This window comes from Lacerta agilis, chromosome 4 (genome assembly GCF_009819535.1).
Source record: "Lacerta agilis isolate rLacAgi1 chromosome 4, rLacAgi1.pri, whole genome shotgun sequence".
NCBI lineage: Eukaryota > Metazoa > Chordata > Lepidosauria > Squamata > Lacertidae > Lacerta > Lacerta agilis.
In genome coordinates, this window is record NC_046315.1 from 2,770,826 (window position 1) to 2,912,696 (window position 141,871).

Genomic DNA, 141,871 nt, shown 5'->3' on the forward strand with positions numbered 1-141,871 from the left:
CGATCAAGGGAAGTAATAGTACCACTGTATTCCGCTCTGGTCAGACCTCGCCTGGAATACTGTGTCCAGTTCTGGGCACCACAGTTCAAGAAGGATACTGACAAGCTGGAACGTGTCCAGAGGAGGGCAACCAAAATGGTCCAAGGCCTGGAAACGATGCCTTATGAGGAACGGCTTAGGGAGCTGGGTATGTTTAGCCTGGAGAAGAGAAGGTTAAGGGGTGACATGATAGCCATGTTCAAATATATCAAAGGATGTCATCTAGAGGAGGGAGAAAGGTTGTTTTCTGCTGCTCCAGAGAAGCGGACACGGAGCAATGGATTCAAACTACAAGAAAGAAGATTCCACCTAAACATTAGGAAGAACTTCCTGACAGTGAGAGCTGTTCGGCAGTGGAATTTGCTGCCAAGGAGTGTGGCGGAGTCTCCTTCTTTGGAGGTCTTGAAGTGGAGGCTTGACAGCCATCTGTCAGGAATGCTTTGATGGTGTTTCCTGCTTGGCAGGGGGTTGGACTGGATGGCCCTTGGGGTCTCTTCCAACTCTAGGATTCTATGATTCTATTTATCTAGGATCCAAGCTCAGTACATAACAGGGGGTGAGTCCAAACTTATAACCCCTCTTGCGGGGCTTGTTTCACTATTGCTTTTGCTTCATTCGCCTGGTGATTAACCAGGAGGGGCGTTTGTCTCTCCTCTAAAGGAACAGCGATCCTCCCCCTGTTTATGTGACCCGGGAAATCTTGCTGGAGGGGTGGGATCAGCATTCAGGAGACGGAGCTCCCCATTTTGACTCAGTCCTGTAAAAATACCTGTGCCGTGTAGCACGGCCCAACTCCCCCAACACATTTGCTAAGAATCACCGGACCACAGGAGTACTCATTACCCATAAAATATTTATTAAGTTTAGTTAATAACATCCATTTACTTGATTGACAAATTTAATGTAAGAAAGCTGGGGGCACACCCTGCATAATCAATGCACAAACTTGAAGTTATCGTAGAGCAATTGGGGGGTGGCTGCTCTCCCCCTCCCCCCCCCCGCAAAAAAATAATTTGGTGACTGTTTGGGGAACTTCTGGCCACAGTGAGGCCTAGAAGACTCTTCCATTCTCCGACTGCTGGCTTGTGGAGTGGCAAAGTCAAGCTGTTTCTTGCAGCTGCCACCTGCTCTGCCCCCCAAGCTCCACCCCCCAAAGCACAACAGAAATCAATGTGGGTTGAAGGCTTGGTCAACTGCCAATAGCAGGAGCACGGCTCTAAGAATCATTTGCCTTTATTAAGTACCGTATTTTTTGCTCCATAAGATGCACTTTTTCCCTCCTAAAAAGTAAGGGGAGATGTCTGTGCGTCTTATGGAGCGAATGCATGGTCCCTGGAGCCAAATTGCCCAGGGGGGAAAGGCAGATCCTGCTTTTTCTGTTTTAGAAAGAGCTAAAGGCTAACAAGAGGGGGAGAGCGTGTTGAAAGGAACCCGCTCAACAGCTGATTGCAGGAGATCGGGGAGGGCGATAAGGGAGCTAGCTCCCTTCCTGCCCCGCCCAGGCCCCTTGCACAGTAGTTCCTTTGGGAGGGCTGAGGATCCTGGGAAATTGAGTTTTTCAGCCATTTGGGTCTTTCTGTTACTTTTCCTCTTGCTTCCTATTACTTACTGGAGCTTACTGGTTTGCTTTCCTCTTGCTTTCTATTACTTGCTGGTGCTTACTGGTCTGTACTGGTTTGTACCGGTGCTTACTGGTTTGTACTGGTTTACTTTCCTCTTGCTTCCTATTACCTGCTGGTGCTTACTGGTTTGTACTGGTGCTTACTGGTTTGTACTGGTTCGCTTTCCTCTTGCTTCCTATTACTTGCTGGTGCGTACTGGTTTCTACTGGTGCTTACTGGTCTGTACTGGTTTCTACTGGTGCTTACTGGTTTGTAAGCAATGCTTTTCCCCCTTTACAAAAGCTGCACAAATCTGAACTGATCCTCAAAAAAGCAGCGCTTTTCCCTTTGCAAAAAAAAGCTGCAAAACTTTGAGCTGATTCTCAAAAAAAACCATGGGTTTTAGAGGAGGAAAACCAGAAAAAAATTTTTTTTCTTGTTTCCTCCTCTAAAAACGAGGCGCGCCCTATGGTCCGAAGCATCCTATGGAGTGAAAAATACGGTAACTCTTCCCGGCCTTCCCATTCCTCTCAATAAAGAGCCCTTGCGCCAGCTGGATGAATTACACATTATCTCTCGCTTGGCACAGGATGTTGGCTTAAGAAAGGACACTGTGTTGACCTGTGTGTGCACCCTGTACATGTCAGAAACGGGGCAGACTCTACAAGCATGACTTTCCCCTCTAGGCTGCTAAGGAAACGCCACCCTGAACTCTACAGCGGATCCCGGCTGAGAATGAAACAGATCGTCTCCTCTTTGGAGGAAAGGCAGATCAGGTCTCTGGCTCTTCTATAGGGTTCTCTTCTGGTGCCAGGTCTATTACCACCTCTGGCACCCTCAGCTCCACCTGGGGTGGCCTCTCCTCAGCTTCCACCTGGGGCGGCCCTTCCTCAGCTTCCGCCTGTTGTCCCTCAGAGAGTTCCTGAGGCAATGGTGTTGCGTCCTCTTCAGCAGTGGCCCCATCCTGGTGCACAACAGCTTCCACAGGGGACCCCTGCCCAGAGCTGCCCGTATCGTCGTCGTAGCCCTGGAAGCTGCTGCGCACTTTCATGATGTACTTGTGCAGGACGCTGGCCCCGTCCAAGGGGTTGGCCGCCGTGCCGTTGGTGGCCACCGTGCGGCGCAGGTGTTTCATCTCCGAGTGGAGGCGCACCACGGACTTGTTCAGCTCCGTCAAGCGGTTCCCCAGATCTGCGGACATTGGCAACACAGAGACATTTAGAAAGGTTGGGAACCGTTTGTGCTGCATCTATAGAAACACTGTAAAGAAATGGACTCATTAGCAGGATTTGAGTAAACACTTACAACTAAGGAAACAAATGGAAAGATTAAGAAATTGTTAATATTTTCACACACACACCCCCATTGCAAGAATCTGGTGATCGTATGTTATGAGACCCTACCTGCCTGTGGAATGTCTCGCCAGAGCGGTGCATGCTCTGGTTACCGTATTTTTTGCTCCATAAGACGCACTTTTTTCCTCCTGAAAAGCAAGGGGAAATATCTATGCGTCTTATGGAGCGAATGGTGAGCTGCTTTGAGACTCCTTTGGGTAGTGATGAAGCGGGATATCAAATCCAAATCCAAACTCTTCAGAGCTGGCTGGGGCTGGTGGAGCTGTGGTTGAGACAATTGAGGGCTCCCAGTTGAGGAAGGCTGGCAGGGAGGGTGGTGGGCAACCCATCAGGACCACCACCCCCTTCCGAGGCAACACCGCTTACCTTTCCTGCGGCTCTCCTCAAACTCCCGCCGGGCCGTGTCGATGTAGCGCTGGACCAGCGCCTTGAGCACTTGGCGCCGGTAGGAAGCGCGGCTCTCCGTACGCTGGCCGCCGTCCTCCATGGAGGGGTTAGACTGGGGGGGGGGCAGAAGGGCAGAGTCAGGGGGCTGGCAGGGTTCCCAAACGAGACACAGCAAGAGGGCTCACACCTCCCGGAAGGGCCCTGGGAGGAGGCCTGCGTCTGGAGGCTGGGAGGCAGGGGGCTGGCGGTCGTGGCTGCAAAGCACTCTGCGCATGCCCAGAGAGGCATGGCCGCCGAAATAATTGGTTGAAAAGCAAACAGATGCAATTATTTGGAAAGCAAAGATGGCAGGACATTATGGCACTAGGAGCGCAGAGACTTGTTGGTGCAGCACAGAAGCAACCTGGCCTATAAACTGCTTTTTAATTGATGCAACAATCTTTCATAAATGTCACCTAATGGAGCACAAGGGGCACTGAAACTGATGCCTCACCAGCCTCCCCGTTGCCTCCCTCTCCCTCTGTGCCTCCTTGCAGGCAGCAGCGGCTGCCCCCCCCCCCCAAAGAGCACTTCTGATGTGCTAGTTAGATGGTCTCCCTCCCTCCCCACTCCCAGCACAAATCCAAAGGTTGAGGAAGAGAGCGCGACAGCCCACTGCAAGCAGAGTCCTCGGTGCGAGGAACACACCCTTGAAACAGCCACAAAGGGAACTTACAATGGTTGAGATGGGGGGGTATTTCTGCTGGCGCTTTGGTTTGTAACAGCACAGGAAGCGGAAGAGGCCCCTGGGAGAAGACGGGGAAAGAAAGAAAGAAGGAGGTGAGCCAAGAGGCCCGTGAACAAGGCTGACTGTAATGTTTATTATTATTATTATTATTATTATTATTATTATTATTATTAATTTAACAAAATTTACACGCTGATTACTTGACAAAAAAAGCTCTTAAGTGTTTTGCAAAGGACAAAGGTCTGCTTCTGTCTTGCCCAGAAAGCAAGTGTCCCTATTTTCTAGGGACAGTCGTGGATTTGCAGAAGCCGTCCTGGTTTCTGACCTGATTTTGGAATGTCCCACTTTTCCTGAGGACGTCCCGATTTTCATCGGAGAAATGTTGGAGTGTATGGAGTCATGTGACCAACCCCCCGAGCCAAGGAGATAAGTAACTATGCAACCTTTTTTATGTTTAATGATGTTTTTATGTAAGTTGGAAGCCGCCCAGAGCAGCTGGGGCAACCTAGTCAAATTTCAGGGTATAAATGTTGTTGTTGTTAAATATCATGTGCCTAATTTCGTTGGGGGTTATGTAGATCTGAGTGGTTTTCTACTTCATCTGCACCTTCTAGCCAGAGGTCTGAGCACTTTCCCCCCCTTGTTTCTCTCCTTTCCAAGGGAAAACATGCACATGCTTAGTAATAGATTGGAACCAATGGCAATCTGAAGAAGAAGAAGATTTTGGATTTGATATCCCACTTTATCACTACCCAAAGGAGTCTCAAAGCGGCTCACATTCTCCTTTCCCTTCCTCCCCCACAACAAACACTCTGTGAGGTGAGTGGGGCTGAGAGACTTCAAAAAAGTGTGACTAGCCCAAGGTCACCCAGCAGCTGCATGTGGAAGAGCGGGGAAGCGAACCCGGTTCCCCAGATTACGAGTCTACCACTCTTAACCACTACACCACAGTGGCCTAAATTGCCACTTGCTCTCACTGAGCACTAAGCAGCTCCCCCCCCCCCCGGGGACAGCAGTGGAAACAAGAGGAAGTTTGTAACCCAGAGGCGTAGGAAGCCTCTCCGGTGCCCAGGGCGGCGTTACAGCGCCGAGGCACCCCCCTGGGGGCGGGGCGACCTGACGCATGCATTGTGACGTCACGACGCATGCGTCAGGACAGACTGCGCATGCCCGGAAATCTGGGCATGTGCAGTCCATCCCGCCGGCGCTGCTGCTCCAGCGGCAACCCGGCAACCGAGCGCCGGCTCCTGGGGCTTCCCTGTCCCGATCGCGCGGGGCAGCCCCATAGCGGCGCTGGCAGACGGACCCCGGATGGGCCACGGGGCGGAGTGGCTTCACTCCACGGCTTGCTCGGGTCCGCCGGCGGGGCGGGGCTGGCCCATGTGTCATCCCCCCTCCCCTGGAACCCGGGGCGTACTACCCCCAACCCCCCACTGCGACGTCCCTGCTGTAACCAGAGGGGATGGGGAATGCTTATACACACACACACACACACACACACACACACGTGAAACTCGAAAAATTAGAATATCGTGGAAAGGTTCATTTCTTTCAGTAATTCAACTTAAAAAGTGAAACTAATATATGAGATAGACTCATGACATGCAAAGCGAGATATGTCAAGCCTTTATTTGTAATAATTGTGATGGTTATGGCGTACAGCTGATGAGAACCCCAAATTAATGATTTCAACATTGGGGTTTTCATCAGGTGTGTGCCATAATCATCACAATTACAACAAACAAAGGCTTGACATATCTCGCTTTGCATGTCATGAGTCTATCTCATATATTAAACTCCAGTAGCTAATGAAAACAATTGCTTACATAAATGGACTTTTCCACGATATTCTAATTTTTCGAGTTTCACCTATATGGGGGCAGGTATTGCTTAAGAACATTTCGAAGAAAGCATGGATCAGAAGCAAATTTAACATGTAAACAGAAATAAAGTCAGCAATCTTAAAACAATTACACACAATAAAAGTTCATTTTAAAATAACATGATTGAATAGTCAAAACAAAATAAAATAAAAAAAATTCCTTCCAGTAGCACCTTAGAGACCAACTAAGTTTGTTCTTGGTATGAGCTTTCGTGTGCATGCACACTTCTTCAGATACCATGGAAGCTCATACCAAGAACAAACTTGGTCTCTAAGGTGCTACTGGAAGGATTTTTTTACTTTTTATTTTGTTTTGACTATGGCAGACCAACACGGCTACCTACCTATGATTGAATAGGCTTGCCTAAGCAAAAAAAAAAAGTTTGGGGTGGGTTCCAAAAATAATACAAAAATGGTGCCCTGCTATCACATTCAAGGACTGGTTCCTGGCAAATGCAGAAGGAACACTGTGCTTGTAAAAGCAACAGTTTTGCAGAGAGCGGAGGAATTTGGATTGGATTTGATATCCCGCTTTATCACTACCCGAAGGAGTCTCAAAGCGGCTAACATTCTCCTTTCCCTTCCTCCCCCACAACAAACACTCTGTGGGGTGAGTGGGGCTGAGAGACTTCAGAGAAGTGTGACTAGCCCAAGGTCACCCAGCAGCTGCATGTGGAGGAGCAGGGAATCAAACCCAGTTCACCAGATTATGAGTCTACCGCTCTTAACCACTACACCACACTGGGCACATAGGGAGTCTGCCAATCCTGAAACCAGTCCTCTGCTGCCGAGGGCTGAGTTTGACACAGAACTGTCAGACCCTCCCTGAAGGAACAGGTTACACAAATCTGACCATGCAGTCACCCAAACTGGGCCCCAAATTCTTTTTAGTGAAATCCATTAGCAAAAAGCCATTAGCCTGAGGCGAGTATAACACAGACCAGCGACAGGATGACTCCTTTATCAGTTGCATGAAGACTTAATGGATGGCCTTGTCAGTTGCAAGGAGAGACAGGATGCCTAATGTAAATATCCTGACCCCACTGACGCACAGGCCTTGCAAGACAGGAATTCAACCCCCGCACCCAAGGATGGCACCAGGAGTAAGCCTAGAGCTGAGTGACCCTTGCCTTGAGATAAGGTTGCAAAACAGGAATTTTCACAAATACCCAAGGTTGTAAAACATTACGAGGCTGGATTCCTGGGGAGGGGGGAAGAGGGATCTAAAGGGGATATAAGCTGTATGTAATTTCTGTTAGTTGTGTTTGCTGTGAGGGATCACGCAGGTGCCTTTTCTGCTAGCCTAGGAAGCAAAAAATAAACTCTTTCTCTGATATCGACCCTCGGTGTCTTCTTGACTCCTTCCTCCCTCCATGGGAAGCAACGCATACCCTAGTTAAGGGAAAGGTCTGCAAAAGGCTACATCCCCACCTCAAGGGTCTCAGGAGCAGCCTGACAAATTACCTGGGAATGTAAAAAGGTGAGAATGTATTGGGATAAGATATATCTTGAATTAAGAAAAATGTTGAAATATAGTTTTGTTAAGAAACCTGAAGCATTTTTACTAGGTATGGTAGGTACAGACATTGAAAAGAAGGATACTAGACTTTTCAAATACGCTGTGGCTGCAGCTAGAATCCTTCTAGCACAAAAATGGAAACAAGAGGAATCACCGACGGTAGATGAATGGACAGTGAAATTGACTGAATACGCAGAAATGGACAAATTGACAGGAAGAATCCGGGAGCAATGGGACCAGGAGTTCATCAAAGACTGGTTAAAGTTTACGAACTATTTAAAAGACAATTTACAATTGAATACGTTAATAGGATTTCAAGAAGCTTTGTAGCTAATTTGTAGAGTTATCATTGTAAGTAGGATAGAAGTAAAAAATCTTTTTTTTGTTTGATAGTGGTAAGCAATGGTTGATTTAAGAAGTGTAATGTTAAGATATAAATTAGAAAGCCATGTGAAGGGGTTGAGGGAAGTCATGGCTTGTTAGCCAAGGATGAATGTAAGAAATTTTTGTTTGAATGTGGTATTAATTGTAGTTTAATATAAAAAAATAATAATAATTATATCTATATAAAAAAAGACAAATTACCTGATGGCGTAGAAGATGGACTTTGGTGACGGGATGATGTTGAAGGGCACTGGAAGCGTCAAGCCTTCTCTGAAGAAAGACAAGTAAAGCTTGGAGCGGGCAAACTTCCACTCCACATCGGCATCGTTCTGAAGAGCACAGGAGAGAAGAGGCGGCAAGGAAGACTCTGGTAAATACGAGGGGTGCTCCTTATTTATCTAGAGCATATTTGCCCTGCTCTTTAGTCCCAAAAGATCATTAATAAAAGAAAACAACCCCCCCAGTCCTTGCCTGCTGGCTTACATAGGAACACAGACAAGTTGTCAGACAATTGGTCTATCCAGTGCTGTCAAGTATCCCGTTTTCCCCGGGATTCTCCCTTATTTTAAGCAGTTTCCCGCTGCTCTCCCTTATTTTTTATTTCCCTTAAATTTCCCGTTTTTAATGGAAGCAGCTCCTCCCCTGCTGGCCAGGGACTGGGTGGGAAGACCTCGCCTACTTGGAGAGAAAAGCCTCAGCCCCCAAAGCAAGTGGGAGCCGTTTCCCGTGCTTACAGGGGGGTGTATTCCTCCCCCTGAATCGGCCCCTATCCGTTGCCGCCAAGCCCCTCAGCCGGCCAATAGGGTTAGCTGGCGGGCGGAGCCTGGCTGCCTTTGAGCAGCTGCTGCTTCCTGTCCTGTTTTGATGGGATCAGACAAGAAGACGATGGGGCTCCATTGCGCGGAGCACATGGCTGCCCTCCTCTTTGCTGGCTGCCCTCCTCTTTGCTCCACTCCGAGCCCGAGCCCGCTTGGAGTTTACATTGCTTCTCTGCCCACTTTTGCTTCTGGCTCTGCCCACCACTGACATGTGACTGTCCCCGGGGTAGGTGAGACTGCTGATCCCTTATTTTCAAATCCGAAACTTGACAGCTATGGGTCCATCTGTCTCAGGATTATTAACAGGGCCGGGCAATGTCTCTCCAGGGTTTCAGATGGGGGGGAGTACTAGACCTGCCTGGAGACTGAACCTTTTGCACGCAAGCAGGTGTGCTACCTCTGAGCTATGGGTCTTCCCTTTAGCCACAGGAACACAGCGAGCTACTTCATTCTGAGCCAGTCCTTTGAGTCCATTTTGCTCAGGGTTCCCCAAACTTTGGTCTCCAGCTGTTTTTGGACTACAACTCACATCATCCCTAGCTAGCGGGACCAGATGCGAATAGTAGTCCAAAAACAGCTGGAGACCCAAGTCTGGGGAACCCTGAGCTAGCTTAATGGCTGGCAGCAGCTCTCCAGAGTTTCAGACAAGGGTGTGTGGCGGTGTGTGTGTGTGGGCGTCTTGCCCAGTCCTAGTTGGAGATCACCTTGCCGACAAAGGTCCGTATAGTTAAAGCTATGGTTTTCCCAGTAGTGATGTATGGAAGTGAGAGCTGGACCATAAAGAAGGCTGGTCGCTGAAGAATTGATGCTTTTGAATTATGGTGCTGGGGGAGACTCTTGAGAGTCCCATGGACTGCAAGAAGATCAAACCTATCCATTCTGAAGGAAATCAGCCCTGAGTGCTCACTGGAAGGACAAATCCTGAAGCTGAGGCTGCAAGACTTTGGCCACCTCATGAGAAGAGAAGACTCCCTGGAAAAGACCCTGATGTTGGGAAAGATGGAGGGCACAAGGAGAAGGGGACGACAGAGGATGAGATGGTTGGACAGTGTTCTTGAAGCTACTGACATGAGTCTGACCAAACTACGGGAGGCAGTGGAAGACAGGAGTGCCTGGCGTGCTCTGGTCCATGGGGTCACGAAGAGTCGGACACGATTAAACAACTAAACAAATTGAGCCTGGGATTTCTGCATGCAGAGCAATTGCTCTACAACTGAGCTACAGTCTTTGCAATCGAGAAGCAGTAAATGGACAGCAAAGACCAACAGCAGTACCCGAAGGAGTCTCAAAGCGGCTCACATTCTCCTTTCCCTTCCTCCCCCACAACAAACACTCTGTGAGGTGAGTGGGGCTGAGAGACTTCAGAGCAGTGTGACAGAGGAGCAGGGAAGCGAACCTGGTTCACCAGATTTCGAATCTGCTGCTCTTAACCACTACACCACACTGGCTCTCACACTGCAAAGGATAAGGTGGGTGCCTTTTACTCGCCTTCTGATTCAGCACCCACCTCGATTTTCTGGAAGGACCTTGTAATCATGGCGATGAGCATGTTGAGGAGGACGACCACCATGACGATAGTGAAGACCCCATACAGCACCCTCCCCACCAGCTGAGCTACGAAGAAATTGGGCATGTCCACCACATCGTGTTTCTCCATCCCAAGCATGGTCCAGAAGAGGAACTGGAATGTCTCGTTGAAGCTGCATGGGAGAAGGGATAGCAAGCTGAAACAGCGAGGGGTTTCGAGTCAGGGTGCCCTCTCCCACCATGCTTCCTCCAGGGGACATGCTTGTTCAATGTTTATTTCAACATTCATCCTTTCTGAGCACAATTCAAAGTGTTGGTGTTGACCTTTAAATCCCTAGACGGCCTCGGCCCAGTATACCTGAAGGAGCGTCTCCATCCCCATTGTTCAGCCCGGACACTGAGGTCCAGCTCCGAGGGCCTTCTGGCTGTTCCCTCTCTGCGAGAAGCAATGCTACAGGGAACCAGGCAGAGGGCCTTCTCGGTAGTGGCACCCGCCCTGTGGAACGCCCTCCCATCACAGGTCAAGGAGAGAAACAACTACCTTACATTCAGAAGACAGGGAAGTTTATAATGTGTGATATTTTCATGTATTTTAATCTCTGTTGGAAGCTGCCCAGAGTGGCTGGGGAAACCCAGCCAGATGGGCGGGGTACAAATAAATTGTTGTTGTTGTTGTTGTTGTTGTTGTTGTTGTTGTTGTTGTTGTTGTTGTTGTTGTTACTGATCTGCTTGCATGAAGCTTAGATTGGGGTAGGCCCGTGGGCTGGATGCAGCCCAATCGCCTTCTAAATCTGGCCCAGGGACAGTGGCGTAGCTAGCCTCTGCGTTGCTGGGGGTGGCGGCAGCGCAGAGGAACCCCCCTGGGGGAGGGGCACGCCGCGTGCGTCGTGACGTCATCATGACGTCACGACGCACGTGGGTGCAGAAACGGGAAATTTCCCCCTTTCCGAGGCTTTTTCCGGCGGTGGGTGGTATCCAGCGAAGAGGGGGTGACAAGCGTGACACCCCCCTCGCTAGTCGACCCCCCCCCGCCGAAAAAAGCGGCGGAAAGGGGGGAAAAGAAGCAGAGCCGGCGCTTGAATGCGCCGGCTCTGCTTCCTTTCCCCGCCCCCCCGCGGGTTTTTTCGGCGGGGGGGGGTGGCCAGCGAGGAGGGGGTGACAAGTTTGACAACCCCCCCCGCTGGTCGGCCCCCCCCCCCGCCGAAAAAAGCGGCGGAAAGCACCCCTTCCATGTGCTGCTGGGTGACGGAGGGAGGGGCGGCGCGTGGGAGTGGCGGGAGGGGCCGCCGCTTGTCACCCTGTCACTGGGGGCGTACCGCCCCCACCGCCCCTCCCCAGCGACGCCCCTGCCCACGGATGGTCTGGGAATCAGCATGTTTTTACATGAGTAGAATGTGTCCTTTTATTTAAATCTCTGGGTTATTTGTGGGCCATAGGAATTTGTTGATTCTCCCCCCCCCCCGAAAAATATATAGTCCGGCCCACCACATGGTCTGAGGGATGGTGGACCGGCCCATGGCTAAAAAAGGTTGCTGACCCCTGGCTTAGATTATACCCAGTCTTCATTGACCTTTCATTTTGATTTGCTTGTGGAGCAGTTATAGGACAAACAGCATCCCGATACTTGTGGGGTATTTACACGTCTGCCTCAGCGCTATAGCTTAGGGCCCCAATCCCTTGGGGATCCCCAAAAAACTTTAAGGGGAAAAAACTGGATGTACATTTCCAAAAATATAAAATAAAAAGCAAATCAAATAAAACCTACATAGAGCAATAGTGTTTTGTGTTGTGTAGGCTGCTATGATGTAAGTCATGGTCCCCGCCTGCTAGCCTGCTCCCTAAAATATCACTGGTTTGCTCCTTTCTATATATAGGGTGCCTAAATTCTGCATGTGCAAATGGCTTTAGATACCTATGGGGTCCATAAATTACCATATAGCATATATTCAACACAAAAAACAGTGACAGTTTGTTGTTGACAAAGGACAGCTGGTCATATAAATGGCCCCATTACCTTCAGTAGCTTAGGGCCTCATCAAACCTAAATCTGGCCCTGGTCTTCCTGCTACCGCATTTAAAGCTACTGCTTTAGCTGAGACACCTGCACTGCAGGGGGTTGGACTAGATGACCCTTGGGCCCCTTCCAACTCTAAGATTCTATGATTCCATGATTTCCCTGTCACTTTCCAATCTGCTATGCTGATTTTGTGTAAGCTGATTTGTGGAATATAAATTATGGATCCAGTTACAGGTGGGTAGCCGTGCTGGTCTGCCATAGTCGAAACAAAATAGAAAATTCTTTCCAGTAGCACCTTAGAGACCAACTGAGTTTGTTCTTGGTATGAGCTTTCTTTTTTTTTTTTTTTATGTTTTTATTAAACAACAAAAGACAAAATATACAATAGTTTCGAAGCACACATAAAGAAAAAGATACAGCCCACACATAATTTGATGGTATTTAAAAAGAAAAACTAATCCTAAAAGGGTTCAGAAGACAAACGGAAAAAGGTTATAAAGAAAGTAGAAAGAGGGGAAGGGGGAAAGAGAAATTGGGAAAAGAACAAAAAGAAGAGAAAGAGAAAAGAGAAAAGAAAAGTAGAAAGTCTAGATTGAGATTACTATTTACAACATTGTTACAATACAGTTACATACGCTTGACTTCCGTTTGCACTCTTTGTTTCTTTATCTTAACCCTTTTTCTCACACAGGTCTTGTTACATCCAACTTGATCTTCTATTACTTTCTAATAATATATTGATATTCAATACGTATATATAGATTTCACCTTTCTATTGCCAGGAAATTTTGATGTTATTGTACTGGTTTAAATAGTCAATAAAGCCTTCCCATTCCTTTTGTGTCTTTTGATTGAATTGACCTCTCATTCTTCCCGTCATTACCGCTAACTGCATATATTCTATCATTAAAGCTTGCCAATCATATATTGTGGGATTATTTTCGTTCTTCCAATTTCTTGCTAAGAGAATTCTGGCCGCTGTAAGGGCATACATTGTTAACATTCTTTTCTCTGGTTTAATTTCTGGAGGTAGTATTCCCAAGAGGAAGGTTTCTGGTTTCTTCTTAATAGAGATTTTCAAAAGTTTTTTTAATTCATTATGAACCTTTCCCCAATATTCCTTAATTATATCACATTCCCACCACATGTGGAAGTACGTTCCCATGCCACTTTTGCATTTCCAACACAAGGGTGACTGGTTTTTAAACACTTGCACACGAAAGCTCATACCAAGAACAAACTCAGTTGGTCTCTAAGGTGCTACTGGAAATAATTTTCTAATAAATTATGGAGCCCTCCTGAGGCAGCCAAAGAGCTGCTACCTGACGACTGCTTCCTGCTATAGTTGCAAAGAGTCTGAGTGCCAAGATCAGGTCTAGGTAACCATTTTCAGCTCAAGAGCTTCTTTCCCTCGTGAGGACACTTCTCAAGGGCTGCATTCCCATGATGGGCAGAGCTGGAGGCAAATGTGGGTGGAGCAATGGGTTTTGCTCCTATCTTTGTATAGTGAGGGCCATACATACATGGGGTTCCTGAGTGGCATCCCCTTTCAGTACTGACCAGGTTCAGAACCTGCTTGGCAAGAAGGTCACACCAGCGCCCTGGACAATCTCCTAGCTGTCTGTTATGTACTGAGCTGAATCCTAGAACAATAGGATCCAGAATGGAGCAGTCTGATTGGTCCGAGAACAATAGGATCCAGAATGCAGCAGTCTGATTGGTCCGCAGGAGCCACCCAATCCAGCTCCAGGTGGAAGTGAATCAGCGACCTGATTGGCCTGCAAGAGCAGCCAATCAGGCTCCTGGAGGAAGTGAATCCGCAACCTGATTGGCCTACAGGAGTAGCCCGCAATTAGCCAATCACGTGGGGCCCATTGTGTAAAGAATGTATATATAGCAGATGTTTTGGGGAAAGACTCATTCCTTGCTACTATGAGCTGAATGAAGAAGAAGAAGAAGAAGAAGAAGAAGAAGAAGAAGAAGAAGAGGAGGAGGAGTTTGGATTTGATATCCCGCTTTATCACTACCCGAAGGAGTCTCAAAGCGGCTAACATTCTCCTTTCCCTTCCTCCCCCACAACAAACACTCTGTGAGGTGAGTGGAGCTGAGAGACTTCAAAGAAGCGTGACTAGCCCCAGGCCACTCAGCAGCTGCATGTGGAGGAGCGGAGACGCGAACCACTACACCACACTGGCTCTCATAAAGAGCATGAAATTCACACTTGACTCCAAGTATATTTCACTGTCCAATCCCATCCTTTTTAGCTCTGTCCTGCCATCACCCTTGATGCCGCCAAGCCGGCTGCCGTACCTCCCCAGCTTCTCAGAGTCTTGGTAGTGGACATAGACGTTGTTCATCCCACACAGGAAGGCTGTCAAGATGATCACCATGATAAACATGAACCTGGAGAGGAGGAGAAGCACGAGGAAGCCAAAAAGCTAAAGAAATGCAGGTCCCAAGTATAAAATAAACGTTCATAAATGTACAAGGCAAACACATACATAAGTATATAAACCATGTGTCTGAAATAGTACCGGAGAGCAATCCTGAAACCATTTTGACCCTCCCAAAGGAGGGAGGAAATGGGGAAAGCCTTCCCTTTGTCTTGCTGCTTACAAATCCTGTCTTAAGGCCGTATTTCTGCATGAATAGGGTGAGCCTATGACCTGGGACTCAGGAACTGAAGTATTTACCATCACAAAAGAATGGCCAGGCTGCCCAGGTAAAATTAGTGGCCATTAACAGATATCCTGACAAACAGGATTTCTGCTCGAAATATATATTAAAAAATTAAAACAAATTGTCCAGTAGCACCTTAAAGACCAACTAAGTTTGTTCTCAGTATAAGCTTTTGTGTGCATGCACACTTCTTCAGATACCCACCTCCTGTGATGTACCGTATATACCCGAGTATAAGCCGACCCGAATATAAACCGAGGCACCTAATTTTCCTACAAAAACCTGGGAAAGCTTATTGACTCGAGTATAAGCCGGTTCACCTTTGCCGCTGTGGAGGAGGAGGAATGAGCAGCCCGAAAGCAGCCCTTTGGGCTGCTCCTTCCTCTTCCTCCTTTGCCAAGTTTGCATTTATGCGAGCAGTTCAGGAATGGAACAAGCTGCCTGGGGAGAGTAAAGAACCGCCGTTCTTGTACGCTTCTTAAGGAATGGTTGACTGGGGAGAGCGGGTGGCGGCACGAGCGGAGAGAAAGGGCTTCTTTCTCGCCACCCCCACCACCCGCCTCACTCGAGTATAAGCCGAGGGCAGCTTTTTCAGCATAAAAAATGTGCTGAAAAACTAGGCTTATACTCAAGTATATACAGTATGTATGATGTTTTTGGGGGGTGGTCTTGGGCTACAGGGTGGGCAATTTCAAAAGTCTATATAAGGGCTTATGCAACATTGTGAGAGATTTCACTTTCTTGGGTTCCATGATCACTGCAGATGGAGACAGCAGTCACGAAATAAGAAGACGCCTGCTTCTTGGGAGAAAAGCAATGACAAACCTAGACAGCATCTTAAAAACCAAAGACATCACCTTGCCGACAAAGGTCTGTATAGTTAAAGCTATGGTTTTCCCAGTAGTAATGTACGGAAGTGAGAGCTGGACCATCAAGAAGGCTGATCGCCGAAGAATTGATGCTTTTGAATTCTGGTGCTGGAGGAGACTCTTGAGAGTCCCATGGACTGCAAGAAGATCAAACCTATCCATTCTCAAAGAAATCAGCCCTGAGTGCTCACTAGAAGGACAGATCCTGAAGTTGAGGCTCCAGTACTTTGGCCACCTCATGAGAAGAGAAGACTCCCTAGAAAAGACCCTGATGTTGGGAAAGATGGAGAGCACAAGGAGAAGGGGGCGACAGAGGATGAGATGGTTGGACAGTGTTCTCGAAGCTACTAACATGAGTTTGGCCAAACTGCGAGAGGCTGTGAAGGATAGGGGTGCCTGGCGTGCTCTGGTCCATGGGGTCATGAAGAGTCGGACACGACTGAACGACTGAACAACAACTACAACAACATTGTTCGGGGTTCCTCCTCCCTCTTGTGTGTGGTGAGTGGGGACCCTGTTGCAACAGTTTAATACAGATCAGGCTTATTCGCCGCTTTGCTTCTCAATATTCTCTGGTTGGCCTCTGTTATTTTCTCCTACTGACAGGGAACCTACTTAAGGACTCTCTATACAGGCTCTTGGATGCCCCATAAGGGAAAAGGAGCAGTATTTTTTTCTTCTATAGCAGCTATTATTGTTCTGAATTAGCTTTCTTTACATATACAACATTAAAACCAGCAAAACAAAGTCAAGAGGCTAGGGCACCCACCCCACCCCACACACCTGATCATGTCGTCGATCATCTTGCCAATGGAGATCTGCAGGGTCCCCAAAGTTTCGTGGGCGGGCAAGATGTAAGCCATACGGGTGAAGCTCAGCATGCTGGTCACTGCAAAGAGCACCTCGGCCATGAACTGGGGGTCTTCGGTGTGCCACTCCTGACGGCCTGTGTCACAAAAGGGAGGGAGGGTCAGCGCCAGGTGACACCTGTGTCAGGTGGCGCGCGCACCTTTTGCAAGTCAGCTTCCCAGCTCCATTGTCTCCGTGGGCCAAGGTTTCTGTCGGTAACAGCCCTTCCTTGTGCGTTCCTGTACCAATGTCTGAAGCCTTCTCCTTTACCTTCTAAAGGCAGCCTTCCCCGACTCCCATCAGCCCCTGCCAGAGTGGCCATATTTTGCTTGGGCTGATGGGCATAGCTGTCAACTTTCGGATTTCAAAATAAGGGATCAGCAGCCTCACCTATGATAGTCACGTAGCAGTGGTGGGCGGAGCCAGAAGCAAAAGTGGGCGGATCCAATGGGAAAATATGCCGAGGCTCCACTCTGGGCGCAGCAGACCACGGCCACCAGGACCGGAGCGGAGAAGACGCCGAAGATCCTGCCTCGTCCCAAGCCCCACATCCCTCCACTCCGGGCTCGCTTCCCGCCGCCGCAGCTGCCGCCACAGCCGCATGCGGTTCCGGCTGCCCAAGAGCCGCCGAGGAAGAGGCGGAGCCGGCGACAGTCCCCTCGCCTGCCTCTCTCTCTCTCTCTCCTCCGACGCTCCCCCCCGCCCAGCGCAGGAGGCTGAGGCGAAGCTCCTGAGGAGAGCGAGCGAGCGAAAGGCAGCTGAGGAGAACTGCTCCCCCAGCACCCCCAGGAGGAGGAGGAAGAAGAAGAAAATACCGGCAGCGGCAGCGCCGCTCCCGCCTCAGCCGAGTCCCATGGAGTGCGTGGAGCCTGCGCGCAAAGAAAGAAGCAGGACGGAGCGAGGCTGCGAGTCCTTCCCCTCGGCTTACAAGTCCTCCTCCTCCTCCCCCCTCCTCTGGCTGCTGCCTGTCTGCAGATAGTCTGGCTCTTAGTGACAGCAGGCAAAGAACGGGGGAGACGGGGAAGGAAGGGAATATACGGGAATATACGGGTTTTTGATTAACCCGGGATTGCAGCGGGAAACGCGTTTAAAAACGGGGGAATCCCGGCAAATACGTGATACTTGACAGCTATGCTGATGGGAGATGCAGTCCAAAAATGTCTGGAAGGCATCAGGGTGGTCTAAGCTAGTGGGGACCTGGATCGTGTTTAATCATGTGACAGCAATTCCCAGTTTGTATCATCCTCTCCCAAAGGAAAAACAAACACATCTTTCCCAGTTGCATGGCAATATTACTTCAACAATGTGCAGGTGTGCATTTGCTTATCAGTGTTGCAGGCAAATATTACAAGGGACGCAATGGGGGTTCAGGAATATAGTGACTGCAGAGGATAGGTTAAAATGATAAATAAGATGTGTAAGATGAATAATTTTTAGTAAAAGAATTAAATAAGAAAAATGTGAGATGGAAGAAAAGTAATATGGGGATTAATTGGCAATAACTGTGAATTTGGGTTAATCTGGAAATCAACGGGGGGGGGAATCGGGGAAGTCTGAAAAGGTAAAGATGATATGTGCAAAGTGGTTAAATTGGGAAAGAATTGTTTATCACCCCAGTGAGAGGGGGGTTTGTTTGTATGCTCCCCTTGGTGAGAGAAAGGGGAGTTTGGAAAAATTTAATCATGTGTCGTAATTTGGATTTAATTGGAATTTTTTAAAAAATAAATATTATTTAAAAAACAACAACAACAAATATTACAAGGGGCTCGGTTTGGAGCCGGGATTTCTCTAAATCAATGAAGAATTTTAAAAATGGCTGGAATTTCGCGTCTCTCGCATTTGTGATAAGCAAGAACTGAATTTAAGATGCAAAGAGAATTAAGAATTTTAGGAATCTTAGAAGAAACGGGCTGTGGGATCAGCATACTGTGGCTGTCAACCTTCCCTGCTGTTTCCCAATGCTATAATAAGGGAATTTCCCGCAAAAAAAGAGGGAAAGATTGACAGCTATGCGGGCCAAAGGCCCATCTAGTCCAGCATCCTGTTCTAACAGTGGCCAATCAGATTCCCCAAAGGGAAACTCAAAAGCAGGACCACTTGAGTCTCCAAGCTCTGGGACCTCACACAGTGGAAGCGGAACACAGCCATTGTGGTTAATTGAAACTCACATGATCTCTTTTTTAAAATATATATATTTTTAAATTTAATTTTCCAATTTGACAATCCAATCAAATCACATTAAATATTCCAAATTATCCATATACATATCACATAGTCCAAATATTCTGCCGAATTATAAATTTTTGGGACTTCCCATGCTTTGAGTTTGAAACTCACATGATCTCATGCAATCTAATGTCAAAGGGAAGCGTGAATTTTACTTCCTCTATTTTGAACTTTCAAACAGGTGCACCAACGGAGCCAGTAAAAGGTAAAAAGGTAAAGGACCCCTGGATGGTTGGGTCCAGTCCAAGGCAACTATGGGGTGCGGCGCTCATCTTGCTTTCAGGCTGAGGGATTTGTCCACAGGCAGCTTTCCGTGTCATGTGGCCAGCATGACTAAACCGCTTCTTCTTCTTCTTTGTGTATATAATTTTTTATTAAATTTTCAGCTTTACAATTTAAAGGACTCATTTTTACAGCCTTAAGTGCACCATGACTTGACTTCTTCTCTTTCCATGGTTCATTTGACATATCATCCATCCCTGCGTATTTTACAAAAACTATACCATTCAGTATTCCATTGTTGCATCCATCAAAACCAGTGCTGTCAAGTATCCCGTTTTCCCCGGGATTCTCCCTTATTTCAAGCAGTTTCCCGCTGCTCTCCCTTATTTTTTATTTTCCTTAAATTTCCCGTTTTTAATGGAAGCAGCTCCTCCCCTGCTGGCCAGGGACTGGGTGGGAAGACCTCGCCTACTTGGAGAGAAAAGCCTCAGCCCTCAAAGCAAGTGGGAGCCGTTTCCCGCGCTTACAGGGGGGTGTATTCCTCCCCCTGCATCAGCCCCTATCCGTTGCCACCAAGCCCCTCAGCCGGCCAATAGGGTTAGCTGGCGGGCGGAGCCTGGCTGCCTTTGAGCAGCTGCTGCTTCCTGTCCTGTTTCGATGGGATCAGACAAGAAGACGATGGGGCTCCATCATGCGGAGCACATGGCTGCCCTCCTCTTTGCTCCGCTCCGAGCCTGAGCCCGCTTGGAGTTTACATTGCTGCTGCGCCCACTTTTGCTTCTGGCTCCGCCCACCACTGACATGTGACTGTCCCCGGGGTAGGTGAGACTACTGATCCCTTATTTTCAAATCCGAAACTTGACAGCTATGCAAAACTGATTTACACTGCTGAATTTATCTTAATGCTTCCAGCGTTTTCAGCTGTACGCCATTCTTTCCCGTATATTCAAAAAACGTTTTCCAATCTTCTCTAGAGCAGAGAAGGTTAGAGAAGATGACTAAACCGCTTCTGATGCAATGGGGCACCGTGATGGAAGCCTGAGCTCACGGAATGGCAAGACAGAAGAAGGAAAGAGATCCCAGCTTGTGGGAGATGCTCACCCGCTTGTGTGTAGTAATGGCATTCTGCAGACTCCTTGTCATCCAGACAGAAAACACGGCCCTGGAAGAATATCAGGAGCCTGAGGACAAAGGAGGCCAGGTACATACTGAGCATGACAATGTCCAGGAAGTTCCACCAGTCCAAGAGGTAGCTGCGGAAGCCCTCGATCCAAACCTCTTTGCACTCAAACCAGAAGAAACCTGGAGGAGAAAAGCACAGGGACTAAAAACCCATCACTGGGCACAGCTGGAGGAGTGGCAACCTTGGCTGGCCATTGCCATGGCCCAGGGCTCCGGATCCCCATCCTTGGGGGAAGAGGCCATGGGTCCAGGGGGCATATTGGACCACAAAGAGGAGTGCCACTGCCAGTCTGACCTGGGCCACAGACCTGCCACCCATATCATGTGCAGCGAAGTCTCCCAGAAGTCATGGTTCCGCCCCGAATAGGTCTCATTGTTGTACTCCAGCACCAGCGACTCTCCCAGCAGGAAGACCAGGAACCAGACATACGAAGCCGAGTGCAGGAGGAACTTGATCACGGGGATCTTCAGCATTTTAGCAGGCTGGTGAGAGAAGTGGCACACATCATGTTAGGAGAGGGCATGCGCCCCATAGATGTACATCTGCCTGCCTTAACCCGCTGCCTTCCAGATGTTTTGGACTATAGCACCCATCAGCTCCAACCAGCTAAGAAGAAGAGTTTGGATTTGATATCCCGCTTTATCACTACCCGAAGGAGTCTCAAAGCGGCTAACATTCTCCTTTCTCTTCCTCCCCCACAAATTTCAGAAATAGACTGGAAAGAGAAGTGGCTGAATTGCAACTAATCACCAAACTTAAAACCATGGAGAAACCTGGTCTGAACAAAGACATTGGATTCTTATCTCATTATACATAACAAAGCTATCTTTAGCCATCTCACCCCTTGCCTTTCCCTGCAAGACTAATTGCAGCCATTTAGAGTCGTCAACAGGTTTTCCACACTTATCAGCCGATCACCCATTCCCACCACCCTTCTGAGTAATACCCCTCCCCACTCCCCCACTATATTTAAGGATCTGGTGACTTCTGTTTCAGTGTATCTGAAGAAGTGTGCATGCACACGAAAGCTCATACCAAGAACAAACTCAGTTGGTCTCTAAGGTGCTACTGGAAAGAATCCCCCACAACAAACACTCTGTGAGGTGAGTGGGGCTGAGAGACTTCAGAGAAGTGTGACTAGCCCAAGGTCACCCAGCAGCTGCATGTGGAGGAGCGGAGACGCGAACCCGGTTCCCCAGATTACGAGTCTACCGCTCTTGACCACTACACCACACTGGCTCTATGGTGATGTGCAAGCCTGGCATGGATAATGTCAGAAAGGCCATTTCCCTTCTGTCAGGGTCTCGTTTCCTTTGTAGTGTGTTGCTCATGAGTAACCACCGATACCTGCATTAACTATATCTATTTATTGTGCCTTAGCTATTTACAGCAAGATCTCTGCAAAATATGTCTGCTCAATTGGTATCAGTTTCCGGAACTGGGAGGCGTCTGTTCGCCCGCCAACACCACAGCCTTGGCATTCTTAGATGACGTCTGCGTCGCCTTCTTCCCCCTCTCTGGTGGTCCTCCTCCGGAACTGGCATCTCACCCTCCGCCTGTCTGTGGCTGACGGTGCTGGGTCTCTGTCCTTCTCTCTCAAGCCCTGGCACCTCCCTTTCCTCAGGAGATATCTCATGACGGGGGCTGGGTGAGGATGAGGTGTCCGTGGAGATTATTGGCCGCGGTTCCCTATAACACAGTGAACCTTCTTCCCTTGATGAGTCACTTTCTCTCCCCCTCCACTTCCTCTGGGCTGTTGCCCTCTCTCCCCCTCCTCCTCACGAGGAGGCACTCTTTCCCTGACACCATCCATCAAAAAATATTAAGAAAGCTGCAATAGTCTTTCAGGGGTTTACAATACAGACTGCAAAGAAAAAAAGAAAGCATGCTGGAAGAAGTATTCTATAGGCACCAGGAGATCGACAAGGAAGATCCCCCAAGCTGCCTACTGGCTGAAGAAGCCAAGGCCATGTTGGATGGAGAGAGGACAGTGCATTATGCCTGGACACAAACCACCCACCTTGGATCTGGGGGCAAAGTAGTAAAGGAGGCAAAGGAAAGGCATCCCCATGAAGATGGAGCTGGAGATGAAGACCTTCCAGAGATTGGTGCTGCCGCGCCAGCTCTGCAGGCTTCCGCACCAGATGGACGACAGCACTTGCTGGCAGATGGGGTGGGCGACAAACTGGGGGGGGAAATGAGATGGAAAGGTCTCTCCTGGATCAAAGCAAAGGCACGGCACCCTGTACAGGAGAACAGCCCACACTGCCTTAAATCCGGCACTGCTCCCTGCTGCCCCCCCGGATCATGTTCCTCTGCCAAGCTCACCTGCTTCTGGTTGTAGTTGACAGCCAGGCGAAGCCTCGCCAAGTTGGGGATGCCCTCCTCAAAGGCCTGGTCATCGAGGTCCTCCTCTTCCTCGTCATTCGAGGAATCCGCCACGTCATTCAAGACGGCCGTCACCTCGCTCTGGTTGCGGCACATTCCCAGCAGCTCAAAGGCAAACTCCTGGCACAGCTGCTCCAGGGCCAGGTACTCAGGCTGGATGGGAGGACAAGGACAAGGCAGGGTCAAGGAAGGAAGGATATGGCTCCAGCTTGGAAGGGCAGCACAAGGGCCCACCCCAATTCTGAAGGATTAGGCTTGTGATGTGAATATTGTGGAATTAAAAAGCAATGTCATCGTCAAGGCTGAGGAACAACCAGTGGCCCTCCAGGTGTTGTTGGACTCTCAGCCCACACGGCCAATGTTCAGGGATGATGGGAGTTGTGGTCCACCAATACTTTGAGGGCCATAGATGTTCCCCACCTTGACCTACATGCTTGGTGCGGCAAGAGACAGACCTTGAATTCGGGCTCCTTCTTGGAGAGGCGCTTGAGCTCTCGGCTGAGCTTGAAGGCCGTCAACATGGCGTCTTCGCTGGCGATGGAGAGGTGCGCCCGGCTGGCGATGCCCTTGTAAGTGTTGATGCGAGAAAGCGAGAACTTGAGCAGGTCAAACTTGCGGCCGTTGGAGCACTCCAGGCAGGAGCACGAGACCTTGTGCGGCCCCGGGATGGCGTGGCCCTTCTTCATGAGCATGTCCACGATTTCGTAGAGGTCCTTCTCGCAAGCCAAGGTGAGGGGCGTCACGCCCGGGGCAAAGCGCGAGTTGTCGATGGAGTTGTCAAACAAGGCCGAGGAGAAGGACTTGATGTCCATCTTGCGGCCTTTCTCCTGGTCCAGGCGGTCCAGCAGCAGCTTGACCACGGTGGGCTGGTTGGTATCCACGGCAACGAGCAAGGCCTCGTGGATCTGACGGAAGTCAAACTTGACAACGCGCAGCAGCGTCTTGGTGATCTCCTCGCCGCCCGTGCGGATGGCCAGGTTGAGAGCCTCTCTCCACGCCCGGTCCTCGGCCTCATCCAGCTGCCTCAGGATCCCGTCGCTCACCTGCAGCAGCTGCTGGACCTTCATCAGCTGCCCATCTTGGATGGCGTTGAGGAGGCCTTCCGGGAACTTCAACTTCTTGTTCACAATTTCTTTCCAATCGGGTTGCTAAGGGGGTGGATGAAAAGACGACAAGTGTCATTCTCAAAGCTGTGGGCTGTTGTTTGGGTTTTCTAAAATGGAAAGGAAGACCTGGAACCAGAGCCAGCCAAGGACATTTTGCCGCTTTAGGCAAAGCAGGTGGTGTTGCCGCCACAGCCGTCCCCCCCTCCACACCTGACCCCCGCAGTGGAGGAGAAAAAAATGGACTTGAGAAATGCAATATGTTTCTGCCCTTGAGGAATCTAGGTTTGGTAGAAGGATCTTCATTGCAGTCTGCAGAAGGATTTTGAGAGCAATGAAGAACATGGATGCCTCTTGCAGGAATTGGCTGAGCTGCCCTAAGGGCAGGAGGGCAAGGCAGGATTCGCTGGGTGCCACTGGAAAGGAGCAGTCCGGAAGCAGAGGGGCTGAGGGATGAATTAAGCAGGATCCTGCTTGTACACCATTTGTGGTGCTTGTGTGACTCCGCTCATTTGGAGCGCCAGTGGCTGCCTTCAGAAGCGCTGTGCTTGTTTAGCCATCGCCACCTCTGTTCTCTTCAAATTCCCCCCGGGCAAAGCAACTCTTTATTATTTACTGGTTAGATTCCCGTCACACTCCTCCTATCTGATGGTTTCAAAACAGTTTACAGCAGTTTCCTCGAATGCAACCTACAAGTTCCCCAGGGGAGATGGCAAAGGGAGCGGGGTGCTTGCTAACAGACACTCAGAAAAGCTGAATTGACACCCCCCCTTCCTGTGCAGAGGGGTGCCTGCAAGGAGTTCATGAGGGCGGAGGAGAGCAAGGGAGAAAGCTGTCTCTATATCAGGGTTTGCATTGCTTCAAGCCCTTTCACACCCAGAGAGGACTTCCAGCAGCACCCACTGGCCTGTTTCGTTAGGAATACATCCTTCACGAAACAGATAAGGTTCCTTTAAGTTTCAAAAAAGCGCCCCAGAAGTTTCTGCAGTGTGTGAGAGTGGCACTCCAGGCACGGCCAGCGCGTCCATTTAGGTGAACTAGGCAGTCGCCTAGGGCGCCAAAATGGAACGGGCGCTGGCCAGCCTGCCCCCCCCACGCTGCCCGGTGCCGCTACGCCAGCGGCAGAGTGGCGGCGGGGGGGGGAGCAGCCCAAAATCGGCCTTCTCCGCCCCCTCCGCCAGCGGCAGAGTGGTGGGGAGGGGGGAGCAGCCCGAATTCGGGCTTCTCCGCAGGGCCGGTGCTAGGGATTGGCGGGGGGGGGCGGGGTGCCAGAAGGTGATCTCCCCTAGGGTGCAAAAAACCCTAGCACCGGCCCTGACTCCAGGCTTAATTGGTGACTGCTGGGGATGCATTTAAAAGAAGGAAGACGAGTTTGCAATTTTGAGGGGGCAAGAGGAGAGCACACATTGTAAATATTAGCAGCTTAAATGCTTGCATACTCAAATGCTTGCATAACGTGATTTCTTGTCACCTGCCACCAGGGAAGCTCTGCTAGGCACTTCTGGGAAGTGGTTACGGTCAGTAACTTCTGAAGTATTACGTTTAGGCGTCAATACTCATGTTCTGGGCCAGCAACATTGCACGGGTGCAAGGAGGAACTTAGCCAGAGCGTCACAAGTGCACAAGCCCCACCAAATGGTCACTTTCAGCTTTGACTTTTTATTAAAAAAAATAGTACTGAATCACCTGCAAAGGGCTGGGTCATCTGTGGTGGTGGAGACTAGGAGCAGAGACAAACGGGGGGAGCGGGAAGCTGTAAGGCTACAGGACCCCTTGACTCTCACTCAGAACCTAAAGACAGAAGGAGCCTTTGGCTGATGCAGGAGGTGCCAGGAGCCGGTCAAGGGAGCTGAGGAAACACTAGGGCAGGAAGCTGCCTCCTCTTTTATTGAAAGTCTCCAGCAAACAAATATACCAACAATTCAATGGATTAGCACCAAGTGAAGTCTGCAGCAGTAGCAGCAGCAGCAGCCCACCTCCCTGCTGGCTGGTTCGTTTTCCACCCTGCAGCTTGAAGAGGGCTGAGACTTTTCCTTGCTGGGGCAAAACGTAAGCTCGCCTCTCAGCCGTTCAGAAAATCTAGCAGAGAAGAAGCAGCCGACAGTAGAGAAAGTCACCCAAACCAAAAGGGCATGTCTGTCTGTCTGTCTGTCTGTCTGTCACATCGTGGAGCCCCCCCGTCCCCGCTCTGCACTCACCGCGATTCCATCCAACTCCAGTGCCATCTTGCCCAGGGCAGGTGTGACAGCTCCTCACAGGTGTGGCTGGCAAGAGATGCTCCAAGTCCTTCCCCTTCCAGCAGAACGAAACCGGGGAAGGCCTGGCTGAAAAGAAGGTGTCCTGCTTCTCCTCGAGGCTTTCCTCTCCAGCCCTCTGCCTGGGCGGATCTCTTGTTTTTCCCTGGCAGGGGCAGGAGCAGGCAGGAGCGCAGCGGCGCCCACCTGCCAACCCCCAAGGGGGCTGGGTTGCCACATGAACGCCATGGGCAGCCTCCGGCAAGGCCTCACCCTGCTCCCCCAGGAGCCTGGGCTGTTTGTCACAGCAGCAGCAGCAGCAGCAGCTTCCTGCTCTCAGCTCCCTCCTCTCTGCCTCTCTCCCTTTGCACATCTGCCCTGCTGCCCCCCCCCTGCCCCTTCCCTCTCTCTTTCCTGCCTCAGGCCAACATGGAAGGCAACTGGGGTGGCAGAAAGGGGGTCAACTGGGGAATGGAGCGTTGAGTGGATGGCACAACCAGGGGCGTAGCAAGGGGGCGTAGCAAGGGGGCGAGGGGCGCCCCGTGTTCCATAATGGAGGGGGTAACAAATTACCAAGGAACTTTTTTTGGGGGGGGTTTGTGTGAATCTTTTTTTTTTTAATGCCTGCTCCGAAGGTCTTGTCTTGCTATACTAGGGATTATATAGCTATATATGAAATTTCATGCATATCGGTTAATATCTTGACCCTCCTCCACCAAAATAGCTGTTCACTTGGCTGCTTTCCTGTGTCATGAAGGCTGAAATTTCAGTTCAGAGAACACTTACTGTTGTTCCCAACCCTAACCCTGCGGAAAGCCATCTAATTAGACTTTAATTTAATTTTGAGATGCTTTTAGGAGGTAATTTAATTATTGTTTGGTTTTATACCAATGTTATGTATCTGAAGTTAGCCACCCTGAGCCCGACTTCGGCCGGGGAGGGCGGGATATAAATAAAAGTTTTTTATTATTATTACTTGTTATTATTCCTTTGGGGAAAAATATGAAATAACGTAAAACCATTTTTTTGGGGGGGGGAATCAATGGGGGGGTTGACAAGAAATTTTCCGCACGGGGTACCACCTGACCTTCCCATGCCTTGGGGGGGGGGGGGGTTGACAAAAAAAAATTTTTGCCCCCAGGTACCAATTTACCTTGCTACGCCCCTGGGCGCAATTCTCTCCTTTCGTGATTTCCTTTCCAGGTAATTCACCGGGTGGGTTCTCTTTTGGAGCTTGGTGTATTTCGCTGTTAGAAACTCTGTAGCTCAGACTATGGGGATCTTCAGAGGAATGGTCCTCCCACAACAATTAAAATCTCTTTTTAATGTTGGTCTGGTCTAGTGGACAGCACATTGTTGGCAACATACTCCTAAAATCCCCACTCAGTGGTTTCATGGGGGATAACATTGAACCCTAAGGAACCCCACAGTGAAGGCTCCGTGGGGCCAAGCATCACCCTCTGGAAATGACCATGCAAGTAGGACTAGAAAGAAGCACCACAAAGCAGGGCCACCCACCCTTAATCCAGACAGCTGCTCCAGAAGGATGCCATGGTTGTTGGCATCAAAAGCCACTGAGAGGCTGAGGAGAATTAACAAGGACACATGCTTATTACCGCTAACCCAGAAATAACGCTTCGGGTTAAGAACTTTGCTTCAGGATGAGAACAGAAATCGTGCTCTGGCGGCGCAGCGGTGGCAGCGGGAGGTCCCATCAGCTAAAGTCGTGTTTCAGGTTAAGAACAGTTTCAGGTTAAGGACGGACCTCCAGAACGAATTAAGCATGTAACCAGAGGTACCACTGTGGTTATTTCCTTGACATCTGGTGGGAGGGCGTTCCACAGGGCGGGCGCCACCACCGACAAGGCCCTCTGCCTGGTTCCCTGTAACATCACTTCTCGCAGGGAGGGAACCGCCAGAAGGCCCTCGGAGCTGGACCTCAGTGTCCGGGCTGGACAATGGGGGTGGAGACGCTCCTTCGGGTCTACTGGGCCTTTGAGGCCGTTTAGGGCTTTCAAGGTCAGCACCAACACTTTGAATTGTGCTTGGAAACGTCCTGGGAGCCAATGTCATTACTAAGGGAAAGGAAGACCTGGAACCAGAGCCAGCCAAGGACATTTTGCCGCTTAAGGCAAAGCAGGGGGTGGGGCATTCCATGAAAAGTGGTCCTGTTGTCTAAAATATTAAAATTAAAGATAAAATTCCAAAAAAATTATTTTATGTAGTTGAAAGTGTATATTTTGTTAAAATGACAATATAATTTGATATAAAGAAAATTGGGGGAGTGAAAATTGGAAATAACTGTACAAGTTCAGAAAGTCACTTTTTTAAATGAAATCTTAATGATGAGTTCATGTTTTTTTTAAAAAATGCAATAAACATAATAAATAATAAAATATTAACATATATCATAACAAGTATATCTGTTCTGCCAATAAATATTTGGCAGAAAAATATTTTTGATTTTGATAAAATTTTGTCCATGTTAAAATGACTGGTTCTGGCTTCCAGTGTCACACACGGCACAATAAGAATATTTTTTATCTAATAACTTAGCCATGAACTTCACCATGCTGAAATTTTTTTATAAGCTTATTAAACTAAAAAGCACTAAAAAAAACCTTGGATTTTTTTTTTGAAAAAAAATATAAAAAAATATTGGGCTTTTTAAATTTAGTCACACATGTCACCATTTGTGACGTATGGGACTGTGACGTTTGTGACAGGAGCATATATTTTTTTAATTAAAAATGCAAATACATACATGTAAATAATAAAATATTAACATAGATCATAACAAGTACATCTGTTATGGCAAACAAATATTTGACAGAAAAAATTATTAGATTATGATTAAGCTTTGCAGTATTTTGCTCCATAATTTGGCATCAAAGGGCTAACTGTGACTGTGCCATCTTCAAAAATCACAAAAAATTATACTCCATCAATATTCATCTGCTGACCAAATATTTTTTTTTCTGTGGAGTAACAATTCACAAATTTGAAGTTGCATTTGCAAGTCAAGGTAAGAGTAGTATGCTTAAAAATAAATAAATAATGTTAAACGTGGAAGGCCAGAATTAATTTGTCCAAAATTAATTCACTTTGCCAGAGAACTGTATATATTTGAAAGTAAAGTGAATGTGTTCAATTGAACCAATGCAATGCTATTTTTGGTTCAGTAACTGTAAATAAAATAAGGCTGTTCTACAAGTTGTGCAAACATTAAAGATGATTGCTTTGTGTCCAATTCCACTTTTATGTTAATGTTTATTAATTTATTGACCTCAATCTGTAAAAAGATGAACAATTATCCACCCTAATGATATTTTTAAGGGTTTCATTAGAAAAAAATTCATATGCAGTCACACACGTCACGTTAAATGTCACACACATCACAGTACTATTTATTGTTTTTTAGCCTAAGTATTGCTACTTCATATTCCTAAAACCCCTCTTTTGGTTTTACACATATATGGCTTAATTCTAATAATTTTTATTTCCATGAATGTTACAAGAATTCACAGAAATATTCAAAGAACTTGAGAAGAGAGGGGAAAACATTTGCAAAATGGTCACACACGTCACGCAAAATTAAAAATTTGTATCTCTATTCAGGCAACATAAAAAATATTCCAAATCAAATTAATTATATCTTAAGACATAAATGACAGATGTCAATTAATTGCTTTCGAACCAGCAGTTGTTTTAGGGTCAAAATAATTACAAATGTACTGAAAACGTTGTCTGAATTTCACACACGTCACGGTGGAATGTTTCCGCCACTCCACACCTGTCCTCCCTCCACACCTGACCCCCGCAGTGGAGGAGAAAAAAGGAGGCCAGAGAAGAGGAGGCAGCAGGGAATAAGTGCAGAATGTGGCCTCTTTGGGGTCTGGATATGCCCCCCTTCCCAACTGTCTCCCAGCCTGCCATAGGTCACTGCTTACAGGTATATGGTGTAGTGCAGGGGTCAGCAAACTTTTTCAGCAGTGGGCCAGTCCACTGTCCCTCAGACCTTGTGGGGGGCCGGACTATATTTTGAAAAAAAATATGAACAAATTCCTATGCCCCACAAATAACCAAGAGATGCATTTTAAATAAAAGCACACATTCTACCCATGTAAAAACACCAGGCAGGCCCCACAAATAACCCAGAGATGCATTTTACGGTAAATAAAAGGACACATTCTACTCGTGTAAAAACATGCTGATTCCCAGACCATCCGCGGGCAGCATTTAGAAGGCGATTGGGCCACATCCGGCCCCCAGGCCTTACTTTGGGAACCCCTGGTGTAGTGGTTAAGAGCGGTGGACTTGTAATCTGGGGAACCGGGTTCGCGTCTCCACTCCTCCGCATGCAGCTGCTGGGTGACCTTGGGCTAGTCACACTTCTCTGAAGTCTCTCAGCCCCACTCAAGTGTTTGTTGTGGGGGAGGAAGGGAAAGGAGAATGTGAGCCGCTTTGAGACTCCTCCGGGTAGTGAAAAGCGGGATATCAAATCCAAACTCTTCTTCTTCTTCTTCACCCCGTCTCATGGGCATTTGATTTCATACATGTCAAATTCAGATGTACAAAATGCTCTTCCCTCGTCAAATTGCAAAATTTGACTTTCATGATGTGTTGCTGCTTTTATTTTTTGACTCTAATTAGAAAATGCAGCCTTTGTAGCGGCTCCTTGTTTTGTAACTTTGTGTTTTCTTTTTCGTTGGTTTGCCTGTACTTTTGAGTTTACATTAATAATAATAAAAAGATATCAGCTAAAACGAACACCAGACCACAGGAGTGCATATTACCCATAACGCATTTATTAAGTTTAGTTAATAACATCCATTTACTTGATTGATAAATTGAATGTAAAGAAGCTGGATACACACACATTGCATAATCTGCGCACAAACATGCAGTTAAAGGTAAATGGTAAAGGGACCCCTGACCATCAGGTCCAGTCGTGTCCAACTCTGGGGTTGCGGCGCTCCTCTCGCTCTATAGGCCGAGGGAGCCGGCGTTTGTCCGCAGACAGCTTCCGGGTCATGTGGCCAGCATGACAAAGCCGCTTCTGGCAAACCAGAACGCCGTTTGCCTTCCTGCTGGAGTGGTACCTATTTATCTACTTGCTTTCGAACTGCTAGGTGGGCAGGAGCTGGGACCGAGCAACGGGAGCTCACCCCGTCATTGCGGGGATTCGAAATGCCAACCTTCTGATCAGCAAGCCCTAGACTCTGTGGTTTAACCCACAGCGCCACTTGGTCCCTATTGTTGTACAATTTTTTTTTGGGGGGGGAGGTGCTCCTCTTAGTGACTGTTTGGGGGACGTCTGGCCCCACTGAGGCCTAAAAGCACTTTGCAGCAGTCAAGGAATCTGAGGAAGAAGCCCTGCATCTCTCCAACTCTCCGGTTGCAGGCTTGTGGAGGACGGCCAGGGACTGCCGCAGAACGATTGGTGTTTCGCAACTGCCACCTCCCTTCCCATCCTCACCCATACCTGTCAACCTTCCCTTTTTTTGCGGGAAATTCCCGCAAAAAAGGGAAGGTTGGCAGCTATGGTCTTCATTGTGCTGCTTCTAACCCCATCCTGGGTCGGCTTCCTCCATTTCACCACCACCTCGACCAAGATGTTTGCACCTCGTAGGCCAGATTGGCCCCAGATACTGGGGGCAGCTGTTACTGTGGCCTAACCTCCACCTCGAGTCTTAAGCAGAACAGAATTCAAAGTGGGTTGAAGGTTTGGTAAAATTGCCAATAGCAGGAGTCCAGCTTAAAAAAAATAATAATTTTTTTTTTTTGCTTTATAAAGTAGCTCTTCATAGCCTTCCGATTTTGCTCAGTAAAGAGCCCTTGTGCCAGGTGAATGAAATACACATTCTCTCGCTTGGCAAAGGATGTTGGCTTAAGAAAGGACACTGCGTTGCCCCTTGGATATGTCAGAAACGGGGCAGACTCTACAAGCATGACTTCCCCCCCTAGGCTGCTACGGAAACGGCACCCTGAACTCTACAGCGGATCCCGGCTGAGAATGGGAAAGATCACTTGTCTTTGGAGAGAAGGCAGATCAAGTCTCTGGCTCTCCCACAGGGTTCTCTTCAATTGCCACCTCTACTTCCACCTGGGGTGGCCTCTCCTCAGCTTCCACCTCCAGCGGCGTCTCCTCAGCTTCCACCTGGGGCAGCCCCTCCTTAGCTTCCTCCTGTTGTCCCTCAGAGAGTTCCTGAGGCAATGGTGTTGCGTCCTCTTTGGCAACGACCCCATCCTGGGGCAAGGCGGCGTCCGTGGGGGGCCCCTGCCCAGAGCTGCCAACCTCGTTGTCGTAGCTCTGGAAGCTGCTGCGCACCTTCATGATGTACTTGTGCAGGACGCTGGTTCCGTTCAAGGGGTTGGCCGCCGTGCCGTTGTCGGCCACCGTGTGGCGCAGCTGCTTCATGTCGGAGAGGAGGCGCAGCACAGACTTGTTGAGCTCCGTCAGGCGGTTCCCCAGATCTGCGGGCAAAAAGTGTGGGATGTGATCCGTGAGAGGCAGGCAAGTCCAACATTCCTTGTGATGCTAGAGAAGACATGCGAGGGAATGTTTGGTCCAGCCAGTCGAAACTTCCTTGTTCCTCCTGGCTGGAGCATCCTTCCTTTTGCATGTGATAGAAGGTGGGCGGGACTTAACCTGTCCAGGTAACAAAAGGACAAGTCACACAGCACACCTCTCTCTTTTTGACTTCGTTTGACCAGCTTCTAGCTAGGACTGCTCTGCCAGCTCTCAGCTAGCAGAAAAACTTGGATTATTCCCCCATATGGGGTAGATCCACATGTACATATTTGTAACTAAGTCTGCCTTCAGGACTCCAACTGTGAACTGATGTGAGTAAACTTCTTTTATTGACTTTGAATAAGACTGTGGCGTCTTTCACTGGCGGAGGGAGTGGGCCGCCCCCGGCACCACTATTCCAATAGGGTGCCATTGTGGCACCCCCCCAACATGTGCCGTGCCCCCACAGGCGCCACGCCACGCCGCACCCCCAGAATGCATGCCACGCCCCCAGAATGCATGCCACGCCCTTGCAGGTGGCGTACCATGCCCCTGGGGGGCACCAGCCACACCCCCGCCTGTTCTCCACCCCCGGTAGCAGAGCATGCAGCTTCGCCACTGGCGTCTTTATTCTTTTAAGAGGGATTCAAGGGAACTTACCAGGCAGGGGCGTCACAGGGGGGGCGGGGGGTGGGCCGCCCCTAGGTCAAGGGGAGGGGGTGACACTTTGGCCGGCCCCTCCCACCCCGCCCCGCCGGGTGGACCCGAACGGGGGGGCATGTCGCCTTTTCCCCCTTCCAGCGGCTATTTTTCGGCAGGGGGGGCCGACCAGCGAGGGGGTGTGTCAAACTTGTCACCCCCTCCTCGCTGACCACCACCCCCCGCCAAAAAAAACCGCTGGGGGGGCGGGGAAAGGAAGCAGAACAGGCGCATTCAAGCGCTTGCTCTGCTTCTTTTTGCCCTTTCCGCTGCTTTTTTCGGCGGGGGGGGCCGACCAGCGAGGAGGGGGTGTCACGCTTGTCACCCCCTCCTAGCTGGCCACCACCCCCCGCCGAAAAAAAGCCTCGGAAAGGGGGAAATTCCCCCTTTCTGCATACACGTGCATCGTGACGTCATGATGACGTCACAACACGCGCGTCGTGCCCCTCCCCCAGGGGGGTGCCTCTACGCTGCCGCCGCCCCCAGCAGCACTGAGGCTAGCTACGCCACTGTTACCAGGAACGTACAATTCAATCTGAGACAGATTGAATTGTATAATAGTGAGAGGCTCACACGAGCCTGCAACCAGCTATCCGCTATGCATGTAAAAAGGGGAATGTAAACTCTGCTAAGTAAAGGAACTTGCAAGCGCAAAGTAGGAAGGTTATAAATAAACAATATATCCTCTCCCGCTACCCACAAAAAGGACACAAAAGAAGGAGCCCTTGTGAGGGTGAGATTCTGCCCAGGCCCCATGGAAATTCTAGTCACTTAGCAATCCTACTGCCTCCCCTCCTCTAGGCTTTGGAGACAGCTCCTCCATGAGAAGCACTAGTCCGTCAGGATGTTTGATATTGCGGATTATCTACTGAGCCTTCATTCAGATTTACTTGCAGGAAGGTTAGATGATGCTGCGTCAAAGCAAGAACCATCCCACGTTTTCCAGGGCATTATCCCATTACGTTCCTTAGGGCAAAAAGAATGAATATTTGGGGAAGCAGGTTTGTCGCACAAGACCGCCCAATCAGCTCTAAACGTGCAACCTGAATCTGCCCTTTCTGACCGAATCCCACCCAAAGTGGGAGAGAACGTGAGCCTTGAGGGGTAGCAAAGCAGCAAGCTGGGGGGGGGCAACGGGGGTGGGGGCACGAAGAAGAGCCAGGGGGGCTGCAGGAAGCAGGACCGCAGGGGCAATGGTGGTTGAAGGAGGCAGAGGCCTCACAGAAAGAGATACAGGATCCAAGCAGAAAGGGAGCGAGGAATGCCCGCCAGCTGTTTTGGTCTCCCAGAACCTGCAGCATCCCACATCGGAGCTGGCTGGGGCTGATGGAGCTGTGGTTGAGACAGCTGAGGGCACCCGGTTGAGGAAGGCTGGCAGGGAGGGTGGTGGGCAACCCATCAGGACCACACACCCCCTTCCGAGGCAACACCGCTTACCTTTCCTGCGGCTCTCCTCAAACTCCCGCCGGGCCGTGTCAATGTAGCGCTGGACCAGTGCCTTGAGCACTTGTCGCCGGTAGGAAGCGCGGCTCTCCGTACGCTGGCCGCCGTCCTCCATGGAGGGGTTAGACTGGGGGGGGGCAGAAGGGCAGAGTCAGGGGGCTGGCAGGGTTCCCAAACGAGACACAGCAAGAGGGCTCACATTTCCTGGAAGGGCCCTGGGAGGAGGCCTGCGTCTGGAGGCTGGGAGGCAGGGGGCTGGCGGTCGTGGCTGAAAAGCACTCTGCGCATGCCCAGAGAGGCATGGCCGCCGAAATAATTGGTTGAAAAGCAAACAGATGCAATTATTTGGAAAGCAGAAGACGGCACTAGGAGCACACAGGCTTGTTGGTGCAGCACGGAAGCAACCTGGCCTATAAACTGCTTTTTAAAATTGATACAACCGCCTTTTATAAATGTCGCTGAATGGAGGAAAGGGGGGTCCAATAGGTAGTGTGTGGACGAGTTGGGGGGCAGTTACAGACATGACCTCCTGGCCAGCGGAGGGTTTGGCTGCCCGGGGCGGCAGCATGGAAGCACCCCCCTGGGGGCAGGGGCGTCGTGACGTCACGACGTCGGACGGACTGCGCATGCGCGAAAATGCCGCACATGCCCAGTCCATCTGGGCCAGCTCTGCTGCTCCCGCAGTGACCGAGTAAGCGGCAGAGTACAGTACAGGCAGTACAGGCGGGTGGCAGCTGGCGGGGCTTGGTTTGGGGAGGGGCCGCCGAGTGTCACCCCCCCCTCCTGGAACCCAGGGCGCCCTGCCTCCTGCGCCCCGCCCTTCCTACGCCACTGCTCCTGGCAACAGAGTTGCTGCTGTATCCAGGGAGGGAGAGTGGGTGGGGCAAGGCAATGGGGAGGTCATTCCAGCAGGAGGCCCCCTCCCCACACACAGAGTCCACCGCTGAGAGGTCAGGAAAGCTACCCTAACCCAAGGTCCATTGCCGTCAATTCAAGAGGGCCCGCTGTGATGTCATCAGGGATGCAGGACCCCCCACCCTCTCAACTGCTACTGCCAAGAGGCACTCATGGGGTGGGGAGTGAGCAGAAGGATTTCATGTCTCCCCCCAATCTCCCCAAAGGTTGTGGAAGAGAGCGCGACAGCCCACTGCAAGCAGAGTCCTCGGTGCGAGGAACACACCCTTGAAACAGCCACAAAGGGAACTTACAATGGTTGAGATGGGGGGGTATTTCTGCTGGCGCTTTGGTTTGTAACAGCACAGGAAGCGGAAGACGCCCCTGGGAGAAGACGGGGAAAGAAAGAAAGAGGTGAGCCGAGAGGCCCGTGAACAAGGCTGACTGTAATGTTTATTATTATTGATAAAAATTTAACAAAATTTGCATACTGTTTATTTGAAAAAAAAATACCCTGTTTTGCAAAAGAGGAAACTATTCATCGAGATATTCCAATAAAAGCCAGGATTAAAAACATACTCGGCATCAAAATATAAACAAAACCAGAAATATTTCTTATTTATTTATTTAATTTATTTATGGGATTTATATACCGCCCTATACCTGGGAGGTCCCAGGTCAGTTCACAGAATAGAATCAAGATATAAAACCACAAAATACCAAATTAAAATAAAAACGGTAACCCAATATGCCAGCCCACCAAAAATAAACACCAAACACATTTTAAAAGGGCATAGGATCTTGAAACCATTACACATAATAAAAAGTTCATTTTAAAATAACATGACTGAATAGGCTTGCCTGGGTTGGGGAATAGGGTGGGTTCCAATAATAATGCAAGGGTGGTGCCCTGCTATTATGGGCTGTCACATTCAAGGACTGGTTCCTGGCAAATGCAGAAGGAGCACTGTGCATGTAAAAGCAACAGTTTTGCAGAGAGCGGAGGAGTTTGGATTGGATTTGATATCCCGCTTTATCACTACCCGAAGGAGTCTCAAAGCGGCTCACATTCTCCTTCCCCTTCCTCTGTGAGGTGAGTGGGGCTGAGAGACTTCAGAGAAGTGTGACTAGCCCAAGGTCACCCAGCAGCTCCATGTGGAGGAGCAGGGAATCAAACCCAGTTCACCAGATTATGAGTCTACCGCTCTTAACCACTACACCACACTGGGCACATAGGGAATCTGCCAATCCTGAAACCAGTCCTCTGCTGCTGAAGGCTAAGTTTAACAGAGAACTGTCAGACCCTCCCCACCTCAAGGATCTCAGGAGCAGCCTGACAAATTACCTGATCGAAACAAAATAGAAAATTATTTCCAGTAGCACCTTAGAGACCAACTGAGTTTGTTCTTGGTATGAGCTTTCGTGTGCATGCACACTTTTTCAGATACACAGTGTGCATGCACACGAAAGCTCATACCAAGAACAAACTCAGTTGGTCTCTAAGGTGCTACTGGAAATAATTTTCTATTTTGTTTCGACTATGGCAGACCAACACGGCTACCCACCAGTAACTGAAATTACCTGATGACGTAGAAGATGGACTTTGGTGACGGGATGATGTTGAAGGGCACTGGAAGCGTCAAGCCTTCTCTGAAGAAAGACAAGTACAGCTTGGAGCGGGCAAACTTCCACTCCACGTCGGCATCGTTCTGAAGAGCACAGGAGAGAAGAGGCGGCAAGGAAGACTCTGGTAAATACGAGGGGTGCAGCCCCCCAAAAAATCTCCCAGAGGACCTTACAGAAGATCAACAGAACTATCAAGAAACAAGTCAGTGCTTCCCCGCATGAATTTGAGAACAGAAGAAGCTAAGGTATCCCCTAAGAACACAACTAACAATATCAATAAATGCTAATTGGTTAAAAAAAAATCCTGTTAAAAATACCTGCCTAAACTATATGGTTTTCCAAAAACCCAAAACGTCTGAAATATGGCAGGGATGGTTTCTGGTGAACCTCCACTGACAGGGAGTTCCACAGGGCACTAGAGTGATGGCCAACCAAATGTCAGAGGGTTGCGGGGAACCATCAAACCCACCAGAGGATCTCAGTGGAGCATACTGAATCAGTCTAAAGCCATTTTTGGCCCAAGTTGTTTAGGGCTTTGTGAATTAACACAAGTACTTTGAAACCAGACCCTTATATATAGTGAGAGGGTGGGGAGGGGTATTACTCAGAAGGGTGGTGGGAATGGGGGATTGGCTGATGGGTGTGGAAAACCTGTTGACAACTGTTAACGACTGCAATTGGTCTTACAGGAAAAAGCAAGGGGTGAGATGGCTAAAGATAGCTTTGTTATGTATAATGAGATAAGAATCCAATGTCTTTGTTCCACACCCATCAGCCAATCTGCCATTCCCACCACCCTTCTGAGTCATACCCCTCCCCACCCTCTCACTATATTTAAGGGTCTGGTGACTTCCGTTTCCGTGTATCTGAAGAAGTGTGCATGCACACAAAAGCTCATACCAAGAACAAACTCAGTTGGTCTCTAAGGTGCTACTGGAAGGAATTTTTTAATTTTTTATTCTGTTTCAACTATGGCAGACCAACCTGGCTACCTACCTGTAACTATCAAAAATGGAAATGGAAATCCCTGCCATTCCCATACCTGTCAGTAGCCTGAAAATGTTACAGGCGTAATTATTTACCGCACTGACACTTCCCTTTCTTTGAAATACCGTATTTTTCACTCCATGGGGCGCACTGGACCATAGGGCACACCGCGTTTTTAGAGGAGGAAACAAGAAAAAAATATTTTTCTGGTTTTCCTCCTCTAAAAGCCCTGTTTTTTTTTTTGAGGATCAGCTAAAAGTTTTGCAGCTTATTTTGCAAAGGGAAAAGCCCTGTTTTTTGAGGATCAGCTAAAAGTTTTGCAGCTTTTTTGCAAAGGGGAAAGCCCTGCTTTTTTGAGGATCAGCTAAAAGTTTTGCAGCTTATTTTGCAAAGGCAAAAGCCCTGTTTTTTGAGGATCAGCTAAATGTTTTGCAGCTTTTTTGCAAAGGGGAAAGCCCTGCTTTTTTGAGGATCAGCTAAATGTTTTGTAGCTTTTTTGCAAAGGAGGGAAAGCAAAGAGGAAAAGCCCTGTTTTTATGGGGTTCAACTCACATTTCTGCAGCTTCTAAAGGAAAGGGAGCCTTTTCTACAGTTTCCAGACAGATAATCTAATCAGCCAGTCACATGTCGCTGGGGAAACAAACAACCTCCCTCTGCAGCACATTCAACAAAGGAGGGCGGGGCTGAAAGGGAGCCGGGACTCTTATCTCTCTCCCGATCTCTTGCTGATCAGCTGCTGAGCGGGGTCCTTTCAACACCCCCTTTTCTCTTTGTAAAATAAAAGGCATGATCCTCTTTTGGCTCCTGGGCAATTCAGCTCCAGGGACCACCGTTCGCTCCATAAGACGCACAGATATTTCCCCTTACTTTTCAGGAGGAAAAAAGTGCGTCTTATGGAACGAAAAATATGGTGAATAATGAAGGAATGTAAGTTTCAGCCACAGTAGATAGCAGGATAAATAGCACAGGGTTTAGTGGAAGCTGAACTGTAGCGGAACAGAACTGATTTCGACAAATGCAGTACAGAAGAGAAATCACAGCCTCTTTACATCCCTAGTGGCAAGTCCCTGGGGTGTGTACCCAGTGGATTGGGGCATTCCCCTCCCCCTTTGTACACCCCAGTCCCGTTCCAGTGCACCTTAAAGGCCACCTCTCAATCACCTCCCCCACCCCCGGCAGCAGCACCCACCTCAATTTTCTGGAAGCAGTTGGTAATCATGGCGATGAGCATGTTGAGGAGGACGACCACCATGACGATGGTGAAGACCCCATACAGCACCCTCCCCACCAGCTGAGCCATGAGGAACTGGGGCATGTCCACTACATCATGTTCTTCCATCCCAAGCATGGTCCAGAAGAGGAACTGGAATGTCTCGTTGAAGCTGCGTGGGAGAAGGGATAGCAAGCTGAAACAGCTGGGTCAGAAGGAGGGTCTAATCCAGTGTTTTTCAACCTTTTTTGGGCAAAGGCACACTTGTTTTATGAAAAAAATCACGAGGCACACCACCATTAGAAAATGTTAAAAAATTTAACTCTGTGCCTATATTGACTATATATAAAGTAATTCTCTTGAATAGGAATCAAATAAACACAATTTTTCCCACGGCACACCAGGCAACATCTCGCGGCACACTAGTGTGCCACGGAACAGTGGTTGAAAAACACTGGTCTAATCTGTGAGGAGACCCAGAGCTTACAGGGTTAACAGCCCATGGGAAGTGATGTCCTGTCACTGGGGTGGTTCACATACGGGTTACTATGCTTTGTTATGTGAACATCTCTTACTTTCTCTTTTGCTGCGAGAGGAGAGGCGTCTTGTCTCCGCCATCTCCTGGTTTATTGTTTTTAGCTGCTGTACAATAAAATCTTCATAGATTAGAAAGAAGCTGTGTACGGGTGATTTACTGCCTGCTGAAACTCCTAACACACAGACAAGCCGCTGCTGCGATACTCTGCCGGGGGCCAATGATTGAAGCTAAGTGGCGCAGCTGGAAGCCTGCTGGACGCCATTGCACTGTCAGTTTCCACCCCGTACCTCAACAAAATCAAGAGTGTCTCCGCCCTACAGGCAAAACAAAATTAAGAAAAAAAATCCTTCCAGTAGCACCTTAGAGACCAACTAAGTTTGTTCTTGGTATGAGTGTTCGTGTGCATGTACACTTCTTCAGATACCTGAAGAAGCTCATACCAATAACAAACTTAGTTGGTCTCTAAGGTGCTACTAGAAGGATTTTTTTATTTTTTTATTTTGTTTTGACTATGGCAGACCAACACAGCTACCTACCTGTAACTCCTCCCTACAGGGTTGCTGTTATAATAATTTTAAGGTCTTATATATATAAAATCTCTCAGAGTGAGAGATTTTACTTTCTTGGGCTCCATGATCACTGCAGATGGTGACAGCTGTCACGAAATTAAAAGATGCCTGCTTCTTGGGAGGAAAGCAATGACAAACCTAGACAGCATCTTAAAAAGCAGAGACATCACCTTGCCGACAAAGGTCCGTATAGTTAAAGCTATGGTTTTTCCAGTAAAAATGTACGGAAGTGAGAGCTGGACCATAAAGATGACTGAAGAATTGATGCTTTTGAATTATGGTGCTGGAGGAGACTCTTGAGAGTCCCATGGACTGCAAGAAGATCAAACTTATCCATCCTTAAAGAAATCAGCCCTGAGTGCTCACTAGAAGGACAAATCCTGAAGCTGAGGCTCCAGTACTTTGGCCACCTCATGAGAAGAGAAGACTCCCTGGAAAAGACCCCGATGTTGGGAAAGATGGAGGGCACAAGGAGAAGGGGACGACAGAGGATGAGATGGTTGGACAGTGTTCTCGAAGCGACTGGCATGAATTTGGCCAAACTGCGGGAGGCAGTGGAGGATAGGGGTGCCTGGCGTGCTCTGGTCCATGGGGTCACGAAGAGTCAGACACGACTGAACGACTGAACAACAATATATAAAATATGTATTTGTGGGGTGCAGGTCGTGCTGTGGTTAAACCTCAGAGCCTAGGGCTTGCCAGTCGGAAGGTTGGCAGTTCGAATCTCCGCGACGGAGTGAGCTCCCGTTGCTCGGTCCCAGCTCCTGCCCACCTAGCAGTTTGAAAGCACGTCAAAGTGCAAGTAGATAAATAGGTACCGCTCCAGCAGGAAGATAAATGGCGTTTCGTGCGCTGCTCTGGTTCGCCAGAAGCGGCTTTGTCATGCTGGCCACATGACCCGGAAGCTGTACGCCGAGGTAAAGAGAGATGAGCGCCACAACCCCAGAGTCATCCGCGACTGGACCTAACGGTCTGGGGTCCCCTTACCTTGACCTTTTAAAGATATGAATAGGGTGAGCCTGTGACCTGGACTCAGGAATTAAGTATCTATCATCACAAAAGAATGGCCAGGCTCTCCAGGTAAAGCAATTAACAGGTTTCCTGCCAGACAGGATTCTGCTGTAGACCACCCCTTCTGTGATATATGTATGATGTATTGGGAGGTGGTCTTGGGCTCTAGGGTGGGCAGTTTCAAATGTTTCTATATAAGGGCTTGTGCCATAGCTGTCAAGTTTCGGATTTGAAAATAAGGGATCAGCACCCTCACCTGTCCTGGGGACAGGCTACAGTTCTCAGGGACACAGTCCACGCCGCGGTAATCCCCCCCAGGCTACAAATAAATTTACACCAGGATAGAGCTCCCAGGAAAGAGAAATCAGGGCAGAGAAAAGAAAGCACTTATTCACGCAGCACACGGTTAACCTCTGGAACTCCCTGCCACAGGGAGCCGTGATGGCCACCAACTTGGATGGCTTTAGAAAAGGATTAGGCCAATTCATGCAGGAGGAGAGGACCACTGATGGCTTCTGGCCAGGTTGGCTCTGCTCTGCCTCCAGTTAGGGGCAGCAATGCTTAATCTGAGCACCTGTTGCCGAGAAACATTCGTCTATTTTATCTTCTTCTTCTTTATATATCTGTCTGTCTGTCTGTTTGTTATTAGGTATTTATATTCAAAATTTCAAAATTGGGAAAGGAGTACGACAAGGCTGTATATTGTCTCCCTGCTTATTTAACTTATATGCAGAATTCATCATGCGAAAGGCTGGGCTGGATGACTCCCAAACTGGAATTAAGATTGCCGGAAAAAATATCAACAACCTCAGATATGCTGATGATACAACCTTGATGGCAGAAAGTGAGGAGGAATTGAAGAACCTTTTAATGAGGGTGAAAGAGGAAAGCGCAAAATATGGTCTGAAGCTCAACATCAAAAAAACTAAGATCATGTCCACTGGTCCCATCACCTCCTGGCAAATAGAAGGGGAAGAAATGGAGGCAGTGAGAGATTTCACTTTCTTGGGTTCCATGATCACTGCAGATGGTGACAGCAGTCACGAAATTAGAAGACGCCTGCTTCTTGGGAGAAAAGCAATGACAAACCTAGACAGCATCTTAAAAAGCAAAGACATCACCTTGCCGACAAAGGTCCGTATAGTTAAAGCTATGGTTTTCCCAGTAGTAATGTATGGAAGTGAGAGCTGGACCATCAAGAAGGCTGATCGCCGAAGAATTGATGCTTTTGAATTATGGTGCTGGAGGAGAGTCTTGAGAGTCCCATGGACTGCAAGAAGATCAAACCTATCCATTCTCAAGGAAATCGGCCCTGAGTGCTCACTAGAAGGACAGATCCTGAAGTTGAGGCTCCAGTACTTTGGCCACCTCATGAGAAGACTCCCTAGAAAAGACCTTGATGTTGGGAAAGATGGAGGGCACAAGGAGAAGGGGACGACAGAGGAGGAGATGGTTGGACAGTGTTCTCGAAGCTACTAACATGAGTTTGGCCAAACTGCGAGAGGCTGTGAAGGATAGGCGTGCCTGGCGTGCTCTGGTCCATGGGGTCACGAAGAGTCGGACACGACTGAACGACTGAACAACAACAACAACATTTATATTCCACCTTTTTTTCCAAGGAGCTCCCTGGTCCCAGTCCTCATTTAATCCCCACAACAGTCCTGTGAGGTAGGCAGGCAGGCAGGGCTGAGAAAGGCAGGGGCCCAAGAAGTCCCCGGACTCCAACTCTCCTTCCCGGAAATAAGGGAAATTCAAGGGATATCAACAATAAGGGATAGCTGCGGGAAACGGCTTGGAATAAGGGAGTTTCCCGCAAAAAAGGGAGACTTGACAGCTATGGCTTGTGCGCCATTGTGCGCCCTCCTGCCTCTTGCGTGTGGCAGTGAGCACCCTGTTGCAACAGTTAATAAAGATCAGGCTTACTAGCTGCTTTGCTTCTCAATATTCTCTGGTCGGCCTCTGTTATTTTCTCCTACCAATAGAGAACCTACAAAAGGACATTATATGGGCTCTCAGGTACCCCATAAGGGAAAAGGAGCAGTGTTTTTCCTTAGAACATTCAGAAAACCTCTTTATTCAATATTTATTCAACATGCATCCTGATCTGCTTGCTCAAAACGTATGCGGAAGTTTGATTATATCCATTCTTTGCTGAGCGTTCCTTTTTATTTGTTGATTATGGCATGCATATAGGAGAATGAGCATCCCAATTGGCTTGTGGGGTATTTACATGTCTTCCTGATAATCATCCATTCACATTCATTCACCCCACATGTTTCAATGCATTCTGCTATCGCATTCCAGACTGTGGATTTGTCGCACTAGAACAACAGAGCTCCTGAATTCATTTTGATTACGCAAAGCTAAAGTTCCAGCACATGTTCGAATCCTTCTCGCAAAATACTAATAGCCTGGGGGGCACCCACAGGTGATTCACCACTTTCCCCTGGTAAAGTTTTGCGATTTGCACATGGCGGTGCTGCTGACATTTGCTTCTGGATTTTCTCCCGAGACCAAAAACAGCAGGACTGCAGGCAACCTTGTTTTTCGTACTACAATCGTACCTTGGAAATCAAACGGAATCCGTTCCGGAAGTCCGTCCGACTTCCAAAACGTTCAAAAACCAAACCGCGGCTACTGATTGGCTGCAGGAAGCTCCTACAGCCAATCGGAAGCCACGGAAGCCCCGTCGGATGTTCGGCTTCCAAAAATAGTTTGCAGACCGGAACAGTCACATCCGGGTTTGCGGCTTTCGGGAGCCAAAACTTTTGGGAACTAAGCTGTTCGACTTCCAAGCTACGGCTGTATATTGATTTTGTGTGAGCTGATTTCTGTGCTTTCCGTAGAAAGTACAAGCAGGTTGGCGTACCTCCCCAGCTTCTCAGACTCTTGGTAGTGGACGTAGATGTTGTTCATCCCACACAAGAAAGCAGTCAAGATGATCATCATGATGAACATGAACCTGGAGAGGGGAAGAAGCACAAGGAAGCCGAAAAGCTAATAAAACGACTTAAAACCATCTTTTAAAAAAGTCAAGAAGATAGAGTGGGTTTAAAATATGTATCTCGGGTGTCCACGGCCCAGGTGAACGGGTGTGTGCCTTTAGCATATGATGGAAGCTATTCAATGATGTTACTAGACACACCTCCATGGGGATGGAATTCCGTGGGATAGAGTCTGCCCCAGATAAAGAAGAAGAAGAGGAGGAGGAGGAGGAGGAGGAGGAGGAGGAGTTTGGATTTGATATCCTGCTTTATCACTACCCGAAGGAGTCTCAAAGCGGCTAACACTCTCCTTCCCCTTCCTCCCCCACAACAAACACTCTGTGAGGTGAGTGGGGCTAAGAGACTTCAGAGAAGTGTGACTAGCCCAAGGTCACCCAGCAGCTGCATGTGGAGGAGCGGGGAAGCGAACCTGGTTCACCAGATTACGAGTCTACCGCTCTTAACCACTACACCACAATGTCTCCCAGGTTGCCAAACCTCTGAGGGCTGTGGAAATACCAAGAGGGGCCTCTCTGCCCGTCTTAACGGTAGGGAAGGAGGTGGTCTTTCATATATTTGGGGTCATCTGAGTCATTCAGGACAACTATCTCATGACACGGACAAAGGCTACTGCCCCATTCCTGCCAGCTGGGCTTGTGCGTACTACTCTGGCCACCTTGCCAAAACAGGTCTCCGCCTTAAAAGGCAAGAACTAGTCATGTCCTATATTGGGACGGCCCTCCTCAGGGGCCAAGCAGAGAGGTGATGCCCCCAGAGACTTGGGAGACATGGGATTCACTGAGAGGGAGAGAAGGCTCAGTGCACTGCAGAGCCAACAAGGACGATGGCAGGGAAAGATGCCCCCCACCCCACCCCAAAAAACCTGATCATGTCGTCGATCATCTTGCCAATGGAGATCTGCAGGGTCCCCAAGGTTTCGTGGGCGGGCAAGATGGAAGCCAGGCGGGTGAAACTCAGCATGCTGGTCACGGCAAACAGCACCTCGGCGATGAACTGGGGGTCTTCGGTGTGCCACTCTTGACGTTCTGGGTCAGACAGGGGAGGAAGATCAGAGAAAAGCAAGGGGTGTCTGTAATCTGAGTCGGGTGTGTGGCGCACATTACGCAAGTCAGCTGCCCTGATCCATAGTCTCCGTGGGCCAAGGTTTCTGTCGGTTGCAACCCTTCCCTGCACATTCCAGTACCAATGTCTGAAGTCTTTACATTATAAAGGCTGTCTTCCACAAGCTGGGACCCCCCAGACATTTTGAACTCCCATCAGAACCAGTCTACTACTACTACTACTACTAGTAGTAGTAGCAGTAGTAGTAGTGTGGTGTAGTGGTTAAGAGTGGTGGACTCGTCATCTGGTGAACCGGGTTCGTGTCTCCGCTCCTCCACATGCAGCTGCTGGGTGACCTTGGCCTAGTCCCACTTCTCTGAAGTCTCTCAGCCCCACTCACCTCACAGAGGAAGGGAAAGGAGAATGTTAGCCGCTTTGAGACTCCTTCGGGTAGTGATAAAGCGGGATATCAAACCCAAACTACTTCTTCTTCTTCTTCTTCTTCTTCTACTACTACTACTATTACATTATATAATTTTTATTCATTTCCAATTAACCAAATTACAATGCCAATTCAAATACAAATCACCCACATAGCCCATTATAAATTATATGTTTCCCCTCATGCGCTGGGCTTCAGGGCCTACTAATTCCCTTTGATTCTGCTTCCAAACTATTGCTCAGTCCGATTATAATCCAGTCTTGATAAAATCCCTTATACCACAGCTGCAATGATTTAACTTCAGTTCGTATTAACACATTTAATAATTTATAATTTCGCTAGTGAAGTTCTCCTTTCTTCCTCCTCCTCTGTGAAGGAATCAATTGACCCTTTATGCCTAAAATTATTAATATTGTATTTTCCTCACACAGTTCCGTTTGTCATTGCAATCCATATCTATACTCTCGACTCCCTTCATCTTCACTTGTTGTATTTATTATTATTATTATTATTATTATTATTATTATTATTATTATTATTATTATTATTATTTGTATTCTCAGGGGGTTGCCGAGTCATTAATAAAGTCATTGTCTCCTCCCCCCAAACCTACTGTCCTTTAGATCGAATGAAGACTTCTTTCCAATTTAAATCTGTACGGCCTTGTAGCTTTTCAGTTCGGCAGTTTTTGATCTTGCCCCATCGTTACCAGCACGTGTCTGTACATTTTGTTGTTGTTGTTCAGTCGTTCAGTCGTGTCCGACTCTTCGTGACCCCATGGACCAGAGCACGCCAGGCACTCCTGTCTTCCACTGCCTCTCGCAGTTTGGCCAGACTCATGTTAGTTGCTTCGAGAACACTGTCCAACCATCTCATCCTCTGTCGTCCCCTTCTCCTTGTGCCCTCCATCTTTCCCAACATCGGGGTCTTTTCCAGGGAGTCTTCTCTTCTCATGAGGTGGCCAAAGTACTGGAGCCTCAACTTCAGGATCTGTCCTTCTAGTGAGCACTCAGGGCTGATTTCTTTAAGGATGGATAAGTTTGATCTTCTTGCAGTCCATGGGACTCTCAAGAGTCTCCTCCAGCACCGTAATTCAAAAGCATCAATTCTTCAGCGATCAGTCTTCTTTATGGTCCAGCTCTCACTTCCGTACATTACTACTGGGAAAACCATAGCTTTAACTATACGGACCTTTGTCGGCAAGGTGATGTCTCTGCTTTTTAAGATGCTGTCTAGGTTTGTCATTGCTTTCCTCCCAAGAAGCAGGCGTCTTCTAATTTCGTGACAGCTGTCACCATCTGTAGTGATCATGGAGCCCAAGAAAGTAAAATCTCTCACTCTGAGAGATTTTATATGTATAAGACCTTAAAATTATTATAACAGCAACCCTGTAGGGAGGAGTTACAGGTAGGTAGCTGTGTTGGTCTGCCATAGTCAAAACAAAATAAAAAAAATAAAAAAAAATCCTTCCAGTAGCACCTTAGAGACCAACTAAGTTTGTTCTTGGTATGAGCTTCTTCAGGTATCTGTCGTTCTAGTGAGCACTCAGGGCTGGTTTCCTTCAGAATGGAACGGTTTGATCTTTTTGCAGTCCACGGGACTCTCAAGAGTCTCCTCCAGCACCACAATTCAAAAGCATCAATTCTTTGGCGATCAGCCTTCTTGATGGTCCAGCTCTCACTTCCATACATCACTACTGGGAAAACCATAGCTTTAACTATACGGACCTTTGTCGGCAAGGTGATGTCTCTGCTTTTTAAGATGCTGTCTAGGTTTGTCATTGCTTTTCTGTACATTAATCCTAATTAAATTCTTAATGAACAGAAGAACCGCTGCTTCTTAATGGCGCCATTGGAGGGTTACCGACAGGCGAGGTGCTTGAGCACTCAGCGCCTCCCTGCCTCCAGTACCATGCCAGGTATAATCAATCAATCAACCAATCAATCAATGTTCTATCGAACTCACAAGCCAATGCACCTATGGAGGCAGTGCCCAATGCAGAAGAAGGAAAGAGATCCCAGCTTGTGGGAGGTGCTCACCCGCTTGCGTGTAGTAATGGCATTCTGCAGACTCCTTGTTATCCAGACAGAAAACACGGCCCTGGAAGAATATCAGGAGCCTGAGGACAAAGGAGGCCAGGTACATACTGAGCATGACAATGTCCAGGAAGTTCCACCAGTCCAAGAGGTAGCTGCGGAAGCCCTCGATCCAAACCTCTTTGCACTCAAACCAGAAGAAACCTGGAGGAGAAAAGCACAGGGAATAAAAACCCACCACTGGGCACAGCTGGAGGAGTGGCAACCTTGGCTGGCCATTGCCATGGCCCAGGGCTCTGGATCCCCATCCTTGGGGGAAGAGGCCATGGGTTCAGGGGACATCTTGGGCCGTGAGGAGGAGAGCGTGCCCTGTGAGCTAGTCTTTTGGCGTCTCGGGCTCCTCAGAAGTTCCAGCATCAGGTGGTCTGTGATGCCAGCCCCTCGCTGACCTGAAGAGGTCACATTGCCTACCAAGGACTCCAGCTTGGAGACCATAGTGGGAACCCAGCCTCAAGAGCTCCTAAAACAGGCTGTGTCTTTTTCAGAGGCTTTGCCCATCAGGGATGGCTGCTCAGAGGAAGCTGCAGCCCTCTTTAAGGCTCCGCCTGGATTGTCCAGCTGCTGAAGCAACATTCAAGCCTGCCTTGTCTGATTTCCAGCCTAGGCTCCTCTGAAAACTATCCAGAGGGCAAGCTACCTTGCTTCTTTGCCTTTTTGGTTTTGACCTCTGCCTTGCCTGATATTGCTTATTTGAGACGACACTCTGCTTTGTCTGACTTTGCCCTGCTGGAACCTGACCTGACTCTGTTTCTTGAACCTGGAAGTGGTCCCAGTGGTATGTGAACTGATGTCTCTGACTTGGCCAGAACTCCATCACCCAGCTGGGACTACTGCCAGTGGCAGAACATCTGTCAACCTCCGATGCCTCTTCTCAATCTTTTTCTCCACTTAAGCTTACCTGGCATCCCCTCTTTGTCTCCGTTTGCCCCTAATGCTAAGGCCACGGCTTCTTCAGACTAACAATGGTTTCTCTGAATGGGAATACCCTGGAAAGAAGCTTTTATCACTCTGATTCCCAAAACGGATACAGATAGAGCTCAAGTGAAGAATTATCGACTAATTTCTTGAATGTTGATTATATATTTTTTTGCAAATATTCTGGCTAGAAGGTTGAAGTTAGTTCTGAAGGAATATATAAATAAAGACCAGGCAGGTTTTCTACTGGGGAGACATATGAAAGAGAATGTTAGAAACGTTATTGACATTTTGGAAATGCTAGAATCTAAAAAGAATTGTAAAGCTATTTTAATGTTTATTGATGCAGAGAAAGCTTTTGATAACGTGGCATGGATTTTTTTTTTTATCCATGACTTGTTTCCTGGCAGCAAACCACAATGTGAAGCCATCATTATTTTTTGTTGGCCTATAAACCGTAGCTTGTTAAACTGTGGCTTTTAAAATAATATTCATCAGCTGGTCTGTTCTGTATGGCATACAGCAGGGATGTCCAAACCGGTCCACCACGATCGACAGGTTGATCCCTGAGTGATAGTGGTCAATTGCAGGCTCATTTTCCTCCATGGGGGGGGGGCCTCGGCCCCTTGCTCTGTCCTTCATTCTCGCACAGTTGCAAAAACGGAAGATGGAGTTATCGCTGCGTGCTTTGTTTTTTGGTGAGCGATTTATGGCCCAGCCCCCCTAAAAAAGGCAAAATAACCTTGGCGTCCCCCCCCCAAAAAAGCTCAATAACTTTGGCATCCTCCCTAAAAAAAAGCTGAAAAACTTTGGGTCCGTCCCCCCCAAATGGGTAGATCACTGCCAGTTTTTTAATCTGGGAGTAGATCTCAGTCTCTTGGGAGTTTGGACGTCCCTGGCATACAGGAATTAGGTCTTTAGTGTGGTGACGTATCCTTTGCAACTAGAACCTAATACACATCAGGTGTACTAATACACAACTAGAACCTAATACACATCAGGCAGGTGCCATTTCTATTGTTTCTTTTCAGTGCCTGCTGAACTCTTTCCCTTTACAACAAGACTTTGAATCATAGAATTATAGAATCATAGAATCCTAGAGTTGGAAGAGACCACAAGGGCCATCCAGTCCAACCCCCTGCCAAGCAGGAAACACCATCAAAGCATGCCTGACAGATGGCTGTCAAGCCTCTGCTTAAAGACCTCCAAAGAAGGAGACTCCACCACACTCCTTGGCAGCAAATTCCACTGTCCAACAGCTCTTACTGTCAGGAAGTTCTTCCTAATGTTTAGGTGGAATCTTCTTTCTTGTAGTTTGAATCCATTGCCCCGTGTCCGCTTCTCTGGAGCAGCAGAAAACAACCTTTCGCCCTCCTCTATATGACATCCTTTTATATATTTGAACATGGCTATCAGATCACCCCTTAACCTTCTCTTCTCCAGGCTAAACATACCCAGCTCCCTAAGCCGTTCCTCATAAGGCATCGTTTCCAGGCCTTGGACCATTTTGGTTGCCCTCCTCTGGACACCTTCCAGCTTGTCAGTATCCTTCTTGAACTGTGGTGCCCAGAACTGGACACAGTATTCCAGGTGAGGTCTGACCAGAGCGGAATATAGTGGTACTATTACTTCCCTTGATCTAGATGCTATACTCCTATTGATGCAGCCCAGAATTGAAGTGGAGATCTTTACTTGGACGACACATAATATAGCCCACACAGAGTGTGGGACTGAGGGATCCGGGTTACCCTCAAGGTGGTAGCGGAGAATTACCTCCTGCCCACATCCTTGCCCTCCCCTGCCTGTCTGACCTGGGCCACAGACCTGCCACCCATATCATGTGCAGCGAAGTCTCCCACATGTTCTGGTTCCGCCCCGAAAAGCTCTCGCTGTTGTACTCCAGCACCAGAGACTCTCCCAGCAGGAAGACCAGGAACCAGACATACGAGGCCGAATGCAGAAGGAACTTGATCACGGGGATCTTCAGCATTTTGCCAAACTGAGGAGGAATGAGATAACACACAGTGAGTTCCACACAGTGTTTTAAAGAGGGGGCACACACACCATGGTCGTACATCAGCCCCCCCCCCAAAAAAAACCCTGATGCCCCTAGGTGTTTTGGGAATTGTGGTCCATGGGGTCACGAAGAGTCGGACACGACTGAACGACTGAACAACAACAACAACAACAGTCTAAATTTTAATGTATATTTAATTTTAATGTATTTTAAATCTTTCGTTGGAAGCCGGCCAGAGTGGCTGGGGAAACCCAGCCAGATGGGTGGGGTATAAATAAATAAATTATTATTATTATTATTAAGCATCTGTAGAGCACTACATTGAGGAAGGCTGATTTAGATCACTAAGACTGTGTCCGTTCCATCAAAATATTTAAAAATCAAGACCGGGTTGCATCATCGGCTAGCCATGTGGCAACATTCTGTTACAAACCTGCAAATTTGCACTTCTTAAATGCATTCTCCCTGCCCTGGGATCTTCACATGACTTGCTCTTCAGTTTTTTTTTCCTTCCATACATAAAGTCTGTACGGGCTGCCTCTCGCACGGCAACCGTACGGGCTGCTGCATGTGTGCAGTCCGTATGGGATACCGCACATGCGCACTCAATACGGGCTGCTGCTCACACACGGCGTCTGTATGGGCTGCCGCGCGAGCAGCATCCTGTATAGAGTGCACATGTACGGCATCCCATACAGGCTGCACACACGCATCAGCCCATATGTTCGCCGTGTGAGAGGCAGCCCATACAGTCCGTACGGTCGTCCATATGGACGCCGTGCAAGAGCGGCAGCCTGTACAGATGCAGTGCGAGCAGTGCCCATAAGGACTGCATGCGCCCTCGGCCGCTCTACAGCTGGGGGGAGGCAGGGGCCATCTTGTCTCACACACCCCCAGATTGGCACCTGGAGCGGCCTGCCCTGCCCGCCCCCCACTTTGTATGCCCCTGGTACAACACTTCCTCTTTGCCCAGAGCGGACACACAGCGGGGTGTTACTGAAGCCAGGAGGACTTCCTGTCACACCTGGTCTGGAGCTTCCTCTCCCTGCGTGCGACTAGGGCATGACCCTGGAAGACCCCATAAAAGGGCTGGTCACACAGCCATCTTCCCTTACTCTCTTTTGCTGCTTTCTTCTGATACTGATGTATTTAGCTGTCTGCTGGCTCTCAGCCAGCAAGACAGGGGCTCATTCCCATATGGGATGAACTCAAACCCTCTTCTGTAACTACAAGCTATAACCTTCCTTCAGGGAACCTACTGTGAACTGAATGAGTAAACCTATTGTTACACTTTTAAGAACACTGTTGCGTCTTTGTTCTTTTTAAGAGGGAACAAAAGGGGATTTACCAGGATCAAACCCAATCTGGACAACTTAGATTGGATTGCTTCAATAAAGAGATTCAAACAAATCTATCAACTAGCTTCCTGCAATATACAGGGGAATGTACTCTACTACTGACTCACTAGCATGAGTGAGGAAGGATAGTATTTAACCAATATATCCTCTCCTGCTATCCACAACATTCCCACAGGGCCGCGTACCAGTGGTGTGTGGGGCCAGAGGCAAAGGTGAAGAAAGCTGCCAGCGTATTTTTGAACCGGGGGGGGGCCTGTTATCTAGACACACACCTATTTATACTCCATCCTGACGTGGAAGAAGCTGCATTAGATTCCAAGGACCCGTTCTGATAATTGTGGGAATGCTTAGGAGTGTGGATGATGATATATTACTTTATATATCTCATCCCAGCCTGGGTTAACAAGCTCCAAACTTAGCAGAGTTCCATTCCCTTTCTAAAACACAGCAGAGACGGTTGCATAGGCTTGCTAAAGCCTCTAGAAGAATTTATATTCCTGGTATATTCCCCTTCTTCCCTCTTAAAAGTAAAGACACAACACTTCTCTTTATGAGATATAAAAGAGTTTACTTACAGTCATCCTGAGTTACAGTACAGTCTCAGAAGGCAATCTAGTTTAGATAAAAGTATTTACATGTAGTGAAGCTGATTCCATAGGGGAACAGGCTTCACTTGTGCTCCTCTCAGCTGCAAGCCAAGAGAGCATCCTGCTTCTTCAAGAGACGAGTCCAAAAGAGAAAGATGGGGTCTGCTTCCTGTGGTTTTGTGTAAACCTCCCCAGGTAAAACCACACCCATCTCAAGTTACATAGAGGAAGTTGTCTCGGTCCAGGTAAACAGGAAGTTAAGGCTGGAGGACTGAGACACCTTCATGTCCACTCTAACAATGTTGTGTTTGACTGCTCTGTGTTTACATCTCACAATAATAAGGGAATTACACCCAGGAAGGGTCCAGAGAATGAAGGATTATAGCCTGGGGGAAGAGTCCCAGGAGCCCAACACAGTTGCCTGGAGTTCCGCATTTTGTCTGAGGTTCCCAACCTGTGCCCTAGAGCAGGGGTCTGCAACCTTTAAGACGAAAAGAGCCACTTGGACCCGTTTCCAAAGGAAAACAAACAAACAAACTGGGAGCCGCAAAACCATTGCGACATTTAAAACAAATATAACGCTGCATATATTGTTTCTTACCTTAATGCAATAATAATAAATAACATATAGGAGCCAATGCAAAGTATAATTAGTAAAAACAACAAGAATAAGTTCTTACTTTTTTGCATTGACTCAGGGGCGTACCCAGGATCAAAACTGGTTCTCCTCCTCTAAAACAGTGTTTTTCAACCTTTTTTGGGCAAAGGCACACTTGTTTCATGAAAAAAATCACGAGGCACACCACCATTAGAAAATGTTAAAAAAAATTAACTCTGTGCCTATATTGACTATATATAAAGTAATTCTCTTGAATAGGAATCAAATAAACACAAAGAAAGTATTTTATAATTACTTTATTATGAAATAGTAAGTAAACAGAAATATGAAAAATTATAAAATACTTTATTCAGTGCGCTACCAGGGCCTGTTTGGCTGAACACAAAGCTGATATTCTGGCTGGAATTTTTCCCACGTCACACCAGGCAACATCTCGCGGCACACTAGTGTGCCATGGAACAGTGGTTGAAAAACACTGCTCTAAAAGGCAGGGAGGGGTGCGCTGGAGGGGGAGCCCTTCACAGCGGCTCATCCCCGCTTGCTTTAAAGGGACATGGGGATGAGGGGAGAACGCTCCCTTTCTCCCCTCCTCCCCATGTCCCTTTAAAGCAGTGGTGGCGAACCTTTTAGAGACCGAGTGCCCAAACTGCAACCCAAAACCCACTTATTTATTGCAAAGTGCCAACACTTTATGGGATTTAATATGGGATCATTTAATATGGGATAATAATGATTGTCTGCATGTGCACATACAAATAAATGTAAATAAATAAATAAACCCAGCCAGATTGGGGGGAGGGGTATAAATAATATATGTGTTACTAATGAATTAATTCCAGTTACAGGTAGGTAGCTGTGTTGGTCTGCTGTAGTCAAAACAAAATAATAATAAACTAAAAAATTCCTTCCAGTAGCATCTTAGAGACCAACTGATTTTGTTCTCGGTATGAGCTTTCGTGTGCATGCACGCTTCTTCCGATACACGAAAAGCTCATACCGAGAACAAACTCAGTTGGTCTCTAAGGTGCTACTGCAAGGAATTTTTTTTTATTTTTGAAGGGCTGGAGAGATCGTGGCCGTGTTGGCTGGGAAGATGACAGCACGTTATCCCTGTGCTCAGGCAACAGCTGACCCCGCCAGCTGACCTGTCTGTTGTGGAGCCCAGCCACGAACCCCTCACCTTGGATTTGGGGGCCACATAGTAGACGAGGCAAAGGAAAGGCATCCCCATGAAGATGGAACAGGAGACGAAGACCTTCCAGAGCGAGGTGCTGCCCCGCCAGCTCTGCAGGCTTCCGCACCAGATGGACGACAGCACTTGCTGGCAGATGGGGTGGGCGACAAACTGAGGGGGGGGAAATGGTCAGTTTGCATTTCTTAGTGCAGAAAGTATCGATCTGACATGTAGAGATCTTTCCTATTCTAATTAATTCAAGAGGGTTCTGGAAGCTTCTCTGCGTGAAAGAAGCAAGCAGAAGGTTCATCGTGTTTGGGTTATTCCTTCCGAGAAGCTGAGTACAGCTGGTTTAAAGTGGTTCTCTTATCTCTTCTGTTAAGGTGATGCTGACTATAAAAGTGAGGAGCCTCGGTTTCACTTTCTCTTTCTATCGCTTTCCCTTCTGGTGTGCTATTCCGTACATAGTATGCATAGTGTTAAGGTTTACTCCTATTATAAGTTATTGTAAGTTTAAGTCTGCTGCAACTGGATTTCTTATGGACAGTGCCAATCCTGAAGGTTTTGGATTAGGGGCCATTATGCTCATCTGCCTTCAGCAGTAGTAAAGCGCTGCTGCTGGATGAAATACAATTGCCTCTGGTCTATTTTTTTGGAATCCTGCAACTATACATTGGAGTTCTGCTCCGGATCAATATTGAGTAGAATTCATGACAGAAATAAGATGAAAACGTCTCTCCTGGTTCAAAGCCAAGGATAGGCAACCTAAGGCCCGGGGGCCGGATGCGGCCCAATCGCCTTCCCAATCCGGACCGTCGTTTTTACATGAGTAGAACGTGTCCTTTTATTTAAAATGCATCTCTGGGTTATTTGTGGGGCATAGGAATTCACTCATTATTTTTTCTTTTCAAAATATAGTCTGGCCCCCACACAATCTCTGAGTGCACCGGCCCACTGCTGAAAAAGGTTGCTGACTTGATCAAAAAGCAAAGGCTTGCTTGGTGGTCTCAGGACTGTCAAGGATACCTCCCCGCCCCCAACCTCCCTCAGCCTTACTTGGCAAAAACACAACTGTAGGAATCTGCACTTCTTCAACTTTTCCATTGCTGTTTAGGGTCTCATTAAGATTGGCTCTGAAAAGCCCTTAATGGTTTACAGTGGTACCGTGGTTTAAGAACAACCGTGTTTATGAACGATTTGGTTTACAAACTCCGCAAAACCGGAAGCAGTGTCCTGGTTTGCGAACTTTACCTCAGTCTAAGAACGGAATGCTTTTGAATTACGGTGCTGGAGGAGACTCTTGAGAGTCCCATGGACTGCAAGAAGATCAAACCGATCCATTCTGAAGGAAATCAGCCCTGAGTGCTCACTGGAAGGGCAGATCCTGAAGCTGAGGCTCCAATACTCTGGTCACCTCTTGAGAAGAGAAGACTCCCTGGAAAAGACCCTGATGTTGGGAAAGAAAGGAGGGCACAAGGAGAAGGGGACGACAGAGGATGAGATGGTTGGACAGTCTTCTCGAAGCTACCAACATGAGTCTGACCAAACTGCGGGAGACAGTGGAAGACAGGAATGCCTGGCGTGCTCTGGTCCATGGGGTCACAAAGAGTCGGACACAACTAAACAACAACAAAAGAACGGAATCCAAACAGTGGAAGGGCACCAGCAGTGGGATGCCTCATTAGGGAAAGTGTGCCTCGGTTTTAGAACAGTTTTGGTTTAAGAACGGACTTCGAGAACGCATTAAGTTCGTAAACCAAGGTACCACTGTATATGGTCAGTATAAGCGTGAGATGGACATCAACATAAGAGGCAGGATGGACTTTTGAATAAGGTTGTTGGTTTATGAAAGGCAAGATGGACAGATATACCGGGGTCTTAAAGGTGCTTGGGGTGGTTTCTGAAGACTTCTCCACTGTGGCCAACCAGACGAAGCTAGGAAACTACAAGAAGATTAAAAGCAACAGCTCTCTCAAACCTGATTCCGCCAATATCAACAACCCCTGCTGAATCAGGCCAATGGCCCATCCAGTCCAGCATCCTGTTCTCACAGTGGCCAACCAGGTGCCCCCAAAGGGAAGTCCACAACCATAATGCAAGTGCCATGGCTCTCTCTCCACTCGAGATTCACAGCAAGTACCATGGCATCTTTGACAACGGAAAATGCTGCTGGCCATTGTGGCTGGCAGTATGTGAGACCCCCCCTGCCCACTGCAAGACCTTCTGTTATGTATTGGGTTTAACACGTTATGATTCTAACCAATCGCAGAGCGTAGGTGGATGAAAGTTCTAATGGCAAGCTCTGTCAACTGTCACCTGCCAACTGGCAGTTCTTGTTGTTGGGCTTTCAGAGTGTGTTCTTGTTTTAATATGGGAGTGAGCTGTTGAATAAACAAAGTTATATTGGGCTTCTGACTGTTCCTGAATATTTAATACTGGCGACGAGGATGGGATGCTGGCCCTCCCGGTTTTGAGGCCTGCCACTCACAGTGAGCTTGAGTTGGAGGCCTGGATTTGAGGCCTGAGTTGGCACTGCAGCACCGCCCTGCCACTCATAGTGAGTGCGACATCAAGTCACGCTGGACTCTGCGGAGAACTCCGGTAGTGAGGAAGGGCCAGCAGCACCTTCGCAATCAACCAGCACAACACAAGCGACAGCTCAAGGTACGAAAATGGCCGCTGGGCAGACTAGGCCACCACCAGACTTCGACTTGAGCCACCCCGAGCAATGGCCACAATGGCTCCGCCGAATAAAGAGCTATGTTCGGCTTCAAGGGTTTACTAGGGAAATTGATAAAGTAGATGTACTTCTCACTGTGCTGGGAAGTTCCGCCATCACTCTACTGGAAGGTCTGATGGCACCCAGGGACATAGAGGCCTGCACTTTCGATGAGCTGACACAGGCTATGACAAGACACCTCGCGCCCCAGCCAACTAAGAACCACTGCTGCTACGACTTGGCGCACAGAGTGCAACAAGCGCAAGAGTCAGCGAGTGAATACATCACCGCGCTCCGGGCAATTGCGATGTATTGCCAATTCACGGACATCGAGGAACGACTTCTCGAAAGATTCATCACTGGCGTGCGAGACAGCCGTCTCCGCCGCAAGCTGCTGGCAAAAGATGACATCACAATGATGGAAGCAATAAATATGGCCACAGCCTTTGAGAAGGATAACGCCCATGAGGCGGCCTACAGCCTACATGCCGAAGTGAGAACTCACCGCATACAGCGAGACCGGTCACCTTCAGTAGATTCCCACAATGGGGATGTCCACCGAGCTTCGGACAGATCCGACCGACACCACAGCTCTCAAGCTACGAGCACATTGTCGAACCAGCGATCATCTGACGCACCTCAAGGGACCTGCGCCAGCTGTGGAGAAAACCACGAGCGGCGGACATGCAGGTTTCGGAATGCCACATGTCGCCGCTGTGGGAAAACTGGGCACATTGGTCGAGTCTGCCGCTCCAAGACCTTCGGAGCACGACCCAAGCAACGTGTCCATGAGGCCTACATAGAGGAGGAGTTACAGTCCACCTCTTCAGCCAGGGTACTGCAACTTCCGTCCCCGGGGCCCAATAAGCTTAGGGTGCGACTCAAGATAGAGGGATCCCCGTGTACTATGGAGTTGGATACCGGCTCATCCTACTCCATAATATCTGCTAAGACTCTGAAAGAGCTTTGTCCTGACGGCGGTCCTCCTCTCCGCCCGGCCCCCATAGTTCTGCGGGACTTCCAGAGGAAAAGAATACAGCTAAAGGGTATGGGCACCTTCAAGGTCCAGTTTAAGAAGTACACCAAGAATTTGAACCTCATCATAACTAAAGGCCCATTCACTAGCCTTCTAGGCCTAGCATGGTTCGGGCCATTAGGCTTAAGCATTTCAGGGCTTAATCAGATTTCCCCAGGGGCAGAATTCGAATCAATCTGCCAGGAGTTTCCATCAGTCTTTGATGGAACCCTGGGCCTGTACAACGGACCCCCGATTTCCCTACGGCTGAACCCCACAGTGCAACCCATCCGGGTCAAGGCCCGTAGAGTCCCGTTTGCGCTGAAACCCAGGATCGATGAGGAGCTTGATCGCTTAGTCGCACAAGGGGTCTTAGAGCCGGTAGATTCGGGAACCTGGGAAACCCCAATTGTCACACCGGTTAAGCCAGACGGCTCAGTCCGTATTTGTGGTGATTACAAATGCACCCTGAACCGGGCCTTACAGGACCACGCATACCCGGTTCCAGTAGTGAACCACGTGTTAGCGACCCTGGCTGGGGCCAAGATTTTCGGGAAGTTAGATTTAGCGCAAGCTTATCAGCAGCTGCCCGTTGATGAGGCTACCGCAGACGCCCAGACAATCGTGACTCACAGGGGTGCTTTCAGGGTCAAACGCCTACAGTTTGGAGTTTGCGTGGCCCCAGGGTTATTTCAGAGCCTAATGGATCGTCTCCTTAAAGGCATTCCCGGAGTCACACCGTTTTTCGATGATGTGCTGATTGCCGCATCATCAAAAGAGGACTTTACCGCCAGATTACGGACAGTGCTCCAACGCTTCCAGGCAGCAGGACTTAAAGTAAAGCAGAAAAAGTGCCTGTTGGGAGTTAGCAGTGTGGATTTCCTGGGGTTCCGGGTTGACGCGGATGGCCTGCATCCAGCAGAGGACAAAGTGCGCGCCATTTGCGATGCCCCAGACCCAAAGAACAAGGCAGAGTTACAAGCCTTCTTGGGACTTCTTAATTTTTATCATGCATTCCTGCCACACAAGGCAGCCGTAGCTGAGCCTTTGCACAGGCTCCTGGACAAAAAAGCACCATGGATCTGGGGCCCTCGACAGGCCAAGGCTTTCCGAGGGGTCAAAGACTTGCTTGTGTCCAACTTAGTGTTGGCACACTTCGACGAAAAGCTTCCGGTGGTGTTGGCTTGCGATGCTTCCCCTTATGGAGTGGGCGCAGTACTGGGCCACCAGCTCCCAGATGGGAGGGAAGTTCCAGTGGCTTACTTCTCCCAAACTCTCACGTCGGCAGAGCGCAACTACTCCCAGATCGACAAGGAGGGTTTGGCAATAGTTAAAGGAGTCAAAAAGTTTCATGACTTCCTTTATGGTCGGCCTTTCACAATCATTACAGACCACAAGCCACTCCTGGGACTCTTTGCGCCCGACCGCCAGACACCCCAGATGCTTTCGCCACAAGTATTGCGCTGGTCCATTTTCCTGGCCGGGTACCAATACTCACTACAGCACCGACCTGGGAAAGCCATGGGTCACGCAGACGCGCTCAGCCGCTTGCCACTGCCGGAGAGCAGTCCTGACCCTGCTCCTGCCCACCAGATCCTGCGGCTGGAAGACTTACCTGACCAGCCCCTGCATGTGAAGGACATTGCTGCCGCAACCGCGAAGGACAGACTATTGGCCCGTGTCTCGGACTGGGTGGGGAGGGGGTGGCCCGGGAAGCCGGGTCCAGAATTTTCCTGTTACACAGCCCGCAAAGACGAGCTGTCTACTCACCGAGGATGCGTGTTATGGGGTAGCCGTGTTATAGTCCCCACCCCGTTAAAAAAAAAAGTCTTAGAAGGGCTGCATGTGTCTCACCCGGGAATTGTCCGGATGAAGGCATTGGCCCGTAGCTATGTGTGGTGGCCAGGCATAGATGCGGAGATAGAGGGTTGGGTGAAACGTTGCGAGCCCTGCCAGGTCTCCCGGCCGGATCCACCCAAGGCTCCAGTACAGTCCTGGGAGTCCACACAGTCCCCATGGTCCCGGGTGCACGTGGACTTCGCGGGGCCTTTTCAGGGCCAACTCTTCCTAATAGTGGTCGACTCTCAGTCCAAGTGGCTAGAGGTGGTGCCTACCTCAACCGTGTCCACGAGAGCAACTATAAACGCGCTTAGGAAGCTATTTGCAACACATGGCTTGCCAGACACAATGGTGAGTGATAATGGGACTGCTTTTACTTCGGCGGAATTCAAAGAATTTGTAACAAAGAATGGAATCCGCCACATTCGTTCCGCTCCTTTTCACCCAGCCACTAATGGCCAAGCTGAACGCATGGTCCGTACTACCAAAGACGCACTGAGGCGCATAGTGCATGGTGACTGGACTCTCCGGTTAGCGGAGTTCTTATTGGCCCAACACACCACTCCAAGCGCAGTGACCGGCCGGAGCCCAGCGGAGTTGCTTATGGGAAGGAGGCTCACTACCCTCCTTGATCGTATGCACCCCGACCGGGCTCTTGAGCAACGGCCATCGACTGTGGTGCGGGGGGCTCCTAGAGGGTTCTTCCCTGGGGACACTGTGTACGTCCGGAACTATGGGCCCGGACAGGGTTGGGTCCCAGGTACCATTGCCCGCTGTACAGGTCCGGTCTCCTACGAGGTAGGGCTGGAGGGGGGTCTGGTTTGGAAGAGACACCTTGACCAGATCAGAACCAGGACACCTCCGAACAGGGAACTTCAAGCAGAACCAGAGTACAGAGAAATGGGTACTTTGGGAGAATCTGTGCCCAGGCCAGGGTGGGAACCAGATGGGTTGCCGGTGACCGAGTTACCCCAGCAAGGTGACTTCAGGCCGGAGTCCTCAATGGTGCCATTGGCCATTACCCCTTCAGAGCTGGCCTCTCCACTTAGACCGCAGGTACCGGAGGAACCTCCTGGGTCACCCATTCGGGCACAGGAACCACGACGGTCCCAGCGGGAGCGGAAAAGGCCAGCACACTTTGATGACTATGTTTGTTCCTTTTGTTAGGAAGTTGGGGGGAGGAGTGTTATGTATTGGGTTTAACACGTTATGATTCTAACCAATCGCAGAGCGTAGGTGGATGAAAGTTCTAATGGCAAGCTCTGTCAACTGTCACCTGCCAACTGGCAGTTCTTGTTGTTGGGCTTTCAGAGTGTGTTCTTGTTTTAATATGGGAGTGAGCTGTTGAATAAACAAAGTTATATTGGGCTTCTGACTGTTCCTGAATATTTAATACCTTCCTTCCACCAGTGGCAGACTTTGGTAATATGGCGCCCTGAGGACAAAATCTGGCACCTTCCCCCCTCTGCACATACTGTGCTACGTCATAGTTTTGCACCCCCTCAGCTCGGCGCCCTGTGCAGGAGAACACCCCACACTGCCTTAAATCCGGCACTGCTCCCTGCTGCCCCCCAGATCATGTTCCTCTGACCAGCTCACCCGCTTCTGGTTGTAGTTGACAGCCAGGCGAAGCCTCGCCAAGTTGGGGATGCCCTCCTCAAAGGCCTGGTCATCGAGGTCCTCCTCTTCCTCGTCATTTGAGGAATCCGCCACGTCATTCAAGACGGCCGTCACCTCGCTCTGGTTGCGGCACATTCCCAGCAGCTCAAAGGCAAACTCCTGGCACAGCTGCTCCAGGGCCAGGTACTCGGGCTGGACGGGAGGACAAGGACAAGGCAGGGTCAAGGAAGGAAGGATCTGGCTCCGGCTCGGAAGGGCAGCACAAGGGCCCACCCCAATTCTGAAGAATTAGGCTTGTGATGTGAATATTGTGCAATTAAAAAGCAATCTCATCGTCAAGGCTGAGGAACAACCAGTGGCCCTCCAGGTGTTGTTGGACTCTCAGCCCACACGGCCAATGTTCAGGGATGATGGGAGTTGTGGTCCACCAATACCTTGAGGGCCATAGATGTTCCCCACCTTGACCTACTGTCAGGCTTCAGGGGATCCGATCCCTCCCTCGGTGGCAGTAAATAAGCAGATCAAACCAAAGGAGCATTCTTACCAATTTACAGTATTTAATAATCACAGCAAGTGACAAAGGAGGGCATATCTCTCTAGAAATGGTGTGGCTCCCAGTAGAGGCTCACCCCATCCGTCTGCTTTGATCTACGCCACTCCAGCATTGGGTAATCTGAGTTTGTTGCTGCTGCATTCTCAAAGCCTGTCTAGTCTTGGGCGAAGGGGGGAGTCAGGAATGCCGTCCAAGGACACTGAATCTGCCAGCTATCTCTCTCCTGGTGTTTCCTCTTCTAGCTGTTCCTCACCCAGTATTTCCCATATTTCCCCCTCTTGACTATGCCCCTCTGCAAACCGCTGTTCTAAATCAATACTGTCCTCCGGCCCTTCAGAAGGTTCAGGGGGCTCCCACCATTCCTCCTCAGTCCAGTCCCTGACACCTATGCAATGGGTGCGGCCAGAGACAGACCTTGAATTCGGGCTCCTTCTTGGAGAGGCGCTTGAGCTCTCGGCTGAGCTTGAAGGCCGTCAACATGGCGTCTTCGCTGGCGATGGAGAGGTGCGCCCGGCTGGCGATGCCCTTGTAAGTGTTGATGCGAGAAAGCGAGAACTTGAGCAGGTCAAACTTGCGGCCGTTGGAGCACTCCAGGCAGGAGCACGAGACCTTGTGCGGCCCCGGGATGGCGTGGCCCTTCTTCATGAGCATGTCCACGATTTCGTAGAGGTCCTTCTCGCAAGCCAAGGTGAGGGGCGTCACACCCGGGGCAAAGCGCGAGTTGTCGATGGAGTTGTCAAACAAGGCCGAGGAGAAGGACTTGGTGTCCATCTTGCGGCCTTTCTCCTGGTCCAGGCGGTCCAGTAGCAGCTTGACCACGGTAGGCTGGTTGGTATCCACGGCAACCAGCAAGGCCTCGTGGATCTGACGGAAGTCAAACTTGACAACGCGCAGCAGCGTCTTGGTGATCTCCTCGACACCCGTGCGGATGGCCAGGTTGAGAGCCTCTCTCCACGCCCGGTCCTCGGCCTCATCCAGCTGCCTCAGGATCCCATCACTCACCTGCAGCAGCTGCTGGACTTTCATCAGTTGCCCGTCTTGGATGGCATTGAGGAGGCCTTCTGGGAACTTCAACTTCTTGTTCACAATTTCTTTCCAGTTGGGTTGCTAAGGGGGTGGATGAAAGACAAGGGTCAATTCCTTTTTTCCATTTATTTATTTATACTTTTCAAGTTTATACATTTCACTAATTTTATACATTTCACTAATTTTACAATCATTTTGACATTTCAAAACTTAACTTCCTTCACCCTCTTTCTATAGTTTCTTAAATTCATTTTTTAAGTATCTTCTGCATATCCAAATTAACTTAATTTGCTCATTTATTTAATCTTCTTTAAATATATAGAATATGTGAATTCTCTAATGTTATCTATTCCTTCAACCAACCAAGACAAAATGCCTCATAATATAGTCTCATATCCAGCAGGGGAAAACCTCCTCTTTCTTTTGCATCTATCAAGATTTTATATTTTATTCTTGTTTTTTTTCCTTGCCAAAAATATTTAGAAATATCTTTCTAATCTGTCTTGCCAATCACCAGAATTGATTGAAACAAAAATAACATTCTCGGTAATACACTCTACCTAATAGTGAACAATTCATTCTATTCCAGATTTGCAAATTTCTTTTAATAGCTTCCCAAGTTTTTAATAATTATCTTCATACAAATTTATATTATTTGCTGTTACCCATACGCCTAAATACTTAACCTTTCTTTCTTTCTTTTTTTAAAGCAATTTATTAAATTTTTACAATAAAACACACACAAATTACAAAATACAACAAAAAACTACAACACTACAAAAAACAAACAAAAATCTTAACAAACACTTATTTAACTATCCTTATCTTATTCCTAACATTGTTTGGGGACCTCCTCGCATCTTCTCTTCTGCGTTCATTTCTAATCTTCTTTAGTAACTTTATAACATTGTAAAATCTTCTTTCTCATCGAATCTTAATCTTTATAAACAACTAGTGGTTTAAGCCCGTTTAAAAAACGGGCGCTAGAACATATGTGGAGGGGGCTGGCGCCCCACCCCCACCCCCTGCCAAAGCCTGCTTTAGCGGGTGGTTGGGGGGGTGGAGGAGAGGCAAGCAGGGCTTTCTCCGCATTAGCGGAGAAGCCTTGCTTGCCCGCCCCGCCCCCGCCCGCCTGCCAAAGCCTGCTTTAGCGGGAGGTGGGGGCGTGGAAGAGAGGCAGCAGCGCCATGCAGGCCAACGGGGCAGGAGGGGGTCAGCAGCAACAGGCTCTCCTTGTAGCAGCGGGAGCAGCAGCGTGACCTCCCTCTTCGGCTTCCCCTCGTCCTCTGCAGCGCCGGCGTTCCATTTAAACCGCCCCGCTTGAACTGCCGACGCTGCTCGTGTCTCTCTGCTCCAATCCCTGTGTCCCTGGGGCACATGCTCAGTTGCGCAAACCCAGAGACACACGGACTGGACGCAGAGACACTTGCATTTTATATATATAGATAATCATCATTTAACTTTAATCTTACTCCTAACAAAAACAAACATATCGTATTCCTAACTACTTCTTATATCCTATCTTAATCTAACTTCTGGCATTACTGTAGTCTTTAAGTTTCTTCCAATTGTCCTGCACCGTTTCTTCCCTCTGGTCTCGGAGTTTCGCGGTCAGTTCTGCGAGTTCCATGTATTCAATCAACTTCATCTAAATACTTAACCTTTCTTTCAGCCTTTAAGACGGATACATCTGGCCCTGACTGGCAGAACAAGATGCTGGACCAGATGGGCTATGGGCCTGATCCACCAGGCTCTTCTTGGGTTCTTATTTACTGAGAGTCCTGTCACACTCTCCCTATCCATTGGTTTCAACACAATTTGTAGTGGTTTCCACGAAGGCACCCTGCATGTTTTCCACCATCTCTCTTCGCAGGAGCTCACCATGCAAGGAATCAAATGCTTTGGAGGCCAAAATTAATTCTTAAAAATGTAATTTTGTGTGCATGAAATCCCCCACCATCTTCCTTCCAATTTGTAGTAATTTTTTTTTAAAAAAATAATAATTTTATAAGTCGTTTGTCTTTGTTCCTCAATTTCATAGAATTCTAGAGCTGGAAGGGACCTCGAGGGTCATCCAGTCCAACCCCCTGCAGTGCAGGGATCCTGCCCACAGCTATCCCTGGTTAGCAGCCTCTCACGCTTACCCATTTACATGTTTTTGTATGCATTGTGGTGTTTTATGCATTGTGATTTGCTGCTATTTCTATTCTTTACAGTTTGGTAATTATTTATAGTAATTGTTAAGAGTGAATTTCCATTTAATTATTATTTGTTGATATTCTGAGAGTTAATTTTATCGCGTACGGTTCTGTTCTAACGGTTTATTGAACATTACGTTAGGCATATTTTAAAGTAACATTTTTATTATGACTTTTTGCATTGGGTCAGATCGTCATAAGGTGTGTGATCCTTGTTGTCTATTTTGTTGTGGTAAACCTGCCTTGGCTGATGTAGAAAGGTAACATACAAATTAAAAAAGTGAAATGAAAAAATGTAACAAGGCTCTCAGAAGGGGAGGAGAGAAGAGAAGACGGTTCGAGATTTCACAGCGAGCGAAAACCAATGCTCACACCTGAATCTAGATCTTTTCGGCTCCGTAGCCAGCAGTACAGCAGATATCGGGCTACCACCAGATGGCATTTAAAGGTAAAGGGTAAAGGGACCCCTGACCATTAGGCCCAGTCGTGTCCGACTCTGGGGTTGCGGCGCTCATCTCGCTTTACTGACCAAGGGAGCCGGCGTACAGCTTCCGGGTCATGTGGCCAGCAGGACTAAGCCGCTTCTGGCGAACCAGAGCAGCGCAAGGAAATGCAGTTTACCTTCCTGCCGGAGCGGTACCTATTTATCTACTTGCACTTTGACGTGCTTTCGAACTGCTTGGTTGGCAGGAGCAGGGACCGAGCAACGGGATTCGAACCGCCGGCCTTCTGATCAGCAAGCCCTAGGCTCAGTGGTTTAACCCACAGCGCCACCCGTGTCCCTAGATGGCGCTTAGAGCAACCTTTTCTGGACAGATGTCCACCCTGCCTCCCGAGCACCGGTTGGCAAAAGCTGCAGGGGGTGTGTGTGTGTTTATTTGCTGCAATTGGTCATGTCCCAAAAGGCGATGGAAAGAACCACCCCAGCCCAGGTGGCTTACCTGCCTCCCCAGAGCCCCAACTCATTACCTCTTCGGTAATTAAGTCCCTCGCTTTCTGAGTGCCATTTCCACTTCCCCTCTTGGCTGTGCCTGATTGAATTCGCAAGATGTTGCCTTGGCACAGGAGGGCCAAATCGATTTGAAAACGAGTCCCTGGGGAAGCTGCTTGTGGAGGAAGTAGGCAAAGGGTGTGGGGGCTTGCTGACAGCCACTCGGAAAAGGCCCAGGTAACAAGGCTCAGCCGGCTGCGTCTGGAGTGGAGCACCTACCTCCATTGCTATCCCGAGAGGCATTATCTGGGTGGGGGATAGCAAAGGAGGCAGAGCTGTTGCCGCATTGCTGCCGGCTGTTTAGCACCCGAGAGTAAACGGCAGCCACCGGTGGTGCAACGGAGGAGGCAGGGAGCCGTCGTGCAGGACGGCTAAAAAGTGAGGCTGCAGGACCCCGTGACTCTCACCCAGAGCCCAAGGGCAGGAGGAGCCTGGCGTTGAAGCAGGAGCTAGGATGTGGGAGCAGGAGAGGCGGGCAGGAGACCAACTACCTTTCGCTACAGAAACAACTGTAAGAATAATTCCTTGGATTGGCACCAAGTAAGGTCTGCAGTAGATGCAGTCCAGCTGCCTGCTAGCTAGTGCGCACTCCAGCATCCTAGAGAGGGCTGAGACCTTTCCCTGCTGGGGCAAAACGTAAGCTCGCCTCTCAGCCATTCAGAAAATCTAGCAGAGAAGCAGCAGCCGACAGTAGAGAAAGTCACCCAAACCAAAAGGGCATGTCTGTCTGTCTGTCTGTCTGTCTGTCACATCGTGGAGCCCCCCCCCGTCCCCGCTCTGCACTCACCGCGATTCCATCCAACTCCAGTGCCATCTCGCCCAGGGCAGATGTGACAGCTCCTCACAGGTGTGGCTGGCAAGAGATGCTCCAAGTCCTTCCCCTTCCAGCAGAACGAAACCGGGGAAGGCCTGGCTGAAAAGAAGGTGTCCTGCTTCTCCTCTCCAGCCCTCTGCCTGGGCGGATCTCTTGTTTTTCCCTGGCAGGGGCAGGAGCAGGCAGGAGCGCAGCGGCGCCCACCTGCCAACCCCCAAGGGGGCTGGGTTGCCACATGAACGCCATGGGCAGCCTCCGGCAAGGCCTCACCCTGCTCCCCCAGGAGCCTGGGCTGTTTGTCACAGCAGCAGCAGCAGCTTCCTGCTCTCAGCTCCCTCCTCTCTGCCTCTCTCCCTTTGCACATCTGCCCTGCTAGCCCCCCCTTCCCTTTCTCTTTCCTGCCTCAGGTGGCAGCAAGGGGGACAACTGGAGAATGGAGCGTTGAGTGGGTGGCGTAATTCTCTCCTTTCGTGATTTCCTTTCCAGGTAATTCACCCAGTGGGTTGTGGTCAATTCAGCTTCTATCCAGTTGCCCAGGTGAAGGATTTCCTCCCGCCTTCCTCTGCAGGGTCATTTGGGTCTTGCTTTATTAAACACCTATTATTGCTTTATTAAGGGACGTGGTGGCGCTGTGGTCTAAACCACAGAGCCCCTAGGGCTTGCTGATCAGAAGGTCGGCGGTTCAAATCCCCGCAACAGGGTGAGCTCCTGTTGCTCGGTCCCAGCTCCTGCCCACCTAGCAGTTCGAAAGCACGTCAAAAGTAAAAGTAAATAGGTACCGCTCCGGCGGGAAGGTTCGCCAGAAGCAGCTTAGTCATGCTGGCCACATGACCTGGAAGCTGTCTGCGGACAAATGCCGGCTCCCTTGGCCTATAGAGCGAGGTGAACGCTGCAAACCAAATCATCCGCAACTGGACCCTAACGGTCAGGGGTAAAGGTAAAGGGATCCCTGACCATTAGGTCTAGTCGAGTCCAACTCTGGGGATGCGGCGCTCATCTCGTGTTACTGGCCGAGGGAGCCGGCGTACAGCTTCCGGGTCATGTGGCCAGCATGACTGAGCCGCTTCTGGCGAACCAGAACAGCGCACGGAAATACCGTTTACCTTCCCGCCGGAGCGGTACCTATTTATCTACTTGCACTTTGACGTGCTTTCAAACTGCTAGGTGGGCAGGAGCTGGGACCGAGCAACGGGAGCTCAACCCGTCGTGGGGATTCGAACCGCCGACCTTCTGATCAGCAAGCCCTAGGCTCTGTGGTTTAACCTACAGCGCCACCAGCACCGCAAAGAGTCATCTGCGACTCGACCCTAACGGTCAGGGGTACCTTTACCTTATTAAAGAGAAGAGTGTGTGCTTCATCAAGGAAAGGTTTTCTCCCTCTCTCTACTAAATACTAGAGCCCAGAGGGGCCAGCCAATGAAACTGAATGCTGGAACATTCAGATGGAAGAACCTCACACAGCGCGCAATGGAACTTTGGAACTCACGCCCATAGGAAGCAGTGGTGGCCTCCGATGTGGTAATGGCTTCAAGCACCATGGCTAGTGTTACAAGAATTCCAAGGTCTCAAATATAAAATAAATGTTCATAAATGTACAAGGCAAGCCCATACATATGTATATAAACCATGTGTCTGAAATAGTTCGGGAGAGCAGTCCTGAAGCCATTTTGACTCTCCCAAACCATTTTGACTCTCCCAAATTGACCTCAAATGTTTCTCTGCAAGAAGGAAAGAAATGGGAAAACCTCTCCATTGTCTTTTGCTTACCTGTCCGAAGGGCGTATTTGTGTATGAACAGGGCGAGCCTGTGACCTGGTTGCGGGGAATGAAGTATTTGCCATCACAAAAGAATGGCCAGGCTGCCCAGGTAAGGCAACCAGTGACCATTATCAGGTATCCTGGCAGACAGGATTTCTGCTGTAGACTGCCCCCTTCTGTGATGTATGTTTGATGTTTTCGGGGGTGGTCTTGGGCTACAGGGTGGGCCATTTCAAAAGTCTACATAAGGGCTTGCGCACCATTGTTCCGGGTTCCTCCTGCGTGTGGTGAGTGGGGACCCTGTTGCAACAGTTTAATAAAGATCAGGCTTACTAGCTGCTTTGCTTCTCGGCATATTACCCCAGTTAAACTAGCAAAGATGTATAAGTTGGATAATAAGTGTTGGAAATGTAAGGAAAGTGTCGGTACCTTTTATCATATGTGGTGGGAGTGTAAGAAGGTGAGAATGTATTGGGATATGATATATCATGAGTTAAGAAAAATGTTGAAATATAATTTTGTTAAGAAGCCTGAAGCTTTCTTATTAGGTATTGTAGGTACAGACATTGAAAAGAAGGACATTAGACTGTTCCAATACGCAGTGACTGCAGCTAGGATTTTGCTAGCACAAAAATGGAAACAAGAAGAATTACCGACGAAAGAAGAATGGACAGCGAAATTGACGGAATATGCAGAACTGGACAAAATGACGGGAAGAATCCGGGAACAGCGGGACCAGAAATTCATCAAAGACTGGTTAAAGTTTACGAATTATTTAAAAGACAATTCACAATTGAATACGCTAATAGGATTCCAAGAAGTTTTGTAGTTAATGTGTAGAAATATTATTGTAAGTATGGTAGTTAGAGTATGCATGAGATTTATGATAATGTAAGCAATGGTTGATTAAAGAAGTATAATATCAAGATATAATTCCGAAAACCACGTGGAGGGATTGAGGGAAGTCATGGCTTTGTAAGCCGAAGTGGAAAATGTATGGAAATGTTTGATTTATTTTATATTGTAGTAGTATAGTGTAAAAAATAATAAAAATTATATTAAAAAAAAATACTAGCTGCTTTGCTTCTCAATGTTGGCCTCTGGTGTTTTCTCCTACCGATAGGGAACCCACTTAAGGACTCTATACGTGCTCTTGGATACCCCACAAGGGAAAAGGAGCAGGTTTTTTCCTATACTGTATCAGCTGGGTTCGATGGCTACTGCCTGAGGCCGCCATGCCTCTGAGTAACACTTGCCGGGAGACAAGAGCGGGGAGACTCTGTTTGCAGGCTTCCCATGCGGGAACAGGGTCCAAGTGCACCCGGCCCAAGAGCACATGGCCGTTCATGCAAGCGGCATACAACAGGAGTGGTCTGCTTGCCGCCACAGCGGAATATCATTCCAAACATTAAGCAAGCGGAACAGCCAAAGCGCCATTCAACATTTTGGAATTAAACCTGGATCACCTGGGGCAACTGGGACAGGGCTGGGGGAACCTTTCCCACCCCAAGGGCCGCCTTCCCTTCTGGCTCACATTCGGAGGGCCGCACTCCAGTGGTGGGCGGGGCCAGAGCTAAAAGTGGGCGGAGCAATGAGGGCAGCTGCTTTTCTTTCCCTTTTAAGAGGTAGCTCACAAATAATGGTCCCATCACCACTGGTCCCATCACCTCCTGGCAAGTAGAAGGGGAAAAAATGGAGGCAGCGAGAGATTTCACTTTCTTGGGTTCCATGATCACTGCAGATGGTGACAGCAGTCACGAAATTAGAAGACGCCTGCTTCTTGGGAGGAAAGCGATGACAAACCTAGACAGCATCTTAAAAAGCAGAGACGCCACCTTGCCGACAAAGGTCCGTATAGTTAAAGCTATGGTTTTCCCAGTAGTGATGTATGGAAGTGAGAGCTGGACCATCAAGAAGGCTGATCGACGAAGAATTGATGCTTTTGAATTATGGTGCTGGAGGAGACTCTTGAGAGTCCCATGGACTGCAAGAAGATCAAACCTATCCATTCTCAAAGAAATCAGCCCTGAGTGCTCACTGGAAGGGCAGATCCTGAAGTTGAGGCTCCAGTACTTTGGCCACCTCATGAGAAGAGAAGACTCCCTAGAAAAGACCCTGATGTTGGGAAAGATGGAGGGCACAAGGAGAAGGGGACGACAGAGGACGAGATGGTTGGACAGTGTTCTCGAAGCGACTGGCATGAGTTTGGCCAAACTGCAGGAGGCAGTGGAGGATAGGGGTGCCTGGCGTGCTGTGGTCCATGGGGTCACGAAGAGTCGGACACGACTGAACGACTGAACAACAAAAAGCTATTGGTGAGCCTTCTCCTCCACGAATTTGTCTAAACCTCTTTCAAAGCCATCCAAGTCGGTGGCCGTCACTGTCTCCTGTGGGAGGGGGTTCAACTCTGCGCAGCGTGAAGAAGGACTTTCAATGTTTGCTGAATCTCTCAACACTCAGCTTCGTTGGATTTCAACAAGTAGTAGTGAAGGATAGGAGTGCCTGGCGTGCTCTGGTCCATGGGGTCACAAAGAGTCGGACACGACTCAACGACTGAACAACAACAACAACAAATAATAGCAGTGGGTCACTAAGATTCTATTACGGTGGGGCATTTCTGCAACAACAGAAAGTATCGGAAAGAGACGTTGCACGTGCCCTGCCGGGGAAAGGGGAAGATGCATGAAGCCCCTCACTAAATTGTAGTGCAGGACAGGGGTTCCCTTCGAAATACTGGTGCCTATGAATGTGCAGAGGGAAATTTAAAAAAGGGGGGGGCAATTGGTTCATTCAGCGACACACAACACAACCTTTCAGGAAAAAACCCAACTTTTAACAACAAAGATTGTCACCGGCACATTCCTACAACTGGCCCCTTGGTCCAAAGGGTCCTGAACCTCCATATGTTGCAGAACTTACAGCTCCCAGGAGCCCCAGCCAGGGAGGACAGGAGTTTGGCAAGGCTTGCAAACATTAAATTCAGTCTTTGTTTTCCGTGCTGCTGGTCTGTACGGAAAAGAGACCAGGATGGGCCTGTGCAGTGCCTGCCCCTCAGCTTCCTTGAGGGAGAGGGGAAGAAACCGCCTATCCGAGGAATCTTTCCGACAGTCTTGGCCGTGAACTACAGCATCAAATCAGGATGAGCCCCAGCGATCTGGCGTGCGCTGATGTTGGTGAGAAGAATCAGACCAGAGGGAGAGTAAGGGGTGCTGGCGCTGCAACGCAAATAACATGCTCCCCGCCCCGATTACTGGAGTTCTTACTCCCTTCTCGTTGGTCTCACTTCCAACCCTGTGGCAGCGCTGTGTGTCCTTTGTGGGCTCCTTGTTCTGGCGACATCCTGATCCCAGCTGATCACCAAACATGCGACTGAAAGGCTTGACCAGCGAAGGCCGCCTGCCCTGGGGCACTTGCACCCAATCTACTCGGCCTGTTCTGCCCAAAGCCAGGAGGGTCCATTCACCGGGGCCTCATCCGGCTCCCCGCAGTTGCTAGCATGCCTCTCTATCTCAGCAGCGGGGAAGCCGAACCGGCAGATGGGGCAGTGGACGCAGTCTGCAACAAGCTCTTCCCACGACGACGGAGGCGAGGAGGAAAAGCTCGCTTCAAGATCCTCTTCTCCGCAGCTGGAGGCATGAGCTGGCAAGAGATTGGTGGGGAAATGACCTGCGGAAGGAGGCAACAGGATCTGACAAGAGCCATCAGAAGCTAGCACCCCCCCTTCTCTCCCACCCATGTCTCTGGCCACCATCCAGTCTGAGATTGCCAGCTGAGGTCAGAAAATACGACTGCAACAGCATCGCGTGCCACCGTCCTGCACGTTGCAAATACGTCGCCAGTCACTTGAGCGTGGTGCAAACAACGCGCTATCTTCCCCCCCAAACAGCAGGGTGCAAACAAAACGCTATCTTCTCCCAACAAGTTCTCCTCGCCAAATAGTGCCACGTGTTGCAAATCCAAGGCAGGAAACATCAAGCAAGCAAGCAAGCAGGCAAACAAACACAAAAACACAAAGAAAGCATCATTTGAAAATAAACTGCTACTCAGCGATTGATTGCGGATAGCAGAGCTGGCCCAAGACATTTTGCTGCCAGAGGCAAAGGATGCAATGGTGCGACCTGTGGCGGAATAATGCCTGGTTCATCATGGGTTAACCTATCACTCCCATGTTAGGTGGGTGTTCCCTGGGAGGCGGAGCTACCTGGCATTCTAAAAGGAGGGGGAACAACCTTGAAAGGCAGTTGGGGGTTTGGCAGTTGGGTGTGGAGGTTTAGAAAGAGAAACTGGGAGGTTAGGCTTTGGGGAATGGGAGGAAAGGTCATTACCATTGCTAACGGGATGCAGGAAAGATTATAACTGAGCTGAATTATATAAGAAGATTTGTACCAGCATTAACTCAAGACATCCATGTTTTCAAGTTACCTTAATAAAGTTAAAAGTGCTTAAACGTTCATGGACTCTGGCAGTGCGTCAGTGCCTCAAGAGGTGGTGCTGAGGGGAAAAGCACTAAGGGTTTCCTGTGATAGAGGGAACGGGTGGCTTATTTTCCTGGCATACAGAGGACTGGGCAGGGAAGCCAAAGGTGCCACGCAGTTGCCAAAAAGGGAAGGCAAGCTGCAGTAGTTTGGGAACCCAGGGCGGGAGATCCCAAAGGTGGCAAGAGTTGTTTCGAACGTGAAGCACTGAGGTACCCCAGAGACAACTCCCATATAAACACTGAAGGATTCATCCTAGTGGTCAGTGAAACTTAGGGAGAGTCACAGTTGGGGAAGTATCTACGGGGGAGGGAATAGGATCCCTCACACGACCCCCTTCCATTCTCAGAAGGTGACAACAGGATAGCAGCATCCCCCAGCACACCTGAAGGGTGCCGGCTAGTTTAGGGGGTGCTGTGCACCTCCGATTCTGCCCTCTAACAGAGGGGAACAGCCAAAGAGGTAGTGCTGCTACCGCCCCTCAGCTCCTGTCACCTGAGGCAGCTGCCTCCCTCTGCCCAATTTTCGCACAAAGTCCTGGCACGCAGCTTATTTGAATTTGCCATCTGTTATTAGCGACATGCTTTTTCAAGCCCCAGGCTTGCAGAAGAAGAAGAAGAAGAAGAAGAAGAAGAAGAAGAAGAAGAAGAAGAAGAAGAAGAAGAGTTTGGATTTGATATCCCGCTTTTCACTACCCGAAGGAGTCTCAAAGCGGCTCACATTCTCCTTTTCCCTTCCTCCCCCACAACAAACACTCTGTGAGGTGAGTGGGGCTGAGAGACTTCAGAGAAGTGTGACTAGCCCAAGGTCACCCAGCAGCTGCATGTGGAGGAGTGGGGAAGCGAACCCGGTTCCCCAGATTACGAGTCTGCCGCTCTTAACCACTACAACACAGCTGCTCTTTCCATTCTATTACTCACCCGCACAGATGGGGCACACCCCCAACTCCACCTCTCTCTTTCTAGGCCATCCCTCTTCCTCTTCCTCTTCCTCCTCTTCGCCTCCCATGTTCCTCGGTCTCCCCTGCTGGCCTGGGGCTCTTCTCTCCCTTCGAGAATTGTCCCTACGCTTGACAGAAGAAGCTGCTGCAGACCTGCGGAGAAGGTTGTTGCTCATTTAGAAGATTTTAAAGTCTCCCTTTATACCACACACAGCTCAGCACACGTACACTATTTGTCTGCTATTTTCAGGGATGTAACAAATCAGACTGCATTAATTTCCCACATTATAACAGGCTGCATTCAGGTCATTCCACCAGTATCACGCCCTTTAGGAGTCCTGAAAGGTCATCTATTTTTGAGGGGGTTAACGGAAGCTGCAGGATGCAGAGATGGCCACAGATTTGCTCTGAGAAACCAGCACCTTGAACCCTGAGCTGCATCTGGAGGGCAGCTGACTGGGACTGAACCGGAAGGAAATTCGCCACACGGCCAAATCACCTCGTCAGGTTGCTGCATGATGCCCGTCTTCGACTTGTTTTCGTGCCCCCTCTTCTGGCAGACGATTCCTGCTTGGGCCCTGCAAGATGAACCAAGTCGGCAACATTAGTCATGCAGGGCTGGTGTGTCCGGTAAGACTCACTGCTCCGCAGCAAATAAGATCCCACACAAAGAGATGGAAACAAAGGATCACCAAACAGGAGATCTTGCCCAAACTCTCCTCCACAAAATAGGGAAAGGAGAATGTTAGCCGCTTTGAGACTCCTTCAGGTAGTGAAAAGCGGGATATCAAATCCAAACTCTTCTTCTTCTTCTTCTTCTTCTTCTTCTTCTTCTTCTTCTTCTTCTTCTTCTTGTAGCACCTTAGAGACCAACTAAGTTTGTTCTTGGTATGAGCTTTCATGTGCATGCACACTTCTTCAGATAACTGAATGCACACAAAAGCTCATACCAAGAACAAACTTAGTTTCTCTCTAAGGTGCTACTGGAAGGAATTTTTTTATTTTTTATTTTGTTTTGACTACGGCAGACCAACACGGCTACCTACCTCCTCCACAAGGCAGGACTGTCCACCCACTAATCATAGAATCCTAGAGTTGGAAGAGACCCCAAGGGCCATCCAGTCCAGCCCCCTGCCAAGCAGGAAACACCATCAAAGCATTCCTGACAGATGGCTGTCAAGCCTCCGCTTCAAGACCTCCAAAGAAGGAGACTCCACCACACTCCTTGGCAGCAAATCCCACTGTCCAACAGCTCTTACTGTCAGGAAGTTCTTCCTAATGTTTAGGTGGAATCTTCTTTCTTGTAGTTTGAATCCATTGCCCCGTGTCCGCTTCTCTGGAGCAGCAGAAAACAACCTTTCTCCCTCCTCTAGATGACATCCTTTTATATATTTGAACATGGCTATCATGTCACCCCTTAACCTTCCCTTCTCCAGGCTAAACATACCCAGCTCCCTAAGCCGTTCCTTATAAGGCATTGATGAAAACCCTTATTCCATAGTGGCTGGAGAAACCCAGCCAGATGGGCGGGTATACATTATCATCATCATCATCACCATACTGCCATGCTGTACCCAGTGACGGAGCTACCTGCTCTGGCACCGGGAGTGGTATACATCCGGGGGCGTGGCACTTGTCGGGAGGGGTGAGCGGCGAGGGTACCGGGGTTGCGCCCCAAGTGCCCCAGGGGGTGGCCGCAATGTCATTCACCCCCTTGGATGGCACCTGGGGCGGACCGTTCCCCTGCCTTCGCCAGCCAGTGTCTGTACCCCAAGCAGATACCCACTGTCACACATAGTGGGCGGTGGGGACAGGACTTCAGCTGAGGAGACCAGAGCTCAAAGTTGTCAACTTTTTATTGGTTTTATGTTCTAAGAACAACAACAACAATTTATTTATTTATACCCCGCCCATCTGGCTAGGTTTCCCCTGGTGGGAAGGTGTTCCACAGGGTGGGCGCCACCACCGAGAAGGCCCTCTGCCAGGTCCGGGCTGAACAATGGGGGTGGAGACACTCCGTCAGGTCTACTGGGCTGAGGCCATTTAGGACGTTCAAGATCAGCACCAACACTTTGAATTGTGCTCGGAAACACACTGGGAGCCAATGTAGGTCTTTCAGAACCGGTGTTATGTGGTCTTGGCAGCCGCTCCCAGTCACCGGTCTAGCTGCCGGTTTCTGGATTAATTGCAGTTTCCGGGTCACCTTCAAAGGTAGCCCCACGTAGAGCGCATTGCAGTAGTCCAAGCGGGAGATAACCAGAGCATGCCCCACTCTGGCGAGACAGTCTGCGGGCAGGGAGGGTCTCATCCTGCGTACCAGATGGAGGTGGTAGGCAGCTGCCCTGGACACAGAATTGACCTGCGCCTCCATGGACAGCTGTGAGTCCAAAGTGACTCCCAGGCTGCACACCTGATAACTGAAGTCAAGCTATCCCTAACCAGAGAGGGTCATAGTTGGGCCATAAGCCTAATCCGGTATAATGCACTCTCTGGCACCAAGGCCACCTGCACCTCTAGTCGCAACAAAGGATCCAGGGGGAAAAAACCCCAATCAGCAGCAAAGATCCATCAGGAATCTGGCTTAGTCAGTCCAAGGTTTTAAGATTTAAGACACTATCCCAGGGTGCTCAAGCCACTCTTTCTGGCACGCGCTGGAATATTCTCAAGACCAGTTCAACACATCAAACATAGTTGAAACAAAGTAAGAAATAAAAAAATTCCTTCCAGTAGCACCTTAGAGACCAACTAAGTTTGTTCTTGGCATGAGCTTTCGTGTGCATGCACACTTCTTCAGATACACTGAAACAGAAGTCACCAGACCCTAATATATAGGGGAGAGAGTGGGGAGGGGTGTGACTCAGAAGGGTGGTGGGAATGGGGGATTGGCTGATGGGTGTGGAAAACCTGTTGAAGACTGTTAACGACTGCAATTGGTCTTACAGGAAAAAGCAAGGAAAATACAAGATCTCAAAGTAGCTGCCTTATTACAAAAGAGTTTCAGAAATAGACTGCAAAGAGAAGTTGCTGAATTGCAACTTATTACCAAACTTAAAACCACGGGGAGACCTGGTCTGAACAAAGACATTGGATTCTTATTTCATTATACACGACAAAGCTATCTTTAGCCATCTCACCCCTTGCTTTTTCCTGTAAGACCAATTGCAGTCGTTAACAGTCGTCAACCGGTTTTCCACACCCATCAGCCAATCCCACCACCCTTCTGAGTCATGCCCCTCCCCACCCTCTCACTATATATAAGGGTGTGCTGACTTCTGTTTCAGTGTATCTGAAGAAGTGTGCATGCACACGAAAGCTCATACCAAGAACAAACTCGGTTGGTTTCTAAGGTGCTATTGGAAGGAATTTTTTTCTTTTGTTTTGACTATAGCAGACCAACCCGGCTACCTACCTGTAACATCAAACATAGTTTGAATTCCCCCTTGTGGATCTGCCCCCATGTTGGTGCTTGGAGGGGTAGCTTCTCGGCAGACTGAAGTGTCCCCATCTCTCCACCCCACCCCCCTCTGCATCCCCAATACTCACGCGACACAACTGGCTCCTGAGCTTCAGGCTGGCTCTGCCCGTCCTCTTTGCTCTCTGCAGAAGGAGGAGTGGAGCCAGGCACCAGGGGGAAGGCTCTTTTGCGGGCAAAGGCCACCTGCAGCACCATCCTGGCCGGGCGGCTCATACAGGCGCCAGGGCTGGAGGCTGGGTCCAGCTGCTGCAGCCGGCTTTTTAGCGCCGCTTCCTCCTTGGTGCTCCTGCAAAGAGAGACCCAACAGCTGCAGAACCAAGACTCCAGCTTCCTGGAAGCAATGCTGCTACCAAGAGACAGGCGTGAGCAAAAGAACTACAAGGACATAAAAGAACTCCCAGGACATTCTATAAAAGATCTCAAAGTAGCTGTCTTAATACAAAGAAATTTCAGAAATAGAATGGAAAGAGAAGTGGCTGAATTGCAAATAATCACCAAACTTAAAACCATGGAGAAACCTGGTCTGAACAAAGACATTGGATTCTTATCTCATTATACATAACAATCTGAAGAATTGTGCATGAAGTATCTGAAGAAGTGTGCATGCACACGAAAGCTCATACCAAGAACAAACTCAGCTGGTCTCTAAGGTGCTACTGGAAAGAATTTTCTGTTTTGTTTATACATAACAAAGCTATCTTTAGCCATCTCACCCATTGCCTTTCCCTGCAAGACTAATTGCAGCCGTTAAGAGTCGTCAACAGGTTTTCCACACCTATCAGCTGATCACCCATTCCCACCACCCTTCTGAGTAATATCCCTCCCCACCCCCTCACTATATTTAAGGATCTGGTGACTTCTGTTTCAGTGTATCTGAAGAAGTGTGCATGCACACGAAAGCTCATACCAAGAACAAACTCAGTTGGTCTCTACGGTGCTACTAGAAAGAATTTTCGATTTTGTTTATACATAACAAAGCTATCTTTAGCCATCTCACCCCTTGCCTTTCCCTGCAAGACTAATTGCAGCCGTTAAGAGTCGTCAACAGGTTTTCCACACCTTTCAGCTGATCACCCATTCCCACCACCCTTCTGAGCAATACCCCTCCCCACCCCCTCACTATATTTAAGGATCTGGTGACTTCTGTTTCAGTGTATCTGAAGAAGTGTGTGTGCACACGAAAGCTCATACCAAGAACAAACTCAGCTGGTCTCTAAGGTGCTACTGGAAAGAATTTTCTGTTTTGTTTATACATAACAAAGCTATCTTTAGCCATCTCACCCCTTGCCTTTCCCTGCAAGACTAATTGCAGCCGTTAAGAGTCGTCAACAGGTTTTCCACACCTATCAGCTGATCACCCATTCCCACCACCCTTCTGAGCAATACCCCTCCCCACCCCCTCACTATATTTAAGGATCTGGTGACTTCCATTTCAGTGTATCTGAAGAAGTGTGCATGCACACGAAAGCTCATACCAGGAACAAACTCAGTTGGTCTCTAAGGTGCCACTGGAAAGAATTTTCTATTTTGTTTCGTACAAGGACAGAGTTAGAAGCTGGGAAAGGACCGTCTGTTCTCTATTGCTCCAACCTGCCCTGTCCAAAAATGGAACTGATGACTGTCCAGCCTTTCCCTGAAGACCTCCAGAACTTTCAGACTGTCATTCATTTCAGCATTCCCTTCTGTCCATCCTCCCGGGAGCCCTGTGCCACTGGTGGATGCAAGCAACGGATGCAGACTGGCAATGGATGCAGATACTTACGATGGCGCCTCTGGGAAGAACGTCCTGCAGAAGGCTGCATTGGAGAGCCATGGGCTGCTGCTGCCGGACTTGGAAGGAGCCTGTGGGCAGCAGGTAGGGTGCAAGAAGAGAGGTAACATTTAAGAGATCAATCATTAGATCAGGAATTAGCAAACCGAGGAATTCCTGTGTAAGATACTAGACTTAAACTCCTTTTGTTTCCTTCCCCCGCCCCCCTCTATAGCTCAGCTCAAACACAAAAAAAACACAGACAACAGATTTTGCTCATCAGTATAATATAGACTAAATAGACTAAAAAACAGTTTTTATCCAAGAGCTGTAACTATTTTAAATGCTGTAACCAAATGATATGATCTTTGGGGAGTCGCGAAGGATGGTGTGTATGTGTGGTTGTAAATGTGGGGTGGCAATTTCGTTGTACAACGTACAATGACAATAAAGTATCTATCTATCTATCTATCTATCTATCTATCTATCATCAGAATGGCCTTCTGGGCTAGAACAACAGCCCACCTGGCTCAGTATTTTGCCAGTCAAAGGCCTCAGGGATGCTCACAAGCATAGAATCATAGAATCCTAGAGTTGGAAGAGACCCCAAGGGCCATCCAGTCCAACCCCCTGCCAAGCAGGAAACACCATCAAAGCATTCCTGACAGATGGCTGTCAAGCCTCCGCTTCAAGACCTCCAAAGAAGGAGACTCCACCACACTCCTTGGCAGCAAATTCCACTGTCTGTCCAACAGCTCTTACTGCCAGGAAGTTCTTCCTAATGTTTAGGTGGAATCTTCCTTCTTGTAGTTTGAATCCATTACCCCGTGTCCGCTTCTCTGTAGCAGCAGAAAACAACCTTTCTCCCTCCTTTAGATGACATCCTTTTATATATTTGAACATGGCTATCCTATCCCCCCTTAACCTTCTCTTCTCCAGGCTAAACATACCCAGCTCCCTAAGCCGTTCCTCATAAGGCATCGTTTCCAGGCCTTGGACCATTTTGGTTGCCCTCCTCTGGACACGTTCCAGCTTGTCAGTATCCTTCTTGAACTGTGGTGCCCAGAACTGGACACAGTATTCCAGGTGAGGTCTGACCAGAGCGGAATACAGTGGTACTATTACTTCCCTTGATCTAGATGCTATACTCCTCTTGATGCAGCCCAGAATTGCATTGGCTTTTTTAGCTGCTGCATCGCACTGTTGACTCATGGCAAGTTGATGGTCTACCAAGACTCTGGCAGGCAAAGCAAGGTAGAACAAGGTCACTGTGCTTTTGAATAATGGTGGCTGCTAGGAACAGCAGACCTTCAAAAATCCCTCGAGTGATTTCATATTGCAGGGAACATAAGAAGAATCTGCTGGATCAGGCCAAATCCCAGCATCCTGTTCTCGTAACCAGGTGCCTGTGGGAAACCGGCAAGCAGGATCTGAGCCCCACAGGACTCTCACCTTCTGCAATTCCCAGCGACTGGTATTTAGAAGCATTACTGCCCCGGCAGTAGAAGCGGAACATGTCTAACCGTCTTTTAAGGCATCCTGCAAACAAGTGCCGTAATTCAACTACGTGATGCATAAAATACTTTCTTTCATCTGTCCTGAATCTCCAGCTTCACTGAAGATGTCAAAAAGTTCTAGTGTTGTGAGAGAGTGAGAAAAAAACTTTTGCTTTATTCACTTTCTCCATGGATAATTTTATAGACTTCCTGGGGGGGGGGGAGGGAGGTTTTTGAGCAGACGAACAGCAGAACTGACAGCCTCCCGATTCTAATTTTAATTTGAAAGAAATAAATAAATGGGGAGATGTGGTGTTTATGATTCAAACCACGATGCGTGAGTTCAAAGAATAGAGACAGACAAGGAAGTTTGAACCAGCAAACGACCTGTATGAAAGAAAATGGGGAAGAGAGCGAGCTTCCTTTCCCGCTCTCATACAGGTATCTTTATTCACAAAAACCCCGCCTTCCCAAATTCAAAATCAGCCAATGAACAGCATCCAGTGTCACCTTCCCAAGGCCATGTGGACATGTGGAGAACAAAGAATCTTTGAACTTAGCAGAAAACCGGTTTGATCTAACCCTACTTCCTAGGCTACAATCCTAATTAGCATTCCAAAGATGAGGTACCGTATTTTTCGCTCCATAGGACGCTCCGGACCATAGGGCGCACCTCATTTTTAGAGGAGGAAACAAGAAAAAAAATATTTTTCTGGTTTTCCTCCTCTAAAAGCCCTGTTTTGTTTTGTTTTTTGTTTTGTTTTTGAGGATCAGCTAAAAGTTTTGCAGCTTTTTTTGCAAAGGGAAAAGCCCTGGGGTTTGGGGTTGTTGTTTTTTTTGGAGAATCAGCTAAAGGTTTTGCTGCTGTTTTTGCAAAGGGAAAAGCCCTAGGGGTTTTTTGTTGTTTTTGTTTTGAGGATCAGCTAAAGGTTTTGCAGCTTTTTTTGCAAAGGGGGAAAAGCAAAGCTCCTTTTGCAAAGGGGGAAAAGCAAAGAGGAAAAGCCCCATTTTTATGGGGTTTAACTCACATTTCTGAAAAATCTTAAGGAAAGGGAGCCATTTCTACTGTTTTCAGACAGATAATCTAATCAGCCAGTCACATGTCCTGGGGAAACAAACAACCTCCCTCTGCAGCACATTCAACAAAGGAGGGCGGGGCTGAAAGGGAGCCGGGGACTCTTATCTCTCTCCCGATCTCCTGCTGATCAGCTGCTGAGCGGGGTCCTTTCAACACTCCCTTTTCTCTTTGTAAAATAAAAAGCACAATCTGCTTTTGGCCCCTGGGCAATTCAGCTCCAGGGACCACCATTCGCTCCATAAGACGCACAGGTATTTCCCCTTACTTTTTAGGAGGAAAAAAGTGCGTCTTATGGAGCAAAAAATACGGTAGATAGAAAGAAACAGGATACAGATAAGAGAGAAATCTTCTTGGCAGATCCCTGCCAGGCGCCAGGCCATCAGGAAATAACATCAAAGGAAACATATGTTGGGGTTCTCAGGGATTATCAAAGAACACATCCTTTTGCCATGTGCTTGTGAACTAAACAGCAACCAAATTGGAAAAGAGAGACGTGACCCCCTTGCTAGCCAGCAATGGAGTTTTAAGACACAGCCAATTAATACAGCCAGATTCAGGTCATGTAGGATTCATAAGAAAATCATATTTTGCCACCAGACCAGCAGGAAGCTTTGCACTCAACACAACCTCAGGGGTATCGGAATGTCCCGCTCAACCCACACAATGTCTTTAGACAATTGTATTATTCCTTATTTATCCTGCATGAACACTACAGGGAGATTGTGCACACCTTACTTTGTTGTATTATTTTATTTATTTATATACACAAACAACTTCACTAGTTTCAATGTCCAGTTTGCGCACAATATTCTTTACTTGCTGGATTTCGGGCCCCCACACTTGCGTAAAATTGCAGGATAGCTACCTATGACCCATGGATCTGTACCTGATTAGGACTAGAGGCCGTGTCTGGCTTGCTGTCGTCTGTGTCCTGTGGAGTGCGGATTCGGATGAAGGACAGACCGAACTGCGTGCGCTTGTGGAAAGGCTGGCTACAGGTGAGTCTGATACGATCCCACTTCTCGCCTAGAGCTGAAGCCAGGAAGTCTCCTGTGGGGCACAGACAGGGAGATGCCGGGCAAATACAATCCAGGCCATTTACAGTCCTCAGGTGGCTCCACATGGCTGAAGAGTGCCCACCTTCTTAAAAGGTAAAGGGACCCCTGACCATTAGGTCCAGTCGCAGACGACTCTGGGGTTGCGGCGCTCATCTCGGTTTATTGGCCGAGGGAGCCGGCGTACAGCTTCCGGGTCATGTGGCCAGCATGACTGAGCCGCTTCTGGCGAACCAGAGCAGCACACAAAAACGCCGTTTACCTTCCCGCCGGAGTGGTACCTATTTATCTACTTGCACTTGATGTGCTTTCGAACTGTTAGGTTGGCAGGAGCTGGGACCGAGCAACGGGAGCTCACCCCGTCGCGGGGATTCAAACCGCCGACCTTCTGATCGGCAAGCCCTAGGCTCAGTGGTTTAACCCACAGCGCCACCCGCGTACCTTCTTACCTTCTTTAAACATCCGGACTGCAGAACGGTTCTTATCCAGCTTTGCATCAGCGGGCGTCATCAAGGCTGTGGTGGGCAACAGAGTGAGGTAGCTCTGGTCTAGAGGCCAGGAGGATCGTCCCACATCTATCTGAAGGAAGGCAGAGCCACAGTTCCCTGAAGAGCACAAAAAGAACATCAAGCTCTGTACCAAAGAACTTGCACTTTTGACTACTAGATGTCCGAAAGTTGTCTCCTGCTGGCGCCGCCTCCCTTTCCCCCTCAGTTTAGTTGAGTTGCAGTGCACTCATAAGGGGTTCATAAACAATCAGACTTGGAGCCCTGCAGCCCACCCTGGTCTCCTGCTCCTTTCTATTATTTTTTCAAAAAATCTCATTTATTAATTTTTCACTGTTTTGAAGAGCCACGGACTCAGCTGCCCAGCCATCACCTGGACACAAACCTACACTGCAATACATTTGGTCTGAATGCCAACACCTGATTGAAGAACATGCTGTGTTAACATACGGTCGTACCTCGGGTTACGTACGCTTCAGGTTGCGTACTTTTCAGGTTACGAACTCCGCTAACCCGGAAGCGCAACCCGAAGCGCACACGATTCGCGCATGCGCAGAAGCAATTTTTCCGGTCTATTATTTGGGTTACGTCTTTCAGGTCATGTACTGCAGTGTTTTTCAACCTTTTTTGGGCAAAGGCACACTTGTTTCATGAAAAAAATCACGAGGCACACCACCATTAGAAAATGTTAAAAAATTTAACTCTGTGCCTATATTGATTATATATAAAGTAATTTTTCAATTTTTCCCACGGCACACCAGGCAACATCTCGCGGCACACTAGGGTGCCGCGGAACAGTGATTGAAAAACACTGATGTACTGTAACCCGGAACAAATTAAGGACGTAACCCGGGCTACCACTGTACAAGTGAAACTCAAAAAGTTAGAATATGTGTGTGTGTTGTGTGTGTGTGTGTGTGTGTGCGCATTTTCTTGGATCAGAGCACTCACAGGATGAGAGGAACGTCCTGCTTAGTCCAGCCTCTTTTTCAAGAAGCAGCCCATCTGATGTCCCTGGGAACCCTCTGACCTTTTATTTTCTCCCAACTGAAAAGTCCCAAATGCTGCAAACTTTTTTTTCATAGGGGGAGTCACTCAATCCCTTTGTGTGTCCCTTTCTGAACCTTTCCCAACTCTGCGATATCCTTTCTGAGATGAGGCGACCAGAACGGCACACAATATTCCAAATGTGGTCACAACATATACAGGTGAAAGTCGAAAAATTAGAATATCGTGGAAAAGTCTATTTATGTAAGCAATTGTTTCCATTAGTTAACTGGAGTTTAATATATGAGATAGACTCATGACATGCAAAGCGAGATATGTCAAGCCTTTGCTTGTTATAATTGTGATGATTATGGCGTACAGCTGATGAAAACCCCAAAGTTGAGATTGTTAATTTGGGGTTCTCATCAGCTGTACGCCATAATCATCACAATTATAACAAACAAAGGCTTGACATACCTCGCTTTGCATGTCATGAGTCTATCTCGCATATTAGTTTCACCTTTTAAGTAGAAACAAAATAGAAAATTCTTTCCAGTAGCACCTTAGAGACCAACTGAGTTTGTTCTTGGTATGAGCTTTCGTGTGCATGCACACTTCTTCAGATACACTGAAACAGAAGTCACCAGATCCTTAAATATAGTGAGGGAGTGGAGAGGGGTATGACTCAGAAGGGTGGTGGGAATGGGTGATCAGCTGATAGGTGTGGAAAACCTGTTGAGGACTCTTAATGGCTGCAATTAGTCTTGCAGGGAAAGGCAAGGGGTGAGATGGCTAAAGATAGCTTTAGTTACAGGTGGGTAGCCGTGTTGGTCTGCCATAGTCGAAACAAAATAGGAAATTCTTTCCAGTAGCACCTTAGAGACCAACTGAGTTTGTTCTTGGTACCAAGAACAAACTCAGTTGGTCTCTAAGGTGCTACTGGAAAGAATTTCCTATTTTGTAAAGATAGCTTTGTTATGTATAATGAGATAAGAATCCAATGTCTTTGTTCAGACCAGGTTTCTCCATGGTTTTAAGTTTGGTGATTAGTTGCAATTCAGCCACTTCTCTTTCCAGTCTATTTCTGAAATTCCTTTGTATTAAGACAGCTACTTTGAGATCTTGTATAGAATGTCCTGGGAGATTGAAGTGTCCTCCTACTGGTTTCTCTGTCTTGTGATTCCTGATATCAGATTTATGTCCATTTATCCTTTGGCGTAGGGTTTGGCCTGTTTGTCCAATATAGAGAGCTGAAGGGCACTGTTGGCATTTTCAGTAGAATTACTTTTAAGTAGAATTACTGAAAGAAATGAACCTTTCCATGATAATTCTAATTTTTTGAGTTTCACCTGTATTTAAAGCAGTGTGTCACTCGCTCTGTGCTTTCAATCCTGCCTCACAGTCACAACACCAGCCCTGAAGAGCCTCCTGGATCAAGCCAGTGGCCTTTCTGGTCCAGCATCTTGTTCTCACAGGGGCCAACCAGATGCCCACGATGTGAAACCTGCAAGCAGGATACAAGCAAGAGAGCAACACCCTCCCCTCCTGCGGTTTCCAGCATCTGGCATTCAGAAGCACTGCTGCCTCCAACCACAGAGGCAAAGCTCAGCAAAACATCTACTTCTGCTTCATTGACTATGCAAAAGCATTTGACTGAGTCGACCACAGCAAACTATGGCAAGTCCTTAAAAAAATGGCAGTGCCTGGTCACCTCATCTGTCTCCTGAGAAATCTCTATGCGGGACAAGAAGCTACAGTTAGAACTGGATATGGAACAACTGATTGGTTCAAAATTGGGAAAGGAATACGACAAGGCTGTATATTGTCTCCCTGCTTATTTAACTTATATGCAGAATTCATCATGCGAAAGGCTGGACTGGATGAATCCCAAACCGGAATTAAGACTGCCGGAAGAAATATCAACAACCTCAGATATGCTGATGATACAACCTTGATGGCAGAAAGTGAGGAGGAATTAAAGAACCTTTTAATGAGGGTGAAAGAGGAAAGCGCAAAATATGGTCTGAAGCTCAACATCAAAAAAACTAAGATCATGGCCACTGGTCCCATCACCTCCTGGCAAATAGAAGGGGAAGAAATGGAGGCAGTGAGAGATTTCACTTTCTTGGGCTCCATGATCACTGCAGATGGTGACAGCAGTCACAAAATTAGAAGACGCCTGCTTCTTGGGAGAAAAGCAACGACAAACCTAGACAGCATCTTAAAAAGCAGAGACATCACCTTGCCGACAAAGGTCTGTATAGTTAAAGCTATGGTTTTCCCAGTAGTGATGTATGGAAGTGAGAGCTGGACCATCAAGAAGACTGATCGCCGAAGAATTGGTGCTTTTTGAATTCTGGTGCTGGAGGAGACTCTTGAGAGTCCCATGGACTGCAAGACGATCAAACAGATCCATTCTCAAGGAAATCGGCCCTGAGTGCTCACTGGAAGGACAGATCCTGAAGTTGAGGCTCCAGTACTTTGGCCACCTCATGAGAAGAGAAGACTCCCTGGAAAAGACCCTGATGTTGGGAAAGATGGAGGGCACAAGGAGAAGGGGACGACAGAGGATGAGATGGTTGGGCAGTGTTCTCGAAGCTACTACCATGAGTTTGGCCAAACTGCGAGAGGCAGTGAAGGATATGCGTGCCTGGCGTGCTCTGGTCCATGGGGTCACGAAGAGTCGGACACGACTGAACGACTGAACAACAAAAAGCTATTGGTGAGCCTTCTCCTCCCCGAATTTGTCTAAACGTCTTTCAAAGCCATCCAAGTCGGTGGCCGTCACTGTCTCCTGTGGGAGGGAGTTCAACTCTGCGCAGCGTGAAGAAGGACTTTCAATGTTTGCTGAATCTCTCAACACTCAGCTTCGTTGGATTTCAACAAGTTCCAGTGTTATGAGAGAGGGGGGCAAAAACTTCTCTCTGTCCCTTTTGTTCCCAGAGAGGGGATTCCTTTGCCACTTCCTCCCAAATGCTTACCCACATCAATGTAGCCAATGCAGCTTGCGTGTTCCAACTGCAGCTCTGCTTTCAGTTGCCTGCTCCGGTCCTGGGGACAGCTGAGCCAGGGTCGAACCCCTTCTTCAAGCAGAAGGTTCTCCACCGGGGACTTGGGATCCTGCCCCAGAAAAAGGAGCGAGAAGGAACAACTGAGGAGCACTGTACATGACTGTACTGTTAATAATAATAATAATAATAATAATAATAATAATAATAAATTTATTTGTACCTCGCCCATTTGGTTGGGTTTCCCCAGCCACTCTGGGTGGCCTCCAACAAATATTAAAAATACCGTACATCAAAGTGTCACACATTAAAAACTTCCCTAAACAGAGCGGTATTTATCCCTCTGCGCCCACTAGATTGCGGCAGAACTGCACAGTCCACTATTTGGCACTGTAGCTGGCATCTCAAGATGCTCAGATCTCTTTTACTGCAAGTTTATAGTCCTTAATTTGAAAATGCATATGGCAGAACATCCTAGAGTTAGAAGAGGGCGAGAACTAATAGTGGTGAGACTGGGTCTAAGCTCCCCATTGCACTGCTTGTAAAATAATAGAATCAACTGGTTACCATTTGGAACACAAAACGAGCCAGTTATATGATAAGTTAGTGACATGATATTAACTGGTGGTTTTTTTTAAAAAAAATAAAAATCAACGTCCAAAGCTTTCAACTATTTTTAAATACAGTAGTTGTTTGCCGTATACTAGATGTTTTGAGCTAGTACATGGATGTTACCTGAAATGTGAAAGACACAACATATTTGATTTTGACTGGAGCCATTTCCAAGGATTCAGTGAGTCGTCCTCATCTGCTCAGGTTTTCATTTCCGCTTATGGGGCTTTCCCATCCTGAGTCCCACCTGGTTTGGGGAGAAGAGAGATGGGTTTCTTTCCCCCCCCTTCCACTTCTTACTCCCTTGGGATGAGATGCCCAGGGCCTTCGCTTCTGTTCCACAGGTGAGGACGCAGCCCAGCCACAATTCACCCCCAACCTGGGAGAGGGGGGGGTGGCACTCGAATCCTCCCCTCCCTCTCGGTCACAGAGCTCAATGACGGCAACCCAGGGGAGGGTGGAATGGAAGAAGACCACGGACTCCTCTCGGCCCTGTCCTACCTCGCAGGGCGGTTGTGGCAGGGATTAAACAAGGAGGCACGATAACAATTTAATAACTGCACTAAATACAGGAGGTAGCAGCTCTTCATGGAATCATAGAATCCTAGAGTTGGAAGAGACCCCAAGGGCCATCCAGCCCAACCCCCTGCCAAGCAGGAAACACCATCAAAGCATTCCTGACAGATGGCTGTCAAGCCTCCGCTTCAAGACCTCCAAAGAAGGAGACTCCACCACACTCCTTGGCAGCAAATTCCACTGCCGGACAGCTCTTACTGTCAGGAAGTTCTTCCTAATGCTTAGGTGGAATCTTCTTTCTTGTAGTTTGAATCCATTGCTCCGTGTCCGCTTCTCTGGAGCAGCAGAAAACAACCTTTCTCCCTCCTCTATATGACATCCTTTGATATATTTGAACATGGCTATCATATCCCCCCTTAACCTTCTCTTCTCCAGGCTAAACATACCCAGCTCCCTAATGAAGAAGAGCTCCAACTTTCCTCCAATGAAAATAGGGACATCCTAAAGAACTCCGGGACCAAATCAGAAACCGGGAAGGCTTCTCTAAATCAGGGATGTCCCTGGAAAATAAGGACGCTTGGAGGGTCTGCAGGAATGAACAGCTCAAGAATCCCCGACCCAAGCCCACCTCCCAAGGGGGACCATTCCACTGCTGAATATCTCTTCCTGTCAGAAGTTTCTTCCTGCTGCTTGGTCGGAATCTCCTTCCTTGCCATTTGGATCCCTTGGTTCAGATCCTCCCCTCCGGAGCAGCAGAAAACTAGCTTGCTCCATCTTCCACGTGGAAGGCATTTGAAGATGGCTCTCCTGTCTCCTCTCAGGGACACGGGTGGCGCTGTGGTCTAAGCCACAGAGCCTAGGGCTTGCCGATCAGAAGGTCGGTGGTTCAAATCCCTGCAATGGGGTGAGCTCCCGTTGCTCGGTCCCTGCTCCTGCCAACCTAGCAGTTTGAAAGCATGCCAAAGTGCAAGTAGATAAATAGGTACCACTCCAGCGGGAAGGTAAACGGCGTTTCCGTGCGCTGCTCTGGTTCGCCAGAAGCGGCTTAGTCATGCTGGCCACATGAACCGGAAGCTGGACGCCGGCTCCCTCAGCCAGTAAAGCGAGATGAGCGCCGCAACCCCAGAGTCAGACATGACTGGACCCAAACGTCAGGGGTCCCTTTACCTTTACTCGGGTCTCCTCTCAGTCTCCTCCATTCCAGCCTCAGCATCCCCAGCTCCCTCAACTGTTCCTCACAAGGCTTGGTTTCCCTCAGAGAACTACAGTTCCCAGCACCCTTGCAAACCACAGTTCCCAGGATTCTTTAGGGAAGTTGTGCTTTGAAGGTGTGCAGCCTTGGTTTGAAGTGTACAGAGAGTTACACTTCAAGAAAGAGGGACAGTTCCCCTGGGACCTGCAGCTGCTTCCTCCCTCTTTTCCGATGCCACTGAAGGGGCACGTCTGTGTGGGCGCAGATGGCGCCACTGAGGCTGCAGAGAGTGTGGCCAAGAAGCCTTGCCGGAGGCGGTGGAGGCGGCTGGCTCCCTACCTGTGGCTGAAGACATCCTCTTCGTCCTCTTCGCAATTGGTGTGTCTTGGCGGAGGGAGAAGGAAGCGCTTTATACCAGTGTTTTTCAACCTTTTTTGGGCAAAGGCACACTTGTTTCATGAAAAAAATTACGAGGCACACCACCATTAGAAAATGTTAAAAAAATTAACTTTGTGCCTATATTGACTATATATAAAGTAATTCTCTTGAATTTTTCAATTTTTCCTGCGGCACACCAGGCAACATCTCGCGGCACACTAGTGTGCCGCGGAACAGTGGTTGAAAAACACTGCTTTATACATCTGATTCCTGACTCACAGGAAATCCCAGCCTCCCACCCACGTACCCCCCAGCAGCAAAAAACAAAATGCCACAAAATGAGTGAATGATTTCCCTGCCCAAGAAATGATCTTACATTGCATATTCTATGTTACAAAGTGCATAGTAAAAATATTTTAGAGATCTAAGATAAACAGAATAGCATTAAAAAAAAGAAAAAAGAAAAGGGGGGGGAGACGAGACCAAAAAAACCCAACCAAGACCAAAATATACAAAAAGTAAAAATACTTATGAATGAATGAATTTAACTCTTCACAACCTGGACTGCAGCACTTACCTCTTTCTCTTCCCCAGGGGGCTTCTCCTCTCAGCACTCGCGGGACCCGGGAATTCACGTATGCAAATGAGGTACCTGACTGAGAGATCTCTCGCGCCCCGCCCCAGGGATCCCGGGAGCGGCTTCCTTAGTTTCCCGGGGTTTTCTCAATCTCCCGCCAAATACGGCTCGCCACCTTGACCCTCGACGCTGATTGGCTGTTTGCTCGTCTCTCCGCGTGACGTCACCGAAACCGTTAACCTGATGGTTTGTTTTAAAGTTTTCTAAATAAATAAATGCTTTCTACTACATGGAGGAGCCAACTTCGTTTCGAATCACGACGCTAAATTTGTTTTCTTTTTTTTTTAAATAATGAACTCTGACAGGCCGCTAAGCATGCTGGGAACCGTAGTCCTTCCTCCCGCCGGCCTCGAAAGCGCCGCGCCCAGCTGGATTTAAGGGGCGGGGCTTTCGAAGCGAGGGAGCGTCCATCAATTCCCCGCCCTCGTGAGAAGCGTAAAAAGTTACCCGGCGGTCGCCCCGCTTTTGACATGCGCCTTTGGCCAGCTCGGCCCCGCCCCGCAGAACCACCTCCTCCAATCGGCCCACCCGGCGGCGGCACGCGAGCCGGGCGATTGGCCGAGAGGGAACCGGCAGTGGGCGGCGATTGGCGGGCTCTGGCGGAAGCGAGAGGGCCACGTGGCCGCGGCGCCGGAGGGAGGGAGTGAGAGGGGGGCAAGATGGCGGCGGTGGTGGAAGTGGAGGTTGGGGGCCCCCTGGACCGCGACGTGGAGGAGGTGAGGGCGGGGCTTGCTGCCCCACGGCGGTGGTGGGAGGGGCCTGTGTGGGGGGAGGGGTGGGGGCGGAGGTTGGGGGGCTCCGGAGGGGGAAGGGCAGCATCCTAACCGCCAGTATTATTATTATTATTATTATTATTATTATTATTATTATTATTATTATTATTATTATTATTATTATTATTTGTTGTTGTTCAGTCGTTCAGTCGTGTCCGACTCTTCGTGACCCCATGGACCAGAGCACGCCAGGCGCGCCTATCCTTCACTGCCTCTCGCAGTTTGGCCAAACTCATGCCAGTCGCTTCAAGAACACTGTCCAACCATCTCATCCTCTGTCGTCCCCTTCTCCTTGTGCCCTCCATCTTTCCCAACATCAGGGTCTTTTCTAGGGAGTCTTCTCTTCTCATGAGGTTGCCAAAGTACTGGAGCCTCAACTTCAGGATCTGTCCTTCTAGTGAGCACTCAGGGCTGATTTCTTTGAGAATGGATAAGTTTGATCTTCTTGCAGTCCATGGGACTCTCAAGAGTCTCCTCCAGCACCAGAATTCAAAAGCATCAATTCTTCGGCGATCAGCCTTCTTGATGGTCCAGCTCTCACTTCCATACATTACTACTGGGAAGACCATAGCTTTAACTATACGGACCTTTGTCGGCAAGGTGATGTATTTGCTTTTTAAGATGCTGTCTAGGTTTGTCATTGCTTTTCTCCCAAGAAGCAGGCGTCTTCTGATTTCGTGACTGCTGTCACCATCTGCAGTGATCATGGAACCCAAGAAAGTGAAATCTCTCACTGCCTCCATTTCTTCCCCTTCTATTTGCCAGGAGGTGATGGGACCAGTGGCCATGATCTTAGTTTTTTTGATGTTGAGCTTCAGACCATATTTTGCGCTCTCCTCTTTCACCCTCATTAAAAGGCTCTTTAATTCTTCCTCACTTTCTGCCATCAAGGTTGTATCATCAGCATATCTGAGGTTGTTGATATTTTTTCCGGCAATCTTAATTCCGGTTGGGGATTCATCCAGTCCAGCCTTTCGCATGATGTATTCTGCATATAAGTTAAATAAGCAGGGAGACAATATACAGCCTTGTCGTACTCCTTTCCCAATTTTGAACCAATCAGTTGTTCCATATCCAGTTCTAACTGTAGCTTCTTGTCCCACATAGAGATTTCTCAGGAGGCAAATGAGGTGATCCGGCACTCCCATTTCTTTAAGAACTTGCCATAGTTTGCTGTGGTCGACACAGTCAAATGCTTTTGCATAATCAATGAAGCAGAAGTAGATGTTTTTCTGGAACTCTCTGGCTTTCTCCATAATCCAGCGCATGTTTGCAATTTGGTCTCTGGTTCCTCTGCCCCTAATAATTATTATTATTACCATTACTATTATTACTATTGCCATCATCGTGAACAGCATCGTTGTTATTTTTCTTAATTAAATATAATCTCAGGGGACCTCAGCTTTTGCCACTTAGTGCTCGGTTTAACCTGCACCCGCTTCTTAGGTTAAACCCTTCTTTTATTTTTATTTTTTTTAGGAATAGGAATAATAATAATTAGGAATAATTTATTATTAGCCAAGTACATTTTCCAACATACTTGGAATTTGTTTCAGCTACATTGCAATGTAAACATACAGACACTGTTCCTCTCACAATACAAAAAAGCAAGGAAACCCCACCCATAATTTACCCCCCTCCTTCAGCTATACAACTATGAATTTAACAATTTAATGGCACAAGGAAAAAAACTATTCTTGTGCCTGGCCGATTTTGTATATGAACTCCTGTAGCGACGTCCAGATGGAAGTAAATCAAGCAGATGATGACCGGGATGTAAAGGATCTGCGACAATTCCCTCTGCTCTCTTCCTAACTCGGGTAGCATAAATTGTCTCTATTGAAGGCAAGCTAACACCAATTACCCTTTCTGCGATTCTTACAGCTCGTTGGAGCCTTTTCTTGTCTTTTAATGGTAGCTCCTTATCCGTTTTGGTTTCTCCATTGCATCTCCTTCCCCTGACAGACAAAATCCTCTCACCTTCCCCAGAGGGACCCGCGTACCCCCCTCGCACCCCACCCCCCCAGCTCCATTCCTGCCCCAGCTCAATTTGCCCTCACAACAACCCTGCCAGGTAGGCTGGGCTGCGGCCGGCCCAAGGTCGCCCAGGGAGCGTCGTGGCTGCCGCCCAAGTCTGGTCCCTGAGCCTTTGCCCTCTCTCTCTTTCTTTCTCTCTCTCCCCGTCCCTCCTCTCAGACCAAAGAATCGTAGAGTCGGAAGGGGACCCCCGCGGGTCATCTAGTCCAACCCCCTTGCAAGGCAGGAATCTCAGCAAAAGCATCCATGAGAGATGGCCTTCCACCCAACCTCTGCTTCCACCACCTTCTGAGGGAGCCCATTCCACTGCTGAACGGCTCTTGCCCATCGGAAAGCTCTTCCTGACGTTTAGTCACAATCTCCTTTCTTGCAACTTGAAGCCGTTGCTTTCGGTCCCAGCCTCTGAAACAGCAGAAAACAAGCTTGTTCCCTCCTCCAGCACATACTGTGTCTTTATATGTGCTGGAAGCCCCCCAGAGCGGCTGGGGCAACCCAGTCAGATGGGTGGGGTACAAATAAATTATTATTATTATTATATCCATGTGACAGTCCTTGAGATATTTGAAGACGACTTTTCTATCTCTTCTCAGTCTCCTCTTTTACAGCTTTTTCAACCGTTCCTCATCAGGTTTGGTTTCCAGAACCTTGTTCCTCTTGGTCACTCTCCTCTGCACACAGCTTGTCAATATCCTTCTTAAACCAGGGTGCCCAGAACAGGACACAGAGCTCCAGGTGTGCTATGAAATTAGCTGTGATTCCTTCATTGCTGGGGGTTGAGCTACTAGAGGACCCTCTGAGTCCCTTCCAACTCTATAATTCTGTTGTTTTAAATCCAGTGTCACATTCCTTGCCCAGTACCCAGGGTAATCACACCTCCTTGTTGCTGCTACAGTTGCTGTTGCACATATAGTGTGATTGCCAATGAGTGGGGCTTCAACATACAGCATAAGCAGAGAAGCAGGTCCCTGCCCCAAGGAACATACAGTGTTAAAAATGTTACAGAGGCAGGGGAGGAGTAACAAGGAAAGAACCTTAAAAGGGCCTGGTTGCTGGATCAGACCAAAGGGTGTCCATCTAGGTCATCATCAATTGTATTATTATTATTATTATTTGAATTTGTATACTGCCCTGTAAGGGACGCGGGTGGCGCTGTGGGTTAAACCACAGAGCCTAGGGCTCGCCGATCGGAAGGTCAGCGGTTCGAATCCCCGCAATGACGGGGTGAGCTCCCATTATTCGGTCCCAGCTCGTGCCCACCTAGCAGTTCGAAAGCACGTCAAAGTGCAAGTAGATAAATAGGTACCGCCCCGGCGGGAAGGTAAACAGCGTTTCTGTGCGCAGCTCTGGTTCGCCAGAAGCGGCTTTGTCATGCTGGCCACATGACTCGGAAGCTGTCTGCGGACAAACGCTGGTTCCCTCGGCCTATAGAGCGAGATGAGCGCCACAACCCCAGAGTCGGACACGACTGGACCTGATGGTCAGGGGTCCCTTTACCTTTACCTTTTACTACCCTGTACCTTTAGGTCTCAGGGCAGTTTACAACATAAAATCACAATAGTTGTTGTTGTTGTTGTTGTTTTTAAAGATTTTTTATTATTTTACAATAAAACAAAGAAAGAAAGAAAACATTGCATAAACATAAACACAATAAAAACACAATACATAATGAACAATAATCAAAATAGAAATAATAACAATAACAACAAACAAAGAAGAACATATACAAACCTTAACAAACATCTATCTTTGTACTTTTCTTGTTTCTGACTTATCTGTTAGGGTTAGGGTTGTTGTTGTTCAGTCGTGTCAGACTCTTTGTGACCCCATGGACCAGAGCACGCCAGGCACCCCTATCCTCCACTGCCTCACGCAGTTTGGTGACGCAATGTGATCCACCTGGAGAAGGAACTGGCAAGCCACTCCAGTATCCCTGCCAAGAAAACTCCATGGACAAAGACAACAGGCATATAAAATCACAATAGAAAAAAAACACAAAATCTCTCTCTCCCCAATGGGAAGCCCAGAGGCAGGACATGAAGGCAGCAGCACTTTCTTCTACTCGGATTCCCCAGTGGCTGGTATTCAGAAAGACACCACACATCTAGTGGAGCCAGCCCTGTAGGGCAAATGGGGCATTGCCCCACCAACCTCAGTCTGCCCCCCGCCAACCTTCACATGCCTTCTTACAACAGGTCCAACAGGTGGCCCTGCCTGCTGGTTTCCTCCTCCTCTGTATCATTGCTGCCCTTGATGAACTAGTAAGCAGGATGGAGACAAAACTAGAAGCCGTTGGTATAGGATTTGCCTGCCGCTTGCCTCCTTGCCTTCCACCTCACCAGGCCCAGTGGGCACCAGCCATTACTGGCTGCCTCTCATATCGGAAGTATTTTTTTATATATAATTTGTATACCGTGTAACTGCAGTAGTCTCTACGCAGCTTACAAAGATGCAATGCAAACTAAAAAAAAAGTTAAAACTATAAAATCAAGCTTCTGTTAAAATGCAACTGATACTTTTTTAAAACCCACACTTTATTTATTTGAATATTTATGAAGTGCACCTTATTTTAAATGAAAACAATTTTTAGAAGTCGGACATATCAGTAAAACCCGGTTGCTTTTGATGGCCTTATTGCTCAGTTCAGTTCTGTGTACCTAGGATTGTTTTCCAAGAGACATAATACTGAGAGCGAGGCAGAGATTGCATGTGTTCATTTAAAAACTTTTAGTTCCTGACTTGTCTGTCTAAGATAAAGTGGAGAGATGGATTGCTCCCAGTCACATCAGTGTGAAATTAGACAACGGAGGCTCCTGGTTTCTTGAGCAGTCTAGGGTGTGGTATTTGAGGAAAAGCTTCCATGGACTCTCCTTTTTTTAGAAACAAGAAGTTAGTTACATAACTTCTGCAAACTGCAAAATTAAGCAATCCTATATTTCAGAATAAGCAAATATGCAATCCTTCTCCCATTAACACTTGGATATTCCTGTAAATTGGCGGCTGATAGGAAGACAGAAGTCAGCAAACTGCAGTGAGAGAAGCTGGGGTTAGACAGGGAAGGAAGGAGAGCCATGCAGCGCTTTTTCTCCTCATTTCTGCCTGCAGATGGAGTTGCTGATAGATGATAATTCTGCTGTACTTTTCCTACACAAGGAACATTGATGCCTGAGGATCCATGGCAGTGGCAGTGCTTGCATGGCGAGCCCTGGGCATGTGGGCAGGACCCGTGTGCGGCTGCCTCCAATGTTGGCACCATGGGGCACCTAAAGCCCTTGTAAATGTGTCCCTCCGAGCAAGAAACTGGGTTTACTCGAGTAGGTTGCTGGCAGTCACTTCCAGCACCTTCAGACACACCTCAGAGCTTCTCATTTGACATTAAGAGACCTGGGGAGCGGGTGTGTTGGCGGGCTTCTTTCCCTCTTGCAGGGAAAAGGGTTGTTCTCCTGCCCTGCTTGTTGGCTGGGCAAAGCGACTCCTGCTGCAGGATCAGCCTTCTTCAGTAGCTGAGTTGGCGAGAGAGTTGGCCCACTTCCCCCCCCCCCCTGTGTGGCAGTAAACAGCCCCGAGATATGCTCTGCCAGCCGCCTCCTGTTGCAAGCAGCTGCCTAAGTCACGATTGCTCTTGCCTGCTCTTTCCTCCTTGCTTGTCCTTTTGCCCTCTGTAAGGTAAGCCCCGCCACAGGCTACCTGTTGCCACTGTAAAGTAAAAATCCCAGGTGTGGAACTGCCCAGCCACCTGGCCCTTAGGGATAGGCCCACTGGTTTCTGCGGAGTTAAATAAAAGAAGTCCAGCCACTGGAGCAAGGACAAGACAGGGTTTATTGTGCAATAGGTTACAGTCAAATTGCACACCCAGAGTAGTGTTACAAGAACTTTTAAATACTCCTATCATATCCCAGAATACAGTTTGGAAACATCATCACTACATCACGAAAGGGAAGAGTTACACATGATTGACATATAGGAAAAACAGGAAAAACAAGATTAGCATATGGGGGAAACAGAGCAAGATCAGGGAGATAGCCCTGGGCCAATGTGAATGGGTGTTAAGTATTGGCAAGGATACCTTGAGCACTTAATCTGGGAGAGAACAATGGGATTCCAGCTGAGGGATATTAGCCCAGTGGCTTCCTGAAGCACCCAGAGATTACCTGCTGAGGCATCTCCCTGTGTACGTGGACTCTCACCTACTGGATCATGGCAGAGAGATGGGTCCCCTTAAGGGCATCACTCCATACCCCAAATGAGTTTACTCAGGAGGAGACTTTGCTTAGGGGCCATTCCATTGTCACGGGTGGGACACTTGGACCATGTTTTTTGGTATTCTCACATGTGTAGCAATGTAAATATACATAAAAATTAACAACCAAAATTTAAACTATGTTCTTAATAAGATACTGAACATTTTACTAATTTTTTATTATTTTTATGGATATTTTTGACAATTTTATTAAATGTTAAAAGTGTTGTCACGGGTGGGACAAAAAAAGGACATGGAGCTTGAGATAAGTTTGATTTATGGAAAAACTCTGTGAGTTGGGAGGTGAATCAATGATAAACTCAGCATATCTGTTTAAATCAATGTTTATTGGTTACAACTATGCAATCAGGAATTAAGTTTAAGAAATTTAACGATACAAAATTAAGGAAAAAATGCTGTCACGGGTGGGACAATCATCAGAAAACTTTTAACTTGAACACTTCTGTGAAGACTACATGGGTGGACTTTTGAAAAGAAGGTCCATAAAATAAACTTCTTTTGTCTTTAGCTTTTTTTAAAATGGTTAGACTGCACGTTTGGAAACTTCCTCACCAAAGTCCAGCACTCATCAAGCATTCTTATCAGGCTCATTTTTCATGGAATGGCCCTTAGGTGACCCCCCCCCCCATAATTTCCGTAACACCACGTACAGCCAGTGTGGGGCTGATGCTCGGTCTGTTTTTTTTTTTTGTTATTCACAGCCCTGAGACCCACCAGCTGCATCTTAAATTTACAGGGCGAGAGGCGGCATTAGTGGTCCCCTGACTTTTAAGGAGCATGACTCAGTGTGTGTCTGGGGATCCTAAATATCCACACGCTTGCTAGCTGGATGAGTCCTCGGAGTCCAGCACTTGTTGCAAGTATTCGGAAGTTGGCCTTCGTCCACCGGTGGATTGAAATTCTACCTCTTGCCTTAAAATATTTCGCTGTGCCAAGGTGGACTAAAGCAGGTCTCCTAAAGACCGTACGCGTTTCTCATGACCAAAAGGCCTTTGTTGTAATATTCTGAGCGTTTTTGGTTCCCGTGGTTTTAAAGGGAGATGGCTCCATTTTTGAAGAGTGCAGAGAAAAATCTTGAGTGTGCTTTGCAAGGGAGAAACAAGGAAGAACCCCAACGGTGTATCATCTGTAAAATCTGCTGGTCTTTTAGGAGCTAATAGGTGACTGTGCATAGTAGCTGGCTGGACGCGTTTTGCTTCAAGTTCTTGATCTTTTCAGATTATCACTTAGGCTAAACCTTATTGCATGGTTACCCGGGAGTAAGATCCGCTGAACTCTAATCTGAGACAGCATACATAAGATTTCACTGTTAAAGGTGTTGACTCTTCCCCCCGCCGCAACCTTTGGGAAATCCTTGAAGTTGTGTTTGTTTTTTAAAATAGCACAGTATAATCTTTCCAGATAATCTTGTGGCCACAATTCAACCTCATTTTAAATTATTGAGCTCCAGACAGGCAGCTCCTTTGTGCACAAGAGATGGCTGCTTTCCTGCAGCCCAGGGATCAGCAAACTTTTTCAACAGGGGGCCGGTCCACTGTCCCTCAGACCTTGTGGGGGGACGGACTATATTTTGGAGGAAAAAAAGAACGAATTCCTATGCCCCACAAATAACCCAGAGATGCATTTTAAATAAAAGGACATATTCTACTCATGTAAAAACACACATTCCCGGGCCATCCACAGGCTGGATTGAGAAGGTAATTGGGTTGGATCCGGCCCCCGGGCCTTAGTTTGCCTACCCAGGGCCAAGACCATCCTCTTCCAACCCTTGCACAGAAACTTGTGGGGCGATGAGCTACACACAGGAGTCCCATCAGACTCTCACTCAGTCAAAATTAGATTGTAATCTCTTTTGGGGCAGGGACCTGCCTTTTTGGTTATGTTACTCTGTAAAAAGTGCAGAGGGGCATAGATGGTGCTGACAAAATCCCATGAGACCCCCCCCAAGGAAGGAAGGGAGTGTGTGCGTTTGGCACTTCTCTAAGAATCTTCCCTACCCTCACCTAGAAGGTGACTTAACAATGCAGGTGGAATCTGTTGGGCTGCAAAGGTTCTGTACGTTTCTCAGCGCAGTGGGGTGTGTGTGTGTTTGTGTGTGTGTGTGTGGAAGACCGATTGGCATTTCACAGAGGCCAAGTTTGCGGAAGGGAGTCGAAGGCCAGCCATGCTTGTCTGCTTTGAAGAGTTGAGATGGCTGTCCTAAAGGTGAGTGGCGTGGTCGGTGGCAAGCCTGCCTATAGCTATGCCTGTCTTGCACTGAAGCGGAGAAGCCGTGGCGACAGCAAATAGATTCTTCAAGATGCCCACCAGTACTTTGTGCTCCAGCAACACAGCTACCTCTTCCAGATAGGGGTTGAATGATCTCTGTGCCTGGATCCCTCGGAAAACGCAGCGGATGAATCAGGTTACACACGTGTATTCCTGTGTCGTTTACCAGCGTGTGACAATGAGGTCTCGAGTTCTCTGGGATTCCATGCTGGCTAAAGAGTACATGTGAATCTGCCCAGAATGGAGGGAACAATTGAATATTGTTGGCATCCCTCCACGAAGCGCTGCTTAACACTTGGCTGGGGCAACTCAGTAAAGATGGGCAGGGTACAAATAATAATAAATTATTACAGTGGTACCTCTGGTTATTACAGTGGTACCTCTCCTGCTTGGCAGGGGGTTGGACTGGATGGCCCTTGTGGTCTCTTCCAACTCTATGATTCTATGGTTAAGTACTTAATTCGTTCCGGAGGTCTGTTCTTAACCTGAAACTGTTCTTAACCTGAAGCACCACTTTAGCTAACGGGACCTCCTGCTGCCGCTGTGCCGCCAGAGCACGATTTCTGTTCTTATCCTGAAGCAAAGTTCTTAACCTGAAGCGTTATTTCTGGGTTAGCGGAGTCTGTAATCTGAAGCATCTGTCTGTAACCTGAAGTGTATGTAACCCGAGGTACCACTGTATTCTTATTGTTGCTGTTATTGCTTAATGGCTTAGTTTTTAAACGAAATCTCCATTTCAGTTTGATGTGGTTCATTTTATGTATGGCAGGGAGAACCAATGTCATACCTTGCAGACGTGTTGGACTCCAGCTCCCATCAGCCCCTCTTGTGCCTATGCTGGTGTGAGCTGATGGGAGCTGTAGTCCAGCCCCTCTGGAGGGCGCCAGCTTGGGCAAGGCTGCTCATGGGCTCATGGCTCGGTGCAGGGTGCAGTAGTAACTGGCATGCGAAATGAGAGAATGTCATGTTTTTTATTCCATGGTTCACACTTTTAATTTAAGAAAAGTGTTTTGAAAGGAAACCGCTTGGCACTCGTGAAGCACCTCGAGCCTCGTACGGGATCAAACTTCGCTTTGCATTCCAGAGAGATCGGGGGGCCAAATCAGTTATGCCCCCTTGCTGACTCTGTGTTTGGTGGAGGGCTTGACTTCTTTCCACCAAAGAGCTGGAAGCAGGAGAGCGTTGAGGAAAGAGTGGGTGTAGCCCCCCTGCTCTGGACATGCCCTTTGATGTATGTATACCCCTCCCTCCCCCTTGTTAGTAGCCACATGTCTGTTAAATGCAGGCACGCACAGACACACCTTGGGCCGTCCCTTGAACCCTGCCCCGTGGCACGTGGAGGAATCCAGGAGCGGTTTTTTGTGCTTGGTTCTTGCTCAAGCTAGAGATTGCCGCCTGCTCTCTCGCTCTCTCTTCCAGGCTTATGCTGTAGCTGCTTCTTCTTGTCTCCCACAGGTTGATTTATCACATTTGGCTCCTGAGGAGAGATGGAGGTGAGTGAAGAGCCTGCCTGCCTGCCTGCCTGCAGGGTTCATGGACTTGTCAGATGACAGCTGTTTTCTCTTCTGTTGGGTCTTTAAAGACCAAGTTGCCTGCCTGGTGCAGATTTCTTCATGGCTGGTGCACATAAAATCACGCAGCTTGCATATGCCCCTCAAGAGAATTTCCCTGTCTCCTCCCTCTTCTCCGACAACAGTCTTTGCAGGAGAGACAAGCTGCCGCTTTATTTTGTGGTCATCTTAAAACTTGACAGGTCCTGTGTTAAGAGGGTATCAGGCAGAGCAGCAGGACTGGACCTCAAACAGTCGATGCATTTGGGCGGTGGTTCCTTTAAAAGGGTCCTGGTCCCCTCCCTTGCTTTGACTGAGGGAGACTGCCGTAGTTCAGCTTAGCTACAGATGCCCCTGGCGCTTGATCCCACCGTTGGACTCTGCAACCTCGCCTCCTGTGCCAAGTGCCGCCCAGCTTTGCAACCTGGACAAATAGTGCCAGCCAACTTGTTTCCATTGCTTTTTTTCCAATACAGTGTTATGCACCTGCTACTTACCCCATGTACCGTAATTTTCGCTCCATAAGATGCACTTTTTTCCTCCCAAAAGGTAAGGGGAAATACCTGTGCGTCTTATGGAGCAAATGGTGGTCCCTGGAGCTAAATTGCCCAGGGGCCAAAAGGGGGTGTTGAAAGGACCCCGCTCAGCAGCTGATCAGCAAGAGATACAGGAGAGAGATAAGAGTCCCTGGCTCCCTTTTGGCCACCCCCTTGCCCAGGCCTCCATTGTTGAATGTGCTGCAGAGGGAGGTTGTTTGTTTCCCCAGCGACATGTGACTGGCTGATTAGATTATCTGTCTGGAAACTGTAGAAAAGGCTCCCTTTCCTTTAGAAGCTGCAGAAATGTGAGTTGAACCCCATAAAAACAGAGCTTTTCCTCTTTGCTTTTCCCCCTTTGCAAAAGGAGCTTTGCTTTTCCCCCTTTGCAAAAAAAGCTGCAAAACTTTTAGCTGATCCTCAAAAAACCAGGGCTTTTCCCTTTGCAAAAAAGCTGCAAAACTTTTAGCTGATCCTCAAAAAAAAACCAGGGCTTTTAGAGGAGGAAAACCAGAAAAATATTTTTTTTTCCTTGTTTCCTCCTCTAAAAATGAAGTGCGCCCTATGGTCCAGTGCATCCTATGGAGCGAAAAATACGGTAATTTTTATTCACTTCGTAGTTGCTTTCCGTCCTTGTTTGTGTTCAAGGTGCCAAAGATCATATTGGTGTGGCATTTCGCTTCCTACAGGGGCCAGTTCAGGAACCTTCGTCCATTTTAAGAACCCTGACCTAGTGCTAAAAAAGAAACTAAAAACTGTTCAGCTCTCTGCCTTGCTTGGATTTAACTTGTGCAGTTTCAGTTAGTCTCTCTCCAACAGCGTACGGTTGAAACCGCAACAAGTTAAATGTGCGCAATCATACCAAACTCCATGTTTTCTGCGGCCCAGCACACACACACACACCCGCCTGCAGGGGCGTAGCAAGGGGGGGGCGTAGGGGTGGCCCGTCCCATTTTCCATAATAGAGGGGGTGACAAATTATCAAGGAACAATTACTGCCCTACTAAGGCGGTTCATTAAAAAAAAAACTTTTTAAAAAAAATGCCTGCTCCAAAGGTCTTGTCTTACTATACTAGGGATTATATAGCTATATATGAAATTTCATGCATATCGGTTAATATCTTGACCCTCCTCCACCAAAATAGCTGTTCACTTGGCTGTTTTCCTGTCGTGAAGGCTGAAATTTCAGTTCAGTGGAGCACTTACTGTTCCCAACCCTAACCCTGTGGAAAGCCATCTAATTAGACTTTAATTTGATTTTGAGATGTTTTTCGGAGGTAATTTAATTATTGTTTGATTTTATACCAATGTTATGTATCTGATGCTAGCCACCCTGAGCCCGACTTCGGCCGGGGAGGACGGGATATAAATAAAAGTTTATTATTATTATTATTACTTGTTATTACTCCATAATAATAATAATAATAATAATAATAATAATAATTTTATTAATACCCCGCCCTTCCCCTCCAAACCGGACTCAGGGCGGCTAATACCAATAAAATCACTACAAAAACATAAAACAATTCATTAAAATACAGATTAAAATACAATTTAAAATTAAATCTAAACTGCAGCCTCAATTTGTTTTTGTAAGAAAATATGAAATAACGTAAAACCATTTTTGCAGGGGGGGGGATCAATGGGGGGGGTTGACAAGAATTTTTTTGCCCCCGGGTACCAATTTGCCTTGCCACGCCCCTGCCCGCCCGCCCACTTCCATGTCTTCTTGCAGAGTCCAGTTTGCCATGCAGTTGTGACGCTGCCAAGCACCCTCTGTGCTTCCGTGAGATGCAAGAGCTGCCAAGGCCGTGAGTGTGCGAGAGACTGACTTGCTCCGCTCTCATTGCAGGGTCGAACACGCCCGGATGCACGCCAAGCACCGCGGCCACGAGGCCATGCACGCCGAGATGGTCCTCATCCTGATCGCTACCCTGGTGGTGGCTCAGCTCCTCCTGGTGCAGTGGAAGCAGAGGCACCCCCGCTCCTATAACGTAAGTTGCCCCCTCCCCAGGGTACATGTTGTCGAGACCCCTCCGCCACCCTCACAAGGGTGCCACCTGCGGAAGCCCCACCGTGTGAAAGGGGGTGAGGCTGCATTCCGTAGATGGAGCTGGATGAGGAGGGGCTGGGCTTTGTGACTAGGACTGCTCTCTTTGGGCAGAAGCCCCACCCACACGGTATCCCACTGGGCAAGCGGCAAAAAACCCCAATGCAAATAGTACACAACAGTGCAAACAGCAGTAGAAAATGTGAATGAACCCAGCTTGCATTCTATGTTAGGCGGTGGTATAGTTTGCTCCATCTTCCATCCTGGAGATGCGCCTCCAACGAACTTCAGGTAGGCGCCAGCGGTATTGGCACAATACCGGTGACCAGATGGACCAGATGAGACGTGGGTGTCACTGTGGGTTAAACCACAGAGCCCAAGGCTTGCCGATCAGAAGGTCGGCGGTTCGAATCCGCGCAATGACGGGGTGAGCCCCCGTTGCTCGGTCCCTGCTCCTGCCAACCTAGCAGTTTGAAAGCACGTCAAAGTGCAAGTAGATAAACAGGTACCTTACCTCCGGCGGGAAGGTAAACGGCGTTTCCGTGCGCTGCTGTGGTTCGCCAGAAGCGGCTTAGTCATGCTGGCCACATGACCCAGAAGCTGTACGCCGGCTCCCTCGGCCAGTAACGCGAGATGAGTGCCGCAACCCCAGAGTCGTCAGCGACTGGACCTAATGGTCAGAGGTCCCTTTACGTTTTACCATATCTCCTCTCAGTCTTCTCTTTTCTAGTTACAGGTGGGTAGCCGTGCTGGTCTGCCATAGTCGAAACAAAATAGAAAATTCTTTCCAGTAGCACCTTAGAGACCAACTGAGTTTGTTCTTGGTATGAGCTTTCGTGTGCATGCACACTTCTTCAGATACACTGAAACAGAAGTCACCAGATCCTTAAATATAGTGAGGGAGTGGGGAGGGGTATTACTCAGAGGGTGGTGGGAATGAGTGATCAGCTGATAGGTGTGGAAAACCTGTTGACGACTCTTAACGGCTGCAATTAGTCTTGCAGGGAAAGGCAAGGGGTGAGATGGCTAAAGATAGCTTTGTTAAGTATAATGAGATAAGAATCCAATGTCTTTGTTCAGACCAGGTTTCTCCATGGTTCTAAGTTTGGTGATTAGAACCTTTTAAAAGATTAACTCTTTTCTAGGTTAAACATCCCCAACTCCCTCAATCGTTCCTCGTAAGACATGGATTCCAGACCCTGGATCATCTTGGTCGCCGTCCTCTGCGCTCGCGCCAGCTTGTCGTCATCCTCCTTAAGTTGCGTTGCCCAGAACTCTTTCCTTCTCTTCCCTTGCTGCAGATGGTGACCCTCTTCCAGATGTGGGTCGTCCCCCTCTACTTCACAGTGAAGCTGCACTGGTGGCGGTTCCTGGTGATCTGGGTCTTCTTCTCGGTCGTCACAGCTTTCGTCACGTTCAGAGCGACACGCAAACCTCTTGTCCAGACGACTCCCAGGTGAGCAGAGACCTCTTGGCTCTTACATAAGAACGCTGGAGCCACACCTGGCCCAGCATCCTGTCCTCTCGGTGCTCAACCAGACACCCCAAAGGGTAACTTGCAATCAAGATTTGAGCACTGGGGCAACTCTCTCGCCTCCTGCAGTTTCCAACAATTCAGAAGCGTTGCTGCTCCTAGCCATGCAGGCAGAGCAGAGCCATCCTGGCCAGGAGCCATCAATAGCCCTCTCCTCCTCTGTGGATTTGTCCTATCCTCTTTCAAAGCCATCCAAATTGGGGGCCATCCCTGCCTCCTGCCAGAAGGAGTTCCATAGTTTAACTCTGCGCTCCATGAAGGACTTTCTTTTCTCTGCGCTGAATCTGTGTTTCCGCTTCTCTCTTTTGCACGTAGGTTGGTGTACAAGTGGTTTCTGCTAATATACAAGATCAGCTACGCCACCGGAATTGTGGGCTACATGGCTGTCATGTTCACACTCTTTGGGCTTAACCTATTATTCAGGTGAGAGAACCCCTCTGTTGTTGGCATTGCAAGAGATCTAGCTTTCAAGTCTCCCACTAGCTGCCAAAACTGCCCTCTTCATAGATGTGCCCTCCTCGCCTTAGTACATGGCGTATCAGAAGAATAGTTTGGGGAAGTGGGGCGGGCAGTCGGATCGACACAAATCTGGCAGCGCAGAGCAAGACATGAGGGATGCGGGGCTATGAGATGTCCATGCTCTGTTTTACCCCTGTGAAATGCTTAGAATTCAGAAAAGGAAACGTTTCCCCAGCGTCATCCTGTGATCTGAGAGGCATGCCCCAGGAATAGGGACCAAGGATCCCGGGGAGAGGAATGTGATTTGAAAGGCTGCGCTTTAGCGACATTATTCACAGGGACCAACTAAGTTTGTTCTTGGTATGAGCTTTTGTGTGCATGCACACTTCTTCAGATACACTGAAACAGAAGTCACCAGACCCTTATATATAGTGAGAGAGTGGGGAGGGGTATTACTCAGAAGGGTGGTGGGAATGGGTGGGGAGGGTGGGGAGGGGTATTACTCAGAAGGGTGGTGGCTGATAGGTGTGGAAAACCTGTTGACGACTGTTAATGACTGCAATTGGTCTTACAGGGAAAAGCAAGGGGTGAGATGGCTGTCATGTGTAATGAGATAAGAATCCAATGTCTTTGTTCAGACCAGGTCTCTCCATGGTTTTAATTGCAACTAATTACCAAACTTAAAACCATGGAGAGACCTGGTCTGAACAAAGACATTGGATTCTTATCTCATTATACATGACAAAGCTATCAGCCACACCTATCAGCCGACCACCCATTCCCACCACCCTTCTGAGTCATACCCCTCCCCACCCTCTCACTATATATAAGGGTCTGGTGTTTCAGTGTATCTGAAGAAGTGTGCATGCACACGAAAGCTCATACCAAGAACAAACTCAGTTGGTCTCTAAGGTGCTACTGGAAGGAATTTTTTTATTTTTTATTTTGTTTTGACTATGGCAGACCAACACGGCTACCTACCTGTAACTGGAATTATTCACAGGGTGCACCTTTTGTATCTCATGCTGCCTCAGAGCACCTTTTATCATCCAAATAGACAGCCCTAAATTAAGCAGGTGTGGGGCAGTTGCGGCAGAAGACGCCCAGCCTCAAGGGGGTGATCCCACACTCTCCCTTCTGCCCCCTCCCTCTGCTTCACTGTGGAATTGGGGAGTCTGGACGCTGAGCGTGACCCTGGGCAAAACCCCTCGGTGCCCCTCACAGTCTGTCTCATGAACGTGGTCAGCGGATCTGAGCATGACCTGTGCCAGAAAGAGACCCAAATCATCCAACGTTGGGGGACGAACAGCAAAGAGGAATGGAGAGGAAGATAGGAAGCAGCAGTAGCAGCGGCAGCCAGGAGGGGGCGACGTGCAGCTCCTCCCCATTTAAATACCGGAAGGCTTGCTCCACATTTACGGCACTTCCTGACTTCCTGGAATCCCCCTCTCTTGGGGGACGCAAGGCCCTTTCTCTGTGAAGAGGAAGAAACGCTAGCTGATGTGTTCAGGGCACCAGTTCCGTGCCAGATCCTTGATTCTGCATTAGCGCTGAGCAGCGCTGGGTGTGCAGAAGACATTGGGCCTCATTCAGAGAGTGCGGCACGGGGCAAAGCGAGGAATCGGAGACGCGGGAGGAAGCCAAACCCCTCAGGCACCTGCAGGCATAGCTGTCAAGTTTCGGATTTGAAAATAAGGGACCAGCAGTCTCACCTATCCCGGGGACAGTCACATGTCAGTGGTGGGCGGAGCCAGAAGCAAAAGTGGGCGGAGCAGCAATGTAAACTCCAAGTGGGCTCGGGCTCAGAGTGGAGCAAAGAGGAGGGCAGCCATGTGCTCCGCGCGATGGAGCCCCATTGTCTTCTTGTCTGATCCCATCAAAACAGGACAGGAAGCAGCAGCTGCTCAAAGGCAGCCAGGCTCCGCCCGCCAGCTAACCCTATTGGCCGGCTGAGGGGCTCGACGGCAACGGATAGGGGCCGATTCAGGGGGAGGAATACACCCCCCTGTAAGCACGGGAAACGGCTCCCACTTGCTTTGAGGGCTGAGGCTTTTCTCTCCAAGTAGGCGAGGTCTTCCCACCCAGTCCCTGGCCAGCAGGGGAGGAGCTGCTTCCATTAAAAACGGGAAATTTAAGGGAAATAAAAAATAAGGGAGAGCAGCGGGAATCTGCTCGAAATAAGGGAGAATCCCGGGGAAAACGGGATACTTGACAGCACTGCCTGCAGGGCCTGGTTCGCCTGAGCACGCAGCTAGGAAGTCCCCCCAGGCGCCCATCATCCCCATCCATTGGCCCCGCTCGCCGGGGAGGGGGGTGGTTGTACTCCCAGAAAATCTGGGGGAACTGCCAATTCCCAAGGGGCTGATCCACATATACGTCGGGAGTTTGTTCATTTTGAAGCCTAACCCCCATGCCTGCCCCTGAGTGTTTTGTCCTGAAGGGAGACGTCTTCCCGAGACAGGCTCCCTCTGCCCCCGTAAGAGGTGAAATTAAGCTGGCGTGAGAGAACCTGCAGCGTGGCTTCTGAGTGTGTGTTCAGTATAAAGGCCCTAACAGTTTCCCTGCGCTGTCTGTCAGTGTGGGACTTACGAAAGGCTGTTCCCCTCGATAGAATCAAGCCAGAAGATGGAATGGACTTTGGGATTTCTCTCCTCTTCTATGGCCTCTATTACGGAGTACTGGAGCGAGACTTTGCCGAAATGTGTGCTGACTACATGGCCTCCACCATAGGGGTAAGATTCATGCAGGGGGTAAATATTTAGGTTTTGTAATACTTTCCCACTTTCAAGCAATAGACCATCTGGCATTATCCAACAGCACAAGTCAGTCCTTTGGCCAAATGTCCATGTTCAGATCCTTAAAAATGGGCGGCAGAGATGGTTGTGGAGCTCCCTTGATAGGGTCCCAATTAATTTTAGAAATTTATTGATGTGCCTCAGTCCGAAAGTTACAAAGTGGGGGTGGGGGGGGAGTTGCTTATAATCCAATTTTGTCGGTCACCAAGGGCTCACCCACACTTTCACTTGGCCCGTACTTTGGTCGCATCGTGTCCCGATTAATTCCCCCCCCCTGGGTTCGAGAGCTTTTCTCGCCATTCTGCAGCTGTGCTTTGCAAAAATCCAATCTCACCTACTGAACCGGATCTTATCAGGTACCCGGAAATTCCAAAGAGAGATTTTGCTCAATCAAGTTTCAGTTCAGTGGGAAAGATGGGATTTTTGCAAGCCCCAGAACGAGAACGGAAGAGGGAGCTATGAGGCCCAGCTGCCTTGAGGCAGCTCTTCCTGGGCATCATCCTGCTTCTATGAGCAGCTGAGGGCTGCTGTGCCCTGAGCGTGGATGTCGGCAGAATTCTGAGCATCAAAGCCGCCTTCCACTCGGGTCTTCAGCTAAACCAAGCGCCAGGTGTTGGACTAGTTTTTTACATGGGGGGTGGGCTTTTCCCTGGGCAAGGAGGCTTTTAATGCCACAGCTGAGCTCAGTACCAAGAGGACGAGCTGGCAGGTCATACTGTGATCGCAGCGAGAGAGGGGTGTCTCTCTCTACCTCCTTGACAAACTTTGGCCACCAGTCGGTGCCAGAGAGCTTCTTTGAGAAGCACTCTTCATAATAACCTCAGGGTGCAAAGTGCAGCCACACGGGGCAAACCACGCCCTCAGTTTCCAGAGGGAGGCATTCGGAGATGTGTGCATGACAGCCACGCTCGACACATTCAAGGGTGATCAGATTTGTAGCCCAGAACCATCTGGAGCAGGGGTCCTCAAACTACGGTCCGCGGGCCAGATCCGGCCTGCCAGGGTCCTGAACCCAGTCCACCCGGCAGATCGCTCCTGACCCCCACACCCCCCTCGGCAAGGCCCGACACTCGGAAGCAGCCGGGCAGGAAGACCCCTTAGGTAAAAGCGCACACGTGTAACAAAGCCAGCTGCTTGATAACGATGCGCTGCCCCTTTAAGCCGGCGGAGGGTGAGACAGTGGCGAAGGAACCCCTTCCACGCCAGCCCTTACCCTCCTCCCTTCCCCTCAGGCCGGCTCCGTGCCCGCCGGAGCAGCGCCTCGCCGGCCGGTTGCCTCCTTAACGCGCTCGCTGGTCCCATGTGTCAGCCTTGGCAACCATAAAAGTTAGGGAAGCACCGAAAACACAGGCAACATATGCAAATAGAATTAGCAGGAAGAGAAGTCTGAATCACAAACGTTTATTGTGCAAGGGAATCTCCATGTAAGTAGTGGTGGGTTACTCTTTGAAATAAAGCTCTCCACCCACACTTCCCCAAGTTTGAAAATAAACTTCAGTGCAGAGAAAACGTCAAAAATAACCCAGAAGAAATGAAGTATAAAAGTGAGGTACAGGTAACTTATATTATTACTGATAGCGCCTGTTGTGTGTCTGTTCTGGTTATTACAGTGGTGCCTCTGGTTACGTACTTAATTCGTTCCGGAGGTCCGTTCTTAACCTGAAGCTGTTCTTAACCTGAAACATGACTTTAGCTAATGGGGCCTCCCACTGCCACTGCATCCATCCTTAAAGAAATCAGCCCTGAGTGCTCACTGGAAGCTCAACATCAAAAAAACTAAGATCATGGCCACTGGTCCCATCACCTCCTGGCAAATAGAAGGGGAAGAAATGGAGGCAGTGAGAGATTTCACTTTTTTGGGTTCCACGATCACTGCAGATGGTGACAGCAGTCACGAAATTAGAAGACACCTGCTTCTTGGGAGAAAAGCAATGACAAACCTAGACAGCATCTTAAAAAGCAAAGACATCACCTTGCCGACAAAGGTCCGTATAGTTAAAGCTATGGTTTTCCCAGTAGTGATGTATGGAAGTGAGAGCTGGACCATAAAGAAGGCTGATCGCCGAAGAATTGATGCTTTTGAATTATGGTGCTGGAGGAGACTCTTGAGAGTCCCATGGACTGCAAGAAGATCAAACCTATCCATTCTGAAGGAAATCAGCCCTCAGTGCTCACTAGAAGGACAGATCCTGAAGTTGAGGCTCCAGTACTTTGGCCACCTCATGAGAAGAGAAGGCTCCCTAGAAAAGACCCTGATGTTGGGAAAGATGGAGGGCACAAGGAGAAGAGGACGACAGAGGATGAGATGGTTGGACAGTGTTCTCGAAGCTACTAACATGAGTTTGGCCAAACTGCGAGAGGCAGTGAAGGATAGGCGTGCCTGGCGTGCTCTGGTCCATGGGGTCACGAAGAGTCGGACATGACTGAACGACTGAACAACAACAACAGCTCACTGGAAGGACAGATCCTGAAGTTGAGGCTCCAGTACTTTGGCCACCTCGTGAGAAGAGAAGACTCCCTAGAAAAGACCCTGATGTTGGGAAAGATGGAGGGCACAAGGAGAAGGGGACGACAGAGGATGAGATGGTTGGACAGTGTTCTCGAAGCTACTAACATGTGTTTGGCCAAACTGCGGGAGGCAGTGGAGGATAGGGGTGCCTGGCGTGCTCTGGTCCATGGGGTCACGAAGAGGCGGACACGACTGAACAACAGCAACCTCGAGTTACAAACGCCTCAGGTTACAAACGCTTCAGGTTACGAACTCCGCTAATCTGGAAAGGTTACCTCGAGTTGAGAACTTTGCCCCAGGATAAGAATGGCAGCAAGAGTCCCCATTAGCGAAAGCACGCCTCTAGTTAAGAACAGTTTCCGGTTAAGAACGGACCTCCGGAACGAATTAAGTTTGTAACTACTGTAATAATAATAATAATAATAATAATAACAATAATAATAATAATAATATATGTACAGTGTGCATAGGAATTTGTTCATATTTTTTCGAACTATAGTCCGACCCCCAACAGTGTCTGAGGGATAGTGAACTGGCCCCCTGTTTAAAAAGTTTAAGGACCCCTGATCTGGAGCGAGGGAGCCAGGCTGGACAAAGCCTCATGTCAACCTCTCTCTCATTTCATTCATTAAACTTCTTAGTCGCTTGTCACCCAAAAGTCTCCATTAATGCCATTGGTGGGGAAAGGGAATAGTATAACACACAAATGTTTCATATGGCAAACTATTGGGGGAGGAAACGTACCAGCTGTATAAATAGTAGTGAAAAACGTTAACAACACAGTGGTACCTTGGTTGTCAAACTTAATCTGTTCCGGGACCCCCGGAACCGTTCGAAAACACAGGCGTGGCTTCCGATCGGCTGCAGGAGCTTCAAGTCTCGCCGGACATTCGGCTTCCGAAAAACTTTCGAAAACCGGAACGCTTACTTCCAGGTTTGTGGCGTTCGGGAGCTGGTTTGCTCGAGAGCTAAGCCATTTGACAACCAAAGTACCACTGTGCTAAAAATAATGAACACAGCAATAAAATGGTGACAAAGTATCAAACCCTGACCCTTTTGCATCCAGCCTCAGCTCCGTGGATGAGGTCTTGCTTGTCAGATTGGGGGGGGGGTCCTCCCATGGCTAAGGTTTTATGTGCGGTTACTCTGCGCTCTCGTCACAGCCTTCGTACGATTCGATACGATAATCTTTATTGTCATTGTCCCATACAGAACAACGAAATTGAAAAATCTACACCTGGTTAGCCCCCTAGAAACTCTGATGCCCCACAACTAAATAGAGACACTCCCTTAGAGACTGCCTTACACTGCGTTTAAAACCAAAATTTGGATAGAAACTGTTTCTCAGGCGGCTAGTCCTGGTCTTTATAACCCTGTACCTTCTTCCGGAAGGCAGAAGCTGAAAGAGATCATTTCCGGGGTGCGCACTTTCCTGCACCATCTCTGCCGCTTTCTTATGGCACCTGGAGGCATAGATTTGACCCAAGGTGGGAAGAAGAGTGCCCCCGATTATTCTCCCCGCAGTCATCACCGTAGTTCATTCCTGAGCCGCTTTTCCACAGTTGTAGCCCTGCTCAAGGCATCTTGCAACACGAGAAGTTCACGCAATTACAAAAATGTCACAAAAGTATAGTTGTAAGCAGCAAATAAAGACACCTGAAGGCACACGGAACAGAATTAAGCAATCCCCAGGAAAGATCTAAAAATATAAGACACGGGAAATTAATAACAGTAACAGTGAAACAGTCATAACCACAATTAAATCATGACCCAGGCTAAACCCCTGCAGATCCTGAGAAGCAGGTCTTGAAGGACTCGCAGCCAAGGTGGTCTCTGGGGCTAGTTTGCTGGTATTCCCCCCAGGAGGGAGCCTGAGTTGAGGTGCCCCCACTCACCCGGGTCCTCTGTGTCTTCCTCCCGGCGCCTCTGGAGCAGTTCTACAGCGCGTCTGGGATGCCGACCAAGCACCTATCGGACAGTGTCTGTGCCGTCTGCGGCCAGCAGATCTTTGTGGACGTCAATGAAGAAGGGATCATCGAGAACACGTACAGACTGTCCTGCAATCACGTGTATCCTTTGGCGGGGGTGCTCTCTGTAATTCCTGCATCGCAGGGGGGTGGGCCAGGTGGTTCTTGGGGGGCTCCTTCCAACCCTACAGTTCTGTCATTCCATGGCCTCTGAATGCAGTGGGCTGTCCGTCGTCGGAGGTTTCTATGTGGAGGTTGGCTGGCCATCTCTCAGGGATGGTCTAGTTGAGATTCCTGCATTGCGGGGGTTGGGGGTTGGGCTGGATGACCTTTGGGGGGTCCCTTTCCAACTCTACAGTTCTACAATTCTGAGTGCTGACGTTCTCATTCTTCAGGGGGCCAACCCCGGTTTCCCTTCTCTCGGAAGCCGTGGCTTTGCAGGGGTGCCGTCATCATCGCTGTGTGCGTTCGCCCACACAGCAACCAGGGGAAGCGTTGAGTCGCTGACTAAATTCATGACTTGCTTTTCAGCAGAACGGAGGTTCCCTGGGCCCAGTTTCTGTGACGCTGCCTCCCTGTGGCTGGGAGGTGGTCTGTGGCTTCCTGCATGTGCGCCAGGGCGGCGGGGAAGCAAGACTCCTTGCGGCTTGCGCTGAAATGTCATGACTTGTGGCCGCTGGTTTCAGCCAGAAACATTTTGTACCTCCGCACTCTTTGGTAGAGAGGTTTGAGCGGAAAGCGAGCAAAGAGTGAGGAAGAAGATTCTTCGGCCACGATTCCTGCATTGTAGGGGGTTGGACTAGATGACTTCTGGGGGTCCCTTCCGATTCCGTGTTGCTTGGTAGAGGGATCAAAAGGGGGAAAGGGCACTTCATAAAACCGCCATGGGCTGGGCCTGCTGTGCTTCATGGCCTTTGAGCCTTCCCCAGCATGGCCACCCCCTGGCCGTTTCAGACTACCAACTCCCAGCAGCCCCAGGCAGCACAGTTGTCAGAGCACGAGATTCTTAATCCCAGGGTTGCGGGTTCGAGCCCTGCCTTGGGTGAAAGAGTCCTGCATTCCAGGGGGTGGGCTAGAGGACCTTCGGGGTTCCCTTCCGACTCCACAGCTCTGTGATTCTAGGAGTCCTGAGCGCAACCTTTGAGCTTTGTGACGGAGTCCTGGTTAGTGATGCAGCAGAGCCCTCGAGGCTCCCTTGTGTGTGGTTGGAGAAAAGGGAACCAGGAGTGACACACGAAGGCAGAGGCGTGGAACTGGCAAGCGTCTGTCACAAGCGCTGGGGGCTCCTCGTGTGTTTGTTTTTCTGCCCTGTTACTATGACAGTTCGGTGTCCAGTCATGGCCGGAATCTATGTACATGTGTACGTATCCCCACATGACTTCCGTTTCAAAGGCAGGAGGGCGCCCAGCCAGCCAATGGCTGCCTTGGGCTTGGATTCAATTTGATTTATTGTGTTGCTATTCCGCTTTCCATTTGAATGTATCCGCGTACAGGCAATAAATCACAAAGACGTAATACACCATCACAAGTGTGGTCACACCTTATAATATTATGGATATGGAACCATTCTTCTTCTTCTTTGGTGATTCCTTGTAGCCGAGTAAGATTGTCTTCCATAAACACGGTTTTCACAATGAGTCCGTAAGTGACTGTGGAGGCCAATTCTTGACCCTTGTAGCCGAGTAAGATTGTCTGATTCCTTGTAGCCGAGTAAGATTGTCTTCCATAAACACGGTTTTCACAATGAGTCCGTAAGTGACTGTGGAGGCCGATTCTGGATCCACACGTCCTTCTGCAGTGGGGACATTGGTTTCCGGGCGAGAGTTGATCCCGGTGAGGGTTTGCCAAGCGTGCCTTCCTCTTGGCACTTTTCTCCCTTGCGTCCTGAGTTTGAGTGTCTTCAAAGCCCACGACACCTTCTTTAAAGGCTATTCTCCAATTGGTGCCCTCTGCCTAACCACAGGAGCTGTGCCAGGTCCTTTGGAACCATAGAATTGGACTCGGAAGGGCTCCAGAAAGTCATCTAGTCCAACCCCCTGCAATGCAGGAATCTCAGTGAACAAGAAGTCCAGCTGCAGCCAGGGCCAAGTCGAGGCAACAGGTGCTTCTGGTGGAATTTTTTTTTGGGGGGTGGCTCTCTCTGTCCCTCCTGTCCCCCATTTCACAGGGTGAAACGTGAACCCCACACCCCTATATGCAGCCAGCAGCAGACCAACATGCCGTTGCCTTTTCTGCGCTTGGCTCCCTCGGCCAGATCTCTCTGCTGCCTCCCGGAGTCCGCGGGCGCATGGATGTGCCTGGTTTTTTCTCTCTCCTCCCCCCGCTGCCCTTAACTTGCTGCCCCTCCCAGCTTCCACGAGTTCTGCATCCGCGGCTGGTGCATCGTTGGGAAGAAGCAGACCTGCCCCTACTGCAAAGAGAAGGTGGATCTGAAGAGGATGTTCAGCAACCCGTATCCTTCAAGGAAGGGGGTCTGCGGGAGAGGGGAGGAAGGGGGACTCGGGAACCTCAGAAGCGTCTGTAGCCAGAACAGGCACACCGAGCAGCTTCTTTGAAGAAGAAGAAGAGTTTGGATTTGATATCCCGCTTTATCACTACCCAAAGGAGTCTCAAAGCGGCTAACACTCTCCGTTCCCTTCCTCCCCCCACAACAAACACTCTGTGGGGTGAGTGGGGCTGAGAGACTTCAGAGAAGTGTGACTAGCCCAAGGTCACCCAGCAGCTGCATGTAGAGGAGAGGAGACACGAACCCGGTTCACCAGATTACGAGTCTACTGCTCTTAACCACTACACCACACTGGCTTTGACTGAAAGGCAGCCTGTGTCTGGGTGCAGGCTGGAGAGGAGGAGCTTTTTCTGCCCAGTCCCTCAGAGGTTGCAGCCATGGCAGTACAGTGGTACCTTGGTTCTCAAACTTAGTCCGTTCCAAAACCAAGGCGCTTTTTCCCATAGAAAGTAATGCAAAATGGATTAATCCTTTCCAGACTTTTAAAAACATCCCCTAAATCAGCAATTGAACATGGATTTTACTATCCAACGAGACCATCGATCCATAAAATGACAGCAATAAACAATGTACTGCAGTCACACAATCAATAATCAATCAGTAGCTGAACTGGGTTCCACGCAGTCACAAAAACCAAACAAAGAAGACGCAAAAACAGAAACGCAAAATAAATAGCGAAAACAGACAGAGCTCAGCATAACACTCAAATCAGGAGCGTAACACTCAAAACGGAGCACGTTCGGCTTCCGAAAATAAGTTTGCAAACCGGAACATACTTCCAGGTTTGCAGTGTTTGGGTTCCAAGTTGTTTGAGTACCAAGGCGTTTGAGAACCAAGGTCCCGTGAAATGATACATGGCCTGGCAAAGGGACAGGCAGAGGAAAGTTTCCTTTCCTCTGTCACCACCCTGGATCTCGTGGGCATCCAACAAAGAGAAAAAGAAAGGACACACGGTTAATCTGTGGAACTCCCTCTCACAAGAGTCAGGGATGACCCCCCCCCCAACCCAGGTGGCTTTAAAGGAGCACTGGGCAAATTGATGGAGGAGAGGAAGGGATCTAGCCCTGGGCTTAACGTCAGAAGAGCCTGCTGGATGAGGCCAATGGCTGATCTGGTCCCAGCATCCTCTTCTCCCCTTGGCCAGCCTGTGGGAAACCAGCATGCAGGAGCCGACCACAAGAGCCCTCCCCTCTCCTCTCCTGTAGTTTCCAGCAACTGGCGTTCAGAAGCACAGAGGCAGGGCAGAGCCATCGACAGCCCTCTCCTCCATGAATTTGTCCCATCCTCTGGGTTGGCGGCCACCACTGCTTCCTGTGGCAGAGAGTTCCACAGTTTTAACTATGTTCTGCTTGAAGAACCTGCGAAGCCTCGGACCCGCAGAGGTCTAAACCTCATTATTCCTTGTTAATTTGGTTTTGGTACCTCGAGTTTCCTCTTAACTCTTTCCACCCCAGCTGGGAACGGCCGCACGTCATGTACGGGCAGCTCCTCGACTGGCTCCGCTACCTGGTGGCCTGGCAGCCGGTCATCATCGGACTGGTCCAAGGGATCAACTACATCCTGGGCTTGGAGTAACCCCGCTCCTCTCCCCCCCTCCCCCGCTGGCTCCCTCCTCCCACCTCCGCCCGGGTCGCGCCTGGAGGAGCCGCACCCACCGAGCTGCGTGGCGGATGGCGGCGCTGAGGACACCCAAAGGAGGAGATGCGTTTTGAATCACTGACCTCTCAGGATCGCGGCCTCTTGCTCAGCAGCTGCTGCGACAGCTGGAGTTTTTTTTGGGGGGGAGGACATTGCACAAAAGGGGGGTGTCGCCGCCGCTTGGGTTGGGAGGGAGAGGAATCTTTTTTTTAAGGAAAAAAAGAGAAAAGAAAAGAATTATTTTAATGAGCATATTTAAAACCTTTTTATTGCTGATGCGAAAGGAAACGGAACCTTTTGGGGAGGCCCTCCCCTGCCCTCCCAACTCGCTCGTCCTTCGTTACGGTTGCCGTAGAGCAAATGAAATAAGCAGAGAGTATCTGTGCAACAGCAGCAGCAGTGTCAACCCCAGGCCTTCTGCCCTTGCTGGGGATCAGGATTCGCACTGGGGGCCCCTCCTAGCCAGCGCAGCAGTTCTGAGAAGCAAGACTCGGCTGCGGGATGCAGCTGGGCTGCCCAGATGAGGCCTGGGAGGGCGATGTCTCTGCCTACAGAAGAGGGGCTGGCAAAGTGAGACCAGCTGCCCAGGAACGGCCTGGGCGGGGGGGGGGGAGGGAAGGGGTAGCCGCAATAATGTGCATTTTGTTTGGAGGGAGAGGACCCTCTTTGAGTGTTCCAGCTCGGAGCAGCCTTTTCCCAACTTCACATATCTTGCCTTGCTGGAAGTAGTAAACACCCCCTTGGCTTGCCTTAGGTTTATAAACCTGGGCTGGTTCAGAAAAATCTCCTCTCTCTCTCTCTTTCTCTCTCTGTATTTTTGCACTATTTTTTTCTTACAACATCCCTGTTGGTAGTCGGGCATTCTTTTTTTTTTTTTGTACAGTTAGTTCCTTTTGTACGAGATGCATGTCTCGCTTGCCTCTGTCGGAAGAGGCAAGGCCCGCCAGCTCTCGACAAACAGGAGCTGCGAATCGGGGCCTGCCTTGCCGACTCTTCCCTGCACCCCAAATAGGACAAGCTGGCTGCCTTGGACCCCCCCAGGACGATTTCTGTCTGCGACCTCTGTTCTTTCCCTGTTTGGACATAACTGCAGGAACGCATGTGGGCGTTTCTTCCGAAAGCACGTTGATGACGGAACTACAGAGAAGAGGAACCTCTTGGCAGAGGGAAGCCCTTTCCGAACTCCCACTCCTTGCCCAAGAAGCCCCACAGAAAGGGTGGGCCTGTGTGTGCAATAGGGTGCTGCTCAGCAGGGAAGTGGCAAGCAAGGGTGCGCCAACCCTGAGCCAGTGAGAGAGCCTGTGTCTGTCCTGCCACTTGGGTGCTGCCCACACCTCTGGCCACTTTTGGGTGACCAGAACCGGCTTCTCCAGGATATCGGGAGCACCGTGATGGAAAACAGGCCAGGCTGGACCCTCCTGGGTCGAGATGGGCAATCGCCCCTGGCCTCCAAGCCTTCCTTGTGCAGCCGGGCGTCACCCCATGTAGCCAAAGCTCCCAGGGGAGAGTGGTGGCACCATCCGTCCAATTTCAGTGCAGTTGGGGCGAGACCTTCTTCAGACGTAGGAAGTCCGCAGGAAATGGCGCCAGCCTTGGAATCGCTCAGCCACCCTTTGCTCTTGGGACTCTCCTGATGTTTTGGACCACAAATCCCATCAGCCCTGGGATTTGCAAGGCCCCGGGATAGGGAAGGCTGTGGGCAGCGCCTCTTGCGGCCTGGCCAGTTGGGTATATTGTGGATGGGTGAGAGAGAGAGCGGTCTCTCGAGCCCTGCATTTTGCCCCCTGCCCTGCGGCAACTGCTGAATTGCTCTCCGCAGCTGCGGCTGAGGGTTGCCTCCATCTCTGGCTAGTTCCCTGGACTTTTGATCAAAAGTAGGGTCTTCATGTGAACATACTGTTATGCACTGTGTTGATGCTGGGAGTCCAAAGGAAGGTGCGTGTGTGAAAGAGGGTGAAAAAACCCAGTGCGTTGGGAGGAATCCTTCTTGGGGCGAGAGGTAGACCCTCTTCCAGCACATAAAATTCTTCTGCAGCTGGCTTCTTGTGCACTTGGCAAGGATTCCAGGAAGGGTTGTTCCGAAAGGTGTCTCCAAGGGGTGAAAAAAAACCCCTCCTCAGCAACTGGAGTTCCTTCTCCCCACCCGCCCCACTTTTCCTGGGGGCACCTTCCTGGTTCTGTGCTAAGCTTCAAGTGGGCCATCGGACGGGGGAAGTTCCGAGGGTGGCAGATAACGTTCTGCATGTTGCAAGAATTTCCTCGCCCCCAATGCATGCCGGTATTTGGGGGTTCTGTTGGGCGGCCAGTGGGGCAGAGGGTCAAAATGTGTTGCTGGACCCCTTGTGGGGTGACCTCGCTATCCAAAAAGGGATGGTGCAATTTGGGGAGAGTCAAGCAATGTAAGGATGCCACACCCCCACACCCAAAAAAATAAGCATATTTAGTTCTGCACACTGAGAAGGTCTGGTTTGACTGTTTGTGTCTGCACTGTGTAATCCACAAACCAGACACTTGCAATCTGATACCTCTTCTGCAAAAAGATCTTTTGAAAGGCGTAGTGTGGCTTAATTCTTTTTCCTCCCCTAAACGAATATGTAATAAATTCTGCCGAACTGCGTGCTCCTCCTCGTATTTCCAAGAAGTTCCTTGTTTGGCTGGGAGGGCCCTGCGTTTCAGACGAGGTTTGAAAGGCATTTTGAAGGAAAGGAATCTTGGTGGGCGAAGGAGGGAACCTTTGCCCCCCCCCTGCCCACTACTACAAGGGAAGCGTGAGGCCTCCCCCCCCCATCCCTTTTCTACTCAACTGGCACCCTGGCAAAGTCCCCATCAACAGACTTCTGGCCAGCTTCTCCAAGAAAATAAAACTCATTGGACGAGGTCCTTGCAGTCTCCAGGGAGGAACTTTGCAGAAGTGGGGTGGCATTTTGAAGAGATAGCTAAACGTGATAGGGGCACACTATGCATTGAAAGCAGGATCGCACCATTTCAAGCAACTCCAGTCACCAGGAAGCTTGGGAATTGTAGCTCTGCAAAGGGGACAGGGCCTCCGAACAAGATTCGGCACCCTTAGCAAACAACAGTTCCCGGGGTTCTTTGGGAGAAACCCTGGCTTCTTGAAATTGGTGTGACACTGCTTTCAGTGCACAGTGCGGGTGTCCCCTGACTGTCGAGAGGGAATTGAACGGAGCATCTTACAGCTGAACATCAGGGGGGAGGCCATGGCTGGATGGAGCTGTGAACGGGAGCCCTGTGCTGCAACATTTTATTGCAGGTCCTACCTGTCCTTTTCAAAAGCAAAGCTTTATTTGTGCTCCCCACCGCAAATGAAGCGGTCCCTCTGCACTTGAGCAGTTTATGGTTGTTTCAACTCCCATCCCAGTGGTGTCTGGGCCATCTAAGAATGATTTGCCTGAACTGTGTGCTGGAGCAGTTTGGGTCGGGGGAGAGGCGGGTGGACAGGTTCCTGTTTCTTTTCTCAAATGGTACTCTCTTCATGAAAACACGTCAGGGTTCCTTGAAAGGAAAATAAAGCAAAATAATTCTGATGACTTGCTGTGACTCAGACTTTTGACATTCATTTACACTGTGCTGACTTTGCAGGGGGAAAAACATGTCCATTTTGACTCAGTTAACAGAGCAGCACGCTGGGCTGTAGTAAATTTCCGTCATCATTGGAACGTGGTGTTTATTAACATATCTCAGAAGCAGAAATAAAACGGCAGGGTCCCTGCCTTCACAGAGCATGTCGTTCAGTCGTGTCCAACTCTTCGTGACCCCGTGGACCAGAGCAAGCCAGACACCCCTATCCTCCACTGCCTCCCGCAGTTTGGCCAAACTCATGCCAGTCGCTTCAAGAGCAATGTCCAACCATCTCATCCTCTGTCGTCCCCTTCTCCCTGTGCCCTCCATCTTTCCCAACATCAGGGTCTTTTCCAGGGAGCCTTCTCTTCTCATGAGGTGGCCAAAGTACTGGAGCCTCAACTTCAGGATCTGCCCTTCCAGTGAGCACTTTGTGACTCCATGGACCAGAGCCCGCCAGGCACGCCTATCTTTCACTGCCTCACAGAGCATAACAAAATCGAAAATTCTTTCTAGTAGCACCTTAGAGACCAACTGAGTTTGTTCCTGGTATGAGCTTTCGTGTGCATGCACACTTCTTCAGATACACTGAAACAGAAGTCACCAGATCCTTAAATATAGTGGGGGAGTGGGGAGGGGTATTACTCAGAAGGGTGGTGGGAATGGGTGATAGGCTGATAAGTGTGGAAAACCAGTTGACGACTCTAAACGGCTGCAATTAGTCTTGCAGGGAAAGGCAAGGGGTGAGATGGCTAAAGATGGCTTTGTTATGTATAATGAGATAAGAATCCAATGTCTTTGTTCAAACCAGGTTTCTCCATGGTTTTAAGTTTGGTGATTAGTTGCAATTCAGCCACTTCTCTTTCACAGAGCATAAAGGAGTCTAAATTTTGATTGCAAGGAAGAAGAAGAGAAGCAGGGGTGGTTTTGACCCTATCCTCCTGCTATAGAAAAAATTGGGGGTTGGCTTCTGCTGCCCAACTCCCCAAGGGGATTCTGCGCCCCCTAAGTCCATGATCAATCAGAGAAGAATGGATCCCATGGAAAGCAAGGCAGATATTTTGTTTTTTTTTGTTCCAATAGAGTCCCACCCACTCAACCCCACCTTGCAAGGAGCTAAGAGATGCCAAGAACAAAGTTTGCAGGAACCTTTGAAGACTTTTGACATTGCCCAACCATTTAGGCAAAGACTACCCTAAAAAGCATCATACGTACATCACAGGAAAAGGTGGTCTGTATGGCTTCTCTCCTCTCTGCCAAGATACCTGACAATGTTTTAATTACCTGGGCAGCCTGGCCATTCTTTGAGATGGTAAATACTTTAGTTCTTGAACCCAGGTCACAAGCCCATCCTAGTCATACACCAAATATGCCCTTAAGACATAGCTGTCAAGTCTCCCTTTTTGGCGGGAAACTCCCTTATTCCAAGCCGTTTCCCGCTGCCATCCCTTATTGTTGATATCCCTTAAATTTCCCTTATTTCCAGGAAGAGAGTTGGAGTCCAGGGACTCCTTGGGTCCCTGCCTGCCTGCCTGCCTACCTCACAGGACTGTTGTGGGGATTAAATGAGGACTAGGACCAGGGAGCTCCATGGAGAAAAAGGTGGAATATAAATACCTAATAACAGACAGACAGACAGATATATAAAGAAGATAAAATAGACGAATGTTTCTTGGCAACAGGTGCTCAGATTAAGCATTGCTGCCCCTAACTGGAGGCAGAGCAGAGCCAACCTGGCCAGAAGCCATCAGTGGTCCTCTCCTCCTGCATGAATTTGCCTAATCCTTTTCTAAAGCCATCCAAGTTGGTGGCCATCGCTGCTCCCTGTGGCAGGGAGTTCCAGAGGTTAACCGTGTGCTGCGTGAATAAGTTCTTTCTTTTCTCTGCCCTGATTTCTCTTTCCTGGGAGCTCTTTCCTGGTGTAAATTAATTTGTAGCCTGGGGGGGGGGGATTACCGCGGCGTGGACTGTCCCTGAGAACCGTAGACTGTCCCCGGGACAGGTGAGGGTGCTGATCCCTTATTTTCAAATCCGAAACTTGACAGCTATGCCTTAAGACAGGACTTGAAGGATTTGTAAAAGGGGCAGGTTTGGTCTGATGTTCACGCACCCCGAGTTCCCAGGGCAAGCGAAATTAGGACAGGATACAAGTCTCACGCACACTCACACTGTAATTATTCATGGTGATTTTTGTGGTGTGATCGACTGAAGCACAAGCACTAGGACGTGTAATGGAAACTGCTTGTGGGCTCCTCAGGATCATGCCCCCTTGCTGACCAAAATTGCAGCAACTCCCTATTTGAAGGCCAAAGTTCGACAGTGGAATAATCTTGCCCTTTTTGACTCAAATCTGTCATGAGTTCAAGTCACTGAGCATGTCTGACAGTCAAGCACCAGTCTCTGAATCAAAGTGGGTAACCGCCTCTTGTTCCTGTTCCTGTTTTTATTGTTTTTATTTTTATTATTTTAGGCAGTGCTTATTTCTGGAGTTGTGGGACTCAACTCAGAGCTTCCTAGCACTTTGGAGAAATGGGAAGAGAGATTTTCATTATCAGTATTGCAATTACTGGGAATCTGGATTAACTCATCATGACTGTGCTTTGCGGGCAAACTGGTGACCGCTTGCTTCCCAGTTCCTGTAACTGGTATGCCTTCTTTTAAGGCTCACCGATGCAGATCAAGACTGAGGGCACCTGGGTGCAAATTCCGCTCTCAGCCATGGGACTCACTGGGCCGCCTTGGGACAGCTCCTGTCCCTTGGCCTGGCCTACCTCACAGGGCCATTGTGAGGGTAAAGCTGCTGGTGATAGGAAGAACCACCCACGTCACCCTGAATTCCTTGCAAGAAGGGCCAGGCAAAAGTGTTTAAAAAGTCGCTCAACCACCTGTCTTGTTCACCAATGGAGGTGGAGACTTCCCCTTTGGGTGTGAAGTCAAACCATTGGGAGTTACAGTTACAGGTGGGTAGCCGTGTTGGTCTGCCATAGTCGAAACAAAATAGGAAACAAAATAGGAAATTCTTTCCAGTAGCACCTTAGAGACCAACTGAGTTTGTTCTTGGTATGAGCTTTCGTGTGCATGCAAGAAGTGGTATCTGAAGAAGTGTGCATGCACACGAAAGCTCATACCAAGAACAAACTCAGTTGGTCTCTAAGGTGCTACTGGAAAGAATTTCCTATTTTGTTTCCCATTGGGAGTTGCAGTGCCTGTGTGACTGTAGAGACTGTAACGGAAAATCCCAGGTGTGGAACTGCCCAGCCACCTGGCCCTTAGGGATAGGCCCACTGGTTTCTGCGGAGTTAAATAAAAGAAGTCCAGCCACTGGAGCAAGGACAAGACAGGGTTTATTATTGCGCAATAGGTTACAGTCAAACTGCACCCCGAGAGCAGCGTTACAAGAACTTTTAAAAACTCCTATCATATCCCAGAATACAGTTTGGAAACATCATTACTACATCATCACTACATCATGAAAGGGAAGGGTTATACATGATTGACATATAGGAAAAAACAGGAAAAACAAGATTAGCATATGGGGGAAGCAGAGCAATATCAGGGAGATAGCCCTGAGCCAATGTGAATGGGTGCTAAGTATTGGCAAGGATACCTTGATATCTGGGAGAGAACAATGGGATTCCAGCTGAGGGATATTAGCCCAGTGGCTTCCTGAAGCACCCAGAGATTACCTGCTGAGGCATTTCCCTGTGTAGTGGTCTCTCGCCTACTGGATCACGGCAGAGAGATGGGTCCCCTTAAGGGCATCACTCCATACCCCAATGAGTTTGCTCGGGAGCAGACTTTGCTTAGGTGACCCCCCCCCCAATAATTTCCGTAACAAGACAGATGGGGAGAGACATTTTTGTTGCAGCCAGGGCAGAAGGAGGTGTCTGTTTGTACAGATGCAGATGCAGCAGATGTTTCATCTCTCTGCACTCCTCCCAGCAGCCGTGATGAGCCTATGCTGAGCTTCCTCGGAGTGTGCTGTCAAGGCTGCATCCATGTGCAAGCAACATCTCTCAGATAAGAATCTGCCACACTTTCGCCTGGGAACGTAGATTTGCAGACCCCCTGCCTCTCCTCGTATGGATGTACACACTCATAAGAATTTAAGGTCTCAAATGTATAAATTAAATGTTCGTAAATTTACAAGGCAAACACATACATACCGGTAAGTATATAAAACACGTGTCTGAAATAGTACAGAAGCCATTTTGATTCCCAGTGGCCTCAAATATTCCTCTGCAGTAGGGAGGAAAATGGGGAAAGCCTTCCCATTGTCTTTTTGCTCGCAAATCCTGTCTTAAGGGTGTGTTTGTGTATGAATAGGGTGAGCCTGTGACCTGGGATTCAGGAATAAAGTATTAACCATCACAAAAGAATGGCCGGTCTGCCCAGGTAATGCAATCAGTGACCATTATCAGGTATCATGGCAGACAGGATTTCTGCTGTTGACTGCCTCCTTCTGCGATGTATGTATGTTGTTTTTTGGGGGGGTTGGGTCTTGGGCTACAGGGTGGGCCATTTCAAAAGTCTATATAAGGGCTTGCTCACCCTTGTTCTGGGTTCTCTCCTCCCTCCTGCGTGTGGCGAGTGGGGACCCTGTTGCAACAGTTTAATAAAGATCAGGCTCACTAGCCGCTTTGCTTCTCAATATTCTCTGGTTGGCTTCTGATATCATAGAATCCTAGAATCCTAGAGTTGGAAGAGACCCCAAGGGCCATCCAGTCCAACCCCCTGCCAAGCAGGAAACACCATCAAAGCATTCCTGACAGATAGCTGTCAAGCCTCCGCTTCAAGACCTCCAAAGAAGGAGACTCCACCACACTCCTTGGCAGCAAATCCCACTGTCCAACAGCTCTCACTGTCAGGAAGTTCTTCCTAATGTTTAGGTGGAATCTTCTTTCTTGTAGTTTGAATCCATTGCCCCTTGTCCGCTTCTCTGGAGCAGCAGAAAACAACCTTTCTCCCTCCTCTAGATGACATCCTTTGATATATTTGAACATGGCTATCCTATCCCCCCTTAACCTTCTCTTCTCCAGGCAAGGAACCTGCTTAAGGACTCTGGACGGGCTATTGGGTACCCCATAAGGGAAAAGGAGCAGTTTTCCCTTATAATGACACCATCGTCAGTTGAGCTGAAGGCACAGGAGAACAACAGGGAGAACAATGTGCCAAAGAGCATTGGGGCGAGAACACAGCCCTGTTTCACTCGACTTTTCCAAGGGAAGGCATCCGAAGATACTGGATGGCATGATAATCTTGTGAAGCTTAGGGGGGGGCACCCTATCTTGTTGAGCAGCGTGAAAAGTCCCTTTCAGCTGATGAGGTCCAAGGCCTTTGTTGTGGGATGTGATGCATAAGTAGCAGTCAAGTACAACATTCCTTGTTTTCCTAGAGCGGACATGTTTGGTGCAGCCAGTCGAAAACTTCCTGTTTCCTCCTGGCTGGGGCATACTTCATTTGCATGTGACTAGAGGTGGGCGTGACCTAACCTGTCCAGGTAACAAAAGGACAAGTCACGAAGCACTGTCTCTCTCTCTCTCTCTCTCTCTCTTTGACTTCCTCCATCGTTGGAGCAGTTTTTTTTTATCTAGAAATGCTGTGTTGGCTTTCATCCAACAGAGGACACTGGAATTATCCACATGTAACTTAAGTCTGCCTTCAGGGATTCAACTGTGAACTGATGGTGTGAGTAAACTTCTTTTATATACTTTAATAAACAAGATTGTGGACCGTTTATTCTTTTAAGAGGGATATAAGGGGACTTACCAGGAACCTAATAGTGAGAGGCTCACACAAGCCTGCAACCAGCTATCTGCTGTGCGTTTAAAAGGGGAATGTGGAACTCTGCTAAGGTAAGTAAAGGAACTTGCTAGCGCAAGTCAGGAATAATAATAATAATAATAATAATGATTTTATTATTTGTACCCTGCCCATCTGGCCGGGTCCCCCCAGCCACTCTGGGCGGCTTCCAACAAATATTAAAATACATTAAAAGGAAGGATATTAATAAACAATATATCCTCTCCTGCCTCCCTGAACATTCCCACATTTGTCAGGTCTACGAAGGTGAGGTAGAAGGGGCATCCCTGCTCTTGTTATGCCATACTAAAATGTCAAGTTCCCACAAATGTGGAAGGGATCTTAGGTGGAGCTTGTAACCCAGCCAGTTCTGCTGGTGAGGCATTTATAGGCTGAGGTGAACTTGCAGGTATTATGTATTCCTGAAGATATTGAGGGCCACATGGAGGCTTCTCGGGGCCAAAAATAGGGCCTTGAGTCCTGTTCAGAAGAAACAAACTGCAGAACCAATTGTGTCACTTTAGAACAGGCCGTCATTTAGAACAGCAGCTTAAGTTTCCATATCCTTTGCCACTGGTCCCATCACCTCCTGGCAAATAGAAGGGGAAGAAATGGAGGCAGTGAGAGATTTCACTTTCTTGGGCTCCATGGTCACTGCAGATGGTGACAGCAGTCACGAAATTAGAAGACGCCTGCTTCTTGGGAGGAAAGCAATGACAAACCTAGACAGCATCTTAAAAAGCAGAGGCATCACCTTGCCGACAAAGGTCCGTATAGTTAAAGCTATGGTTTTCCCAGTAGTGATGTATGGAAGTGAGAGCTGGACCATAAAGAAGGCTGATCGCCGAAGAATGGATGCTTTTGAATTATGGTGCTGGAGGAGACTCTTGAGAGTCCCATGGACTGCAAGAAGATCAAACCTATCCATTCTCAAGGAAATCGGCCCTGAGTGCTCACTAGAAGGACAGATCCTGAAGTTGAGGCTCCAGTACTTTGGCCACCTCGTGAGAAGAGAAGACTCCCTAGAAAAGACCCTGATGTTGGGAAAGATGGAGGGCACAAGGAGAAGGGGACGATAGAGGACGAGATGGTTGGACAGTGTTCTCGAAGCTACTAACATGAGTTTGGCCAAACTGCGGGAGGCAGTGAAGGATAGGCGTGCCTGGCGTGCTCTGGTCCATGGGGTCACAAAGAGTCGGACACGACTGAACGACTGAACAACAACAACATCCTTTGCAGTCACCTCACCTAGTGCTAAAAGTTGCAAAGGGCCACTTCAGTGAGGCTATTGCTGCAGCTAACAGTCAACCTCAGAAAACTCAGACCCTGCATAATTTCAAATTTTGCATGGTTGACCTAGACAAAGCATGCAAACGGGTCCTTTAGAAAAAACCCTTACCGGATTTCCATATACATTGCTGTGCAAATCACACGGCTGGTTTGAAGGCCAAAGTTCAACCGTGGAATAATTTTGCCCTTTTTGACTCAAATCTGTCATGAGTTCAAGTCACTGAGCATGTCTGACGGTCAAGAGCCGGTCTCTGAATCAAAGTGGGAAGCTGCCTCTTGTTCCTGTTCCTGTTTTTTAATTTAATTTTAGGCATAAGTGGCTATAGTGGTGAAGGGCTGAAGTGGTGGCCTCATTTACACATCAAACTTTCTTCCATTAAAAGCAAACGTAATTTTCCAGGTGTATTTGTCAAGGCACCTGCTAGCAAGGATGGAGAACGTTAATCTTGCCTTGGTTAGGTTTCAAGCCAGAGCTGCGGGGGGGGGGGGAATGAAATAGATTCAATTTCTATCAGAAAATCCCTGATTTTTGTGGATGTAGATATTTACCTGACCATAACTCGTCAGAACCATAATTCCCTCAGAAGGTAAAGATCAAATCAAAATAACTCCTGATATTTTTTTGTGGTTGGTAACTCATTTCGTGATGCTCCAAATCAGAAAATTTTATTGGACATCAAATTCGTGGAACGGCATCTAAAACATTGCCTTACAAGAAAATTTCACATGGCACATGGGATTTTTATCTCGAAAAAACAAACTGGACTCTTTTGTGGCAGTTTGATGGGACTTCGTTCATCTACCAATCATGAGGACCTAAATCAGTTCCTTTCACTGGGTTTTTTTTAAAATATAATTTTTATTTGTTTTCCATTTAACATTATACATTCACATCATCTTTATCCACTATACTGCCTTGGCTCTTAGAGCCTATCAACTTCCTTCCCTACCTCCTCATGGCTTTCAAAATTAACCTTTATATCATTGTGATTTATACATTTTCCAATTCTAATTACACTCATTGCAAAATATCTCAAGATTTTAAATAAAGATAGAAAGATGGGAAATTTCTCATTACAAGTCTTCAGACAACCCTGCCCGCGATGTTAATTGCTTACAATGATCTTTCAGATATCGTATGAATTTACTGCAGTCATTTTGGAATATTTGATCATGCAGGATTCGGATTTTTTCCTGCCAGCTTCAACAGTTCTGCAAAGTCTATCATCTTCAACTGCCACTCTTCTCTTCTGACTGGTTTTCAGAGAAACATGGACGTGATAAGACTTTCTTTCTGGACTTCTTTCTATTCAACGATATATGTATTTTCCAGATTAGTCAGTTGCCTTGGAGATAGGCACACACTCCTCTGCCAGCTATGTTTTCTGTCTTTGCCTTATTTTGTATTTGTTACATCTATCTATCTATCTATCTATCTATCTATCTATCTGTTGTAATACTGAAAACCTTAATCAAAAAATTATCACAGAAAAATCTTCCTAATGTTTAGTCAGGATCTCCTTTCTTGCCATGTCCATCAGTCCAGATCCTCCCAGTACGTTTCAGAGCACAATTCAAAGTGTTGGTGCTGACCTTGAAAGCCCTAAACGGCCTCGGCCCAGTAGACCTGAAGGAGCATCTCCACCCCCATCGTTCAGCCCAGACACTGAGGTCCCGCTCCGAGGGCCTTTTGGGGGTTCCCTCCCTGCAAGAAGCCAAGTTACAGGGAACCAGGTAGAGGGCCTTCTTGGTGGTGGCGCCTGCCCTGTGGAACGCCCTCCCACCAGATGTCAAGGAAAGAAACAACTACCAGAGTTTCAGAAGACATCTGAAGGCAGCCCTGTTTAGGGAAGCTTTTAATGTTTAATAGACTATTGTATTTTAATAGAATCATAGAATCCTAGAGTTGGAAGAGACCACAAGGGCCATCCAGTCCAACCCCCTGCCAAGCAGGAAACACCATCAAAGCATTCCTGACAGATGGCTGTCAAGCCTCCGCTTCAAGACCTCCAAAGAAGGAGACTCCACCACACTCCTTGGCAGCAAATTCCACTGTCCAACAGCTCTCACTGTCAGGAAGTTCTTGCTAATGTTTAGGTGGAATCTTCTTTCTTGTAGTTTGAATCCATTGCTCCATGTCCGCTTCTCTGGAGCAGCAGAAAACAACCTTTCTCCCTCCTCTATATCACATCCTTTGATATATTTGAACATGGCTATCATATCACCCCTTAACCTTCTCTTCTCCAGGCTAAACATACCCAGCTCCCTAAGCCGTTCCTCATAAGGCATCGTTTCCAGACCTTTGACCATTTTGGTTGCCCTCCTCTGGACACGTTCCAGCTTGTCCGTATCCTTCTTGAACTGTGGTGCCCAGAACTGGACACAGTATTCCAGGTGAGGTCTGACCAGAGCGGAATAAAGTGGTACAATTCCTTCCCTTGATCTAGACGCTATACTCCTATTGATGCAGCCCAGAATTGCATTGGCTTTTTTATTCTGTTTTTTATTCTGTTTTTAATATTCTGTTGGAAGCTGCCCAGAGTGGCTGGGGAAACCCAGCCAGATGGGCGGGGTATAAACAAATTATTATTATTATTATTATTATTATTATTATTATTATTATTATTACTTCTGGAGCAGGAGAAAACAAGCTTGCTCCTTCTTCCATGGGGCAGCCCTTGAGACATTTGAAAATGGCTCTCATATCCCTTCTGACGCTTCTCCAGGCTAAACGTAACACAATTCCTTCGACCGTCAGGCCATTTGTGAACAAGTTTAAAAGCCCAGGTCCCCGTCGTGGCCATCCATGAGGGTTGGGGGCTTCCCTTCCCGCCCCTCTCCATTGGGAAAAAAGGGCTCCACAGCTGGCTTCCATCATTAACTGATTCAAAGCAGGATGGCTGGGCTACGAAGACACTCTGGCTCCAGGCAAGGGAAGGGCCAGTGAACCTCTGAGCTCACCGTGACTGTTGGCGGCAGCTGAACTATGTTTCCCAGAAAGAGGCGGAGGAGGGGGAGGAAGGGAGGAAGGATCAGTGGGTGGGTGGGCAGATGGCTGGGCAGAGTGCTCCAACGGGCACAATTTGGGCAGAGACATTAAGTACCCAGCAATGCGGACATCATGTTAAGGATACAAAGGCAGGCGGTTGACTGCACATTCCCAGAGGTTAATTATTAAGGCGAGAAAAGAAATGAAACCCGTAGTATTGTACAACAGCTACTTCACACTTCTTCTTGTTTTTGGTTTGTTCAGTCGTGTCCGACTCTTCGTGTCCCCATGGACCAGAGCACGCCAGGCACGCCTATCCTTCACTGCCTCTCGCAGTTTGGCCAAACTCATGTTAGTAGCTTCGAGAACACTGTCCAACCATCTCATCCTCTGTCGTCCCCTTCTCCTTGTGCCCTCCATCTTTCCCAACATCAGGGTCTTTTCTAGGGAGCCTTCTCTTCTCATGAGGTGGCCAAAGTCTTGGAGCCTCAGCTTCAGGATCTGTCCTTCCAGTGAGCACTCAGGGCTGATTTCCTTCAGAATGGATCAGTTTGATCTTTTTGCAGTCCATGGGACACTCAAGAGTCTCCTCCAGCACCAGAATTCAAAAGCACTATTGCACTATATAGGTTAGGAAATTGTTGTGATTTTTCTTTTTTACCCGTTTTAGAATTTATCCTTTTCCTATGTTTTAAACTACTGGTTGTTGGCATCTGTCTGTCTTGGGAGACAACGAAGGAGTGCGCCTTCAGGGGGTCAAGTCAAATCGTTGGGGAGTTATAGCACCTGCTGTGGCTGTAGAAACCGAAAAGGGAGAGACATGTTTGGTTGCAGCTGGGGCAGACGAAGGCGTCCAGTTTCACTGATGCAGATGCACCCGGGCGTTTCTTCTCTCTGTGCTCCTCCCAGTGGTTATTCCTCCTCTGGTCACTGCTATGGATTCACACCATTTGAACGGCAATGCCCATCAACTTTTTTTTTGGGGGGGGGCTCAAATATTTTATATTTCAAGAAGGCTGATCGCCGAAGAATTGATGCTTTTGAATTCTGGTGCTGGAGGAGACTCTTGAGAGTCCCATGGACTGCAAGAAGATCAAACCTATCCATTCTCAAGGAAATCGGCCCTGAGTGCTCACTGGAAGGACAGATCCTGAAGTTGAGGCTCCAGTACTTTGGGCACCTCATGAGAAGGGAAGACTCCCTAGAAAAGACCCTGATGTTGGGAAAGATGGAGGGCACAAGGAGAAGGGGACGGCAGAGGATGAGATGGTTGGACAGTGTTCTCGAAGCGACTGGCATGAGTTTGGCCAAACTGCGGGAGGCAGTGGAGGATACGCGTGCCTGGCGTGCTCTGGTCCATGGGGTCACGAAGAGTCGGACACGACTGAACGACTGAACAACAACAACAAATATTTTATTGGGGGGCCAAAACCCCCTTGGCCCCTAGGAGTTGACTCCTATGGGTGGCAGGTGGGAACAGTCCCCCGGAGTCAGTGCAGGGAGCTCCAACTCCGGGTCAGTTGTGGGCTTAAGGGCTTCATTTTGGACAAAAGCACTTTCTGCAGTCCGGAGCTCAAGAACAAAACCAGAACTCCTGGCGAGGAATGCAGTGAGTGAGAAAGGGCTTATCTAAAGGGGGGGGGGAAGGGACGCGGGTGGCGCTGTGGTCTAAACCACTGAGCCTAGGGCTTGCTGGTCGGCGGTTCGAATCCCCATGACGAGGTAAACTCCCGTTGCTCGGTCCCTGCTCCTGCCAACCTAGCATTTCTTAAGCATGTCAAAGTGCAAGTAGATAAATAGGTACCGCTCCAGCGGGAAGGTAAACGGTGTTTCCGTGCGCTGCTCTGGTTCGCCAGAAGCGGCTTTGTCATGCTGGCCACATGACCCGGAAGCTGTCTGCAGACAAACGCTGGCTCCCTCGGCCTATAGAGCGAGATGAGCGCCGCAACCCCAGAGTCGGACACGACTGGACCTAATGGTCAGGGGTCCCTTTACCTTTACCTAAAGGGGGGGGAAGCCTTTGCACCAGAAGCTCAAATGGCACTAAACCTAGCTCAGCACAAAAGTTGAGAAAGAGCCAGCGGTCTTTCCCCACAGACATCACATTCATTCTGAGCTTGTTCAGGGTTTCCCATGACTTAGCAATGCCAGCGGAAATGTAAAGCAAAACCGAGAGGAGCAGAAATGGCGTTTCTCTGTCGCTTCCAGGAAAGGGGGAAGTCCAAGTTGGCTTTTGAAGGCTCAGCAACCCACAAAATGTTCCTGGAGCTCCTTGAAAGAACCAACGTCAGGTGTGTCTTATCCTTTTTGTACTCACTGGCGCACCATGGGGGCAGAGAGGCCGGAATGCAGACATGCTGCGCTGATCCCAAAAACACCCCAGGACACCTGCAACCCACCTGCGTTGCCATGCAAGGAAACCTCACCCCCCCAACTCTCTTTCAGCCTTCTTTTAGAATCCTAGAATCCTAGAGTTGGAAGAGACCCCAAGGGCCATCCAGTCCAACCCCCTGCCAAGCAGGAAACACCATCAAAGCATTCCTGACAGATGCCTGTCAAGCCTCCGCTTAAAGACCTCCAAAGAAGGAGACTCCACCACACTCCTTGGCAGCAAATTTCACTGCCGAACAGCTCTTACTGTCAGGAAGTTCTTCCTAATGTTTAGGTGGAATCTTCTTTCTTGTAGTTTGACTCCATTGCTCCGTGTCCGCTTCTCTGGAGCAGCAGAAAACAACCTTTCTCCCTCCTTTAGATGACATCCTTTTATATATTTGAACATGGCTATCATATCACCCCTTAACCTTCTCTTCTCCAGGCTAAACATACCCAGCTCCCTAAGCCGTTCCTCATAAGGCATCGTTTCCAGGCCTTGGACCATTTTGGTTGCCCTCCTCTGGACACGTTCCAGCTTGTCAGTATCCTTCTTGAACTGTGGTGCCCAGAACTGGACACAGTATTCCAGGTGAGGTCTGACCAGAGCGGAATACAGTGGTACTATTCCTTCATCTTTTATTGGTGGGTTATTTTGAAATTGAGACCTGCAGTTTTAATTGAATTTTAAATTTGTATTTTAATCTGTTATTTTAAATCGATCGTTTTTATGTTTTTTGTTGTGATTTTAATTGATGTTAGCCGCCCTGAGCCCGGTTCTCTGGCTGGGAAGGGCGGGGTATAAATAAAATTATAGTTTATGGTCTACCAAGACTCCTAGATCCTTTCCACATGTACTGCTCTCAAGCCAGGTGTCACCCATCCTGTATTTGTGCCTTTCCAATTTTTTTGCCCAAGTGTAGTACTTTACATTTCTCCCTGTTAAAATTCATCTTGTTTGCTTTGGCCCAGTTCTCCAATCTGTTAAGGTCATTTTGAAGTGTGATCCTGTCCTCTGGGGTATTAGCCACCCCTCCCAATTTGGTGTCATCTGCAAACTTGATCAGAGTTTGAGCAGAGACATTGAGAATCGGCAAGCCTTGGTGTTACATTTATATAGAAACAGACGAAACTCACAAAACAGTAGAAAACAAACTGGGCTTCAGAAAAGGGCAACTGAAATGGAATTTTAAAAAAATTCCTTCCAGTAGCACCTGGAAATGATGCTGGAAGGGTTTTCCTCCCCAGGTGGGCACTATTGCCATTCTAAGAGAACAAGGGAGGGAGGAATTCAGGGCGAGTTCTGGCACTTCTTTCTCTAGAAAAATGGCACTGGAATCCCGGGGACTCCCCTGGGAAGAAAGGTTGCAGCATTTGGGACTTTTTAGTTTAGAGAAGAGGTGGCATGATAGGAAGTTGGCGAATTATGCATGGAATGGAGAGAGAGGGTAGAGAAAAGCTTCTCTCTCTCTCTCTCTCTCTCTCTCTCTCTCGTAACACCAGAACTTGTGGACATCGCGAGAAGCCGAATGTTCAAAGATTCAGGGCAGAGGGAAGAAAGGACTTTTTCATGCAGCGCACAGTTGAACTATGGAACTCCCTGCCACAGGAGACAGGAGACAGGAGACCAGCTTGGATGGCCTTAAAGAAATTCACAGAGAAGAGTATTTAAGAGCTTTTAGTTAAACAGGTGTTGCTGATTTAATGGGCACCATGCTTAAACAATTGAAACTATGTGGTGAAGAATGTGGTGGTTTGTTTTGTTTTGGCTGCTGGGGGGTACGTGGGTGGGAGGCAGGGATTTCCTGTGAGTCAGGAAGCAGATGTATAAAGCGCTTCCTTCTCCCTCCGCCAAGACACCCCAATTGCGAAGAGGACGAAGAGGATGTCTTCAGCCACAGGTAGGGAGCCAGCCGCCTCCGGCAAGGCTTCTTGGCCACACTCTCTGCAGCCTCAGTGGCGCCATCTGCGCCCACGCGGACATGCCCCTTCAGTGGCATCGGAAAGAGGGAGGAAGCAGCTGCAGGTCCAAGGGGAACTGTCCCTCTTTCTTGAAGTGTAACTCTGTACACTTCAAACTAAGGCTGCACACTTTCAAAGCACAACTTCCCTAAAGAATCCTGGGAACTGTGGGTTGCAAGGGTGCTGGGAACTGTAGTTCTCTGAGGGAAACCAAGCCTTGTGAGGAACAGTTGAGGGAGCTGGGAATGCTGAGACTGGAATGGAGGAGACTGAGAGGAGACAGGAATAAAGGTAAAGGGACCCCTCACCGTTGGGTCCAGTCGCAGACGACTCTTGGGTTGCAGCGCTCATCTCACTTTACTGGCTGAGGGAGCCGGCGTCCAGCTTCCGGTTCATGTGGCCAGCATGACAAAGCTGCTTCTGGCGAACCAGAGCAGCGCACGGAAACGGCGTTTACCTTCCCGCCGGAGCGGTACCTATTTATCTACTTGCACTTTGACGTGCTTTCGAACTGCTAGGTGGGCAGGAGCAGGGACCGAACAACGGGAGCTCACCCCGTCGCGCGGGGATTCGAACCGCCGACCTTCTGATCGGCAAGCCCTAGGCTCTGTGGTTTAGACCACAGCACCACCCGTGTCCCTGAGAGGAGACAGGAGAGCCATCTTCAAATGCCTTCCACGTGGAAGATGGAGCAAGCTAGTTTTCTGCTGCTCCGGAGGGGAGGATCTGAACCAAGGGATCCAAATGGCAAGGAAGGAGATTACGACCAAGCAGCAGGAAGAAACTTCTGACAGGAAGAGATATTCAACAGTGGAATGGTCCCGCTTGGGAGGCGGTCTTGGGTCAGGGATTCTTGAGCTGTTCATTCCTGCAGACCCTCCAAGCGTCTTTATTTTCCAGGGACGCCCCTGATTTAGAGAAGCCTTCCCGGTTTCTGATTTGGTCCCGGAGTTTCCCACTTTTCCTTAGGATGTCCCTATTTTCATTGGAGGAATGTTGGAGGGTATGGAGTTATGTGATTCCCAAGCCGTCTGAAGGCTATCCTGTATAGGGAAGGGTTGTTTTTTGTTTTAAAAATGTTTTATTGTGTTTTTATATACGTTGGAGGCTGCCCAGTGTGTCTGGGGTAACCCAGTAAGATGTGCGGAGTATGAACAGTAAAACTATCATTCTCTATTTTCATCAGGGAAATGTTAGAGGGTATGTTCCTGCATTGCACGGGGGCTGGGCTAGATGACCTTTGGGGGTCCCTTACAATTTTGTTCTATTCTTTGGGGGCATTTGTGAATGACCATTTTCAACGTGGTGCAGTAGCGATAAAGATAACAATCTGTCCATTCGTGTTATGTCGGCATTTACTCATTTATTTATTCCTCGCACTTCCACCTTGCCTTTCTGCCGAGGTGCTATGCAAAGTTAAAATGCTAGAACACATCCATGGATGGATGGATGGAGGGAGGGAGGGTGTAAAGCTGGCCCAGTGGTGGCCTTGGGGACAGTGGACAGGAGATACCCTGGGGCTCCTCTTGGCCTGACTGCCTCCCTCTGAGGGAGAGGAAGGAATCCCTTGCTGGGAACTAAGCACTTGGTCACTTTTCAGTGTGGTGTGGTGGTTAAGAGCGGTAGACTCGTAGTCTGGTGAACCGGGTTCGCGTCTCCGCTCCTCCACATGCAGCTGCTGGGTGACCTTGGGCTAGTCACACTTCTCTGAAGTCTCTCAGCCCCACTCACCTCATTTAAGGATCTGGTGACTTCTGTTTCAGTGTATCTGAAGAAGTGTGCATGCACACGAAAGCTCATACCAAGAACAAACTCAGTTGGTCTCTAAGGTGCTACTGGAAAGAATTTTCTATTTTGTTGTGGGGAAGGAAGGGAAAGGAGAATGTTAATTGGTTTGAGACTCCCTAGGGTAGTGATAAAGCGGGGTAGCAAATCCAAACTCTTCTTCTTCTTCTTCTTCTTTTCACATTTTATTACGCCTTAGAACATGGGTAGGCAAACTAAAGCCCAGGGGGCCGGATGCGGCTCAATCGCCTTCTCAATCCGGCCCGCGGACCATCTGGGAATCAGTGTGTTTTTACATGGGTAGAATGTGTGCTTTTATTTAAAATGCATCTCTGGGTTATTTGTGGGGCATAGGAATTCGTTCATTCCCCCCCAAAAAAATATATAGTCTGGCCCCCCTGCTGAAAAGGTTTGCTGACCCCTGTCTTAGGACCTCTGGGGCTTAAGCTCTGCGCCTGCCCTATGTCCCCTTGAGACCTTCGTGGTTTAAGGAGGCTAATGGGCAAAGGAATGGAAAGAAGCAGATCTCTGCAGGCAGGCATTTCCGATGCCTCAAAGCAGCCCTGTTGCTGCTCGGCCCCACCCTGAGCTCCAGCCACTGCCATTCGGCAGTCGCTAACCGTGGCTAGACTGCTTCCTTTTTCTCTTAACCTGTTAAAGCCATCTAACATTAAGTTGTTTTAATCATTGTCTTACATTTGTTGTTAGCCGCCCTGAGTCCGGTTTTTGGATCAGGAAGGGCGGGGTAGAAATAAAAATTTATTATTATTATTATTATTATTATTATTATTATTATTATTAAGCCAGTGGCCATTGCAGCGTCCTGCAGCAGGAAGTTCCCAAGGTTCACAACGTGCGAAGGAGCGCTTTGCCCATTGTCAACTGGGGAGAGGTTCCCTTGACTGGTCCCGGAGCCCTGCAACCCAATGAGCTGGTGGAGACTCTTGCTGGCTCCACATGCTCTCTCTCTCTCTCTCTCTCGCTCTCTCCCCTTAAATGGCAATTTTTAGGCCATATTTTAATGCCCCAATTCTAATCTATATATTTTTAATGCTGCTGTATACGTACGTGTATGGTTTTTGTTGTGCAAATGTCAATGTATTGTTTTTGTATTATTGATTTAGTAAGTTGGTCTGTGACCGTAAAAATAAATTCATTCATTCATTCATTCATTCATTCATTCATTCTCTCTTTCTCCCCCCCCCCTCTTTCCAGGCCTCCGCCACCAGGCACGCTGCCTGCTCTTGGCCCTGATCTGCAGCGGCACCTCCTTCCAAGGTAAGGCAAAGTGGCCAGTGGGAGGAGATAACCCTCTAACAACACCTCCCCATTGGCCTTTAAAAAGTGAGTGATTAGCAGTCAGGGATCAGCTGCCCCCCAGTGTTCACTGCCAGGCCTTTCCAGACGGTCTCCATCACCTTTGGCAGCACCTCGGTCTGGAAACCCAGCCTTGTGAGGAACGGTTGAAGGAGTTGGGTAAGTTTAGCCTGGAGAATGACAGGCGACGTGATAGCCGTCTTCGAATATCTGAAGGGCTGTCGCAGGGCAGGTGGAGCGAGCCTGTTTTCCGTTGCTCCAGCTTGTCAGTATCCTTCTTGAACTGTGGTGCCCAGAACTGGACACAGTATTCCAGGTGAGGTCTGACCAGAGCGGAATACAGTGGTACTATTACCTCCCTTGATCTAGATGCTATACTCCTCTTGATGGAGCAGGTCAAGTCGTGGTTCTCCATCTGGTTCAGTCATCTCAGGGGGGTTCAGAGAGGTCATCTGCCTTCGCCAGCAGAAAAGGCTCACCACGGGGTCCCAGGGTGCCTCCTCTTCTCCTTCTTTCAATAGTTTTCTCTTTTTGGAGCCTTATTTGCCCCTACGGGTTCCCATTGTTGCGCCCGGTGAGAAAACATGGAAGCAGAAAAGACCTGAGGCTGCTGGCTTCAGAGAGAGAAAGATTTAATTTCTGCATGCAGTGGGACTTCGGTGTTTAGATAGCCAAGCAAGTACAAAACTAGTCAAATTTCAGACAGTTCTTATAGACAGTTCCCTGGCTCTTCCTCTTGTCCATATAAGGAACATTTCCTGTTGTACATTTCCTGTTGTACATATAAGGCAAAAGAACATTTAGCCCTCATTTGGTTCATGCGCACTCCAGCAAGGCCACCCTATCTCTTGACCTAGGCAACAGTTCCTCTCTGCAATAATAATAATAATAATAATAATAATTTATTATTTATACCCCGCCCATCTGGCCGGGTCTCCCCAGCCACTCTGGGCGGCCTCCAACAATCAAAATACAATACAGAGTCACAAATTAAAAACTTCCCTAAACAGGGCTGCCTTTAGGTGTTTTCTGAATGTCAGGTAGTTGTTTATTCCCTTGACTTCTGACGGGAGGGCGTTCCACAGGGCGGGCGCCACTACCGAGAAGGCCCTCTGCCTGGTTCCCTGTAGTTTTGCTTCTCGCAGTGAGGGAACCGCCAGAAGGCCCTCGGCGCTGGATCTCAGTGTCCGGGCTGAATGATGGGGGTGGAGACGCTCCTTCAGGTATACAGGACCGAGGCCGTTTAGGGCTATAAAGGTCAACACCAACACTTTGAATTGTGCTCGGAAACGTACTGGGAGCCAATGCAGATCTCTCAGGACCGGTGTTATGTGGTCTTGGCGGCCACTCCCAGTCACCAGTCTAGCTGCCGCATTCTGGATTAATTGCAGTTTCCGGGTCACCTTCAAAGGTAGCCCCACGTAGAGCGCATTGCAGTAGTCCAAGCGGGAGATAACCAGAGCATGCACCACTCTGACAAGACAGTCTGCGGGCAGGTAGGGTCTCAGCCTGCGTACCAGATGGAGCTGGTAGACAGCCGCCCTGGACACAGAATTAACCTGCGCTTCCATGGACAGCTGTGAGTCCAAAATGACTCCCAGGCTGCGCACCTGGTCCTTCAGGGGCACAGTTACCCCATTCAGGACCAGGGAGTCCCCCACACCCGCCCGCCTCCTGTCCCCCAAAAACAGTACTTCTGTCTTGTCAGGATTCAACCTCAATCTGTTAGCCGCCATCCATCCTCCAACAGCCTCCAGGCACTCACACAGGACCTTCACCGCCTTCACTGGTTCTGATTTAAAAGAGAGGTAGAGCTGGGTGTCATCTGCATATTGATGAACACCCAACCCAAACCCCCTGATGATCTCTCCCAGCGGCTTCATATAGATATTAAAAAGCATGGGGGAGAGGACAGAACCCTGAGGCACCCCACAAGTGAGAGCCCAGGGGTCTGAACACTCATCCCCCACCACCACTTTCTGAACACGGCCCAGGAGGAAAGAGCGGAACCACTGTATAACAGTGCCCCCAGCTCCCAACCCCTCTAGCCGGTCCAGAAGGATGTTATGGTCGATGGTGTCAAAGGCCGCTGAGAGATCCAGCAGAACCAGGAAACAGCTCTCACCTTTGTCCCTAGCCCGCCGGAGATCATCAGGACAGTTGCAAGGACAGTTCTACTGTCTACTGTTATCTCCAGACACTTAAGTCATCATTTGCCAGTGCAATGCAGATCAGAGTTCACAGCTTTACAGAGATGTTTCATACAGAAAAGCTTAAAAAGTTCCTTTATGCTTAATACAGTCACTGGACCAACTATACATTCAGGTAAATATATACAGGTTAGCTAATTAACTCCTTCCATTTTCAGATGCCGCCGCAAATGTGCAGCCACACATCTCTTCTGACCTTGTCGCACAGAAGCCTTCCTGTGGTGAGTCTTGCCCCCTTTGCACAAGCACGTCAGACCGGTTTGAGAGGGGTGCTGGGGGTTTGGGGTGGTGGAAT

The 141,871-nt window shown here is 48.7% G+C and overlaps 4 protein-coding genes across 5 annotated transcripts in view; 2 read left to right on the forward strand and 2 right to left on the reverse strand.

Moving 5' to 3' along the window:
* Window positions 1-2,289: 2,289 nt before the first annotated feature.
* On the reverse strand, window positions 2,290-26,000 carry LOC117045025 (short transient receptor potential channel 2-like). Its single transcript, XM_033145813.1, has 13 exons — window positions 25,974-26,000; window positions 23,128-23,820; window positions 22,613-22,825; window positions 22,305-22,469; window positions 20,592-20,766; window positions 20,203-20,403; window positions 16,588-16,750; window positions 14,567-14,659; window positions 10,220-10,412; window positions 8,096-8,223; window positions 4,098-4,167; window positions 3,362-3,494; window positions 2,290-2,831 (listed from the first exon to the last, which is right to left on the reverse strand). The coding sequence occupies exons 1-13, from the start codon at window positions 25,998-26,000 to the stop codon at window positions 2,413-2,415; spliced, it is 2,673 nt and encodes an 890-aa protein (XP_033001704.1). The 3' UTR covers window positions 2,290-2,412.
* Window positions 26,001-32,061: 6,061 nt separating this feature from the next.
* LOC117045026 (short transient receptor potential channel 2) lies at window positions 32,062-90,761 on the reverse strand. The gene is made up of 22 exons (XM_033145814.1): window positions 90,717-90,761; window positions 88,793-88,916; window positions 88,031-88,169; window positions 84,006-84,161; window positions 83,388-83,551; window positions 79,940-80,019; window positions 78,242-78,463; window positions 75,125-75,280; window positions 74,683-74,855; window positions 72,751-72,953; window positions 62,915-63,607; window positions 61,927-62,139; window positions 54,761-54,925; window positions 50,824-50,998; window positions 48,028-48,228; window positions 45,368-45,530; window positions 44,370-44,462; window positions 39,362-39,554; window positions 37,141-37,268; window positions 35,874-35,943; window positions 34,660-34,792; window positions 32,062-32,486 (listed from the first exon to the last, which is right to left on the reverse strand). The coding sequence occupies exons 2-22, from the start codon at window positions 88,835-88,837 to the stop codon at window positions 32,062-32,064; spliced, it is 3,990 nt and encodes a 1,329-aa protein (XP_033001705.1). The 5' UTR covers window positions 88,838-88,916; window positions 90,717-90,761.
* A 1,263-nt stretch (window positions 90,762-92,024) lies between these two features.
* On the forward strand, window positions 92,025-118,247 carry RNF121 (ring finger protein 121). Of its 2 annotated transcripts, none has more exons than XM_033145895.1 (9): window positions 92,025-92,108; window positions 102,184-102,221; window positions 104,667-104,808; window positions 106,166-106,320; window positions 106,714-106,821; window positions 109,469-109,589; window positions 114,097-114,230; window positions 116,479-116,580; window positions 118,089-118,247. In XM_033145895.1, the coding sequence occupies exons 1-9, from the start codon at window positions 92,052-92,054 to the stop codon at window positions 118,207-118,209; spliced, it is 978 nt and encodes a 325-aa protein (XP_033001786.1). In that variant the 5' UTR covers window positions 92,025-92,051; the 3' UTR covers window positions 118,210-118,247. The 2 variants fall into 2 exon arrangements, with proteins under 2 accessions (XP_033001786.1, XP_033001787.1); XM_033145896.1 differs by lacking the exon at window positions 92,025-92,108 and adding an exon at window positions 100,574-100,665.
* A 17,914-nt stretch (window positions 118,248-136,161) lies between these two features.
* The window catches only part of IL18BP (interleukin 18 binding protein), an 11,008-nt gene continuing 5,298 nt past the window's right edge, over window positions 136,162-141,871 (forward strand). Inside the window, exons 1-3 of the mRNA XM_033145815.1 lie at window positions 136,162-136,203; window positions 139,265-139,327; window positions 141,735-141,797. Of these exons, the coding sequence (XP_033001706.1) occupies window positions 136,188-136,203; window positions 139,265-139,327; window positions 141,735-141,797 (142 nt within the window). The 5' untranslated portion in view covers window positions 136,162-136,187. The remainder of the gene's footprint in view (window positions 136,204-139,264; window positions 139,328-141,734; window positions 141,798-141,871) is intronic.

Bases quoted from the DNA above. Each gene is read 5' to 3' on its own strand.
- LOC117045025 (XM_033145813.1), bottom strand. From the start codon at position 26,000: ATGGCACTGGAGTTGGATGGAATCGCG. The intron at 14,660-16,587 runs GTGTGTGGGGTG...CCTCCTCTCCAG, and splicing joins ATGATCGACGACATGATCAG to GTTCATGTTTATCATGGTGA. The intron at 4,168-8,095 runs GTAATTTGTCTT...GTCTTCTCCCAG, and splicing joins TCCATCTTCTACGCCATCAG to GGGCCTCTTCCGCTTCCTGT.
- LOC117045026 (XM_033145814.1), bottom strand. From the start codon at position 88,837: ATGGCTCCAGTCAAAATCAAATATGTTGTGTCTTTCACATTTCAG. The intron at 83,552-84,005 runs GTAAGAAGGTAC...TGTGCCCCACAG, and splicing joins AGTCCGGATGTTTAAAGAAG to GAGACTTCCTGGCTTCAGCT. The intron at 45,531-48,027 runs GTGAGCACCTCC...TGTCTGACCCAG, and splicing joins CCATTACTACACGCAAGCGG to AACGTCAAGAGTGGCACACC.
- RNF121 (XM_033145895.1), top strand. From the start codon at position 92,052: ATGGCGGCGGTGGTGGAAGTGGAGGTTGGGGGCCCCCTGGACCGCGAC. The intron at 92,109-102,183 runs GTGAGGGCGGGG...TGTCTCCCACAG, and splicing joins TGGACCGCGACGTGGAGGAG to GTTGATTTATCACATTTGGC. The intron at 106,321-106,713 runs GTGAGCAGAGAC...TTTTGCACGTAG, and splicing joins CTTGTCCAGACGACTCCCAG to GTTGGTGTACAAGTGGTTTC.